The sequence below is a fragment of the Heterocephalus glaber genome, unplaced genomic scaffold, assembly GCF_053883595.1.
Source record: "Heterocephalus glaber isolate CG9 unplaced genomic scaffold, H.glaber_assembly_v1.0 deba00001444, whole genome shotgun sequence".
Lineage (NCBI taxonomy): Eukaryota > Metazoa > Chordata > Mammalia > Rodentia > Bathyergidae > Heterocephalus > Heterocephalus glaber.
Genome location: NW_028258297.1, coordinates 28096609 through 28240787, shown reverse-complemented (window position 1 = coordinate 28240787; position 144179 = coordinate 28096609). Strand labels below are relative to the sequence as shown.

General features: G+C 36.3%; 2 protein-coding genes across 7 annotated transcripts; both read left to right on the top strand.

The window, feature by feature from the left end:
• Nucleotides 1-8666: 8666 nt before the first annotated feature.
• LOC101703730 (ovostatin homolog 2-like) lies at nt 8667-49984 on the top strand. 3 transcript variants are annotated; one of them, XM_004869503.3, is made up of 36 exons: nt 8667-8847; nt 9172-9355; nt 9850-10006; nt 11192-11244; nt 11651-11671; nt 13544-13712; nt 14220-14304; nt 17137-17254; nt 20265-20376; nt 21772-21881; nt 22294-22452; nt 23074-23301; nt 24273-24327; nt 24826-24971; nt 25557-25706; nt 28072-28242; nt 28792-28930; nt 31651-31753; nt 32299-32527; nt 33624-33753; nt 35465-35583; nt 36228-36279; nt 37131-37214; nt 37937-38113; nt 38849-38930; nt 39549-39705; nt 41089-41163; nt 41989-42154; nt 42836-43047; nt 44882-45091; nt 45507-45628; nt 46701-46791; nt 47143-47211; nt 48603-48705; nt 49384-49454; nt 49882-49984. In XM_004869503.3, exons 1-35 carry the CDS (start codon nt 8786-8788, stop codon nt 49434-49436), a joined length of 4353 nt encoding a protein of 1450 aa, XP_004869560.1. In that variant the 5' UTR covers nt 8667-8785; the 3' UTR covers nt 49437-49454; nt 49882-49984. The 3 variants fall into 3 exon arrangements, with proteins under 3 accessions (XP_004869560.1, XP_087070281.1, XP_087070282.1); XM_087214155.1 differs by having other exon boundaries at nt 24273-24345; XM_087214156.1 differs by having other exon boundaries at nt 24273-24345; nt 49836-49984.
• A 12843-nt stretch (nt 49985-62827) lies between these two features.
• LOC101721711 (ovostatin) lies at nt 62828-119052 on the top strand. Of its 4 annotated transcripts, none has more exons than XM_021248090.2 (35): nt 62828-63011; nt 63559-63742; nt 64208-64364; nt 72329-72381; nt 76795-76815; nt 77342-77510; nt 78279-78363; nt 80867-80981; nt 81866-81980; nt 83491-83600; nt 85682-85840; nt 86710-86940; nt 89781-89841; nt 90379-90524; nt 90851-91000; nt 91684-91854; nt 92596-92692; nt 95459-95549; nt 96263-96491; nt 98028-98154; nt 98515-98633; nt 99637-99688; nt 100886-100969; nt 102803-102979; nt 103186-103267; nt 104994-105150; nt 107591-107665; nt 108010-108175; nt 108367-108572; nt 109897-110112; nt 112065-112189; nt 112988-113078; nt 116428-116496; nt 116698-116800; nt 118403-119052. In XM_021248090.2, exons 1-35 carry the CDS (start codon nt 62944-62946, stop codon nt 118462-118464), a joined length of 4323 nt encoding a protein of 1440 aa, XP_021103749.1. In that variant the 5' UTR covers nt 62828-62943; the 3' UTR covers nt 118465-119052. The 4 variants fall into 4 exon arrangements, with proteins under 4 accessions (XP_021103749.1, XP_021103747.1, XP_021103748.1 ...); XM_021248088.2 differs by having other exon boundaries at nt 95435-95549; XM_021248089.2 differs by having other exon boundaries at nt 92596-92701.
• The last annotated feature ends 25127 nt before the right edge of the window (nt 119053-144179 follow it).

Sequence of the window (144179 nt, the reverse complement as noted above, 5' to 3'; positions counted from 1 at the left end):
AGCATTACTCACAGTTCAAATGTGAAATATTCATTGTATCAGCTGATTTTGTAATTTCTGTTTACCTAACCCTCTGAGTGACAGTGAACTATTTCCGTGAACAAAACAAATTTGTTTATCACCATGAACTGTTTCAATATTAAGTTCCTCTCAACATATATGGCACCCTATAGTTATTTCTCCTCTGCAACACTTATCATGATTGTAAAATAATAAATAATCGTGCATCTATTTAATCTGTACCTTTCTTGTAAAATGATAGTTTCAACAACTTATAGTCAGCTCTTTGCACACACTGTATTAGTAGATTTTTGCTACTAGAACCAAATACCTGACACACACACAGAACTTCAAAGAGGAGAGGTTGAGTTCTGCTCATGGTTTCAGGGGTTTCAGTCCATGGTGCTGGCTGTGAGGCCAGGGCAGAAGCAAAGTTGGTACATGTTGAAGTGGAGCAAAATTAGTAACTTCATGGTGACTGGGAAGCAGAATGGGTTGGAAGAACACCAGAGAGGAAGGGGCCAGGACCAGATATAATACCCAAGGTCACTCTTCCATGATCCACCTAGATACATCCAGAAGTGTGTCTCATTCAACGTTCAGGTAGTTTTCAAACCAATTAAGTTGACAATCCTGCTTAGTGTCAAACTCAAATATCTACCTGTAGATAGTATGTACTCCATAAATATGTTCTAAGTAAATGAATGAGTACAAGTATTCCTATAGCAGTGAAGACCAGTAACCCAAATGGTATTGAATCTGTCAAGTAATTGTAGGGACAGAAAAATGTGACCCCTTTCCTTATCAAGCTTTAAGGGCCATGTCAGGTTAGAACAAGACAGGTTAACAAGGCATAACCAATTTATTTAATAAAAATTTCATGTGACACGAAAGACTTAAGAAATGAAGACCCAAAGATCCCAGATAAACTATCCACTTTTTATGCTTAGTTTTGATGAAGAATACACAGGCATGTAAAAATATGATTGGATAAAATAAGTATGATCTGATGGTAATAGAGTGAGTGGAAAACTCAGCAAGGCCTCTACGTTCAGGTTCTTCTTGGCCTGTCTGTGTAGCATTCCATCCTCTGAGGATAAGGCAGGACCCCTTCTAGAATGAGGGTCTTAGACCTACGATCTGTTAAGGTAAGTTAGAAGATGTCTTTATGGCTAGTGAATTAGCTTTGTTACTACAATAAAATATCAGAAACAGCTAACTTCACAAAGAAAAAAGGTTTCTTAAGCTCAGAAATCTCAGAGATAATCACTAAGACCAGGCGACTGGTTTGGCCTCTGTGAGGACCATGGATGGCAGCTCACTATGGGCAGAGTGCTTAGGTGTGAAAGAGTTCACATCATTGCCAGACAGGAAACCAAGGAGGGAAACTGATGCTCCACAGTCACTTCTAAGGGTAGCCCCCAAAGATTTAAGACACCCCACTGAGCCCCATTTCCAGAGATTCCACCAACTCCAACAATGCAACCTATAGACCGTGCCTTCAATCACAATGGGCCGCAGTGGGTGTTACCAATACACCATAGCAACCAGCCCTTGCCACCTAACTGTGGGGACAGTTGAAGAAATATTTCTGAGCTTTATGGCTGGCTTGGAAGCAGAAGGTTTCTAGTTTCTACCACCCATAGAGAGAGGAATTCATAATTTCTATGTCCTTCTTTGGTGGAAAAAAAGCCAGGGAATGAAGGGTGGGAGAAGTTGAGAAAGAAACTGCCTCTGAGGCCCTCCTGACATTTTTAAGTTCAAAGTACTCAACACGCCAAAGTGTCATACTCTGGAAAGTCATCTTCTGAGTCCAAGCATAGTACTGATGTAATATGTGCTTCTTTTCTGGTATGTCCTTTTGCTCAGCAGAAACCTGCTGAGAATACATAGACATAGTATATTAGTACATTGATCTTTATTCTTTTTTTATTTTAGAGGGACAATAAACATTTTATTTTACATTTTGTGTTTACTTAAAGTAAATAAATGTGCATTCATCGCCAATATTTTGATGTAGAATGAGAGCCATTTCCTGAAAATGTAACCATAATGGAAATTTCACCTCACTATTTCTCTTTTGCTTTTCTTCTTTTTCTCTTTTTTCTTTCTCATTCTCTTTTCTCCCTTCTTTCTTCCAATCCTCCCTCTTTTCTCCCTACCTCCTTTCCTTCCTTCCTGTTTTATTCTTTCTTTCTTTTCAGTTTTTATTCCTTTGAATAAAGCATAGATTCAGAATATTACAATTTTGTTGTAAGAATTTGCTTATAATAGGTATTTCTACCTTGTGTGGTTGTTAATGATATTACAATTTATTTATTTTCCCTTGAGATTTATATTTTGTAAATTGACATATTTGTACTCATTCATTTGATATCTTATTATAATTTGAGACATGAGTATAATGTATAATGATCAAATTAAGATACTTAGCTTCCATTTCCTCATATGTTGTTATTTCTATGCATTTAGACCTCTCTAATTCTTCTAGTTATTTTCAAATGTTTAACTAATTGTTGTAACCTAGAGTAGTCCTTATGTGCTGTGTAACATTAAGACTGTCCCCTCTCACCTTTCACTTCCTAGCCTCTAGTGATGTTTTCTCTCTTCTCTGTAGTCAACTTTTTCAGCTTCCACAAATGAGTAAGAATATGTGATTTTATGTCTATCTGTGTTTGAGTTACTTTACCTAACAAAATGTCCTTCATTTTTACTGCAAAGGACAGAATTTCATCCTTTTTATGGTTGAAAATTATTATATCATGTATAGATAGATATAAACTTTTTTTATTCACTCATCTATGGATATTTTGCTTGATTCCATATCTTGGCTATTATGAAAAGTGATGCAATATATATGGGATTACAGATATCTCTTTGATATGATCATTTCATCTCCTTTGGATATATATCTAGGAGTGATATTGCTGGATTACATGGTAATTCTATCCATTTTCTTAGATAAATTTTCCTAGTAATGAATTACAAATGATAGGTTTTTTTTAGATTTCCTTTTCAGTCAGTTTATTACTGCTGTATTAAAATGCTACTGCTTTCTGTATAGTCATTTTATACCTGCAACATTACTACATTTCTTTGCCAGTTATGACAGTTTTTTGGTGAAATTTTTTAGGTTTTTCTATATATAAGGTCATGTCATTTGCATACAGAAATAACACAATTTCTTTTCCAAATTAGATGTCTTTTATTTCTTTCTCTTGACTAATTGTTCTGGTTAAGATATCCTGTGCTATGTTGAAAAGGAGTGGTGAAAGTGAGTTATTTGTGCTTTGTTCCAGGTCTTAGAGGAAATGCTCATAGTCTTTCTCCATTCACTATGATGTTCACTATAGGTTTACAATATGTAGTCTTTTTTTATGTTGAGGTATAAACCTTCTATTTGTAATTTATTGAGGGTTTTAATCATGAAGGATGTTGAACCTCATTAAATGCTTTTTCAGTATCTATTGAGATGATCATACAGTTTTTGACTCCAGTCTGTTGATGTGTTGTATTATATTAATTGATTTTTGTACATTGAAATATGCTTGCATACCTAAGATCAATCCTATTTGAATATGGAATATATTCTATCTCATGTATTGTTGGATTTGGCTTGATACTATTTTGTTGAGAATTTTTGCGTCTGTTGTGCATCAGGGATACTGGTCTGTAGTTTTCTTTTATTGCTATGGCTGTGTTATGGCTTGTGTCTAGATTTCCCAGCAAAGCTTCATACAATCATAGGTGGGGTTTTTCAGAGGTGGCTGGATCTAGAGTATGTGATGCTGGGATTGATTCATGGTGCAATGCTAGCATCAAGGGCACAAGGATTAAGGCTGTGAGAGCTACCCTCCCTAAGTAGCCTAGATAAGATTTAAGGGATACAAAGAGCTGTGGTCATCCCTTGCTTGCTTTGCTACCTTCTGCCTGCCATGAAGAGTTTCTCCTCTGTGATCCCTGTCTGCCTTGCCACCCTGCCTTGGAGCTAGCCGATTATGGACTGAAACCACTACAAACTGTGAGCTAAATGAACCTTTCCTCCTTTAACTTTGGGTGTCTGGTATTTTGTCTCAGCAACAGGATCAATAACTAAGACAACCTGTGTCTGGTTTTGACAACAGCAATACTGACTTCATAGGATTATTTTGACAGAGACCTTTGTTTCAATTTTTAGAATAATTTGAGAACATTTGTATGAAGTCTTTTCAAAGTATTTTGTAGAATTCAGCAATGAGACAATCCTAGGATTGTCTTTGTTTGGGAAACTTTTATTACTGATTTAATTGCATTGCTTTTTATTAGTCTTTTCATGTTTCCCATGTCTTCAATGTTCGATATTTGTAGGCTATATGTGTGGAGAAATTTATCCATTTATTCTGGGTTTTTAAAATTTGTTAGTATACATTTGTTCATGATAATCTGTAATAATCCTTTGTATTTCTGTGTTACCAATAGTAATATTGCTCTTTTCATCTCTGACTTTATTTATGTCTTCACTCTTTTTTTTAACTGATTACCCTCACTAAAGATTTGTTGCTTTTGTTTATCTTTTCAAAAATGACTTTGTTTCATTGATCTTTAATCTCATTTACTTGGTCTTTATTGAATTTATTTCTGCTCTGATCTTTATTATTTCTTTCCTTCAATTAGTTTTGGATTTAGTTTGCTCTTGTTTTTCTAGTGTTCTTTCTCTCTCACTGGTGCTTGAAATTGAACCCAGAACCTTTGCACTGGGCTATATTCCCAGTCCTTTTTTATTTTTTATTTTTAAAACAAGTTCTCACTAAATTGCCCAGGCTGGGCTTAAATTTGCAATCCTCTTGCCTCAGCCTCCCAGAGTGCTGAGAGTGCAGATTAGTGCCACTGTGCCTAACTTCTCTTTTTTTGATGTACTAGTAGATTTTTATTTCCATAAACTATCTTCTTAGTACCATTATATTCCATAGCCCATAGGTCTTTGTATATTGTTCTTTGTTTTCATTTGTTCCAAGAAAGTTTTTAATTCTTTTTTTATTTCTTCATTAATTGATCAAATAGTAATTCAGTAGTATGCTACTTATTTTTCATATATTTATACATTTTAAATCCCTCAGTGTGCCTGAGGGACAAAGGGCTGGGGGTGGGGTAGGGGTGGAAGTCCAAAATATAGCACACTTTGCCAGTTAATTAAAGGGTTACGGCTTCTGCCTAGAATGTATTTGTGGTCCTTTGTTAGGTCTCAGAACTGAGAGTGACAGCCACAGAGCACGGTCACGTCCTCAGGTAACACGTTGTGCATGTGCCTTCTGATTCCTGGCTACCTGGCATTCTAACTCCGAAAGAGGCACAGGGCCATTCCTCGCTCCCTTGGCCTATGTCTGTTCACATGTACAGTATGGCTGACCCAGGGTATAGAGAAAGGAAGTGTCCTCTAAGGACTCTTCCGCTCTGGGACTGGAATCTAGGTTAAATTAAGATGTTCCTTTTGGTGATTTTCCTAAGTCATGAAAGCTCCTGAGCAATCACTGACCATCAGAAGAGGACAGGATAGGAAGATATTTTGCAATTCCGAAGTGGTTTCTAAGTAAATCGTTGATAAGCACCCTCATTTTCCCACTTCCCTGGACCCCAAGTGTAACTCTCAGGGGTGCATAAAAACATGTCCAGCCTACCTTCTACCTTCTCATTGGAAGTCATAAGTTCTCTCTCTCTCTCTCGTTGATTAAGCTTCATTGCATTATGATCAATAATGATACATGATATGATTTTAATTTGGAACTCGTTTTGTGAGCTAACATATGAGCTATCTGGAGAATGTTCCATGTGCACATGGGAAGAATGAATTCTGCAGCTTTTGGATGAAATATTTTATAAAAGTCTGTTAGGGTTACTGTGTCTACAGTAGAGTTTAACTCCAATATTTGTTGTTGTTTTTCTGGTTCTAAATAACTTGCCCATTGATGAAAGAGAAGAGATAAAGTCTCCAACTATTATTGTATTGGAATCTAATCTTTAAATCTAATATTTATTTTATAAAATTGGGTGCTGCAGCATTGGGTGCATATATATGTGTTGATATTCTTTTTCTTTTTGAGTTGATGTCATTTTTTGTGTCTTTTTATTTTTGACCTACAGTCTGTTTTATCTAAAAGAAGTATAGCCACTCCTGGTTTCTTTTGGTTTCCCTTTGCATGCTATTTTCCCAACACTTCATTTCTTATCTATGAGTATTTTTACTGGTGAAGTTTCTTATAGGCAATATACAATTGGGTCTTGTTTTTTACCTCAGCTACTCTTTATCCATTTATATTCAAGGTTATTATTGATAAGTAAGAATTTACTCCTGTAATTTTGTGAATTTTTTATTGCTTTGCATATTCTTTGTTCCCTTTCCTCTTACTTATTTTTTTAAATCTTTTGTAGCTTGGTTGCCTTCTATAATGATAGGGTTTGATTCTTTTTCTTCCTAATTTGTATATATCCTATACCAGTAAGTTTTATTCCTTCACATGTTTTTATGATGGTAGTCATTCCCCTTTCTCTTTTAGAAATAGAGTTCTTTTTAATATTTTTTGTATGGAGAGTCTAATGATGATGAATCCTTCAAGTTTGCTTGTCTTGGACAGTTTCAAAAAAAGAAAAATGAAGAGAAGTGAATGGGATAATTAATACACTGTTTCTAAGTAAAAATTATTATAAATCACTTTTATTTTGTCAAGAAGTGGTGTATGTGCATGTGTATGTGCATGTGTGTGTGTGTGTGTGTGTGTGCGCATGTGTGTGTGAACTTTTCTTTCATTTCTTTAACCATTATGTTTGAAAGCTGAGCATAGTATCTGTTGGGAGCAATGCTACATAATTCTAGGGAAAAATCATTTGGTTAGCCTAGTTCTCTTGCCTACAGCCCAGCTACAGAATAACTCCAGTTTGGCCTCTGGTCACAACTGAGACTTCAGTGATCCAGTGATGCTGTGATTCTTCAGGACAAAAAACATCCTGGGAAAACAAACATCTGCTCAGTTCCTCATTGTTCTTGGACTGTTAATATCTTGTTTGCCGGAGATGTACTGAACTCTCTACAAGCTTTCTGTTACACCTTGTTTATCCCAATGTAAACTACTAAACTCTTTGCAAGTCATTTGTTATCATGGGAAGGGTAGGTACCGCTCTCTGTGAGGCCTGGCAAAGGGGTGATTGACTCTCCCCTGAATGCTACACACTTGGGCCTTAGTCCACTGAGGTCAAAGTTGCTAGCCATTATATTTGTGATTAAAAACTTCCCTCCCCAACCTCTTAATATTTTAAATGATTCCTCTTACACAGTTTGGTTGACTCAAAGACTAAGGAGCTATGGTCTGCTCTATCTTAGAGCCTTTATAAAAATGGAACTCGTCAATTTAATGTAACATGTGATAATTGTACATTGTCAAATTGTGTAAAATTCGGGTATCAAAATGTTTTAATAATTCATAGGCGGATTTCTGTTTATGTTTCTTCTTTTCGTGATATTCAGCCAGCGTGTTCGATCCATGTTCTCAACAATGGCTGTTCAATTACATCGTTAAAAATTGATCACCCTTAAGTAAGAGGCCGGTTAGTCAATGACGGGTTTGAGACCAGGAAAATCTCTTACCAACCTAAGGCAGGGAAGTTTCTCTTCCCTATGACGGGTAAGGTGGGATTTTGTCCTGAGATCTCACCTAAGACAGGCACGGTCATCTAATAAATAAAACAGGGGGAGATGTGGGGAGCGGTGGCAGCCAAAAAAGCTCCATTTTAAGTTTACCCTCCGTTGTAAATAGTTAGGAGATTATGTTATGGGGAACCGTGTCCTTGCCAACTCTGATGCTTACCTTCAGAGGTTGCCTTAGAAACAAGATGAATGTTCTGTAACCTCAAGAAACAAAGTAGCCCTTGAGGGCGGGGAATGTTCTGAAAATTAGTAAACAAGGAAGCAGGTGTTTTTTGTATAAAGATCATGATTAATGACCTAACTCACTGAGTGTATAAAAGAGAGGTATAAATAAACTTGCTCGCTTGGTCTTGGGAGCCCTCCCGACTCTGTCTCTTTGTCTTATTTTCTCAGTCCTTCTTTCCCCCATTCAGGAACCTTTCGACTGGTGACGGCTGGTCCGTCACAAGTATCTCACTAAGAAATCATATTAAATGTTGAATGTAGATAAACATTTTGTGTTGAATTTTGCATTGTGAAATTATAGTAGAATAACTTGACAGTTTCAATTACCTGTAAAATGATCCCATACTGAGATATCTGTTTGCATCATATTTTGGCAACATCAATAATACTTCTTCTCCCAGAAGCCTGCAAAATTTACCTTTTGGCAAGTGATATGGTAACAGATCTTTAGAGAAGTGTTTTCCTAATTCCTATGCATAATACTTTTAATAATACAGTCAGTCCTGTGATTGAAGTTCGAAAATAGTTTGAACTCTTAAGTGTCACAAACTACTTTGTTTTTCTGTTTCTTCCTGTGCAACTTGTGCTGCTGATTCCAAAACAGAACAACATCCAGTAAAAATAACCAGGAAATGTTAGATAAAGGGATACCCCCCCCCAGAGAAGTAATAGGAGAGGTGATCTAAATGTTATTAGTTCGTTCCAGGGTACTTGCTCCAAAAAGTAATTGACCTTTCCGTGTAACTATAAAAGCAAGAAGGCAGAGAAAGAGAGATGTAGAGTAGAAAGAAGAAAAGAAAATGCAGAGCTGAGGTAGCTGGTTTCTAATGAGAGAAAAAAGAGAATAATTTAAATTTGCTATTATTCAGGCATTGGGATATAACAATGCCCTCCATTTTGCTGTGCACCTTTTTGCTTCACTTCACCATTGCTGTGGCATCAAATCCGTAAGGGAATGTTAACTCTGTTTATGTTAAAGTACTAGCAATGTGACTCCATTAAAAATATTCTATATTAAATATGATTATATTTTACCATTTCAACTTCTGAGACTGAGTACTTGTTTGCCCTATGAATTTTAAGCAAGTATGAAGGGAATGAACATTTTATTCTTAAGGTACCACTCTCTTTGTTTGCCCAAGATTATTATAATTTTACCTATGAAAATGTGTATGTTTCAGGAATATTTCAATTGCTAAAATTCATTTTTGTAGATGTTCTCCATTTCTTCTAAGCTTGTTTATGAAGTGTTGGTTACTTTCTTTGTACAGACAATACATCCTATGGGCCTCCTCGGTGGTGCAGAGTTACTCGACAGAAAGAGCTTGTCTCCATCTCTTAAACCTTAATGAATCTGTATCCCTGAATGTTGTCTTAGAACATGATGGCTCTAATACTACTATTTTTGATCTGTCTGTGGAAGAGGATACCTTTTATGCCTGTGCAAATTTCAAGGTAAGGCACTAAATTTAACATTCAAGACTGCAGGTGGAAACATGAAAACATTGCTTTAAGTTGTTTTTAGATTTCAAATCTTGATTTGAATGACTTGTGGAAACAGGGAGCAAAACAAGGAATTTTAGAGAGGCAAAAAATAAAAACATTTCTACATGCACAAAACTTATGAAATATTACCACTCATCTACTATAGGAAATGATAATGAATTATTGCTGCATTTTGGATGGTAAAAATGTTCCACAGTATGAGGAAAACCAATTTACATGAAGAGAAAAAAGGGTTGGATTCAGAGGAATGACAACCACAAAACAGAGATAGAAAACAAGAAGACATAAACATAAATTACTATCCTCTCAATAAATTAACAAATTGTAACGAGTGATGATCAAGTCTTTCCTTAGGAAATAATGGATTTATAAGGCTCTCTCTGCCTGATAAGCCAAATTAAGGAATTGTTATTTTTCTATTCTCTGTTTTCCTACATAAACAGGTCTCTCCGAAGTCCTCTGAACAACTGGCTTTTATCACATTGTTGGTGAAAGGAGATACTCTCAAAGTCTCTGAGAGAAGATCTGTAGCAATCACTTCAGAAGAGACAGTAACTTTTGTGCAAACAGATAAACCCATCTATAAACCTGGAGACAAGAGTAAGATAATATTTTGACTTCTTTTGATTTTCTTTTGCTTTGCTTCATAAAGTATTGCCCCCTCACTTTTCACTGTATGCAAATTCCAGTGACAAGCCTCCATAATACAATGTTCACAAGCACGGAAAGTGGAGTAAAACTGTTTGGACTGAAGAATTGCTCCACAATTTGCCAGTTGCACAAGTTAACTGACTCTCTTTCGTGGTCTCAATTATTTTATCCATAGAGTATAGGTAATGAAAATTTTTCTCTTACAGAAATATAGCAAGAATAAAATGCAGAGCTAAGGTAAAACAGTGCCTAGTATACAGCAAACATCTCATAAATAATATTTATCATTTTCATTATTATTACTCATGTTTGTAGATGTAACCAAACACCTAATAATCTAGGAAAAGCATTTCTATTTTATTTATTATTGATGTACATAAAAGTAGCAGAAAGAACACCATACTAAAATTCAAGAGTTTGGTTTTGATTTTGGCTTTCTGTTATTGGCTTTTGACAAGTAAATTCTGATCTTAATACTTGATACTTAATTATGTCATTTGTAAAATAAAGAATAAGAAATTATCTATAAATTTTGGCTTCTTTGATAGCACCTATTTATAAGATTTATTGAAAAGAAATAAAAAACTAAAATAAAATTCTTAGAGTGATTTTTGGATGCATTGTACCTCTTCTTCTGGACTTACTAAAATGTTATGATGGATAAATATAGATGTAGTTATAGGTATAGATATATGGACATACAAAAAGAGCTAAAATCTTTCCTTCTAGCTCTGCTAAAATTGCTGCTGCTAAAATTAAATTTTGCTATATCAATATATTTCTCCAGGAAAATTTTGTTTATCTTCTATCATATATATTTTACATTTGTCCCTCTATTACTAGTTCTATTACCAGACTATTACTAGCCTGAAGATATTCCTATGGGTTGTTAGGGCAAACGTTTCTGATGGTGCCCAGTGTCAACTTATATAACAGCAAAAATCGTTAACAGAGGGATTGCAAACATGCATAAGCAATCTTTCCCAGTGGAACCCAAATCTCAGAGGATCAAATGAAATCCAAGGGAAAAGGGAACTTAGTATTCTGTAACAGTGGAGCAATTAATTGCTATATCTATTTAAAATAAATGTCTGGGAGAAAATAAGAAAAATATCTCTTGCTTCTCTCTTTCAGTTAACTATCGTGCTGTGACATTGGATACTCAATTCAAACCTGTTAAGGATTTGGTGAGTTTGATCATTTCTAATGGTACAATAAATTAAAGATATTAAACAAATCCATTGCTATACAAAGTCTTCAGGGAGCTTTCCATGTAAGGTTCCTAGGTGGAATATTATGCTAACCTCATGTTTAACTGTAAAATTTTCATTTATATTGAGTTGATTTACATTTCTTTGGGCCTTTTCATCAAATAAAGAAGCCATGGGTTTCATGGAACCTATTTTCCACATCCCAGAAGAGGTTGGGGACCACTTTCACCCTTAGTGTGTGTTTGGCATCTTTAGCTACAGAAACTTTATTGCCTGGGGAAGTGAGGGTTAATGCCAATGGGTGTAATTTATACAAATAATGGGTATTTGGCCAAAAATAATGTATTACTATTAAACTATTAATCTTATTTTTCTTTTTCAGTATCGTTTAATCACACTTCAGGTAAGAGATCTGCTTTACACACCCATTCTTTAAAATATTTAGATGACTAAGGAGATGTTTAAATTCCATTTAGTATACTTAGAAATTAAGATGAGTGAGGTAAGGGAAAGGGATATCTCTGTGTGTGTACACATGTAGGCAGCAGGTGAAGATAGAAATGAAAGCTTGTTGAATTTAGTGCAGGCTGTGGGGAAAATGCAATAATTTGGTTTTTATGGAATATAAAATATTATATTCTGAGACAGATTTATGCTTGAAATTTCTTAGTTTTGGCTGCTGGTCCTTCTGCATCTTCAAATAAGCCATATCTTATTTTAAAAGAAATAGAAAGCGCAGACATTTCAAAATGTAAATATAACTACAAGGTGATTTTATTCATTATAAAATGGATTCTGCTTTCAGAATGTAGTTAACAGAGCCTCCTTTTACCATCTTAATTCTCTAGAGTAGTGGTGGCCTTCAAAGATATTTGAAGTTGTATGCCTATCAATAAGTAAGTTTTATCAATCAACTCCAGCCTACATATTTTATTCTCTACTACAATATGTGCCATTATTATTAGCTAATTCTAAAGGTTAATTAATGATATCAATATAGGCTTCAAATGATCTTCTTTATGATTCGAATGTTTCCAAGTCTATATGGGTAGCAAATAGCTTATCATCATAATCAGTTAAATTTCAGGTAGGCACATCCACATTTCTGCATTATTACTAATCCACAAATTGTATTATCTTCACATCTGGACTCAGCAAATGCTATGTCCCACTGCAAGCAACAGAAAACTAGCTAACATTGGCTTAAATGAGGAAAAATTTATAGTTTTCACAAACCATGAAGCACAATATCACCAAGCCTCCAGACTTCCTCTGTGTAACCTCTTTGCCACCTTCGACATGGTGCTTGCTTGCTCTTAATGCCAGATGAGTCTGAATTGTTTAGAAACAATTTCTACCCAGTGACTTCCGCTACATTTAATTGATCAGCACTTGGCCACATTAGTACCCCTAACTGAACGAAAACCTGAGGAATTATTTAAAAGCAAATAAGAATTTTGTTTCAAGTCTAATGAGTATGAATTATACAAAATAATGGATTTATAATAGTATGTTTCCTTTATGGAGATCTTTATTAGGATCTATTAGAATTAGATGGTATAGAATTATTAAATCAGGCTCCTGTAATATGAGCTACATCTGTTCAAAGCAAACGAAAGGAGAAGGGTGGTATTCTAACCTTTTCTCATCAGAGAGCTTCCATTTAGCAGACAGTACATGCAGTGCCTAATCCATGACCATTTAGATAGAGATCAAGTAAAAACCTGTGCCAGTTTGGATTGGTGTTGGTGTGAGTCCATTCTAATTTGGGGAACACCACTTGGAAACCACCACATTGAGTTTTTTTGTGTTTTTTGTTTGTTTGTTGGTTGGTACTGGGGATCGAACTCGGGACCTTGCACTTACGAGACAGGCGGTGGAACCACTGAACTAAATCCCCAGCCCCATATTGAGTTTTTAATCCTTTAATTATGTAACTCTGATCAAAATCAGAGGTGTAAGTTATAAATTATTTCTTCTTATCATCTTTGGTCTCAAGAGGATAGACTTTAAGACTGAATTTGAATATATTGAGCAAGTTACATTGCTCTAATGATTTGAGGCAATGGGTTCAATATAATGATAACACTTTCTTTACTTCCAGTGGCTACAGAAAATACCAAGACATAGGATCAGGGATTTAGCTCAGTGATTCCGCTGCCTGCCTCGAAAGCGCAAGGTTCTGAGTTCAATCCCCAGTACCAGAAAAAGAAAAGAAAATACCAAAACAAAGAAGGAAATGATCCTACTAGCATCTAACCTCTGTATTTTCCAGGATCCTCAAAACAATGTGATTTTTCAATGGAAAAATGTGACTTCTGTCCAAAATATTACCCAGCTCTCATTCCAACTGAGTTCAGAACCAATGTTTGGGGATTATACAATTGCTGTGGAAGGAAAATCAGGACAGACATGGACACATCAATTCACTGTTAATAAAGATGGTAACCAACTTGCTATTTGTCCTATATAAATGCGTTCAAAGTAACTGAACAAAACCTTTATGTTGGTCTTAGATAAAAATAGTGAAGCTTGTTTTGGTGTTCGGACATCTCCTTTCTTGTCCTTTTCTGCTGTCCCATCAGTCGTTTCTTGCCCCTCACTGCTTGGCCTATGTCTTTATCCTGATCCTTGCCTTTTCTGCAAAAAATATCCCGTTTCCTAAAATGCAGACAATGTTCTAGAAATGATCTATGTGATTACACAGAAAAATAAAATGAAGTTCAGAGGGCAACGAAGAGAACAAAAAGGAGAAAAATTAATCCTTTATGAGACGCCATGCTGTACTGCAGAGGAACGGTGTCCACAGGATTGGGGCGATTGAAAACAGCCGGCACAAGTGCACCCGGAGGGCAACAGTGGGCCCAAGAACCACACGTAGCTATGTGACTGCAGTACGTTTTGCTCACGGGCGATTGTGGAGGTTGAAGTGTATTTCTTTTTGTTTTCAGTGCTGCCCAAGTTTGAAGTTAAGGTCAGTGCACCACAAACAATAACTATTTCAGATGATGAATTTCAAGTGGATGCGTGTGCAAAGTAAGTATTTATTCAAATTTGCCCCCGCAGGTAACCACAAAGCTCAGAGAGAATATTATAAAACTTTAATTATTTACATTATTACATTAAAATACTTAGAGAATTTTTGAACATTTCAAAAATATAAAGAAAACCACACAATGAGCTATAATTAATTCTATTACCATTAACATTGTGATTTATTTTCCTCTAATCTTTTGTGAATATTTTTCATGTTGCAATAATACTTTTCTATCCACAATACTTAGGAAAACATATTTCTATATTATGGCAGTCTTTTCATCTGTTCCAATTCCTTACTGCATAATATCTTTATATAGTTATATCACCTTGTACTTAACTACCATTTTACTATATAACATGTAGTCTTCCATTTTGTTTTCCTAGTAACTAATAATTTTGCAATATATACATTTTGGCCAAAGTGTATAATAGTGATTTTTTGTAATTACAAAAAAACTTGTTTACTTAGGAAAGTTTTCCAGAAAAGGAGATACAAAGAAAAATATTTAACATTTTTCTAGTCTTTTAATTGCCATTTTGCTCAACAATTCTATTGTGCCAAAGTACAATTTCAACAGTTGATATAAAAGTGCCTACCTCACTGAAACTTCATCATCATTGAGTATTCTCATTTAAAAAAGAAAATGGTATATCAAAAGTATCCTAGTAGCATAAGGAAATGTGTAATTTATTTGAATTCATTAGAGTTTTCTTAATATTAAAAAATCTTAGATGACTTGAAAATTTTTTGTTTTCTTTTTGAGAAGTTACTTCTAATGCTTTTTATCCCTTTTTGTGATTCTTTCCTCAAATTTCTAATAATAATGAAAAACAACTGATATTTATTGAGTCCAATTGAGTCCCAATTACTGTGTTAACAACTATATATATTCTCACACCATGTCATAAGATAGGAGCTAGTATCATTTCGATTTTATAAAGAAGGATAGTAAGACACAAAATTGGAATAATTTATCAGCATTAATAGATATTTTTGATGGCAGAACTGGGATTCACACCTGGGCTATTCAGTTTGAGAGCCAATCTTATATTTAAACGAACACTTAAGAATTAATATTTGCCATATTTGTTAATTATTTTATTTAACTGATGTCATAAAATTCCTAACCTTTGAATATTCTCAGTAGTATGTTAAACATATATTGTGTAAAGGGCTACATACAAAACGTGATATGTACATGTGACCATTCCCCAAGATAATTGTAAACTATGTGTACTGCAAACATGTACAAATAGAATAATAAATATTTTAAATGCTGGGAACTGGCATTTTAGTCCATGTTTTGGTAATATTCAAAATCTTTGGACACTAGAAAAATGAGCATAAAATTTCTCTGTTTCATGCAGAGCAACTGAGTATGTACCCGCATTTAGATTTATGAGATTATTGGTTATCTATGTGTAAAATGATGGGATAGTGAGTATAACCTCAAAGAAAGCTGAGGCCCTGAACTGCAACACTAGAAAAGTACTACACCAAGTCAGAAGTTTTGATGTTAATGATATCTCTAATTTGTTTATTTGCTGAGTGATGAGCTAAGATAGTACAACACACCAATCAGGAGAGCCAAAATGTTTATCCAGTATGGCCTGTACAAAACACGCTATTGTGGCTTCCTTAGACCAGCCAGGCTGGAAGAGCTGAACCTACTGCAGTGCCATTGCTGAGCAGGCTATGAGCCTGAGGAATGAAATCAGTCTCTAGATGTGAGTATTGGGAAGGAGTTGCTCCCCTTAACTCAAATAATGCTGTATTAGCTGAGCATTTTTTATTTGGTAGGCCCTGAGGTTTAGTTTGGAACAGCTAGAAAAAAACAACAAGTAACATTATTTTAGGGAACCAGCTCAGAAGTGAATTAAGCTTTTAAGAAGGAAAAAATTTTCCTAGAGGCAAAGAGATTGTAATAAACCAAAAAGCTTTCAAGTCACAAAGGAGAAGGTCATTTCTCCCCCCTGAGGAAATGAACGTCATGTTTCAGGGACGGGTATTAATCTGTAGATAATACTACAGTAAGAGTTTTCTTTTTAGTAAATAAAAGACAAGAATTAATAAAAAGTATGCATATATAATTTCTTATTCAGTCTATTTTCTATTTCACATATAATTGGTTATCAGATGATTTAAGTACTTTAGGTTGAGTCAAAATCTCAAAAGCATAAAATAATTTAAATAGAAAAAGAAACAGTTTAGTGGAATGGAAGGAGCAAGGACTGTAGGGCAAAGCAAGTCTGAATTTGAATTTTAGTTCCACCAATTACGATGTGGAAAAGTTAGTGACATCTTCTCCATTTACTAGTCCAGATTATTGGGGAGATAAGTGAAATAATATGTATAAACATCTAATATATATTTCACTGTCCATTAATTAGAAAAAGTATTACAATCTGTTAGTTTTATTATATATGAGTTTAACATTTATTTTCTATTTTCCTAAATCTAAGTGGAAAGAATCCTCAAGTTAAAAAAAAACACTCAGATTGACCGAATTTTTCTTTGATTGAACTTTTAAAACAAAACTTGCACATGTTTTTGTTTTAACAGAAAATGAGATGCCATAATCCCACATTTAGTCAAAATAAACCCAATTTAAGTCAATCCCCATATCGTTTAGATTTATTGAGTGGTGGTTAATGAGAATTGTTGTTTAAAATATTGCTCTGGAAATTGTTGAAGATCTTGAAACATCCAATCTTTATTCATATAAATAAGTTTTGTGCCAAATAAAATATTGAACTAATTTTATATATCTGTACTACGTGCTGCTATGACATCGCTCCCCTGTAATCATAAACACACCTTCCCACTAGGTACACCTATGGTGGCTCTGTACAAGGAAAAGCCCAAATCCGAGTGTGCAGAGAATTACTCTCTTCTAGGAACTGTGAGGAAAACCTCAATGAAATGTGTGAGGAATTCGTCACACAGGTACAATCCGTGATCTTTGCTCATAAAAGGTTTCACTCATATTTTATCTTTATTCATTCTTTGATTACACTTACAAAAGGACTGAATAACACTATTTTCATTTTGTGAATAATGGATGTTGCAGGTAACAGGATAAAGAATGAAGACAAAATATAATGTTTAAAATAATGTTATTCATTGCTATTCATCTATAGATTTTTTTGGACTTAGCAATTTGAAAAAGATCTTATTTATATACTGCCCAAGTGGTCTCTCTGATCTTTCTTTGGAGAATCATTAATCATCCTTTAAAGAAATGAACCTATATTATTCACCATGCAACCTAGAATTTTCCTTTTAAAATCAGCTTTTTTACAAATATCTACAGTTCATGATATCTGTATTTCTATACCTGTAGTATAGTATATCTATACTTTAGACTTGCAGTCCCCCCCCCTCACCAAGGGTCAAACATGGGTTCTTGTGTGCTAGGTAAGCATGCTATCACTGACCTATTACCCTCAGCCGCTGCAGTTCAAATTTGAAGCCTCCAATTGCCTATTCCATCTCTAACATCTCAACCTTAAATGGGTAACTCTGCCCAGATATTTGAGCATTACTTTTGGACCTCCAAAATCTGCATATACAGTACTACATAGTTATATTTTCAAACTGTTTAACTTGAAGTTACCAAGTTTGCTGAATATCCTCTAAGCACATGTCAATAATTAACAAATAGGCAAAATTTTATCTTCACAAAGGAAATGAGGCTAAGACAATCTGAGTGAAAATTCTTCTGTATCAGTAACACATTATTCCATTAAGGTTAGATTATAATATAATTCATTCAAATATCTCACCTTAAGTATATATTCTCTCAGCTAATGTTTAATTTTTTCCCTATAAGATAAATATAGTAGTAAACAATCAGGAAAAACTATCTTCATATATGAGAGATTTTATTTATTTGAAATAGATTGTTTAACATGGATTTCCTAAATCAAGGGAGATATAGATATAGATAGATAGTTTTAAGAAATATTGCCATAGTTCTATTCAAAACATTTTAAATTCTTGTCAGCAAATATATGAGAATATTACATTTCCTAAGTTATTTCCAACAATGCATTTAGGAGCTTTGAATTTTTATGCCATTTTGATAGACACAAATTTAGTTACATAACCTATTTATAAGCTAGTTTTAGTATGTTTTCATATTTTTGTTTTCTATTTGGATTTGGTGTTTTAAGAACCCTTAATTATATCTTTGCCTTGGTCATGTAAGACTGAAACTTTTGTTATAAATATTACCCTCCATCCTCTAAGCAAATTTTTTTCAGTCTTTTATTTATGTAAGTCATATAATGGACTTTGAAATTCTACTATTTTTGAAATACTGTACAAAGTTTCTCAAAGTTCATGGGTTCCAAGCTAAGAAAAAAAATGTATGACCTGCCCCTATGTTGTACATGTAACTTTCTAAGTATGCTTTAAGGTCAGATTTCTCCAGGAAACATAAAATTAATTTTTTATTATTTCTAAAATAAGAAATTTTTTCTTCTAAATATTGGGCTTTGCTAGCACTATCTTGCATTATTTTGCTCTCCCTCTTTATTCTAAATCATGCTTACAAAAGGTTCATCTATTTCACTACTTTTTAAATTTTTCTTTCTTTTGTTATTTTTGTGTTCATGAATCATTTATTCTATCTTTCATCTTATTAATTCTCTTTCCTAATTTTTTGATCCATTTGTTTTTAAATATGCAATCATTGAGATTGGGCATAGAATCCAAAATACTAAATGGATGCAAATTCTGTGGATGCTCAGTCCCCTTGTATAAAATGGCATTGATTTACAGGTAATTGATGCATTTCCTTCAGGAAACTTTATCATTATATTATTTATAGTACCTAATATAATATAAATGTGGCAGAAATAGTTGTTTTACTGAGTTGTTTAAAGAATATGCAAAAGTCTGTTTCTCCTTGGCATAGATGCAATTATTTCCCAAATATCCTCTACTCATGGTTAGTGAGACCATGGTTATGCTACCATAGATACAGAGTGCCAACTGTATCTGTGGCTTTATGTAATAATAAACACATTCAATATTCTACATTTTTTTAAACCACAGCATAACATCATTTGATACAAAGAATTTTCTTTTTATCCTAACATCTAGATTTTTATTGTTTCACTAGATATTTTTCTATTTGATTTAAGGATTATTGAAAACTACTTTTTCTCTAGATTTCAAGCCTTTAATGTTGAAGTCTTTAATGTTCATTATGATTAAAGTAGAATTGTTGTTTTCTGTGCTATTGGTGTGATAGTTAACAGTTCAGAGGAGAATGCACGCTGGGACTGGAACATTCCAGGACCTTTTAGCTGTGTGACCTTGGGCAGGTTAGATAATGTACTTGCACCTCAGTTTATCCAGCCATACATTGGGCATAATAATAGTGCCTAGAATATATGATAGTTTTTAAGATCAAATAAATTGATATATCCTTTTAACATTCAAGATTTAGAAGTCGTTTTTTTTCAAATATAACTGATTCTATATTTTTCTGATTGTTCATATTACTAGTGAAAGATTACAGATTCTTTCCTTATTTTAAATAATCAATTTACTTTTTAAAGAGCCTATTTTGATATTACGTAAAGAGTGCTTCTGTATGTCTTTAGTGCTCATCAAAATGGTTTTAATTTCTTGTAAAACATCACTCAACTCCATTTTCTTTAAACGTTCTTTCATCTCTGCCCATCTGCATTGTTTCCAAGAAAACTTCCTGAACATATGTAAAATATATGATATATAAAATTTAGTTATCTTGTCTGATATGCTTCTGAAATGTATTTCTTCCTCCTCCTTCCTTTCTCCTTTAATTCTTGTTTTAGTCACTTCAGCAAATTTATGAGATAGAGCCATGGCGGAGGGGTGTTACTTACCTGTGCTAAAGCCCGTTATTTTTTATTTTAAAAACTACTGGGTTCCTAACATTTCTATTGTCTCTCTTTCTTTTCAGTTGAAAAATGGCTGTGTTTCTCAAATTGTGAGTGCAAAAGTCCTCCAAATCAATCGTTCTGGACTCTCCATGACATTTCATGTCGATGTAATTGTTACAGAATCTGGGACCGGTAAGGATTGCGTTTTATGGACAACCTGGGACTACATTTCGGCTCACTGAGACCCTCCCTGAGTTGGCAATATGCACAAAGACGCATAAGTTATTGCTCAAGCATTTTTGCCAAGTGTCAACTTTGAGTATAATTTGCTTCTGAATAAAACTTTCCTAACAATATTTAAAATAAAATGGTCTCATAAATGTTACATGTTTATATCTGCTTCTGTGATTCCAGTTGAAGAAATTTTCCTTTGAAGTAGTAGAAGTGGGCTAATAAATTAGATATATCTGTTTTGCTTTGAGAAAATCAGTTGGTTAGCAATTTCCAGGATGTGGTTTTTGATTTCTCAGAGTTTACAATGTAAATTTTGAGGATCAAGTCCAGATCCCTGCTTATATCTTTATGAAGGCTTTGGAGCCCAGCCATACTCATTTGTTTATCTAGCTTAACAGCTACAAGTGTGAGTAGTTGTGTCAAAGACTTTGTGTAGTCATCCTGGAATAACCCAGATTCTTCACAGAAGAAGTATGTAACCCCTGATTTTGGACAACTGGGAACATTTACTAATCCAATACTTATTAGGAAAAATTTTACAAAATTACCTACAATAAGTTTTCAATAAATAATTATTAAAATAATGAAAAAAAGACAAATTGAGAATTAATTTGGGCCAGTTCAATTATTATTTCTTGTTACTTAAAAGGGAGTTGGGATTATAGTATTTATGCTTTATGTAAATATACTTGATTGTATTGTGATGACTTTTACAATTGGTATGTTTGTCACATTTATGCTGCTACAGTGACTTAACCTGGATATGCATTATTCTGCCTATTCACTTGTTTTGATGAAATCACAAGGAATTTCTATTTACTGTACTCTGCTACCAGATACTTTTCAATCCTGGCAAAGTCCAAATACTACAATAGTTATCTTGTAGTCTTAAAAACAAAAGCCTTTCATTTGAGATATCTATGACATTCTCCATTATAAAGTTCCCAAGCCAAAACTGAGTAGATTGGTAAGAGGAAAGAATGTAAGTTTTTCTCCTGCTTCTGAATCAAATATTTTCATATTAATATCATTACTTCATTTGAAGTACCCTCTAACTAAACAGACATAGACTGTGTTGGGACATATCTCAAAGTATACACACCTTATTCTCTATGTAGAATAAAAATATAAATGTAAAATATGTTTGAAATTAAAAATCTCTGTTTAGAAAGTTCTCCAATGTATCTTAAACTAGTCGTTCTTTTGAATTTTTTCTTGGTAGCCCAAGGAATATGAACCCACGTTCTCAGTATTACAAGGCAAATGTTTTACCACTGAGCTACATTCTCAGCCCTGAAATAATTGGACAAATAATTATCTCCTTTCTGACACTATGTTCATCACTTTTTACAGGGGTGCAAATCAGTGAAAAGGCCTCCATTGCTATCACTGAACTGCTCGGCGGTGTGCGCTTTGAAAACATGGACAATGTCTATAGAAGAGGAATTTCCTATTTTGGAACTGTAGGTTTGACCCCAAAAAAAGTTTTGCACCTGTTTAATTTTCATGGATAATAGATTACTCTTTGATAATTTCTGGACATTTTTTGCCTACGTTCATAATACATTTTTGGTATTGTTGTGTCTGATATACCAAAAAAAAAGTCTTAGCTGAAAGAAATATAGTAAAGTCTATGTTTATATATATATATATATATATATATATATATATACACATACATGTTCATATCTATATCTGTTTTCATATGTATATGAAATATATATATCCAATATATATTTAACAGAACATCTTTTGTTCTTTAGCATTGAAGAAAATTACTATTAAGTGGCTACAATTATGGATACAAAAATTTTCTTTGAAGAAATATGAAATGTTTGTATTTTAAGAAAACTCACACTTCTTTTTTGTGTACAGCTTAAATTTTATGGTCCCAATAACGTGCCTCTGACAAGCAAGTTGTTGCAAGTGGAGCTCAATGGCAGAGTTATAGGGAATTACACCACAGATGAGAATGGCCAAGCTCAGTTTTCCATCGACACCTCGGATATCTACGATCCTGTGTTCTTCCTGAAAGTAAGAGACTGAAGGGTAGATGGCGACTCTTGAGGATCCTCCGGAGCATGCGACTGTTAGGAATTTTTAACATTAGCAATTCTTAAAAGTTAGCATATTTTGTATGATTTGTTTGTTCATTAAGTATGAAAATATTTGTTCAAGATGAAGAGAAGCTGATAGGGTACTATAATTGGTGTAAACTCTATAATAACCGTATTTTCCTCTGAGACATGTGAAGTCAATTTGGCTTTTTTTCTGACATTATTTCCCACAGATAGGAGAGATAATTCTCTTTTCTGCTGCTTAAGCAGAATTTTGCAGTTAAAAATTTTGTTGGTACTCAAATGTAGCTGAAGGAAACAGGGGAGTTTATATCCAGTTCTCTGGCTTCAATCAAAAAGCAAAAATCACACCATTTCATTGTTAGTCTGGTGGACTGTCCAGACAGTTATAATCAGCTTTCTATGTTTAAGTGGAGAATACTATTATTATTTCACTTCCAGTTAAGACTGAAATGTCAGCCACAAGGAAGGATTCCTCCTTGCTTTGCAGAGATGGGAAGCCTTGTATTCCATGTTAGCTCGTGTCCTTGGGGGTCTTCGAGGCTCTGAGGTCTTTCCCTTTCTTTCCTCTTGTCAGGCCGAATTCCTTCATCCCCAGAGCTGCTATCTTCCTGGCTGGGTGACACCTCGGTACTCGGAGGCCTCCTTCTTAGTGTCACGCTTTTACTCCCGAACCAACAGCTTCCTGAAGATTGTGCATGAACCAAAGCAGCTGAGATGTGACCAAGAGAAGATTATAACTGTGCACTTCTCTCTAAACCAGGAAGCATACAAGGGTGACTCAAATGTAAACTTCTTCTACTTGGTGAGTCCCAGCACTCTTGGAACCCTGTCTGTGTCCGCTGAGAGTAGTACAGCTTAGTGTGCACTGTAGTTCGGTCACATCTGTCTAAGTGACCTCAAGCTTCTCACCTTGCTGGTGATTGGATCCATCAATAACAAGTAAATAGACAAACACATAACAAGACCTCAAGCAAATGAACTTCCCGTAAGACTGGAAAATCTTGATAGTCTGCCTTTTTAAGCAGTTGTAACTCATCTCAAGTATTTAAGAACTTTTATGATGGAAAAATTTTAGTCAGAGGCTAGAAAATAAAACGGAGGGCTCACTTTGGTAAGTAGTAAAAGGAATTAGCTCTCTTGGTTCTGTCCACTTTGTCTCATCAAAGCACACAGAAAAATGGGAAACACAGACTTGGAAATTAAGACCTGGTTCGAATCATCCCTCTGGTTCACCATGCAAATTAGTCCATCTTGTTTAAACTCTCTTAAACCTTTTCCTTCTCTGCCATATGTTTGTAATTGGAAATAATGAGATTTTGTCTCCTAGGTTGAGCAGTGTGTGGCAGGCATTGTTAAAGAGCCTTGTGTGTGTTCATTGATTTAATCAGATTTATGGCTATCTCATTTCGTACATGTCCCATTATACAGAATTTACAGATAGCTTTTTGGATATCCCATTTTTACAGAGGCAAAAGTGGAACAACAGGTCTTAAATCACAAAGCTGATAAGTAGATGGAGGCATAGAGGAAGCCAAATGTTCTGGACAATTGCTAGTACCTTGCCCTGTTCATCTCACCCTGTTACGTGAGAGAATCCCAGTCCTACTGTGGTCACTTTCTTTTTCCTTTTACAAGTTGTACAAAGTTCACTTTCACTAAGCATTTTAGGAAGCGATCTTATGGAACAGAATTAACATCAGAGAATTCATTATATAATGACAATGTGACGCTGTTAAATCATGTATCTCACACAGTTTTCCTTGTCTTGTATAGATGATGGTGAAAGGAGCTATCATCCTCAGTGGACAAAAGGAAATCAAAAGCAAAGGTGTATATAATACATTTGGTAATAAATATATACTTTATATTCATGATTTTTTCTTTTTAAGGATATATAAAATACAGACATTAGAGCACTTATTTCAATTTGTGAGTGGGGACAGCAGTTAACATGGCTTGAAAGAAGGTACTGAATTTTTTTTTTTCTTTTTGGTACCAGGGATCAAACTCACGTCCTTGTGCTTGCGAGGCAGGCAGCAGAACCACTGAGCTACATCCCTGGCCCAAAATATTTTGATAAAGAAGATTTCTACCTCTTTCTATTATTGTTAGGTCACCAAGTACATTATAGAAAAATGATGTCTAAAACCCTTTATTGTTATGTAAATCATGAAACCTTTATTTGTATATGCAGTACTCACTATTTATTTGCCTTTAAAACAAAGTACAATTTATTCTTTCTGTCCCCAAGCCAGTCGCATTTGTCTAAGTGTACCCAGTGACCCACGACCTTGTTGATACTGTGTCTGTTGATCTATTTACACAGCCTGGAATGGAAACTTCTCATTGTCAATCAACATCAGTGCTGACCTGGCTCCTGCAGCTGTCTTGTTCGTCTATACCGTTCACCCCAGTGGGGAAATTGTCGCTGACAGCGTCCAATTCCAGATTGACCAGTGTTTTAAAAACAAGGTGATGTTTCTTCCACTTCTGCCCTGTCCGGGTGGAGAAGGGTGAGCAGGTTTCTCCCTGCTGTCTCCTTCTTATGTTATCACTGTAATTAATCATGACGTGGAAATCTCACAAGAAACTCTGCTGTGATTAAATTACTCGGGGCAAAAGATCATCAGGTAGGCCGAAGTGTCCTCGGCATTTGTGCAGACCCTGAGACAACAGCGGGGTATTGAAGAGAGGCTCCCGCTGGAAAAGCTGAGCTATGAAATTAGTAACAACACTAAATAATCACAAATCATGACATAATTATATATTTTGCCATTACAATGCTAAAATATATTTCAACTTCCAAAATTATTTAGAAGCTCCTTGAATAATCTAAAAATTATTTAAGATTATTTATAAGTAAATCTAAGAAGCTTCTAAATAATTTCAAAATCTGAAGAAACATCAACAAATAAAGGAGACATTTACCTACAAACGTGAGAGTGCAGGAGAAATATACAGCAATCTATCAGGATTTACTTGGAAAAGATTGGATTTATTCTGATTACTCTCATGTAAAATTGTTTCTACCTTCACTCCTCTTCCTCTCTGCTCCAGGTTAGCGTACAGTTCTGTAATGAGCAGGGGCTGCCTGGCTCCAACACAACTCTGTATCTTCAAGCCGCCCCTGGCTCGCTGTGTGCCCTCTGGGCTGTGGATCAAAGTGCCCTTCTCCTGAAAGTGGAGCAGCAGCTAACAGCGGAAAGCGTAGGCCTGCCATTCCCTCCTTTCTACCTACCTCCAAGTCTTTCCCTTCTCATGCTGCCTTTGCTTGAGATATAATGTATGGGAAATATCAACTGTTGCCTTCCTTTATTCTTTCGTGAGTTATGTACTTAATTATCTGTCTTGGCTCACCCAGCACTGATAATACAGAATTTCTGTAGATAATTGAAACAGGTTAAAAATTTTGCAGTATGATTTTTTTTTTAAAAAATCGTAAGGCATAATTATAGATACAGAGGCCTAGAGTTAAAATGAAATCTCCATGTTGGAAGATGTGCTTGGAGACAGTCTAAAGCTATTATTTGATATTTGAAATAAAATTTTCTTAAACATTTCCAGGGATAGGGTCTTGGTCAATGATCGAGCACTTACCTAGCATGTATGAAGCCCTAGGTTGGATCTCTAAAACCAACACATAAATAAATCAATAAATATCCAGACTGGCAACACGAGAAGTTCACATCAAAAATATTTTTAGTTCATAATTGTTAGACATTTTCCCTTTATTTTATACAAATGCACATTAAAAACTTGATCTTTCTGATATTTGTATATATAATTCAGAAATTTAAATTTTACTGTTACAGAACACATGCAAAATACACAAAGGCATAAGTAAATTGTTAAAATCACTCATAATCTAACACATTTTTGCATTTTGTTGCAATTTTTAAAACCTCTTTTCTAAAAGCAATCTTTTACAAACTTAAGATCTGATTTTAAAAGTTCGGTTTTGTATTCAATATTTTACCTTAAGCATTAAGTGTCAAGCTTTTTTAAATTAATTAACAATGTTAATTGTTATTAAATTAATAACAGTATTCAATAAGTTATGACATAATGATAATATTTTAAATAGTATCTAATGAATTATGAGATAATTATGACATAATTATATTTTGGCAATGCAACATAATAATACATCTCAATTTCTGAAATTATTTAAAAGCTTCCTAATTAATCTAAAAATTATTTATTTAGATTATTTATAAATAAATCAGAATCTTCTAGAGAGTTTAGGAATCTGAAGAAGTATAAACTAATAAAGGACAAATTTACCTATTAATATGGCATAAATTTTTTTTTGAGAATTCTTTCATTTTCTGTTTCTCTTCTATCCTTTTTTTAAAACATGTAGTCCAGGCCAGCCTTGAATTCACTGTGTAGCCCAGGGTGGCCTAGAACTTGAGATCCTCTTTTATCAGCCTTCATTCCTGGTATTGCAAGCATGCACCACCACACCCAGCTTCTCTATGCTGCTTTTAAAGAGTCCTTTCAACTGGGTGACGCACACCTGTGACCAGCACTCAGGAGATGGAGGCAGGAGTTTGAAGCCAGCCTGGGCTGTATAGTGAGTTCAAGAAAAATAAAATTTTCTGTCAATGATTTTCTCTTGAGCTCTTTATACTTTGTAATTCACGTCTGATGTTTTTGTCTATTTCATCTATCTCTGAGTTCAATAAATTCTCATTTTATTTCATTTTTATGTGCCTATTTTTATTCTTCCTTTATTAAATTTTTAATTCTTGGTTCATCTAGGCAAATAGATCCCCAGGCCCTAGGGTGCTTTTTAAATATCCCAAATGCATGTTTGGAAACATTTCATTTCTGCTGAGATGTTTGAGAATGGCTTTTATTCCTATTTGCTTAGCTAATTACTTTGGTAGAGAAAATTCATCAGCAGAAGTGTTTTGATTCACATTTTCTGTGTTCTTTTGTGGCAGCTTTGTGTGGAGTTGTTCTTGTGTGAATAAGTGAAGAGTGTCCTTTTCGTGTTATTTTGATAAAAAAAAGTTTTTAATGACAAATGTTGGTAATGCCAATAAGAGTGACATACAGCAGCGACCACCGCAGCCCTCTTTCTGTCCCTTATATCCTATCCAAGCTGCCCACCCTTAGGGCGGGTGGCACTCACACCCGGGGTAAGAGAGCCTTAATCCTAGCATTGCACCACAAATCAATCCCAACATCACATCCTTTTTTTTTTTTCTTTTGTGCTGGGGATTGAACTCAGGACCTTGCGCTTGCGAGGCAAGCACTGGAACCACTGAGCTAAATCCCCAGCCCTACATCACATCCTTAATCCCAGCATCCAGCCACCTCTGAAAAGCCCCATCTATGACCACATGTGGCTTTCAGGGGACATCTAGACAAAAGCCATAACAACTGCCTAACATAAAATTAGTTTTCTCTTTTGAAAAAGTCAAATAAAATTATTGAATTACAGTATGATTTCCATTCTCTTATAGAAAAGAATAAAAATGAACCACTATGATGCAAAATTTTCTAATTCTGTATTTTTTTAAAGTGTTTATAATTTCTGAAGACCATGTGTTTTCTCTCCTAGGTGTACAACATGCTTCCACATAGAGAACCATTTGGTTATTTCTATAGTGGTCTCAACCTGGATGATGGTAGGGCAGAGCCCTGCATTCCCCAGAAGAACATGTTTTACAATGGTTTGTATTATTCTCCTGTACCCATCTCTGAAGATGGGGACACCTATGAGATTCTCAAGGTAAGATCACTAAAGATATTTTAAAATATCCTATGTCAATTTTAATTTTAGTATTCATAATGTGTATCTGTATTTCATTAATTATGTAGTTTTCTTCTGATTTGCTAATAGAGTACTCAAAATTGTCTTATGAAAAGGAAATATTAACTTTTCTATTGAAAAAAATAAATTGTGTGGCTAAAATTATAAAACCTCAGGTTAGAATTATTGAGACAGTCTGCAAGTTATTGCAATGAATCTTACACAGAAAGAGTCAAATTAAGAGGCTGGACAACAGTGCCAATTTTGTAAATATTTCCCCTTAAAATTGAATGGAGAATTATGCAAAATACTTAAAAGAATAATAGCACATGATAATACTGATTATCATTTTTATTTTAAATTTGAGATTTTCCATAAATCAAATAGAGGTGACTTGCTTTTGACACTAGAGCCTCCTTGTTAGCACAGCAAATATGTAGATGTATTATTTATTATTTACAGCATCAAAGAACTTTTACAATTCTTGCATGAAAGGAAAGCACAACGTTTTCTTTGTTTCTTTGAAAGCGCATGGGTCTGAAAGTCTTTACCAATCTCCATTACCGAAAACCAGAACTGTGTATGATGGATGGAAATGGTCCATACGTGAAGCCGCTGTTCCTAGGAAGAGAAGGAATTTTGCCCGATGACTCATCTTCAGCAGCATGTGGGTAATCCAGAGTTTCCTGCTGAGGGGACAGTCAAACGAGTTCTTAGAACTGGGGGAATTTGGATGAAACCATACAAAACTGGAATTCTGACATGTTTTGGGTTTCAACTGAACATCCTACAGTTCAATAAGTCATAATAAAACAAGCTGGAAATGGCTTTGACCATAAAGAAGAATTGGATTCAACTATAAAGGGAAGTTTATCACTAAAGCACAATAACAAAAGCTTATTTGTAGCCACATAAAATGTGTGGGGATGTGGAAGAATAGTTACTGTGATTGACAGAAGACAGTGAGTTTCTGTATGGCTCCCTAAGTCCTTATTATGTAGACACCAAAATGCAGAGAGTCAAAGGCAGAGGCCATTTTGACATGCTGATACTCAGACAGCTCCCATGAGAAATGTGTCCCAATACTAGTCCCTTTTCAAGACTAGCCATACTGCTAGAAAAATAATGTAGGTATGCAGATTTTGTATAGAGAAATACAGTCAGGGAAGCCAGATGGAGCCAGCTCATCAAAACAGACCCGAAATGAAAGCTGTATTCCCAATGCCTCAGAGAGAACTTGAGTAACAGCGCTTAGACCCCTCTGGCCTCTCACCGAGACTCATCCTGGGATGGAAGTAGGTTTGTCCTGGAGATGAGTGTCAGGAGTTCCACTTGAAAAACACAAGGCCCCGACGACTTGTAAAAAGGATGGATTTGGGGAGTGTTCAGGAAGGAGGCCCTGCAAAGTCCAGACCTGGTCAAGAGAATACAGCTACTTACTGTCACTACTAGATTAAGCCCTATTTAGTGAGTTTTATCAGGAGCATCTAACCTTTCTTACACCTCTGGATAAAATGTACTAGAACCCTAAGTCCTTCATTTTATCTCTTCTTTCTTCAGTCCTTCATTTATTAATTCACTCAGCAAATATCTATTGAGACCAGGAACTGAGTTGCATGATGTAAATACAGTCATGAGATAATTCCCAAAACAGGGGAATAGTGCCTTGTTAGATTTATACGTACACACCCCCTCCCCATGTGCTCAGAGGGGGGGAATTTGAAGGGTAATTAAATCACCGTAGTGCTGTAACTAAGTACGCTATTAAGAAGTGGCAGGTCACCGAGAGAGCGCGTGACCTGGCAGGGTGTGCCTCCCATTTTGTTCTTCCCTTCACTCTGCTTCCAGGCTGCCTGCGGTGAGCAGCATTCCTCCACCCAGGCCTCCCTGCCTTGGAGCCAGCCAGCCATGGACTACAAGTGTTAGGCAAAATAAACCTCTCCTCTTTAAGTTTAGAGTGTCCAGCATTTTGTCTCGGTGAGGAGGAAAGCGACTTAGATATGCATTCAATTTTAAAATGTATATATGAAATAGAAGAGACTTAGTTCCTTGAGGGCCTATTTTGTGCTCCTGGAGGAAGTAACACTTGTATTGAGGCCAAAAGGTATCACAAAAGAGAAAGACATTCCAATCAAAGAAGGAACAGCTACGAAAGACAAGGGAAGAAACCACAAGCTCTTCAAATGGAGGAGAGGTAGCTCAAGGTGAGCTAAAGCAAGAGACACATACAGACAGGTCAGAAGAGCCTTACGTGGCATTTAAAGAGTTGGAATTCATCCTATCATTGTTGTTGTTGTTTTTGTTATTATTATTATTATTATTATTATTATTATTATATACTACTGACAGTCCATAAGCAGATGATCAGGTATGGGTCTTTTAACAGCATCTCTGTTGCTCTGTGAGAAGGGCTTAGGCCAGGCTGCTTGAGAATGCAGGAAATGGCACAGATGTTAGGAATTCCTTGGAGCAATAATGATGCTGGACAACTATCAAAAGGCAGTAGAAACAGAAATGCGGGTAGATCTGTGAGCTGTTGTCAGGTTGAATAGATGACATTTGTAGCTTGATGAGTTGTAGGACATACAGGACAGGAAGGGGTGAGGCAGTGCTTGAGCTTCTGACCCAGGTAAGCGGTTAGGTTTTGTACCCTTCACAGAGGGGAGAGGTTCTAGAAGCAGGGAGAGCACAGAAGGCGTTCATGTAGGGAACGGTTGCATTTGCAGTCCCTGTGAAGCACCCACAAGAAGTGCATGCCAAGCAGTCTGGCATTCAAGAGATAGGGCCAGGCAGAAGATGGACAGAGGAGGCGTCGGGGTAACTATTCTAATTGAAGCTGGGGGCGGGGGGGGGGATCAATGGGGAGATGGTGTGCAGAAGAGGAGGATTTAAAACAGCTGTTAGCTATCACGAAGGGTGTACATCCTCGAAAGAGAGAAGAAAACCAGAAGGGTGTGGTGTTTTGCAACTTGAGAATAGTGACTGTTGAAAAAGACACAGTGACAAAGTGTGTCAAATGCAGAAAATTTGAAATACCAGTGTCATTTAAAACATGAGCGGCAGCAATGCTAGCTAGCAGAATTTTCAGACGTCAGTGCATTGGATGAGAAACTGCAGTGAGCAGGCTAGCTGTGGAGGGAAACCGCAGGCTGATTATTCGTCATTTTGGTTTGTCCATTGTTGCTTTTCATAACAGCAGAGCCTTGAGCTGCAAAACACTGATACCAAGAGTGAGATTTGCATTTTCCAGCATTTGAGCCCCGGGAAGAGATTCCCATTTTGCTTTTACTGACAGAGGCTGGACGTGCATTGCAAAACACTTAATTTACAGGCGCACATCATTTAGACACGTATTTCTCTTCTCCGTAAATTTCTCTTTTCTTTTAGATTTTAACGTGAGAGAAAACGCCAACCATGTACAACAGGCTATGATAGAAACAGTAAGGACAAACTTCCCCGAGACGTGGATATGGGACCTCTTCAGGGTCGAGTGAGTTATTTTAGTTATTTCCTTCCCTATGCGTCTTTATTTCTATTTTCTTTGTGACTTATGAACTTCTATTCCTGGGCATATTTGTAAAACATAGAATAAAATTTGTTTATACATACTGGTCATGTTTTATTTTTTTTTCTCTACTTGTTGTTGTTCTTCTTCTTTTTTTTTTTTTTTTTTTTTTTTTTTTTGGTACCGGGGATTGAACTCGGGTCCTTGAGCTTGCGCAGCAGGCGGCAAAAACACTGAGCTAAATCTCCAGCCCTTCTTCATTTTTTTAACCAGAGGTTTCTTGGCAATAAAGTTCACGCAGCTCCGTGTAAACTGCCTCCGATTTAAAAATGAAAAGGGTGTTTAAAGAAATGTGACTTTTCTAAAGTTAAATTTTATAGAAATTCAGCTCTCAAGATTTTTATCTAATGCCCTGTCCAAACAGTATAACTCATTTTTAAACTTAGCTAGTAGATTTTTCTTGCTCTGCACTAAATTCGTGTTCTTCATTTAGGCACAGAACGCGTTTTATTAACAGCCTCTCCTTACAGCTCCTCAGGTGCAGCAAATCTTTCTTTTGTCGTCCCCGACACCACGACCAAATGGGAGGCCAGTGCCTTCTGCGTGAACGGCGAGGCTGGGTTTGGCATTTCTCCCGCAGCCTCCCTGCAAGTCTCCCAGGCTTTCTTTGTTGAAATCGGGTCACCCTTCTCAGTTGTTCGCAATGAGCACTATGACTTGATTGTCAGCGTCTTCAGCTACCTGGACACCTGTGCGGAGGTAAATTGCTCCCTTTGATCTGGAGACAAAACTCTGACAAAGCTAAAAAGGTTCCTCATATTTTCCTTGACTATTTGCTTCATTCTTAAAACGATACCATAAGGAGATGGCTTCATTTCCACATTCCTCAAACAATAGCAGTTGCATTAGTTCACAGCACTGATTTGAGCGTCGCTTTGAGAATGACATTTCATAATGAGGCACATTCCACCATGTTTAGCTTCTTGTACAAGGAGTGATTAGATATCTTTTTCTTCAGTTTTGTTTTTTTACTAGTACATATTTGCATGACATAACGCTTACATTCTTTTGCACAGTTGGTGTATGTACATAACAAATCTTAATTTGGGGGGGCCAGGTATTTAGTTCAGTGGTTTCATCCCCTGCTATGCAAGCAAAAGAACCCGAGTTCGATCCCTGGTACCAAAAAACAAAACAAATCTTAATTCTTTTTTATCCCCTTTACCTCCTCACCTGCTCCTATTTCTTGATCCTCTTTTGGGGGGGGCGTGTTGTTACAGGAATCGAACTCAGGACCTTGCGCTTGCAAGGCAGGCACAGAACCACTGAGCTACATCCCCGGCCCCTTGATCAAGTATTGAACAAAATCTATTTCTTAATTCCTATCATCTACATTTTTCTTTTCTCTTTATTTATATTTTGTGTTTCTCATATGAGAAACCTTGCAGTATTTAAGCTTGTGTGTCTGATTTATTTCTCTTAACATTAGGGTCTCAAGGTGGATTTATTTTCCTACAAATGATTCAAGTTTATCCTTCATTATGGCAGAGTAGTGCTCCACTGTGCATAAACACCACATTTTCTTTATCCACTCATTTGTTGATGGACATATGGGCCACTTCCAAGATTTAGCGATTATGAATTGTGCTGCTATAAACATGACTATGCATGTATCATTCTAATGTGATGTGTTTAACTCTTTCAGAAAGATACCTACAAAAAGAAATGGAATTTCTAGTTAATTTTGCAAACTTAAAATATAACAGATAAGGCATAATTTCCTGAAGATGAGAGATGGAATGGTAATATAAAAGTATTTACAGGGCTGCCCTCATTACCGTGACTCTTTTTATAGATATCTGTTCAATTAGAAACATCCCAGAAATATGAAGCTAATATTAACACCCTGAAAAGCAATGACAGCAAGATTATCCAGGCTGGAGAGAAGAAAACATATGTCTGGACTCTTAAACCTAAAAACCTGGGTAAGGGCTTTTGTGTCTATGCTAATTTCTCATAGAAAATCAGACTTTTAAATCTCTATTTTACTTAAATTTGCTAAATAAACCTAATTTTATTCCTCACATTTTTAGTCCTTTTTAAATTATTCTCTATTTTTAAAACTTGCTTCTTAAAATCCAACTTCTGGTTGCTAATGTTGTGTAAAGTAAAATCATAATTCATTTGCAAAAAACATAATATGACTAGAACACAATAAAAATGCTAATTTGCATGGCCTATGAAGTCCACACATCATATCTCAAATGAAGACCATATTTTTCTTAATGCTACCTTAATTCTTTCACTGCTCATTTATTTCTTCACCCACCATTTATACAAAATGCCACTTATACAAAAATTGCTTCACAGTCACAATGATCAATTATGGGAATTGCTGGAACATGGAAATTTCCTAACTATATCAGAGAACACGAAAAACACAGAACAATTAGATCAAACTCTTAGAAGAATATTGCCTCTGTGTGTGTATTATCTACAATATAGAAAAGTAAATTTAGATCATGCATGGTGGGACACCATACCTGTAGTACCAGGTACCAGGGAGACTGAAGTAGGTGTAAGTCAAGTTTGAGACCAGCCTGGGCTACATAAGACCTGTCTGAAAAAGTAAAACTAGAACAGAGAACAGAATAAATAGAATTTTGGAATTATCTTGCTGAAGATACAGTGAAAAGAAAAAGCTGAACAAGGAATGCTAACTGTAATATACATGATACTCATTGGGAATAATTTTGAAAATTGGATCATTAAAATTTATTTCATGTCTCATATACACTGTAATATTTTAGCAACAGATAATATATATATGATCATTTTAATTCACCTGTGATATTGATCTGCCTCCTATTGTTTTTCCTATTAGGTTTATACTTTCTTAACTTTTATCCTATGTAATAATTTCAGAAATGTTATCCTAGACATTGAGACAGAATACTGTAAAACTTGCCTTTTGTTTATTTTCTTTTTGCATTTGGAGGATGCAGTTCTAACTGTAGAGTATCAAAGACTTTCCAAAACAGAGAAACAATGAACAAAACACACTAACAAAACCAATAATATCTCTGGCTATATATATAAGCACATAGGTAATATTACCTTACAAGTAATTTTTCCAATCCTCTATTTTTTATAAATAAGGAAAATGGAGATCAGTATTTCTTACATAAATAATGTGATAACACAGGAAATTAAAACACACTAGATTGCTTGCTAGTCCTTGATTTCAATCCAATCTTTTTCTGCTGAATCATATTATACTACCTGTGCTTGTTTGATCTTGGGAAATATTAGGGGCCCCAGGTATCCAATGTTACAGGCTAATAAAATCATATGTTATCTTTATAAACAGTATTAAATAACTCCCTCAGATTAATTTGTAAAATGTTAGTTTTCTTTAAATTTCTTAAGCTCTGATTAAATAAATGTAATGATAAAAAACAAGTAAATAATAAAAATAAGTGATTCCTTAATATGAGGAATCTTGAAATGAGTAAAACAAAACATCCTAAATTATCTTCACTCAGGAGAAGAAACAAATAATTTAATCTAAAGCATTAATATTTTCATAGAATTTGGTTCATGCAATTCAAAATAAGATGCACGGGCTTTTTAAATCATTTCCCACTATACAAAGGCCAATGGTGACTTCAACTTATGTTTGGGAGTATTTTCCAGGCAAAATGAATATCACTGTAGTGGCCGAGTCCAGACAAAGCAGTGCCTGCCTAAATAAAGCAACTGAACAGCAAAATCTAAACCGGAAAGATGTCGTTGTCAGAAGCGTATTGGTGGAGGTGCGTACATGCAAAACCATCCTGCTTTTCCCGATATGAAACCGGCAGCATCTAAGGTGTTTAATATGGAAGCCTATTGTTGAAGAGACTTGATTAATTTCTCTATCTTACTTTGACAAGAAATGTGTCACTTTAAATGAATCGAAGCGGCATTAATCTCATCCTTTCTTTAATATTTCACTCTAGAGAGTAAAACTTTCTTGACATGGGCTGGATGAATATTTTCACTGAGGACACTCGGTGCTTCCTGGATATCTATTCCTCTTCTTTCTTAAGTGAGCTTCAAATGCAAAGACAAATCCACTTGTCCTATGCTCCTGCTGCGCTCCCATCGTCCTTCGCAGGACTCAGCGCTTGGCAGGGCTCAATCTTGCCTCTGCTGTTGGCGGGTCCCTACTCCACAGGACACTTTCCTTTGTCTGCTGAAGATGCTAGACAGGTGCAGAGACACTGAGAGTCTTACTCATTGTCCAACCTAAGGCGCTGGGAATGTGTAGTGATCTCTAGATGCGAACAGAGGGGACAATGACCAACCTGGCCAGCCTCGCTATGGGGCCTGATGATTGACGGCTTGAAGTAGAGAGCTGATCCAGACTCCTGTTTCATTATTTATTGCTTGTTTTTTTTTACTTACTCTTTGACAGCCTGAAGGCATTGAAAATGAAATGACCCAGAGTTTTCTTATTTGTACAAAAGGTAAGAAGATTTTTTTTAAATAAAAAATTTTATCAACTAGATTAGTTTATTTCCTATCCCTATACATTAGTCCACTTGCCATAAGATTTCATTTTAAATTCCTCTTAGATTACTTTATCTCATGTAGGATCTTCATTGTATAATTTTAGCAAATAAAAAAAAAAATGACAGCCGGGGATTTAGCTCAGTGGTTCCACAGCCTGCCTTGCAAGCGCAAGGTCCCAAGTTTGATCCCCAGTACCAAAAAAAAAAAAAGGCCTAAGAATTATTTTTAAAACCTATGGCATTATTCTGCCTCAATCTACTTTTCTCATCTTGTATATTTTATCATATAACCACCACACAATGTTGGTCAATGAGAAATCAGGATTATGTCGCAATATTACAGAACATAATCTTTGCTTTGGTGCTTTTAGGATTAAGTAATCCATAGACCCTCACTCGTCTGTGTTACATCCATTGGAAGTACTATTTCACCTCGTTAATTGTGATTTGACTTTAACGCTTTGTCAGAATCTGTAAGCTTTGCCCTTTGTGTATGTGTTTTTATATGTCATGTAGTTTTTATATTACATGTCAGTAGTTTTTATATTTTTACATTTTTCCATGCATAAATATTTTAGGCACTAAATTAGTGGAGAATGGAAGCCCAGATTTATAGACCATTTTCTGAGTGTATTGTTATTCAAAACTTGAATTAGTCCTCAATTTTATTTCATCTAACAAGCAATTTGTAGAATAAAAATAGACAATGGAATCTGTTCCTTAGTATGTTTGTTCCTGAAATCCGCTGCGATTGCTTATAAAAAAGGAAGTCTTCACGTTATTTTTAATGGTACTTTTCTTTTCAGGAACCAAAGCCTCCAAGCAGATAGTGTTAGAGTTGCCAAATGATATAGTAGAAGGATCAGCCAGAGCCTTTTTAATTGTCGTGGGTAAGTTGATTAAACTTTGTCTCATACTGATGTAAAAGTCTTGATTGAGGTGATCTCAGAAAATTTCTAAAATAACAGAGATTTCCTTAAGCTATCAATTGGAGGGAGTCACTGTTCAGATCATACTCTATGCTTGTTTCCACAAAAGATCAGAAGGGATCATGCCACCATTTCCAAATCTCTGCACCTACAAAACACCTGTTAGATGATAACTGGTGTTCAGAAAACAAAAGATTGTATTATAATCCTTAATCTGAAATATTAGATTCACTGCTCAGGAATCAGAACAAACTATGCATGTTAAAGATACTGGGATTTTCCTCTAAGGGGAGAGATATTTTCTAAAAGATATATTTTCTTATCATTAGCACCTTTCATTAACACCTTCTTATCATTAACACCTTTTGGAGTGAGAGATGGATTGAAGTTTGTATTTCATAGGGCCAGATTCTCCAAAACCAAACAAGCAAACAAATGCATTTTCCTAGCTTCCTGTGCTGTCTGGTAATGAGATTTTTAGAAATATTTTTTTCATAGCAAGAACCCCTTTAATTTATCCCTTGTGGCTGTCTCCCTTTACAATACTTTATGAAACTTTTCCTTGTTTTCACCTTTTAGACTCAGTGTGAATGTTTCTTATTTACACCATACCTCTCTAATATATGGTTATTAATGTCAAGATGACAACCGTAAGCGACATGACTCTGCTTTTCCTATTTTAGGGGATATCCTAGGAGTTGCAACGCAGAATCTGGAGAATCTTCTCCAAATGCCCTATGGATGGGGAGAGCAGAATATTGCCCTTCTTGCTTCAAATACCTATGTCCTTGATTACCTGAGCTCTACTAAACAATTGACAGAGGAAGTTAAATCTAAGGCATTCTTTCTCTTGTCTAATGGTGAGATAATTTAAGTAGTTTCTGCCCATAATAGGTGAAATACACATTTACTATTATTAAGATGTAATAAAGCTGTTTTTATGCAGTAGTCTGATAAAGCAAAAGTGGACCTGAAGATCAGTACCATTGAGTCTTAGCTGTTTTATTTTTTACATCAAAATTTGTATGGTCATTTAGCTTTATAATTTAGAATTGTAATGTTTCAAATTATGAACTCAGTGATTTCTTAATGCCTAATATTTTTCCAAGCTGCATTGATTATTGTTATTGTTAGTAGTTGTTATGAATGATTCATTTATTCTGGGTACATTCACTTATTTGTGTTCTATTACAATGAAGTGATCTGACTTGAATATAGAAAGAGGGTCTATGAACTGTAAAATGTGATATCAAAGACAAGTCCAGGGATAAACATCTTCAGTTCTTCTTTTCAGAAGGGTAGAACTGAATGAAATAAAAAGATCTTAAAGCAAAAGTATTAATTAATAAGTACCAATGATAAGCCAGTTTGTAAGCTAAGCGTATTTGTGTGTTGTCATCAAAATCTTATAAAGTAGGAGTTATTTTTTTCTCCATTAGATATAGAGAACATGAGCATCAGAAATTAAAATTGAAATAATCATCCTAGAAATTTTCTTATGTCTAACCGCAAAACTGAGAACTTGTACTACACTGGTTTTGGTTTTTTTTCCTTGCTTAGGTTAAAAAGTAATTCCCTACTGTGTTGTATTTTAGGTTATCAAAAGCAGTTGTCTTTCAAAAATTTTGATGGTTCATATAGTGTGTTTTGGCAGAAAAATAAGAAAGGAGACATATGGTGAGAGATTAAAATTTTATTTTCAATAATACAGATATCATTGGAGGAGGGCTTACAAGAAGGAGGGTTCAGTCCAGTGGACATTTTCCAACAAACTGAGTTTCAAAGGGAACTTCCAGAGAAGAATTAGATAAAACCAGAAGATTCTATTATTCTAATTCTGCAGCAGTCTACCTAGAGTCTCACGCAGTTTGCTTAGCTGTCTGGTCACTTCAAGGTAGCTCCCTATAGCTGTAGCTGGTTAACTTCAAAGGAAATGGCACACCTTACTCTATGCTTCTCGTGGAGCTGTATTGATTCAGGAAAATTAAACTACAAGGCCCCGAAGTATCTGATTATGACACATCAGTCTCCATGTATGCCTAATTTAATGGAGCATAGAGAAAGACCTTTGGATGTCAACAGCCTCAAAATTAGGTATTCTAATTTCTATAGATACCTATTCAAAATAGTTCACTGACTCCTAAGAGCCACTATTGACCAAGATTTGCTACAGACAGCATTGGACAAGTTGAATGAATCCATTACACAAAGGGGGCAGTAGGCATGAAGCTGAAAAGTGGCTGACATCATCACTTTTATTTTATCTTACTTTTGCTTTGATGACCTGCCCTACAGGTTCAGCGTCCTTACTTATAAGACATTTGAGAGAATAAAGGAGTATGTGTTCATTGACAAAACAGTTCAATCACAGACCTTAATCTGGCTTTTAAGCAAACAGAAAGCGAATGGCTGCTTTGAAACCGATGACAAGTTTTCCAACAATGCTTGGGAGGTGAGAAATAGAATGAGGCTTTTTTTATTCCTCCATGTGCCTCCCTTACCTCACCTCTTGCTGACCACACCTGGAATGTGATTGTTTTTCATGGGAATCTTGTGCCTTCTGAGTCTGTGGTGTCCTGGTCGACAGCAACATTCCTGCTGTGTGTATATTTAATCACAGCCTGGTTATAACTGCTCATAAATCTTTGGTCTGTCTTACTCAGTCTTCAATCCTTACATAGAGTCACTCCTCTGTAGTAAGTAAAGTGGAAAATAGGAGAGAAAAGAAAGCCTAGAGAAAGTGCATCCATAAATTTGGAAGCAGACAATGCTATACTAAAGCAGAAGGTCTTGAGTACATGAGGAATGTAAATTCATTCCTAGTCATGGATAGCAAGAAAGTTTCGGGGAGACTACTTGGTAGTTTACGTTGTTCAGAGAAGCAAGCTCCTCCGATATCCTCTCCCAGAAACCACCCTGGCCAAGCCTGCCCTGGGCCACAGTGCACATGAGGTGAAGTATGTTTTTGGCAGGATTTACCCCTTTGCTTTTCTTGTCTATATTTGGGTAAGTCACTAAACATTTTCCTTCCTTCTCATTTTCTTTCTTTGAGGATCAAAGGCCGTTGTCCATCTCCATTCTATCTCTTTTATTCCCCTAACTCTGTTGGGGATATTCCAAAAGCTGCAAATGCTCAAAACCCCTTCTCGTGATACCTTAGCATCTCCTGAGACCCCTGGAAATATCCTGGGCTTTGTTTTTTTCTATGTTCTTCATAATCACCCCGCCTACTCCTGGACTGCAGACTGTAAATCTAATCCACTTCACAACATGGATGAATTTTCAAGCCACATCATTTATAAACTTTTCTAGTTTTGTATTGTAATAATCTTTCAGAACTGAATACTGCAACTTTCCAGAGTACTTGTACAGGGAATTTTTCAGGAGGTTTCTAACCACTTTGTTTCACCGCAACAGAAACTCTTTCCTTTTTTCAAATTAACATTAAATACAGTTAGAGTTGTATGAATTACTTGGAATACCTACCTAATACCAAAACACATAAATATTAATATGCCATTTAAAATATTTAAAATTTTGTGCCTTAAATATGGATTTTAATGGATTCTTGCCCAAGTAGTATTGCTATTAATTATCTAATTTTAAAATAACACATATTTGGGGTGAGGTGTAGCTCAGTGGTAGAGTACTTGACTAGCTTTTGTGAATACATGGGTTCTATATCTAGCACCACAAAAAAGAGAGAGAATAACACAAGGTCAGGTGAACAAGGGTCTTTGTTCCATTATTTCCTTCCTGCTTAGTTTCCTTTCAGAAGAACATCCTTTCTTTTGTGCTCTGCATACAATCTGACTCCTGGGTCCTTTGTTCTTAGGGTGGAGAGGAAGAGGAAATCGCACTCACCGCATCTATCGTTGTGATGTTCCTTGAAGCTGGGCTTAACTCCACCGTATGGATTCCCATCATCATTTGGCTTCAGTCAACTAAATGCACATTAAATAGACTACATTCTGAGTGATTTGAAATTCTTAGCCTGGATGATCCATCAAGAGAACATTTCATTCATTACCACTTTTAAATTGATGCTGTTTAAACTTTCATTCATAAATTTCTTTGATGAGCATTAGTAGGGTTTTCCCTAGGTGAAATATATTTACTGCACACACTCATGTTTTTCATATAATTTCAGCTATTCATGTATCTGCTGAAGTTCAGGCAAGAATTTCAGATTGAGAACCTCTGTTCTAAGTAATTTTATAACTTTGAATTCTGTTTCTCTATATATAATCAGTGAGTAAACATTTTCAAACTAAATGGGAATTACCCTGCCTACCTCCCTACCCACTGTTCAGCTTATCTGATTCCAAAGCCTATTTCTACATTAAGAGGTAGGAATTTTCAGGATCATTGGCCTTTCTTGAAAATCATCTACAGAAATGTAAACCTCTATTTAAGGCATCAAAGCAAAATATTTTAGACCTTAAGAATAAATTTGTCTGCTTTCTCACATAGAATAAATTTGTTATAACTAAAATATTACTGATAAGACATAAAAGCTGTCATTTCCTTACAACAAAATTTTCTCATATACTACATTAAAAATTTATTTTAATGATATTTTAAGGTATTGTACATATGAGTATTATGAATAGGTTTATTTGCAAACTTCAAGCATGTATTCTATACATTATAAGGAATGACTAGCTTGAATATTCAGAGAGCTTATAAAATGTTCAGGTGTGATTTTAAAATATATTTTTTTTCTCCTCCCTAGTTTTCTGCTTTAAGAAATGGGCTCTTTTGCCTGAAAGATGCCTTGCAAAGAGGTGTCACTAATGGCTACACTCATGCAATCCTAGCCTACACCTTTGCATTAGCTGGAAAAGAAGAGCAAGTGGAATCCTTGCTCCAGATCTTGGATCAATCTGCCACAAAAATAAGTAAGCTGGATCATTCATTTTAGCGAGTGGGAAACGATCTTGAAACAAAGTGGTGAAACTTTCCAACTGATAGTTCCATTTCAAATAAATGCAGTAAAAGAAATCAAGCAGAGTTCCATGCCACAGGCAATAATAGTTACTTATGGAACTACTTTTGACCTTAAGGAGTTGCTATTTGAGGCTATATTAGTTGGCCAGTTTATAATAATAAAAGGCCACAAACTGGTTAACTTAAACCAAAATTTACTTTTCACAGTTCTCACGGGTAGAAATCTAAGATCAAGATGTGAAGAAGTATTTTTCTTTCTTTTGTAGATGGGTAACTTCTCCCTCTGTCTTCACACAGTTTTTCTTCCATGTGCATGAATCTCTGGTGGCCTTTTGGTGTACACAACTTTCCCCTTCTTCTGTGGACCACCTGGTTGGATTATACCCCACCCTAAAAGGCTTACTTTAATTCAATAACCTTGTTAATGATCCCATCTCCAAATACAGACACATTGAGGTCTCAGAGGGGAAGGCTTCAGCATATGAATTTTAGGGGAACATAGCTCAGCCCCAAATAGAGACCAGGAATGGAATTTGCATTATCTCTCTGTGTAACTTTATAAGGACTTGTTATAAAAGCCATATGAAAATTCTTTGCATAGTGGCTATGTGAAGTTCTTCCTTTTTCCTCAGATAATGTGATATACTGGGAGAAGGAAAAGAAAGCCAAGACAGACAACTTCCCATCTTTTATTCCTTGGGCGCCTTCCAGTGAGACTGAGAAAACTTGTTATGTGCTGCTGGCCGTGCTGTCCCAGAAAAAGCAGGACTTCACCTATGCTGGCAAGATCGTGCAGTGGCTTGTCCAAAAGATGAATTCGCATGGGGGCTTCGCTTCCATCCAGGTGACTGATGTGCTTAATGCAGAAGATGCTGCTCTGCAGTGAGTTCAGGTTGCAAAGATAAGCACCACATAGCACCTTCTAAGATGAAGAATATTTTGTTTTTTAACTCCTGTTTTATTTGGTCAACAACTATTTATGGTCGGTTATTGGGTACCAGGCATCTTTAAGGAAATCTCTATAAATAATAAATAAAATGAGACCTCTTCTTTATGCCCTATCTATAGCTTCCTTTACACAGCAAAAAATAGAATGTGATTTTAGAAGATATTTTGGGCACAGGCATCAGAGTCTCAGTACATTAGACATCAGGCAATGCTATATGCAGACTACAAATCAAACAAAAAGAAAAATTTCTCCCTAATCCTGTGGTCTATGCAATGAAAAGGAACTTGAGAGGAATGAATAATGGGAGAAATGAATAACCATAAAACCAATAATTTATTTTTTTCAAAGGAAATTGAAAGTGCAAGAAAATGCAGATTTATTTCCACAAGGAAAATGCTCATTTCCCTCATTTTTTAGTCTTAGTTTTTTAGTAAAACCATAGACTAATAGAGTCTCCAAAGATCTCCTGATTCTATCTTTCCTTTTGTTAAGAGCCAGGGACATTAAAAACTTCATTCAGTAAATACAACACATAATTTAGAAATGTACTTCAATTCCGAAACCAATTAAGAAGAAGAAAAAGAAGTAGAAACAAAGGAGATAAGGAGGATAGAAGAAAGGTAGAGAAAAGGAGAGAGAAGCCAAACAATGGATAGGTTGGGCTGTGTCACAGGGTACCATCCTCTGAAATCCTGATCAAATGCTCTTGACCCGTGGTCTCTTAGCCCTTGTTCTGATGAGATAACCCATGGGTCCACACCAAAGGACCGATCCTCTGAGGTCTAGATCACAGCACTTGAAGGCTCGAATGGGTGGGGGTAGAGGAGAGAGCTGGGGGAAATTTCCCCTTCATTCTTAAAAGTTATCCATCCTGACTCCCATGCAGGCTTTCTGGTTGTTGTTGTGGCTGGTTCATTGGTTGATTTTTTGAGACAGGGTCTCATTATTTAATCCAGGCCAATCTTGTACTCACCATGTAGCCCAGGCTAGCCTGGAACTCATGGGGATCCTCCTGCTTCTGCCTCCCAAGTGCTGGGATGATAGGGTTAGGGTTAGGGTTAGCCACCACACCCAGCTCCTGCAGGTTTAAATAGTGCAAATTCTTAGGCTGACAGTTCGCAGCTACATAATTTCACAGATGAGTCCAAAGCCAGGGTCTCCAGAAGCTAAGTTCCAAAATACCCAAAGGTCTCAAGCCACTTTGGTGAATGAGATTTAAGAGTGAAGAGAGGGCAAAGGAGAAGGATAAAGCTACTGGGTTAAGCCAGAAAACAATGCTGGACAGAAAAGGGCTACAAGGCAGGTGCTCTGAAGACTGGATTACACTGCTTTCTGTAGGCCAAGGAAGGTGAAACTGAGGATGCAAAGGGAGCAGGACTGGGAAGACAGGGAAAGTTGGGAGGAAGGAGGAGGCAACTCAGCAGCAAACTCCAGGAGTAACCAGCGGCCCTCTGTCACCAAATTACACAACACCTTTACTTTCAGAATTATTTTCAAGAGCAGAGGTTACATTTTATCAGATCATTTGGAAAATTAAAATAAAATTAAGATTTATTGAAGAAAATTAAATAGTAACAAATTTCACAAGTGAATATATTTTTTATTGTTCAGGATATTGCTTCTTGGTGCTGTGTTGGTCTGTTTTAGGAATAGCTCCATGGATGATTGAAAGGTTGCAGTCAAATGGTGACTAACATTATATCGCAACACCTTGTACTGTTCTTTGCAGGACACAACAGTCTGTCTTCTCGCCATCACGAGCTACATGAAATTAACCTTCTCTAATGATCGAAACACTGTCACCTTTACAAGTGAAGAATCCATGGAAATTTTCCAGGTTAACAGAGATAACCGCTTATTGGTTCAACGTTCAGAACTCACAAAAGCAGATGGGGAATACACAGTCGATGTGGAAGGGCAAGGTTGTACATTTATCCAGGTAATAGCAATCTTCCTAAAAAGGAGAAGAATGTCTGCAAGTGAAAAACTCCAGTTCAGTTATATATGAAATGTGATTGTGGCATTTTGCATGATTCCATGTCTATCTCTACTCTTTCTCTCATTTGTTTCCTAGTCAATAACAGAAACTGTCAGTTATTTTATAAAGAAGTACTTGCTCTTTAAGTATACCTGGCTAGTAGAAGTTTCTTGAGGAATATTGTCAGTATAAAGCATTCTATCTTTCTTAAATGATGCTGGTAAAGATTCTGTGTCTGGTGAAAACTGAATTCAATTCAGTCTGATTCCCTGATGAAAAATCTGTAAAGTACATAAATAATGGAAATACTGTATAAAACTAATAAGGCCTTCAGTTCTCACTACAGAATGAGTTTTCTCTTATTTATCTACTCTAGGCCACCCTCAAGTTTAATGTGCCACTACCCAAAAAGGCATCTGGATTTTCCCTTTCCTTGGAAACCGTCAACACCTCTTCAGATGTATTACAGACTCGTTTTGACCTTACAGTGACCCTCAAGTAAGTGTCAAAGTCTGATATTAACTCCAAAACTAGATAGATAATATATCAAAAGATAATTATTTTAAACAGGAGTGGAAAAATAAAATAGGAATGATGGTAGCTATGAGGATGATAGTGATATTATATATGCATCACAGTCCCTTCATATCTTCCTGTGCAGACGTCATGGTTTGGTACAACTTCTGCTAAATCAGAGCTAGGATTACGAGCAAGTGTAATAATTTATACTCCATTCAAGTCTGATTTGAAAACTTTTGCTACAATGACGCCCAGCAATGCTCTAATTTTTTCATATGGAAGTACTGCCAGTTTCGGACAACAAAGACACAACACTTCCTCCTCAAGACATGTTCAGCAGCCATATAGTAGAAAGACAGCAAATGTTTGTTTTATACTTACAAAGAGCAAAATTTTAGATTTTTTACTGTTTTGAAAAGAAAACAAAATAATCCTTTTGAATTCAAATATGATGCACAAAGGCCAAAAGATTTCGGCCTAAATTCATATGCAGGGAAACCTTGAGTAAAATTAGTTTGGGAGACTTTTCCTAAGATTTCTAAATGCAAAATCTCTGGAACATCGGAGCTATGAATTAAGTACATTGCTGAAATCTTAACTTCAGTTCTGGCGATGCTATGCAGAGGTAGGATCGAGACCTAGAATACTTCTTGGGGGCACATCCACTTTGTATTCTGCCACCAGTTACCTTTGAAACAAAGATTTGCTGGTGTTGGGTAAATGTAAGGCCAGCATGAGACTGTGCAGTGCAAATGGATAAGCTTTGCTATAAGTTCTGACTCTGAGATCTCAGATAGACCTAAAAGCAGGACTTGGGAGGTGTTAGATTCAGTTAATTCCTTATCTGTTCCAATATATGTTGCTTTGTGTCACTTCATCCATTGTCACTCGGTTGTGATGGTTCTCAAATGTTTGAAGATGGCTTTCTTGGGTCTCTCCACCTCCATTTTTTCCTGCGCTCCAGACTGCACCTTCCAGCCTCACTGTGACATTAAGTCATTTTCTAAATTTATGTCTGAGCTAGTGGGATTTTTTCTTTCTTCAATTTCAGATATACTGGAATTCACAATAACCCTAGTGTGGTCCTCGTGGATGTAAAGATGCTGTCAGGATTCACCCCACTCATGTCATCCCTTGAGCAGGTAGACAGTAGAAGTAGACATTAATAGTATATTTAGATAAAATCGGTGAGCAAACAAAACCATGGAATTCTTCACTTAGACATACGTCAAAGTTCACCGCTGTGTTTTTGCTGTAATGTAACCTGGGGGATGATGTTCTTAATTTGTAGCAAAACACAGTTATTATCTCCCAAGGTTCATAGTGTATTTCTCTATTTGATTTCTATGTGTGCCTATGAAAACATTATGGTACAAGGAAAATCTCATAAAATAGAACCTGTCAAAATAGAAAGCATGAGCATGCAATTCCACAATGATACTTTCATGTATTTTAATATCTACTCCCATCCTTCCCTGACAATTTCTTCAAAGCTTGAAAACAGTGGCCAAATAATGAAGACAGAAGTCAAGAACAACCATGTACTTTTCTACTTGGACAACGTGAGTTCAATACTGTTTTTCTTTTCTTTTTTTTTTTCCGGTACCGGGGATCGAGCTCGGGTCCTTGCGCTTGCGCAGCAGGCAGCAAAACCACTGAGCTTAATCCCAGCCCGATACTGTTTTTCTTTCATGGGTTTTTTTTGTCTTCTGAGAGGTAAGTAATCAGATGCTTCTGTTTCTTATAGCTATAGATGGCAGGATCATGAAAATATGGGACATGAAAGATACCAAGTGTTCTTCCCCACCAATTATCTTTCCCCATTTACATTCATTGATTTTATTTCATGTAAAAAAGCTTTACTTCCCTGACTAGACAAATCTGAAATTGAGAAACATTATCTTCACGTTTTCATTTCTCATATCATCTAACAGAGTATGGTTACACAGATGTATAATTCTTTTATAGTTTGACTTGAACATCAATAAAGGCTGACATAATTTCTTCAAAATTCATTGCAATTAAATATATTTAAGGTGTACAGTGTGGTGCTTTAATATGCATATACATAATGAATTGGTTAATTTAGCTAATTAACATGTTCATCTCTTAATATAATTATCTGTTTTATGTGATGAAAACAAGATCAACACTCTTGGAAAACTTCAAGTGTACAAAAAGTATTATCAAGTATAGAATTCATACTATACATTAGAGCTTAGAACACATTCATTCTACATAATCAAAACTTGGTACTTTTGACCAATATTTCTCCACCTTCTCTCCCCTGGTAACTATCACTCTACTCTGCATCTATGAATTTAAGTTTTTATATTCCACCTCTAAGTGTGATCACATAGTATTTTGTGTATGTGTTTTTATTCACTTAGCATATTATCTCTAAGTTCATCAATGTTGCACAAATTACAAGATTTTTTAGAGATAAATAATTTTGTATTATGTTTATGTATCACAATTTGTTTGCTCATTGATCTGTTGATGGACAGTTAGGTTATTTCCATATCTTGGCAACTGTGAATAATTCTGCAATGAACATGACAGTACAGATGTCTTTTTGAGATAATAATTTCTTTTGGATACATACTTAGAAGTGGGATTGCTGTATCATACAGAAGTTCTATTTTTCCTTTTTTGAGGAAATTCCAAACTATGGCTTTAGTTTTAGAACCATCTTTTCTGTGTATACTTCTTACCACTCACATAATCATTTATATTCCTCCAAAGTTTTAAACTAAAATCCTTGCACTTCAATAAGTAACAGAAATTAAAATTTCACATGATTTAATGTTAACTAACTCACCTTTCTATTATGTATGACAATCATCAGTCTAGATCTCTGTGATTGAATAGATACTGAACTTCTGGAAATAATTCTCAGTCATTTTCCTCTTTCAGACTTGCTAAAATGTATTTATAATTTGCATCTTTGTAGGTTTTTGATACAGCAAACAGCTTCACTTTTTCTGTTGAGCAAAGCAACCTTGTGTCCAACATCCACCCAGCTCCTGTGGTGGTCTACAATTACCATGAGAAAGGTGGGCAAATGTTAATGGCCTAAGACTATGAACACGGTAGTTACAAAACCATGTCCAAGCTACTACATTTTCCAAAATCAACCTCTCCTCAGACTAGACAATAGACGGTTTTACTTGGTATGAGGGACTTGTTTTTCTCCGTGGCATAGCTTCTGCTCGAGGCATTTTCCAGTGAATGGAGTTTGCAATACTTAGAATGTGAAAAGGCTCCCCTTTAACTTGACCTACAAGCCATACTTAGCCTCCAGGTCTTTTTGTTGTGGTCATTACTGCTCATGCCAAGACTTACCATGTTATGCCACCTCTGTAGAGTTTGACCTAAGAATGGAGTGGACAGTATTCTGAAATGTTCCAGGAAAATTTTATAGATTATATTCCAAACAATTACTAATGCACTGCAGAGATCCTAAAACTTCTCTGTGGAAGGCTGGTACTATTAGTTTCTTATTGAATCTCACATGACGTTTGTCAAGAAGTATTTGAATTCTGTCTTTTTTATTTATTAATTGAATGCATTTCATCAAATGGCAAACTGTAGAGGAATGTTCATGGATTTATAAAATAGGGAGTGCTTACTTCCTTGAAAATTATTATTATTATGTGCTTATTATATTGTATGACTAAGTTGGTTATGACAGTTGGAGATTTAGTAAGGATGCATGTTCCTTTATTTTCCAGATGAATATGCCTTTGGTTCTTACAGCATTGATAATATTTCTGGTTCCCAGTGAGACACATAGAAGGAACAGGTAAAGAAATTAACTACATTATAGACCATTGAAATTTTACTGGTAAGAAAATTATAAAAATAGAACAATGGGGAAACAAAGTCTCTAATACTTCATATGGTTTGTATAGCTCTATGTAACACATTAGTACTCTGATAATCATTAAAATTTTATTAATTCCTTAAAATAGTTTTAAAGAGTTCACAGCCATATATGTGCTTTTTATTAATCTTTTTGTTTTCATTTTATAAATTGATAGGTCAAATGCATATGTATATACATTTGAACACTTCAGTATAGCAAATGTGTATTTGTATGCAGATACATGCTTTGTATCTATCCATCTATATATACATATACATACACACATTTGTTTGTTGTTTAAAATGTTTTAAATCCTAGATGGAAGACTATTTCTTTAACAAGCTCCTCTTCTATATCAATTCAGGGAGAGAACCACGATATACTACACATCTTGAATAAGCCACAATCTTCTATGTCTTCTTGTCAAATTTTGTTTCTTTTCTATCCCATTAAATGCTATGATTTCATATCTGAGTCCATGATTTTCTTTTCTTCTAATACCTCATTCATGATTTTCATTCTAGAAAGCTCAGGGCTTTGTTTGCTAGCAGCTTGAATAATTTACTTTATTATTGTCAACTTAAATTCAAGTTTTAGAAGTTAGAGAACACAGAATAGGAATCCTCCAACATCTAGAGAAGGAGGTACAGGAAAGGAGAGAAAGATACTAGCTGAAACTTGAATGGACTCTGAAAGCTCGAGGAAACAAAAATAAACACACAATCACAATAAAACACTTAGACTCTTCTCAGTTAAAGATCATCAAAAAAGGAGGAATAATTAGACAGTAGTCAAAAATTAAGTGATGGATTCATTGAGTTCATATACAAGATCAGGCAGTTAATCAAAGGGTATTATATCTTCCAAAAATTATTTTATTGCTCTGAATGTATAACTTTTTATTGAAAACAGTACTCAATTATTCAATATAACAATACTATGACACTATTAATGCATTACTATAATAGTCATGTTAAATCATGGCAAGTAATAGTTACTGAGTATAACTTTTCAATGATAAGTTATATAGAGTTGTTATGAGAGTAGTAATATGCAATAATTATTCCTTGCCATGATTTATACAATTGATAACTATAGCATAATAATTATAAAATTGACAATATATATTCTATCAATTCTGTTCCTATCCAATATACCAAACAATGAATGTCATATGGCACAAACTAAATTCCCTTCATTTTCCTTGAAACTGTATCTCAAATGTATACTAGAAGAGTCATATTTTCCTTGAATGAGATATTTGAATAGTCATAGTGAGTGGAGTTTTGATAAAAAATATGAGTGCTGCTATGCAACATATATGTTTGACATGCCATACTTTGGTAAATAAGAGGACTGAAAATGCATACAGAAATTCTTAACACAGTGAAAAAAACTTACACAGCATGGACACTTAGCAGTTTATCTATGAAATTAATTAGTGGGCATACTTATTAAATTAAAGATATAATTTAGGTACTGTAAGCAGCACACGTTGTCAGGGAGACTGCAAGAATAAACAAGTCACGGGCCAGGGATTTAGCTCAGTGGTTCTGGCACCTGCCTCGCAAGCGCAAGGTCCCGAGTTCGATCTCCAGTACCAAAAAAAAAAAGAATAAACAAGACTAATTATCTTCAATTAACATATTTCATATTTCCATGTGGTATATATATATATGTGTGTATATGTATGTCTATATATGTGTATATGTACGTATGTATGTGTGTGTGTGTATATATATATATATTTGTGTGTGGAATATATGATTTTGCAAGAGAATGTATTAGGTAGGCTCATGGGATCAGAGGTGCGCGTCTCCAGTGTCCACAGAGGCCATCTGTGTGCTGGACAGCTGGAGGATCCAGTAGATCTTCAGTCCAAGAAGCCACAGAACAGGGATCGGGTGTACAGTGCCAGTCCAAGACTGAAGGCCTGGGAGCTCCTGGAGAGTTGCTCCGGAGTCTGCATGGAGTCTGAAGCCCATGGCAGCAAACGCCATGCGCTCAAGTGGAATGGAGTCATCAGCACGTGTGCCAACTTCTTTCTTTCCCTTTGATTGTCCCAAGCCACAAGCTTATTGATCGGTGCGTCCCATGACCAAGGTGCGTCCCCTCCCGCAGTTGGCTGGCCTGTGTCCAGTCACCTCTGGAAACGCCTGAGACAGGTCCAGAACTGTCCTTTACTACCCCACTAGGCCTGCCATAATCTAGTCCAGCTGACACATCAGGATCACAGTCACCACGGGGTATTTTCCTGCCATCAGGAGTTCTTTTTCTTTTATCCTCCTGTCTCATGTTGTTTTAATTCACACCAGCAATCTCGAGTCCTCATGGTGGCCAAACAGTCATCTGGCTGTTTGGAGTACAACAATGAATGAAAATAATAATGAAAATGACTGTCCTTAGGGGGCTTAATTCTAATGCGGGAGACCAATTAACCAAACAATATAACAATCAACAGATCGACCAAGTACAGGAGAGAAGTTGCTAAGTGCTATGGGAACTGTACAGTGGAGAGAGGGATCAGAAGATGGAGAACACCCCAGGAGACAGAAATAGGAGAAAGACTGAAAATCAGACCTGGACTTTAAGGATGATCTTACTAAGACAGTGATGAGCAAAGTTTTCAAGAAGGAGATGAAACTAACCACATAGATATCTGAAGAAAAACTATTCCTGGCTATGGGATCAGCTAGCAATCATCTTTTTTGAAAAAAAGGCCCATAGGTGGAAGTGTGTCCTCATTTTCAAAGAACAGCAACTGAAGTCACTGTGGCTGGAGCAGAGAGAAAAAGAGGGGATAGGGCAAGAGGAGGGAAGGCGATGGACCTGACAATGGGGAGCTGGGGCAGGTAGGGCATGGAGGGTTACACGAGAACTTTAGCTTTCACTCTGAGCAAAACTGAAGTCGTTGCAGGGCTTTGGATTCAAAAGAAAGCTGATCTGGTGTTATAAAATGATTACAGACTGCTGTGTTGGGAATAGGCCATGGGAATGCAGCAGTAGAAGTGAGGAGACCTGGTAGAATCTACTACAGTAATACAGGGAAAAGGTGATGCTGGCTTGGACCAGTGTAGAAGCAGGGGATGGTAGAAAGGGATCAGATTCCAGATGGGTTTTGAAGGTAAATCTACATTGCCTAGTCTGGCCTCAAACTTCAGATCCCATCCCTCTGATATAATGCAGTAGTCAAAATAAAACATCTTGAGAAATGCACTTGTCAGTGTTTGTGGTTGCTCATCCAACCTTCCCCTTCCTTTTAAATTTATAGAACTTGTGTTCTGCTCAGTCCTAGGGTGCTGTGAATGAATTGCAATTACATTATCATGCAGCACAGCCTCCAAGATTCAGATTTGGCTCTAGGGGATTTGTTGGAGAGGACTCCCAAAGTCAGCAGCCAGCCGTGAGGATGAAGGACTCAGGATACAGAAAGAAGAGTTGAACTACAAGGCAGTCCCCCAAAGGTCTCAGTACACACCCTGGGGGGTTGATGGGATGCCTTTGAGATTTGTCCTAATTTGAGACAAGAAAGCCAGGCCTTGATATCAACACAGCACTCGTTGTTGCCCAATGAGGGAAGAGAAGAAACCTTGGGAAAGGGACATCCCTGAGGCCCTGACTGCCGCTGCAGGAAGGGAGTGGCTAAGAGCACAGGTCTAGCGGGTAAGTATAAACTGGGCAGCAGCTCTGCTTCTTGGTTAAAAGAGAGGAGAGAGGGAAAAGGAGAGGAAGAAAAGGAAAGATGAAGGAGGAGAACTTTTTTTCTACTGACTCCTTTCTTCCAGATTCAGATATCATTAGAAAGAAGTAATCTTTATTATAACCAAAAGGCAAATATGACTTGAAGCAGGGAGATAGCAAGAGACTTGGGGAGAATGAACCACGAGCCCCTCCACACGCTCCCCTTTCTCCTAACTCAACAAGAGGAACCCAACAGTAAGCTAAACAATCAGTTTCTGTAAAGCATGATGTTGAGAAGGAGCGGGGTTCTGAAGGAGGGTGAGGAGATTTCTCAAAGCAACACTGGCCCAGGGAAAGGCCAAGGGGAGAGAGAGCAGGGACCGCTCAGATAAGGATAGGAGGGCCTGGCCAGGGCACTGGAGGCTCAGCAAACAAAGGCCTCCTTGGAATGGCAAGATTTTCTTGACCAGAAATAAAATATCCATACTTCCTGAAAGAAAGTCTTTGTTTTGTTTAATGTTACAATTAATGGTGCTAACAAAAGGAAACCTGCTAATTTCCCTGAGCTCCTGTAGACCCACTTCTAAGTCAAACTTTCCTGCTTGTAAACCTGAGGTTGATCTCACCTTGCCTGAGACATAGCCATTTCCCTATGGCAACCTATTCGGGTCTCCCGGGGTTCGTTTGCCTGGGCTGTTTGCTTTCACTTTATAACAAATGCTGCTTTCTGCTTTTGCTCTACAATAAATACTTTTGCTCGATCCCCTTTGACTCTGCCTTGTAATCCTTTCTGGGTTGAGAGAAGAACTCACCAGCCAGATGGCAACAATACTGACATGCCTAAGAAGCAGAGCAGAAAAATGCACAAAACTCAGTGGCATTACTGTGATGCTGAACCAATACCAGAGGAAAGGAATTAATTTTTAAAAGTCTCTTTTAGTTCAATATTCTGTTACTGGCAGATAAGGGTGTTTTTCTTCATTTTTAATTATTTTCTTTTTTCTATATCATTATCATATAGAATCTTCCATGTTTTATTTTTTGTTCTCTTTCTAGATTGCTAATCCCAGATAAATAATTTTAAGAAGGACCAGTACAAGGGCTTGGTTAAAATGAATTACTCATTTTTCACAGAAATGTTGTTTATGGCTAGAGCTTTGGGGGAAAGACGGGGGGGGGGGGGGGGGGGGGGGGGTGTTAGTATCCACAGGGACTTACCCAAATATTTGTTATCTGTCAGTTACTATGCTAATCATTTAAAGTATATTACAAGGGCCGGAGATTTAGTTCAGTGGTTCTGCTGCCTACCTTAAAAGTGCAAGGTCCTGAGTTCTACCCTCGGTACCAAAAATAATAATAATAATAATAATAATAATAATAATAATAATAATAAAATACATTGCTCTAATTTCAACTGCAAGCTCATAAGGTATTGCAGTCATTATGTTCCCATTAGTATACAAAGAAAAGGAAGCCCAGAGGAATTAAGCAGTTCGTGCAGTGCCTCATCTAGTAGGAGGCAGAACCAGCAGCACCACCCCTGGCTGCAGAGCTCCAGGGACTTGGCCCTTCTTGTAACCACCTTGGAAGAAAAGGAAGGAAAATACTGCACAAGAGCAAATTCTAAACATGCTACTATTTGAAGGTCAGTGTGAAAAACTGTAGTTTTCGGATAGCTATGAAAAAACAAGTGTGTCAATCTTCCGGCAAAGGGGTTGCATCCACGCAGACTGCTCCCAGCACAAACATTTCACTCCCACCCGCACTCGGCCGGCAAAACTCCATCAGCCTCTACCGGCAAAAAGTTCCTGGCAACGTTTATAATTTGTTAGGACAACTTATTGCCGAGGCCAGCACGATTACAGACCCTTTATTATGCTCACCAACAGCAGGCCCGGAGAGAACACTGGGACCTGGCCTCCTCGCAGCAGCCCGGTGCATGCAGACGCCTGTGCGTCTTCACACCCTGAGCGGCCATCAGGGAGAAGATGGCCGGAGGCTGCTCACCTTCACAGCCGGAAGTCCCTGCTCACCGAAGCCGGGACACCCGCTTGTCAGGAACAGGTTCTGCGGGGGAGGACACGTTGCTATTTGTTGCAGGACTCATGAGAAATTCCTGGCAAATTTCCCTTCAGCTTTTCCACCTCTTGGTAAGAAGAAACGCTGAGTATCGTGCAAAGTGTTGGCAGCTAAAATTTGCAAAATAATGAGGGTCCTTTCCAGAAGTTGTGTGTTTTCTTAATAATTAAAATGATGAATACTACCTAAGGAGCCATAATTTATTCTTTGTTATAATTTATCGTCATGAGAATGTATTGCTTATTTATGGTTTTGTAGACAAGGCCTCTTGTGTAGTCCAGGCTGGCCTTGAACTCATGTTGATCCTGTGGAGTGCTGAGATTACAAGTGTGCCTCACCCACCCGGCTCTATTTATTTACTTTTTTAAAGTATACAGTATCTATGTATACTTCAATTCTATTAGATTATACATTAAAGTGCCTGGATAGAAATGTTTTCTTCTTTCTTTGCTGTATTCCACTGCCATGAACTGTTGCCCTTCTGCCACCCTGTCTGGGAGCCAGCCAATTAGGGACTGAAACCTGTACAAACTAAACATACAGCAACGATAACAAGAAGCACAGATCTTGAACATTTCTATGAAATTCTACCATGATAGGGAAACAGATGCTACTTTCCCGTCAGACACACATTTCCAGCCCACAGGAGGTGAGCCACTCCCAGGGCCCAGGAGGAGGCTTCCAGGATGCCATACCAACCCCTCCCCCAGCACATAAGAGGTGAGCCACGCGGGTGGCAACAACACCCCCCCTCCCGTCAAAATGAGAAGACACATAAACAGGTCTCAAAATCAGACTTCCAAATCACCTAAAGTAACCCCAAAGGGAAACAAGATGGAACACTCTGATACTCACCCACCTGGACTCCCTGAACTGGCAACAAAACAAGATCTGGAAAAAATAAAATCAGAAATAATTTCTCAGATAACAGCAGAGATTGTGCCCATAGTGGAAGACATGATTAATAAATCTAGAGAGGACACAGATTCAAAAAAATAAAGGAACTGAGGAACATGATGGAATCCCAACATAGGAAACAAATGGAATCCATAAAACAGATACAAACAGATTTCCAGGAGATTAAAAACTCCATTGAAAGCTTACGCAGCAGAATGAGCCAAGGTGAGGACAGAATTTCAGACATAGAAGATAAGATTGCAATTAGTGACCAAGAAAAGAAAAATTGTTTTAAAATAGTAAGAGACCATGAGAAATCAATCCAGCAGCAAAGAATAACATAAGACTGGTTAGAGTCAATGAAGAAACAGGAGAGAGTGCAGATGACATACAAAAACTGTTCACAGAAGTGATGGCAGAAAATTTCCCAAGCAGGGGAAAAGAACTTGACATACAGATAAGCAAGGCATATAGGACCCCAACTAGCCTTGATCAAAAACAGAATCTACACATGGGCATATAATTGTTAGGATTCCAGAAACCCAACAGAAGAACAAAATTCTACAAGCAGAGAAAAGAAACAAATCACATACAAAGGAAAGCGCATCAGAATCACAGAAGACTTCTCAATGCAAACCCACAAGGCTAAAAGAGCTTGGAATGATGTATTTCAAGCCCTAAAGGAAAATAGCCCCCAACCTAGAATGATGTACCCTGAAAAATTATCTTTCAAAATTGATGGGGAAATAAGATACTTTTATGACAAAGAGCACCTTAGGAACTTCATGAATACCAAACCAGCACTCCAAAGAATTTTAAACAATATCCTAGGAAAAGTCAGTGAGGAGCACAACCCGAGAAAGGCCAGCACAATTAATCTGTTGGGCGTGGCAAGAAATTGCAAAGGGGGAGAATCCACCAAAAAGAAAAAGTCATGACAATGATAAGTCAATACGTATCTGTACTGGCTATTTATCATCTTCTTATGTCTACTTTTTAATTGGGTTGTCTATTAATGAGCTTGTAAGAGTTCTTTATATATTCTTGTCTTAGGTTATATGTATTATAAATATGGTCTGTTTAAGGACTACTTTTCATTTTCTTAATGATGTCATTTAAAGTTCTAAATTTTGATAGAATCTCATTTATCAATTTTTCTTTTATACATCATGTTTTTTGTATCCTAGGAAATTCTTGCCTACCCTAAATTCATAAACATTTTCCCTTATAATTTCTTCATAAAGTTTTATAGTTTTAGTCTTTCATAGTTAGGTTCATAGATCCTTTCAAGCTATTTTTTTGTGTGGAAATAAAGGGTTGAGGTTAATTTTTTACATATGGATACCAGGAGTTCTAGTACCATTTGCTGAAAACACTATCTTTTCCTCTGCTCTTGAATTTATGTTCTATAAAATGTTGATGTTAAATAATCTTTCAAAACTCAGTGGACCATATATGTTTGGTTCTATTTCTAGATTCTCTGTTTTATTCCAATGATCTATATGTCTTTCCTTACACCAACACTGCCTTGATTACTGTAGCTTTAGAGGAAGTCTTAAAATTAGGTAAAAATCTCTTCCAACACTGTTTTTTTTTCTTTTTACTTTTCTAGGTCCTTTGTACTCCCACATAACTTTTAAATTTCAATATCCAATTCTTCATTTATAGCAAGTATACATAGACCTGAATTTTTATATGTACCTGTGTCTAATCCTGCTAAATTCAAATACAAGTTCTAGGAGCTCCTAGAGATTTCTCAATATTTTCTCTGTAGATAATCATTTCATCTACATATAAAGATTTTACTTCTACCTTGCCAGTCATATGCTAATTCTGTCTTTTTATTGCCAGACTATTTTGGTTTGGGCCTATGTTTCAAAGTGTAATGGACAGATGAAGAGTAGATATATCTGCCCTTGTTTCCCACCTTAGGGAGAAAGCATTGTATCTTTTCCATTCATATAAGGCGTTTTTGCTGGAAGTATAGAATACATGGCTTATCTGTTGAGAAGTTTCTGTTCTACTTCTAGTCTCCTGATAGCTTTTACCATGAACAGCTGTAGAATCTAGTCCAATATTTTTTCTCCAACTACTGACAGAATCATATGGCTTTTTCCTTCCATCTGTTAAAATGATGACTTTTGGGGGTGGATCTTCCAATGCTGAACCAACACTGCCATCCCTCTAATAAAACCACTTTCTACATACTGCCAGATCTGACTTCTAATAGTTTGTTTTGTTAAACAAATTTGTATCTGTGTTCATACTTTTTTCTTCTATTATCTTTATCCAGTTTTAGTATTAGCATAATGTTGGTTTCCTAAAATGAGGGGAGAAGTGTTCCTTCTTTCTTTGGCTTTAAATGTTTAATGTAATTTATCAGTTAAAATGTATATGAGCCTGTAGGTTTTTAAGCCAGGAATATACATTCTTTAATAGATGCTATTCAAATTTTATATTTCCTCCAGAGTCAGTTTCATTAATTTGTCTTCCAAAGTACTTCTTAGAAGTTGTCAAATTTATTTCAAAAAAGATTTTTGTAATATGCTTTCTATATCCTTTTAAATTCTGTAAAATCTGTGGTAATGTCCTCTAAATTTTGATATTGTAATTTTAAAAATTTATAATTGATATTGTGTAATATAAAGAAAAGGTCTAAAGGAGCAGGGGAAGTGGGAGGGGTAGGGGAAAGGAAAGAATTGAAAAGGAAAAACATGAGAAAAGAAAAAAAATGGAAACAAAGTCTTTGCAAATAGGGAAGGGTGGAGGGGGTGAAGGGAGGGAAGGGGAAGGAGAAAAAAATAAGAATCAAGATACATCATATAAAGGTGCAAGATCCTAATGATGAATGTAACTATTTTATACCTAAAATGTACCAATAAACTTAATGGGAAAAGAAAAGAAATGCCTTCTTATTTAATATATGAATATCCACTGGAAGTGAAGCACACTGTGTGTGTTACTGTAATAACATTATTGCAATATATTCACAGAGATGCTTGGACAAATGTCTTACTTTATTTTGACAATTACTGAGCTCATTTTTTATTTCATAAAGAAAATTGTTGCTCTTTAAAAAAGAAACCCAATGCAAGGCATTCCAAATGCATTCTTGGCTAGAGCAATAATCTTTAAATTAATAGACTTTGGAACTCTTTTTTTTATAGAAACTTTAAAAACAGCCCTTATTCCAACATTACATTTGATAAAATATATCTCTGCTTTAGGAATAAGGAAATGGACATTGTAATTTCTGTGTGGATAGAAAAAAAGGAATTTCCCATATTCTGAAAGAGATTTGATCGGTTTTCCTGGCACACAAGCCATACTATTATTCTCTCCACACCCTTACCTTTACTGATGACAGCATCCCTTTCTAGGATACAGTAAATTTTTTCCCACAGTAGAAGGGGATTCCCCCACTCAAAGGCCTGGGAATAAGAAAAGGCCACTCAGAATTCTCTATGCAAATTGCATTCTTATTCATTGCCTTGACTGTAAAACCTTGTTTATATCTATGTTCCTGTATGTATAAGTCTTTGTCTTTTTTACTGTTTGACATTTAAAAGATTATGACTTTTATCTAATTTAGATTATGTGTTAGAGACATATATATTTATATCTACAACCATCTCCATCTAGATAATGTCTCGTACACAAAATTTACTTTGGAAATCCAAACGGCTGTGTCAAAAAATAAAGAGTCATATTTTCAGTCAGATGAAACAGTTATAAAAGAGGCAAGTGTGAATGATACTAAGAAAATCATTCAACAAGTATTACAAGTCTGTAGAAAGAAAAAACAAATCATAATTCTGAACATGAACTCCATATTTTAAGAAAAGATATGAGAACTTTTAAGTGCTAACTGGCATCATATGGGCCAATCAAGGTGGTGAGCTCTGTGCTGACATACATTTATTTTCCAGAGAGGTATACATGTAATAATTATGATTCCCTCCACCAAATGACACATACCACGTACTGTGTGCATAAATATAAATTAAACATCATATAAAAGAGAAATGTTAATGTCTCCCTTCTTCTCAGTAAATTTCAGCTTTTGTATCGACCTGAAAATATGCAAAATTTACTTTGCAAATCCAAAGGGCTGTGTCAAAAAATAAGGAATCATATTTCTAGTCAGATGAAAGTTAGCTATAAAAAGTAATTTTCCTGTTATTTATGTCAGACTTGGACTTCCAAATTATAATTAGTTAATAAAGACATAAGAAACACTTGACCTCCAGATGCCCCCAACTGTGGTGTGATTTCTATTCTGCATTTTCATTAATAAGAATGTTCTATATATAAGCAAATGCCTGACTATAGTCTCCAAATATTATGTAACCATTTTAGATTCACACTTTAAAATTAGTCTTATAGTTACAAGCAAAGGAATCCATCATAGATAGAGCAGTAGGTTTTAGGCTCTTTCATAAAGAATAATGTAAATAATCAGTTGATCTGTGATATTTTGCTATCTGGAATGTCAAGAGAAACAGTTGAATAAAAGCATAAAGTCCATGGTCTTAGCCAAGTGAGTGAGGCCAATTTTCTCCTGACTTGGTCAAGACCTTGTAGGCGAAGAAGTTCGCAGTGCCCAGGTGTCTTCTTGAACGGGTTAGGTATAAACAGTAGGAAGTGAATACAAATGAACACTTCACCATTTGACCATAGCCTAAATGTCTGATGATAATTGACTTTCTTTCTTTTTAATTATCTGGAACTAACAATAGTAAGAATGCAGCAGAATAAATTATTAGAAAGATATATTTGTCTGTCTGCATCAAAAAGCCAGTATGCTTTGGGATACTTCTCTTGGATAGAAAGAGAATACCCCAATAAATGGGTTGGCTTAAAAAAGTCTGGGAATTGAGAGTCCTTACTTCAAAGATATATTAATATTCTAGCCCCTGGAAAGCCCACACTGAATAAAACTCTCAAACTGTGCTTTTGAGATTCTCACAACCAAGTGGCTGATGGTACACAAAAGCAAACACTTATATGCCATCCTCTAACAGAGATATATAACTGGGCAATGGGAACTTAGGGTGGCCACAACCAATTCCATCTTGGGAGTTATGAAAGTTTTAACTGAATCACAAAGAATGAGGAAGAGATACAGACACACACCTGGAGGAAAGGAAGTCATACAGGGAGGGATTCTAGGCCAGTAAGTGTACATAAAGAGATGAAAGAGTACAGAAGGCATCAGAAATTGCAGTTTTCATCTAAGATAACAGAGAGAACGTGTGGCGGGTGAAAAATATAACCTTCTTAAGAAGAAACTCCCTGAAGAGTTTGGGATTTATCCTATAGGTAACAATGGACCATACAACAGTTTTTAAAGAAGACATGATATGAGTAACTTACCTTTTAGGATAAAAAAGTGTTGGTTTATGTCATTGTAAAATAAATTCTCTGCTTTTTTAGTCAAAGGCTAATATTAGATGCACAGCATAATAGGAGACTTTGTGATACCTGAAGAAATTACAGCAATCATGAGATCATCTTTCCAAGAGTTATTTATTTAGTCAAAACTAAAGATAAATTCAAAATACTTGGCAAGAATTTAGGAAAGGGAAAGAAAAGGAAATGGAAACAATGTTTCAGTAAACCTTGTGAAGACATCTTTACATCCTAGGTATCTGGCCCTTGGCGCTGCTCACCTAACTCAGATACATCTTAAGAAAGTTTCCCTGAGAAAGTTGAGATGGTGTTGTTAGCTCCCAAAACTCCTCTTCAGCGACTATGCCATGGTGTCCCACTACCTTCCTGGTGTCTGTTTATAAGGAATAAAATGTTGTGCATCTTTGTCAAAGTAATGGAGGCTGAAGTAGGAGAGACCAAAAATGACCAAAGAACATTTTGTTGAATTCTTTCTACGGAACAATGGATATCAGCTTGGCTTGTATTTCCAAAGGTGAATTTCTATGACTACAATAAAGTAATAATCCAACTGTGTCTTTAATATGACAATTTATCTTGCCAAATCAGTTAATAAATGCTATTTTATTAGGCTCTTTGCCAAAAGTTTCATATTCATAAGCATAGAAGTAGATATACTGATAATAATAAAATTTTGTTAGTTACTATTTTATCATTATACTAAAAATTTGAGAAGTGCAGTTATTTCCTCTTAATTTAGAATTAAAAGTATTTATTTGGCATGCAAAATTATATTATGTATAATATATGGAAAACACAACATCAACAATTAGTAAAAGAAACTGATAATATTTGAATTTTTTTCAATCTGAGTTTCTTTAAGACTTCTTAAATTGATCTCATTATAGTAACTGTGAAACTATTATCAATCAGAAATTTATATTGCATTTTCAACACAGATTTAGTTTTAAACCACAAAAGAAGAGCTTAGTAAGATACTGATTCATTGGTAATTGAATTTCCTGAAATGAAGTTTGTTCTTGTAAGATTCACTCGTGGGCAACGTATATTAAAGTCTAGGAAATACTGACTCAAGATATTTTTGTAAATGAGATGATGACACTCAATGACATTATTAGCAAGTAATAGACTGGAGCACTGGGAGGTGACTACAACTCAAAGAATGCATCCAATTAGGTTACGTGTGTGGCATTTTATGAATGATTCAGGAAGTGGTTGCAAAACCACCTGCATGGATATATAGTTCCACTGTTGGCTTTTTGGGCCAGAGAGAATATCTGAGCTCCCTCCACACTGGCCTAAACACATCCATCTAGTGAGCAGAGTCTGTCAGCTGACTTCTACATCTGTTTGGACCATGATATGGATGCGATCACTTGTTGCTTGTTTTCTCTTTCATCTGGCTCTTTCTCAGTCTCCAAAAGTGTAAGTGATTGCAGAAGGTTGCACTACTACAGATAGAATAAATAGTTTGATGTTAAAAACTTAGACTTATTACATTTTTACTGTAGTGATTTAATTTTAAATAATATTACCATTGTACAGTATAATCTAAAATATCTTAATTTGTACAACCTCATCCAAATTTGGATGGCAACATTATCTCTGCCTAGGAGAGATGCTGAGTAAGAGCTAGAACAAATGCTGTACACTTATGTTCAGGAAAGTGCATGAGACATCTGCTGAAGAATGAATATGGACAAACAGCAAGCAGATATGAAATGGGATGTGCATGCTAACTAGTTTAGGGGCAAAAGCATTCTCTAAGGACTCTACTTTGTAAATGGCATATTTTCTGTTGGGTCTAAAAGTTCAGTTCACAAGCCAGTATCTTTCTGCTTTGTGCAATTCAAGTCCTAAGATTTAGTCTTTTGATGTATTTCCAACATTAGGGAATAATGCATTTTTCTTAGGCTCCAAAACCTAACCATTTAACAACTTCAATTTTAGTGTTTTTGCTTAAATTTTGCAGGCAGTATGTTCTGCTGGTTCCTTCTGTTCTACAAGAAAGCTCTTTGGATAAAGTTTGTGCCCAGCTTTTCAATCTGACTGAATCTGTTGTTTTGACTGTCTCCCTCAACTATGGTGAGGTCCTAACCAAAATATTTGAAGAGAATGTTACAGGAGAAAATTTCTTCAAATGTACCAACTTTGAGGTAAATACTTTATTCTGCTTACAATAGAAAATAATATTGCAGGTACACAAAAGCCACCCACATAACTGGCTGTCTAGGAACAGACAGCCAATCTGACAATGTGTGCGTTATTGTAAATTTGAAAATGCAGTCTTTGGCTTGAGATGGTATAAGTGCAGTTAAATGTGACAAGCAGAAGAAACAAAACTTTTGATATTTTGACAGAAACTGGCTTAAAGGAGTAAAATCTATAAAAAGAACAACCCCAGTCCAGTGAAGGAAAGTTTTAAGAAAGATCACAGAGAACTCGTTTAAATGACGAGGTAGGATAAGAGTGACAGGACAAGAAAAATGAACAAGATTGGTTATGTAAGAAATAGATATGGCAAGTTATGAATTCAAACTTTTAGTACCACCAACACACAAGGAGTGATAGAGACTTCTTGAAAAAACACCAGTCTCATAAAATATCTCTTTGCACCGCAGGTTCCTCGGGCAGCATCGGACCCACTAGCTTTCATCACATTCTCCGCTGAAGGAGCCACCGTCCACATGGAAGAGACCAGGTCTGTGGCAATCAGGCCCAAGGAGAATGTGGTCTTCGTGCAGACAGACAAACCCATCTACAAGCCTGCACAGGACGGTATGACACCTACATCTTTACTCTCAACCAATATCCTTTATAGGGTATTTAAACTGATGCTATACAATACAATCACGGTATTTTATTATATTAACATCCACTGGAAAGCTTGCTTTAAAAATATAAAATAAAAGTGTGTATTATCTAAATGCTAGATATTTCATGTCCTAAACTAGGTAAGAAGCCGCAGAAAATGTATTTTTAAAGAGCTCTTTAATATTTGAATGATATCCGTATTATTCTGGAAAATCATGAAATTTTAGCTTATGCAAATTTAGGAGATCATAATTCAATTAGATACAAAACAAAGGCAAAGCATGTCAGTAGTATGTCAAGAGATACACCTAGTGACCAGAGAACTTTCCAGTGGTCGAATAAGCCGTGAGTGATTTTCAATTAAGTTGAAAAGCCTCTTCTCATCTCCTGGGTTTGGAAAGCGTTAATGAACATAAATTGTAAAAGTCAAAAGAAAAATCTTTCTGATGAGGTAAATGGCATATGAGAAAGCACAGGGGGATAGAATTAATTTTAAAAGTGTACCTCAAAATGAGAAATAAACTTATTTGGGGTGGAGAAAATACATGGAATGAAGGAAAACCAGTTGTAATGAATACAAGAATTAAAGAAAATCCCTCCGCGAGTGAGCTGGGGAGGCATTCGTGCCATTTAGCAATTCCCGAGGAGTCACTGCAGCTCCGGGAATTAGGGTGTGATGCGGCAACCTGAAGACTGTTGAGTAACCTGCATATCGTTAAGGTACAAAGGACGTTTCTTTAGCTCTTTGCAATACTGACAATGAGGAGCACAACGTGCTTGGACAAGAATGGGCATGAAAATGAAGAGGAAAGTTTTAAGACATTTAAATTAAACGTCTTTCTGAACTCCCACTATTGAAATAGACTTCTTTTGAAAACAACAAAAAGTATAATTCTTTTTGAAATATGACATGACCAATTTTTTCAGACAATCTTCTGCCATATTCACATATTCCTAGGACTGTATGAAATATAAGGATGGTCACACTGACTAATAAATTGAGATTTAAATTTATGAGCAAAATAACATATGATGACATATTTTACTTTTGATATGCCTCTTGGAAAAATCAATTGCATTCATACATTTGAAGTTTAATGAATCACACTATTGAACTATTTTAGTGCCAGCTTAGAAATACATTTCTCTATTTAATGAAAAATTATCTTACGTTTTTGTTTGTTTTGTTTGTTTTGGGGGTTTTTTACTCATTAAGTTTATTGGTACATTTTAGGTACACAATATGGTAACATTTATCATGGGGAATTTGTACCTTTACATGATCCATCTTGGTTATTTTTTTTCCCCATTCCCCTGCCCTCCCATCAACCCCTCCACCCTTCCCTATTCACAAAGACTTTGTTTCCATTTTTTCCTTTTCTCATATTTATTTCTTTCCCTTCTTATTTTTTGTCAGCTTAAAAACATGTTTTGTAATTTAAGCTGAAAATATTTTAATAGCTACATATCTCTCCAAAATATTCAAGTTTTCTTTAATTTTTTTTTTTTTTTTTTTTTTTTTTTGGTATTTTAAAAGGCTGGAGATGTATCTTGAAGGTAGAAGGCTTGCCTAGCATACACCAGGCCCTGAATCCTATTCCCAACACTGAAAAAGAAACGTGTCAAGAAAAATACAGTTGTCCCTCAGTAACTGAGGGAGACTGGTTTCAGGATTTCTGCTGACACCAAAATGTGTGCATGCTCAAGTCCCTCGCATGAAATGACATAGAGTTTGCAAAGAGCTACCCACATTGCCCCCATATACTTTAAATCGTCCCCAGATTACTTATAATCCTAATGTACTGTAGATGCTATTCAATTAGTTTACTGTCTTATTCGGGGAGTGATGACAAGGAAAAAGTCTGTACTTGTTCAGTACTGACTCAGTTTTTTCATTTGTGAATATTTTTGTTTTGCTGTCAGTTGAACCTGAGAATGTGGGACCTACAGGTATACATGGCCAGCCAGCTGCAGTACAATGTCACTTATAGTCCCCAGAACGTACCTGTTCTTCCCTAAATACCTCTCTGGTACATTCACAAAACATGAATATGAAGATATTTTTAAATAGATGGAGACGCTTCCAACACGTATTTTTCTTAAAACTATTTCTATCTGTTTCCATCTAATATCACATAGATCTGAGAAGTTTGGGCGGTTCTCAAACTTCAGTAAGTAAAACTACTGAAAAAGCTTGTTAAAAGTTTATATTACTCTGAGGGTAAGGGCAACTTTAAAATCTGTCATTTAATAGTAATTGCCACAGGTAGGCATACTTTGAAAGGCTCTATTATGAAGTTGGAGAGAAGATGCCCTTTTGTGTGCTGACTTGCTGGTTTAGACTTGACCTGTACGGCAGGTTGAGTGAGGTGGAGATTATTAAAATCACAGCTTGTTCGGGCATCTGCTCACTGTGATTTTGAAGAAAGCCAAACTGAGGGAAGTGACAAATACTTGCTGGAGTAGCAGAAACTGTATTGTGGATACTCTTCCATCCCACACCCTTCTCCCACCCTCTCTCTACCTTTTCCTCTTTCCTTTGCTTCAGAGCAGCGACAAAATGGTTGTTCAGATCAGTACTGGGTTACCACAGAGAAACGGAAGCACTAGACAAGAAGACTGAGGAATGCCTCAGTTTCTAAAGTTTGAGTAGAGCCAGGAATCACTAAACAAGCACGATGAATGTATCTGTGTGCTCAGGAAGGGAACCATTGTACATGGCTAACAGAAGAGAATGCCCAAGGAATTCCTAGGATTCTTGTTATGAAGACCTGGGAGTGACAGGGGTTGGGAAGGATGATACTACTACAAATAGCACAGAAATATAAATTCTTAATTTAAAACAATTTTTCTTTCTTTTTATTATCCCATCCACTTTCTAGTAAAGGACTTATGTGCAGACGAAGGGAATCAATATAGTAGAGAAGTTGAATGGTGAGACATACACAGTTGAGGATGTTCTTTTTCCAAAAAATTGATCTCTTTGGTCTGAGATGTAATTTGCAATATTCATACTTTACCTAGAGGCATGCATTTGGGAGGATGAGTGTACTAGTTATGGAGCTCAGGATCTTCACACTGAACTGCATCTTCGGGCCTTTTTGGTTTTTTATTTTTGAGACAAAGTCTTGCTAAATTGCCCAACCTGGAGGAATCCTTCTGCCTCAACTTCCCAGAGGGCTGGGACAACAGACATGCACCACCATGCCTAACTTCACACCACTTCTCCTCCTCCTCCTCCTCTTCTTTACAAAAACATATTGTGATACTGTGAGCCACATGCTAAAACCACAGTGTAAATCTGCTTTGCTGTAGCTTCCTATGCAACACCATCTTCGTGCCTGTATACTGCTCCTTTCCCACCTTCTGAGAAATGACAGGTCATAGAACATCAGTGCAGCCTAGACATTTTACAAGAAGCTGTTGATTGCTAAATTACTGTAAATTAAGTCATTTGAAACTCTTAAGACTCACAAATTATCTAGACACACTTTCTAACATTGTGCTTTCTAGCTTCCTATTTAGCATATGTCATACATGCAAGTATCTCACTGTGCCACTAATGAAACCTTTGACCAGAATGATTTGCCTGGCTGAAAATTAGATACTTTTTTGACTGGCTCTTCCTGAGTGTTATAAGCACTTTTGCTAAAATTTGCCTGAGATCAAAGAAAAGCTGTACAGTGTGACTTAGAGATCAGAAAGAAAGTTACGGTTTTCACCTCATTTGCTGTCTCATAGGCAATGACCTTAGAGTAGTCCTTAAGAAGTTTGAATCAGATTTCATCTAATATGATTTTCAGATTGCAAGGTCCTCCCTGAAAATAATCAACACAAATTTCTTATTCCCTGAAATTCTCTAGCAAGTGTTTCCTTATATTTCTTTAAAGCATTTACTCTGCAAGAACAAAAGACTTAGAAAAATAAGATATTGCCATTAAACATTAGAATTAATTTTTTCGTTTCTTTCTTAAAAGTACATATTCATATATAAATTTATGAAGATATCAGACACTAAATAGAGGAAAAAAGTTCATCAAAAATCTGAAAGATGTTTTAAGCTTCTGAAATAGCTGAGGAGAGATTATTTTAATTTACTTTTTAGTCCAGAAAATCATGAGTACTCCCACTGTCCAGGAAAGAAACTTGTGCATTTATTGTATTTACACTAACAGCCACTCTTATTCTATGAAGAAAGAAATTATTTTCCTATTTGACAATTTAGTATGATTTGGCAATTAGTTCATTAGAAGTATGTGTGAGTTATGTGCACTTAAATTACACGACTTTGTCCAGCTTGGATTAAGTATCCAGGCCACAAGGCCAGGATACAAAGCCACACAGAGCCAATTGGCTGCTAGAAACTCACACTTCCGTGTGTGTGTGTGTGTGTGTGTGTATGTGTGTGTGTGTGTGTCAGAGGACACTGGGTTCAGACAAGAGGAGGGTAGGGTGCACACTTGCTCTCAAAGATATCTATGTTAAGTATAAAAAATAGAATTAAGACCAATCTTGGAAATAAAGGATAAAGCAAATTACCCATAATCCCAGCATCTAAGAATAAAGACATCACATGACTTTGAAAGAATATGAGAAAATTTATTTTGAAAATCTCTATGTGCATAAATATAGTTAATTAATATATCTCCCTACATTTTTATGCTGACCAAATGTTCATAGTTTTCGTAGTTTTAAAGGCAAAAATGCTGTGTATTAGAAATTATTTATGCTGTAACCAAATGTGGAAAAGATTTTGAATAGTACCGAGAAATACACGCCAGTTTTTAACATAATAACTCCTGAGTAAGTAAATTTTAAATTGAAAATTTCAAGAACACATATCTCATAATAAAGGTAGTGTCCCTATAAAAGAAAATGTTAATAATCTTACCTGCACATGGTCCAATATTATACAGCTATCATAAATATTTCCTGGGGTTGACATAATTCTAAAATCACGTATTTTAGTCCATGTCAGTTTTTAAAAACAGGTAAAATGTGGGCTGGGGAATTTAGCTCAGTGGTGCTGTTGCCTGCCTCACAAACACAAGATCCTAAGTTTGATCCCCAGTACCAAAAAAAAAAAAAACAGTTAAAATGTAGTTAGGAGATTTTACATAAAGAATACACAAACAAAACACAGAAGTATTTCTGGATACTATTTTTATAATTGACTTCTAGTTTAACTTGTTTATGTATTAAGGAATATTTCTTAATTTTTTATTAAGCATACATTATTTTATAATAAACTATTGATGATAAATTAAAATATCACCAGTTAACATTACAAGAAATATTTATTCTTAATCCCATTAAAATCTTCCTAAAAATAATCGATAATATGGTGGTAAAAAAAACCTGATGGAATATTCAAATTTTAATATGGCTGAAAACATTGATTCAAGCAACAAACTTGCTACATGGTAGGTAATCTGATTTACTGTAGCAATACAAAAGTGATCAGCAGTACAAAATTCATAAGCAAGATCAGGAAGACTGACGTAAAACTATTTATGAATGTATTAAGTTAGCTGTTGTTTAGGGACACGGACAAAGTATGATAGAACAGTGGGGTAGCAAAAAATTTTGCCAATGGAGATATCTGGAAATACATTCCGAGTAAAAAGGTAATTGACTTAATAAAAAATACATAGTACTCAGCCAAACAGATTCCACTTGTGTTTTGGTAAATTAAGTAAGGGGCTTCCAAACATGCCATGGTAAAGTAAAAAAGAAAGCTGTCCCCTCACATGGGTAGAAAGGGCTGATGTTGTCACAGTAATAGCAATGAAAGAGGTGAAGATGAACCGGAGGAATGGCTGTGGGGAGACAGGCTGTGTCTGCTTAGGCAGCACGGCCAGGAGTGGCTGGATGGGAGGTGGTGGGGACAGTCAGGCCAGGACTTTCCAGACAGCAACGTGTTAGGTATCAGGTTATGAATACTGCCTTGTGCAATGGAAAGTTTTCATCCGAGAAAATACAAGATCATGTTTAATTCTCCATCTGCTGATCCTAGGATTGATTAACTAGGTCAGGGCAACAGCAATGGCATAGATCCAGTAAGGAAGTGCTACACGGGGACAAATGAGAGATCCTTATGAATTGCAGTAAAGGAGAAATCAATTTTAGATGACAGAACTAGAAGAGTGAGCAGATTAGGACCAGAGGGAAATAATGTTTCAAGATAATGAAGCAGAGCCGGGTATTTAGCTCAGTGGTTCCGGTGCCTGCCTCGCAAGTGCAAGGTCTTGAGTTTGATCCCTGATACAAAAAAATAAATAAATAAATAATGAAGCAGAGATGCAAAACAGCAAGGGTGTGCAGTGTGGGTGGAGTCAGTCACACTGGGCGAGAGAATTAGCAAGTGCAATATTTTCAAGGCATATTTAGGGGGAAGATTAGAAGGAGTCCAGTGTCTCTGACTTGGGTACCTGTAATGACAAAAAAAAAGCTAATAAAATGGCAAGTAGTAGGGCAAGAGTAAGCCGGCAGGAGCAGATTAAGAGTTCATTTGTAGGCACTAAGTGTGAGCCTTTTCTTAAACATTTAGTCAGCCTTGTCAAATAGGAGGAAGGATTTGTGAAACCTCATGTAGGATGAAAAGGTTGGAGACGTGAATCTGAGGTAACACTAACATGAAGAACATGTTGAAACCCATGAGATTTATTAAGATCGGGATTTCCCAACCAATCCTGTGACACACAAGATATTCTGAGAGCATGCTTCTATTTTATTTTTAGCATTTGACATTGCACACCTATAAACAGAACAAGAAAATGGATTATCAATAAAGATTTCTTTAAATTAGCAAGTGAATAAGTAAATGGAAGCTAGCAGAGGATCATTAGCCTGTAATAGTGAGAGTAGCAAAGTCGAACACTAAAGGATTCTAAAAAGCAGACATAAAGGGCTGGTATATGTACATGGAGGTCAACATAGAGTACTGCCACCAGTGAGTGGCTTTTTTTCCCCAAAGTGCAATAGCTGTGGTGCGATTACAGATTTTAAGAAGGATTTGCACTCTCTTTTAAAGGAAAACTAAAGCACCCTATTGCATGGAGCATGTGAAAATGGCTCATGACATCTTTAGTTGGTGGAAAAGGACACCATTAGCTCAGTGAAATTCTAGGCATAATATAAGCTAGACAACTAGTTGCATAGCGTTTGGGGAGCTAATAACATCTAAATAACAATTTATTTCAGTGGAACTACAAAGGAAATGTTGACTGTAGTTGTGATGTCAGGAAGTGGCTTACTTTCTTTTTTGCGTCATGTGGGATATACACAGTCACCCTAGAGAGACCCAGAGGGAGAGGGTCTCAGAGCACTGAAGAGGGAGAGAGAGAGAGTTCTCTGAGAAAAGTAAGGGCAGGGAAACATCTTTACAAGAGAATTCATTTTCCTGACGTGGACTTTACAAAAGTCACCTGGCTGAGACCTGACACAGAAGTAAGGACATAGCTAGAAAATAATGTGACAGTGGATGCGTAGATGACGGCAGACGCTGACGGGGAGAGATTAGGAAGTAGGGCTCAGTTGATGAGCAAAGAAAAGACAATGAATGAAGTGCACACAAAATTTCTATGATGACTTGTTTTAAGAGCTACTTTATCTCACCAGCCTCTGCTTCTGGCCCTACTTTAATGAAGTGATTAGGTCACCTTGAACACATTTTATGATGGTTTGTGGAAAGAGAAAGTGCAAATAAAGTCAAATGTTGTTTTGATGAATATTTTCTCAGCAGCCTGACATGCCTGTTATACTAACCACCATTATCTATGGATTATATCAGATATGTATGTAACTACTGTCAGTGATTGCAATAAACTAATGTTTTCTGATTTGCCCAGGCTAATCTAGTTAGTAAGAAAGCTGTTGTGACACAAAAGATAAATGCGTCTTTACATCATGTCTGTTTCCTTCTCCAGTGTTGTTTCGAATTGTGTCTCTGGATGATGATTTGAAGCCTGTTGAGGAAGAGGTAAGTTTAGCTGGAAATACATAAGTTACATCTACTGCTTTGCTACTCACAGCATAAAATTAATCTCTGAAAATGAGACGGGCCAGGCTAAGTTATGGGCTTTGTTCCTGTTAGTTTAGAATCCCTCCTGTTCCTCACTTAGACTCAAACTTTTTGTTTCCTTCTTCTTTTCTCTCTCTAACTGGTCAACAAAATGAAATATATTTTCCCATTTCAAGTAACTATCTGTAATTTACTGTAGTTCTGATTGAAAGACAGAGAAGACATTCTTCCTGCCCCCAAAATGATTATGTTAGAAGTGAGTTGGGAAAGAAAGTACTTCAGGGGTGGCATTCACTTATGCAGAGATCAAAATTGACGTCACATTCCCCATAATGGCAGCAGTTAAGAGATTACATGGTTATCTATCTCTAGGCCAATATTTTTAAGTTTGGCCCTATTTCAATAACTGTCCAATCTATTTATTTGAATGATTCCATGTAGGCTGGCCTTCTGAAAGATCAGGAATTCATAGCAAATTTGATGACATAATCAAAATATAGAAATGATGGAACTCTTCTTCATCAAATGGGCCACGATTCAGAGCAGATGAGTACTTCTTCTGCCTAAATCCTACACCTTTCCTTTCTGTCATTTTCTGTAATTTCTTTACTGTTTCTGTCTTTCTCTTCCCTTAAGTTGGTGCTTTGTAACATATTCAAACATTCTTTTTCCAGGCAGTTTCATTTGCAACAGGAATTCCAGATCTTTCCTTTAACTTATAAGAACTGTAGCAATCTTTTCGTAGGTGCTAGGGAAAGAGAGAGACGGAGACAGAGAACAGAGACAGAGAGAGACAGGCTATGAACTAAAACACAGAAAGGCACATGAAGGTGTGGTTGCCTTGGATCCAGGCTGATTAAGTAAAATTCAGTCCAGAAAGAGTCATTAGTGTCTAGAGCAGAGTAAGCTATATTTTAATCCTTGTTTCAGAGAAAACAAGCAGCTTAAAACAATGGTAATTCTACTAAATTCTTTTTTAGTAGTTATTTGAAGCAGCCCAAGTTTAGTAAAATTAAAACAAATTAAGTAACAAAAACTCAACTTATTGAACACAATAAAAGCCATCTGCCTTGGAAGCATCATAAATAGATAACAAAGGGGGGAGTATTCTAACTTTGATTCTCCTTAGAATTTGATCCAAATGATCCACCTGCCACGGCACCTGCAGAAAACACATTTTTATTTTCATCCTGTGAGGGAATCCCATGAGCAGCTCCACGAGTCTTAATGCTTGAGTTCATAATACAGCAGGAACTTTCCTCAATGTCAGCTCAATGTTTCATCAAGGACATATCATTCCATGAATTTATAACAGCAGTTAGAACCCCTGATTCAGTGTGTGATTTTCCTAGTTTGAAGCATCCCACACAAGGGTTATGGTATGAATCTTGTTCCTATGTCTATCCATGTATTTTTTATCTTTTTTTATTAGCATACTTTGGCAATATATGAAGTTTACATTCATCTTGGGGAGAAGGCTCATGTACCTTGTTTCTTTTTTAAACCCGCTTCCTCTTCCCACTCACCTCTCTCCTTCAGTCTCTAAAATCTCTTTCCCCATTTTCATTCTACTGCTTCATTTGTTATTCTTAGCTCACATTTATGATATACAATGTTTCTATTGATTGTAGGTGTTTGGTTCCTGTACATGGCACATGTTAAATCTTCTCGCCTCTTCTCCCCCTGCCCCTCTCCTCCATCCCTCAGTCTTCTGGACCCCTTCTCATTTGCAAGTGATCTATCCCCTTGTTGCCTTCTAGTGTCCTTTACTTTTCTCTTTGTACTTTGCCTTACCCAAATGAGAGATACCATATGGTATTTAAGTTTATGTGACTGATTTATTTCACTCAACATTCTATTTTCCAGGTGTATCCGTTTTCCTACAGATATCTCAAAGTTATCTTTCTTTATAGTAAAGTAGTATTTTATTATGTACAGATAGCACATCTTCTTCATCCACTCACCTGTTGATTGGCATACAGGCTGTTTCTAGGATTTAGTTATTGTGAATTATGCTGCTATAAACATTAGCATGCATATATGGCTGGAATATGATGTCTTAGCTCTTTTGGCAAGATAGCTCCCAGGGGAATAGCTGGGTCAAATGAAATTTCTAATGTAGATCTTCGAGAAATCTCCATATTGATTTCCATAATGATTGCACTAGTGCACATTCCCGCCAACAATGTAGAAGGGTTCCTTTTTCACTGTAGCCACACTACCATTTGTTATTTTCTTTTACTTCTTGATGATTGTCATTCTTCCTGGTATAAGATGAAATCTTAGCATTGTTTTAATTTGCATTTCTCCAATGGCCAGAGATGCTGAACTTTTTATCATATTTGTTGACTATTTGTACTTTTTCTTCTGAGAAATGTTTATTCTTTTCACTTACCCATTTCTTGATTGAGTCTTTTATTTTGAGGGATCTATTTTTTTAAATTTCTTTACATATTCTAGATGTTAGTCCTCTGAGGAAATAGCTGGCAAATATTTTTCCCATTCTTTAGGTTGTCTTTTCACTCCACTAATTGATTCCTTTGCTCTTCAGAAGCTTTTTAATTTGATATAATACCATTTGTTGATTCTTGTTATTTCTTAAGCAGTTGGAGTTCTGTTCAGAAAGTCCTTGCCCACACCTATGACTTCAAGTGTTTTACCTATTTTATCTTCCAGGAGATTTGATGTTTCTGTTTCAATGTTTAAGTCTTTGGTCTCTTTTGATTTTAGATTAATACATGGTGAAAGATATGGGATCAGCTTCAATGTTCTGCAAATAGCCAGTTTACACAGTAATACTTGTTGAATAGACTATCTTTCCTCAAAAGCATGTTTTTGGTCCCTTTATGGAAGATTATATAACTGAATATGTCTGAGGATGTTTCTCTATCCTCTATTCTATTCCACTGATCTACATGTTTGTTTTTGTTCCAGTACCACACCATTTTTATCACTGTTGCTTTGAAGTATAACTTGAAGTCAGCTATTGTGATACCTCCTGCTTTGCTCTTTTTACCCAAAATTGCTTTTTGCTATTCTGAGTCTCTTCTGGTTCCATATGAATTTTAGGATTGTTTTCTCTAGGTCTGCGTAGTATGTTCTTGGGAATTAATTGAAATTGTGTAATAGTTTTAGAGGTATGGCTATTTTGACAATATTTGTTCTCCTGTTCAGGAGCAAGGGGCATCTTTCCATTTTCTGAAGTCCTTTTCAATCTCCCCAGGGTTTGGATAAGAGCTGCTGTGTCAAAGAGGCTAGTGTATACTGAGTCAGACCCAGGGGTTCAGTCTTCACAGTGCTCCTTCATTCTTTTCCCTCCATCGGGCTATATGGAATGTTCTCGAAGTGGCTGCTTCCTTCCTGGACTGGGGCTGGAAAGGGGTAGACCAGTTGTACTGGCTCCATTTCCCCCTCCAATGATCCAGTTATTAGATTTGGTCTACATCTGCTGTCTTTCCAAAAAATATTCTAATTAAGGGTGTAAGAACCTCCTCTACTACTACAGGGTACCTGTGGCTTCAGTGTGTCCTCTCTGAACACCTCTGACCTGACTCTTCCTGTAGTCACTCACATTGGACTTCTCCAGCCATGTGTTTTTTATCAGTGTGTGGATGCTGCAATTCATGAGAAAAAGCACTTAGTAACTTGCACAGTGGGCAAAAGACTCCAGGTCACCATTTTAAAACTTCTCAGCCTGCTCACATGAGACTTGGAGACCAGACATTCCACTCTGACTTGCTGGTTTGAAGGTCCTGAGAAAACTGCTTATAAGACAGCATCAAATGGTGGACTCTGGAAATAGTAGGTCTAGAGGATGAAGAATGGTACAGAGGAGAGAACAGAGGTGACAGGGAGAGGAAGGAGGAAGACTCAGCACAAGACTTGAGGCAAATCCCTGTCTACTTACTTGAATTATATGGAAATAGCTGAGTCTAAGGAATAGTGTAAAAAAAAAAAAAACCTAAGAAAAATGAATTAATGCAGGTCCCAGATCAAAAGATTGATGTATCCCCAAGGACAGCCCAACCAGAGGGCTAAAATATTGTAGGTGTTAGAATGAAGATTGACTGGGGAATCTGTCAGTAAGAGTGTTAATTATAATCTTAGTATTTTTACTTTGTTGGGCAAGATTAAAGGGCAAGTTTGCTTACTGAGACTGGAAAGTGTATGATATGAAAAAGAGAAAAGTAAACAAAAATCTTGGGAGCTCAGCAGAAAAACTGCAATATAACAGACAGATATTCAGATGTTCAGCCAGAAATTAATTTTGCCGTTGTCCAAAGTTATCAGCACATATTTCTTTATTCAATGATAGACTTACAATTAATGACTATACTCATGTATTAACATTCTTTTTTATTTTTGTTTCAGTATCCAGTGATCACCCTCAAGGTAAGATAACTACTCGTTGAAGAGGTTTTTTCTCAGTTTTTAAGCATGTCCTTAAACCTCAAAATCTGAAGACAGTTTACAGAGAAAGAGTATCTATTTAGCTTGTCACAGAATTATTTATTTCATGTGGCCATCCCAAAGAGAATAAAAATAATTTTTTCTCCTTTGATTTATATTAGCATCCATCAGTTAATACTGACAATAGGCAAGGATAATGTCATTTAATTTAAAACTGACTTATTGAATGTCTGTAAGTGTTTACTTATTATTTCATGCACTGAGGATAAAATAGTAAGTACACACTGGGGATAACATATGGCCCACCCTTAAGAAATGAGAGACTGACATATAAAATTGTTGGAAAAATATTTCTAAATATACTGAATCTTATGCTGTAAGCCCCAGAATAAGTTCTCCAAGAAGACTCAGAGGACACGCTCATGCCGTGACTCACTAGGTCTGAAACTTCATGATGAACAACAAAAAAAATCAAGTATGCACCAAAATATCTTTAATTCATCCTCAGGACCCACACGGTAATCACATCCAACGGTGGGTGGACCAGAAGTCTGAGACCGGCATCCTGCAGCAGTCCTTCCAGTTGATCCCTGAGCCCATCCTGGGCTGGTACACAATAACTGTGGAGATGGCGTCTAAAAAGAAAGCTTTTCACTCCTTCTCGGTGGAAGAATATGGTAAATCCAGCCGCAAAAATGTTACCTGCTGATAAGAGAAACTTTAGAAACTACCCTTTTCCTTTTTTTTTGGTACCAGGGATCGAATTCTGGACCTTGCACTTGCAAGGCAGGTGGCAGAACCACTGAGCTAAATCCCCGGCCCAAAAACTATCCATTTTTAAGGACCAATTTACTAAATAACATATTAGTAAATATATATGTCTTTTCCTTGCCTCTTTCTTTTCCCTCTGCTATTACTTTGGGATTCTTCACTTATTCTTATTTTTATACTCCAGTTAGCAGTCCACAACTGTCACATAATTCCCTGTTAACCAGAGATTCCTATTTTATCTTCCCTTTGTGACATCTGGAACTGAGCTTATGTCATAGTTTGTGGTGTGTTCACACCCTTTTTATGTCATATGTATGCTTCAAAGCACTTTTAGTAAAAGGAATGTAACATTAGTTATGTGAGGAGGTGTTCTGCTGATATTATCCCATAAAATCCCCATTTAAGTCTTGTTGCGCTATCATTATTCCCATTTTACAGTAAAGAGTTTGAGGCATACTTTCCCTGACCTGAAGTTATGGCTTTGAAATTCAAATCTGTATTTTCCTGTCCAATCCCAAAATCCAGCTCCTATACACTTCAGAGTCCTCCTAATTTTTAACAGCAAATTCTAAGAAATTTGCATGATTTGTAAGGGGAAAATAATTGCTTTGAATGAGTGTATTTATGTTAATAAGATACTATTAATAAGATACTGTTGTTCTTTTTATTGACAGTGCTACCCAAATTTCAACTGACTGTGGATGCACCAGACACTATCTTAGTTGTGGACTCTGAATTCAAAGTTAACGTCTGCTCCTCGTAAGTTTAAATTTTAAACAATAAAACAATGTATCCAGCCAGGCATAGTGGCACGTGCCTGTAATTCTAGCACTCGGGAGGCTAAGGAAAGAGGATTGCATTGTGTTCGAGGCCAGCCTGGGCTATAGTTAGTTCAAGGCCAGCCTGAATTACAGAGCAAGACCCTGCTTCCAAAAAAAAAAAAAGATATGTTCACAAATCAATATTACAACAGAATAAAGACAGCTAAAAAGAAAGCAAAATGGAAATGTATAGAGAAGGCAGGAGAAAAGGAAACTATGAACTTACATTGCTGATTTTATGGATTCTTACCATTCATCAGTAATCATTTGAATATGTTATAACACATGGTTTTAGGTGACAGTTTGACTACTGATCACTGCCTTACATCATAAGAGAACACTCTTTTATACCATCCAATGCAGAAGCCACTGACTGCCCATATGTGACGACTTATAGTTCAACTAATTAAAATATAATAAATTTTAAAATTCAGTCCCTCATCTTCCCTAGCCATAATACAAGCAATTAGTGGCTCCTGAATCTCAGAACATAAACACAGGACATTCCCATTGGATGGTGTCTCGTGTTTATTCTGAGTTTTTGATGCAGTCTTCGAATAATACGTAACTAAAGAAGAAAGCCATAGATCAAACTGGATCGTGCAGAACTGGTTGGAGAGCTAGAATCGGATCCTGGTAGTTCTGATGCAGTGAGAGGACATCGAGCTGACAACATGTCAGGACAAGCAGAAGGGCTCCACTGATGAATGGCAGGGGAAGTGGCCAACAGCTCCCTCCCTTTGTCCAAGCCAAGCTAAAGCAGAGCTTGTGTAACTGGCAAAGAGATTAGAGTGCAGACATCAAGCTTCATCTCCTCACACCTAAGGTGACGATTAATTCTTTCCTTGGGTGCAGGTCAAATCAAATGTACATTTTCCTTCTCATTTGGGATGATTAAACATTTTTAAGCGCACTGGTAATTTCTAATTATACAGGGAGTTTCAAGTTGTGTTTGCTTCAGGCTGGAAGTGTATAACGACATAGAAGAGTAGAAGGAACATGGCTAACTTTGTGAAGACACTGTCAGTTTCACCTCCGGAGTCTGAATACCAGGAGGCAAAGGATAAAACTGCCACACTGTACTTGGGTTGCAGAGGCAGGAAATTGCCAGTATAGGTGGAAACATCTTTGAGAAATGTAATATCTGGAGCCCAGATATCTATATACTACCGTACTAGTTTTGGTTGTGGATCAAATCCTGTTATTTTGCTGAGGATGTGTTGGAATAAACCATTAAAGGCACTCTGGGACAAGCCAGCTGAAGCCATAAAACATAAACATAAATCAGTGAATTTTTGAAGATTCTAACAATTTGAAATCAGAGTACTTAGCAATTTATACCTGAGAAAACATTTGAAGATCATCCAGAACACAAATTTAAAATAAGTAAAATGTATATATCTTAATATGAGTCAATGGTGCTTCTTTAAAAATAACCAAATACAGGGCCAGGGATTTACCTTGGTGGCACTACACCTGCCTCACAAGCACAAGGTCCTGAATTCGATCCCCGATACAAAAAATAATAATAATAATAATAATGATAGACATAAGAATTCAGCATTTTGATTGATAAACAAAAAATATGTAGAAAGGCTGGCTAGAAAATGTATGAGGCTGAAGAGAGAATGAGTAATTTGGAAAATAAAACCCAAAAATTATCATAAAATGTAGCCCAATGAAATCTACTATTACTCCTTATAGACAATTTTGTTCTTTGCATTTTCTACCTATTATTTGGATTTTAACAATGTGAATATATTTATCTACTTCTGTATAATTACAAATAAATATACTTTTATTGTTACTTTTAAAAGTAAAAAAATAAAATAATATGTGCTTATTATAGTGTAGTGTGAAATAACAGAAAAGCTTAAAAAAAATTCCCCCAAGAAATAAGTTGATGACTGTATATTTCCTTTATTGTTAATATTTTTGTTTATTTTTTGTTGTTGTTTTGGGGGGTTTTTTTCTTTTTTTTTGGTACCAGGGATGGAACTCGGGACCTTGCACTTGCAAGGCAGGTGGAGGAACCACTGAGCTAAATCCCCGGCCCTTATTTATATTGTTTTACACATGATCTTAGCCAAAAGGCCAAGATTGATTAAATATTGTATTTTAATGACTTAGATTTATGTGTTCTGCATGTTGTTTATTTCAACCTTTCAAAAAAATCTATCTTGAACACCCAAGGATAAATATAAACGTATTGTATACCTAAAATGTACCAATAAAAGAATTTAAACTAAAAAAAAAATCTATCTTGGCTTAGAGCCTTCAACTCAGGTTAGTCAGTATTATTGTTTAAATTTCCTCCAAAGAATAAGGCTATTTAAATGTTGATACAAGAATGGTTTTAGAAACAAAGGTTTCAAAAACAGCTTATGCGGACTAGTAATGACAGTGAGCGCTGTAATTGTACTGCTGTATTCTGCTACTAGGTACACCTATGGCAAACCTGTGGAGGGCAACGTTCACCTCAGAGTGTGCAGAGAATCTACTTTTTCTGGTGATCGTATACATCTCAATTCAATCTGTAAAAATTTTACTATTCAGGTAAGAGTGTATCTGCACAATCATAACCTCTTATCCTCAGTTTTCTAATCAGAAGAATTAATTTATTTTCAAACTTGTAAGGGAAAGGATTTCCTGAAAAGATTCTCTTAGAAGGATTGAGAACCAGAATCAGAAAATAGGTACAAAAACACAGGTCTAAAATACAGCAATGACTTTAGTTACATTCACGTCACTTCTAATTAAGCTAGTATTTAAACAGCTGGCTGCCATCCCTACATCGTGAACAGTGTGATACTCTTTTCACACACAGTCACAGAGATACATTTCTGTTCTCTCCAAAGAAGATTTGACTGTTGGGGGAGGCAGTCAAACACAGCACCTCCAGCATGTGCTAGACAAATGCCCTTTCACCAGGCTGTATCTCTAGTCCCTCTAGAGAAGACTTTGGGGAAAAATATGAGTCTTCTAGTTCTTAAATTTTAAAATTATATTTGGACAATAAACAAAAATAACAGTATTATAATAATAGTAATAATTTCTGGTACTTATGAAATGGTTAGTAAGTATTAGGCATTATGTTAAGCATATTGGATACCTGAAAAATAAATATAGTTGAAACCAACAAAACTGCAAATACTACATGGGAGTGAATGTGACTGGAGATTGATGTGTTTATGCTGTGGATTAACAGAGTAATCAGTATTGTAAGAGTTAATATTTGCCAAAAATTCAAATTTTGTGGTAAATATGTGAGTTGAAATTTTAAATTATGAAAGCATAATGGATTATTTTATAAAATTCAAATTTAGGTAAAACAGTTCTCTTAAAATTGCTTCTCAAAGGTTATACACTTTCTCTAAAACTATTATTTCGTATAGCCTTTTTTAAATACAACTTCCCTTTTATTGTTATGAACATTTCAGCTGGGGAAAGATGGCTGCATGTCCCAGTTTATTAACACAGACGCTTTTGAGCTCAATCGGGAAGGGTACCTGAATTACCTTGAAGTACAAGCTCTTGTCACAGAAAGTGGAACAGGTAATACTCCCTAAGCAGTCAGGCCCCATAGACAGCCCTGTCCTCTGAAGTCGCCTAGTGGTCAATCAGACAATGTTCATTTCTCCCTAGGATATGATATCACCTTCTCAGATCCAAAATCTGTTTCTTTAACTTTAGCTAAAATTTATTAAATGCCTATTGATGGATGGATAAATATTAGATTCAAGTGAGACTAAACTAGAAGTCATATTACTAATTTATTAGTATACAATGGGACTGTTTTTAGATATTGATATATTCCCTTTCTTTAGTCATTTCACAAATAAATATAGAGAAATATAGATACTGATTATAAAATTTGGGGAGGTGCATAGAATCAGAACAAGGGAAATAGAATATGGTTTTGGGAGAATATTTTACCAGACCTCTGAAATCTAATGAAATACCTCATCACCAGGAATGTATTTCTAATGACTAATTTCTTGTGTATCTCTGACCTATCATCTCTCCTCCCGTAGTAGAGAATGGCAAGTTCTAGTTCTTGAGTTGTACTTTTCTATTCTGACCACTTGCTTTCTGTCCTGATAGGCTTTGTTTAACTTATGCATGTGACATTTCAGCAAAATTTGTCTTCATGAGATTAAAAGCCAATATACTTTTATCAGTATTCAAAGTTTTGGTAGTGTTTGCCTTGACATCCAAAGCAAATTAAAGTATTTAATAAGCATTTAGAGGATGATTAATTATACTTGTGACACTGAACAAAATAAACAATGAAAGAATATCTCACTGAATGATAATACATTTATATGAGGAATATATTATGTAGCCATTAAAAATATAGGATTATAGAAAGGTCTGAAAAGCTTAATGTTTAAAACATAATGTCAAACTACATGTATTTATATATACAAATAGCAAATTAGTGTATATATTTATCTACATTCATAATCCAAATTATATTAATCTAAATTACAATGTAAAGGTTGAAAAACTTGTAAAAACAGTTTAAACTACTAAATTTAGTTTTCTTTGGGATGTTTGATAGTTTGCATTACCTTCTTTAAACTTTTAAATTTCTAATTATATATGTGTGTTACTTTTCTTATTGTGAATATATCAAAATGCAGGCCTTGGACAGCCAGGGTTTAGCTCAGTGGTTCTGCTCCCTGCCTGGCAACGCAAGGTCCTGAGTTCAATCCTGGTACAAAAAAAAAAAATGCATGAATGACTTAAGCAGAGACTTAAATGATTTTAAACAATGATTTAAGAATAATGGGAAATTAATAATGTTGGCATGAAAAATGAATTGGATAATGTGTGGACAGCAAGAACAGCAGTTGAGAATGATCAGTTCTTTGGAAGTTTTCATCTTTATTGATTTTCTTTATGAAGAGACATCTGAAGAAGTACCCATGTATCCAAAACTGCTTAGGAAAAGGGAGCATTTGGACAGAAAGGGGAGGTTTATTTTTGAGGCTCATTTTTTCTCTAGCTCTCTTTGGTTGTTGTTTGATAATATTTTCCTAATAGCACTTATTTCCCACAGGTGTCGAGCTCACAAAAAATAGCTACATATTCATAGACACATCAATGGTGAAGATGAGTTTTGAGAATATGGATCCATTCTATAAACAAGGACTCCCTTACTCAGGCCAAGTAAGAGAAGCAGTAATTCCTTTACGTATCCCTTCACCCCCTCATTCACTTGTCTACCCTCATTTATGCTTCTGTTCACTCATTTATTCATCAACCCAACAGCTCTTTCCTAAGAAATGATGTTAAACTCTGTGCTCAGCACTGTAAAGTATTGTTCTATTGGTTTTCACAGCTCTGTCTTGATTTATGCCTCTTGTCAAGTTGTAACTCTCAATAGTGGCCCATGTCACACTAGAAATGTCCAAGACTGGGAAATAAATTATACAGACTACATCACAATGAGCAATAGCTTGGGACAGACACCACTCTCCCTGCCCTCATGGTGTGTATAGTGTAACAGGGAAAATAGGTATTAGACAAATAATTTTATAATAATTCCGCTGTAGTCATGATAGATGCTATGTGAATGAAATGCTGACCATGGATGTACACTAAATCAGAGATGAACACACCCACTTCTAATACAAAATCCAGCAGAGCCTGCCTGTGTGCAGCCAGGGAGCTAGGAATGGCTTAACCATTTTAATGATTATTTTTTAAAAATCAAAGAAAAATATGAGGCAGACACCATATGTGGCCCCACAAAGGCTAAAATATTTACCGTGTCGAGCTTTACAGAAAGTGTTTGCTGACCTCTGGACTAAATGGTCACAGAAAGTTTCCCTGAGAAAGTGATATTTAGATTGACCCAAGAGCACGGATAAAAAAAATTACAGAAGTGATTGCCTAGACTAGATCTCACAGAGCAATGGCTCTCAAGCTTGACCTTGTAACAGAGTCATTGCAAGGACTTGCAAGAAATTCTAGTAATGGCCATTTTACAAATAAATTTAGATGGGAGTTTAGTCTTAGCAAATGGATAATTTAATACATTATAGTTGCACTTACTAAGTAGTTTTTGATTATATGCTAAATTTTGCATCTATCTCTGTATACATTTTTGCTTGATACATCCCATGTTTTGTTACTTAAAACATAAAGTTGAGGAATGTTACACTGTCAAAGAATTAAATTCTTTGGATGTAAAACAACTTTCTCTAGACTGAAGAGATCTACAGTCTGCCCTCTGATATTGACATTACCCCAGATGATATCTTGGGTCTTGGTTTGTTTCCTTTAGCTTTTTGGTGCTATTTAAAGCTTTATTCCATATAAAGAGCATTTTATACAAAAATCATGTATTTTGAGCTTCTTTCCAGACTTACACTACTGGAGATCTTGTTTATTAGTTTGTTTGATTTTTTTCACTTCGCTAAGATTTTCATATTGAATATTAGAGATGATTGCAGACTTCTTAAGTCATATTTTGTATTCTTTCCGAATCAGTACTGTTTACTTATCTAGATATTTTTACATTAAACTATAGTTTTAAAGTTTTACATTAAATTAAAGTTTCTGATTATTGTGCCCTTAGATGTTAACAAAGTTGCTCTTAAAATATTTCAAACTGGCAAGGATACTGGTACCTGCATTGGTATGACAATAAATGTACCCATTTCTGAAGTCGTTTTGTAAGGCTAGTGTTGTTTGTACTGGTTATTTAACAAATAACCATGGATTAACAGAGCAATTACTAAAACATTTTAGGGAGCAAAATAAGTTTTGTATTTTAGAAAATTTGGTTCTATTCCAATATAGAGAAAGGGCTGAAACAATATAGAATAGACTAGGTAGGAGGCAACTATATTAGGAGAAATTCACATAAAGCAATAACAGTCAAAATGAATGAATATGGTAAACTGGAAGCAAATAATATTTTATCAACAATTAAGAAATCCAGGAAAAGTAAATCTCTAGGATACCCCAGGCTATTTTATTTCAGTAACTGAAAAAAATATTTAGGATACAGTTATATATATATGGACCTGAGTTCCCCAAGATCTTTAGTGTAGAAGAAATAGTTTAGAGTCATCACTATACTCATGGTGTGTGTTACACACTCAACAGGAGTAGTTGAATCTATGCAGGAAAGGCACATGGCCAGAGAGAAGTGTTCACGACAGAGAGTGGCAGATTCCATCAAAGCTTAATTTTCAAATTTACTAACTACTTCAGAAATGTATTTTCTTCCCCTTGTGCAGATTAAATTGCTTCATCCTGATGACTCTCCCATTCCAAATGAAGTTATCCAGTTGCACTTAAAGGACAAAATTGTGGGCAACTACACAACAGATACACGTGGCATTGCTCAGTTCTCCCTGGACACATCTAAGTTCACGTACCCTAACATTACCTTGAAGGTAAGTTGTCCAAAGGCAAGTAGAGAAAATCGAACAAAGAAACAGTATTGGCTAATTAAAGTCTAGATATATGCTAAATTACATGTATGGAACAGAAATGAAAATATGTTGTGAACCCAGAGTGTTGTGAAAGTTAAATATTAAAGCAATATTTATTAATATAAATAAGAGAATTGTGTTATGAATTCTATAAAAAGAAGGATAATGTACATATTGAAGTATATGAAGGAGAAACAACCAAAGGTAAGAACACTTCGCTCTCACTGTGGAACTAGAAAGATGATTGCATTTCCATGACAGAAACACTTGAGAAACCTTTTAATCTGTTTCCATAGAATGATGTGAAGGACTTCTCTGGGTCCATTCAGTGCCGAACTAACCTACTCTCCGTAACTATTGAATATCAGAGATTCTAAAATATTTTCAAAGGATCTCCTCAGACTTGTGTATTGTTAATGGTGAATAACCATGTTTAGAATAATTGCTTTGCTCTGTTTCACAAAACCTTTTTCATGCTTCACCAGAACTTCTTGTTACTACAAAATCACCTTCTATATTCTCACATTCTTCATGTGAGAGTGACAGAGAATGATACTTACATACATGCTAATAAAATTTTGATTTCTGTACAGAGCACAGAAAAATGTTTAGCATATTATTGATTTAAGACTTGAACAATAAATATAAAATTCATACAGTGATCTTTCGAGAGTATAGAGTAGCTGTGGACAAGTTTAGAGTTCATGAAGAATAGTCTTGAAATTTTCTTTTAGAGATGGAACAGCACTATAAGACCATCTTATCAAATATTCTTTCACATATTCTTTCCCTTTATCTAAATATAACTGCAAATTTGATTCTCTGCCTAGGCCACATACAAGGCCAATGAGAACTGCCAGGCACGTGGCTGGGTGTTGCCTGAGTACCCTAAACCAGAGTACTTTGTAAGCCGATTTTACTCCAGGACTAATAGCTTCCTAAAGATTGTCCCCGAGAGGGAAGAACTGAGATGCAACCAACAGAAGCAAGTGACAGTGCACTACCTTCTCAACACGGAAGACCTGGAAGATAAAACCTACACAGTGAGCTTCAATTACTTGGTAAGAAGTGAAAATATCCTTACACACCCAAAATCGCTTCTTGACTTTCAAGTTTCTTTGAACTTAATGTAAATCCTTTTACCCCAATGTCATGAAAAATTTCAAGGCATGCAAATTATATAAAATTATATAATTGAAATTTCTATCCAAAAACAAAAAGAAAGGTAACAAGGCAGGCCATGCTGCTGTCACCCATAACCACCTCACCATTCTCACCAGTCACTTCCGTTTGCACATAGCTCAGATTGAATCGTCGTTCTGTGTGTTACTTTTTTAAATTCATTAAGCGCTAGGGAACCTAAAATATGGGGCCTAATTATAGTTGTTAAAAGAATCAAATGAACTTACATACATAAAGCCCTTTGCCCAATTCCTGGCAAGCAAAAGACATTAAATATTAGTATCTATTATAATATATTATTACAGTAGACTTAGTTTATCTAGATGGATCCAAGGTCCTTCATCACAATGGATGAAGATGGTATAAAATTAGTGAAACATGGGTTAATTCAGTCAAAACAATTACTAAATGATTTTCATACCCCTGGTACTATCTTAGGACATGTGACAATGGTGTATAACTGAGTATAATTGGAGACAAAATATAAATTACAGTGACATACATACAACAAATGAAACATGTACGGCTGCTGAGGTGATACAGAAGAGTGAGTTATTAACTCTAGTCACAGGATGAAGACAGAGCTTCTCAGAGTGTGGTCCCGGGCTGGGGGTGTCAGCTTCACCCACAAACAGTGAGGACTACAAATGCCCCAGTCCCATCATCAACCTAGAGAATCAGAAACTCTGGGGCCCCAGCGCAGCCATCTCATTTGACCGACTCCTCCTGCTCACCCAAGAGGAGCCCAGAGAAGAGACTCTTTACCAAACAGTACAGAAATTCTGCAGCATTTCATCAATGACGACATTGCTGTACTAGCATGTGAGGAGTAGCACACAACTTGAATGAACAGCTGAACTTCTTAGTCTTTCTAAAGACACTCAGACGTCTCCCTGGTTTCTCCTCCTCCTTCCACACTGCTCCACCCTTGCCCATCTTACTATCCAAGTGCTGGTTCTCCCAGTCCAGAACCCCTCAGGCCTGCGGGCTGAGTTGATCAGATTCTAGATTTCTCTGCTCTGATGAGGCCTTTATAATTACCTCCCTTGGTTTCTATCTTGAACGATAGCTCAGGGTTACATGTGTTTCATAATATAATTAAAGAAAGGGTTTTCTTTCTTTACTTCTCTTTCTTTTCTTCTTTCTGAAATCTAGAGTGATATTTTTCAAAAGCAATAAGGATTATTTCAATCCCCTAATGGAAATACATCTGATAACTTGCTAAGTCTAAGAAAATAAACAATAAACTCCTTTTCTCTACCAGCTCTGGAACAGCAAAGCCTGCCTGGCTCATTTCGTACCATTTTGCTGCGAAGTTTTTTCCTGCAGATTCGGGGGCCTTTCCTCTTCACCCACAAGTTACATGGACTCATAAAATCTTCTTGCCTTTGTTCCCACTGCTCCTCTAACTGCCTGCGTCCTGTTTTCCTAGTGCATTCCTACTCATCATTCCTCTCTAACAGAAAATGAAATTTTTAATCCCTCAGATATTCTACCTTTATTTTCCATCATGGGCTTAATGGACTTCATTTTTCCATATCCGATTCTGTGCTTCTGTCTTTTTGTATGTGGTTGTTTGGAAGTTTCCTGTCTCCCCTGTTACTCTCAACCCTCTACAACCCTGAGGACTGGGTTTTGTGGCTCCATCATGGTGTACATTTGCCTGGCATGTTACACACCCCAGAGGGGACTTTCAGTCCAATATTGTGGCATAAATGAATGGAGGCCTAGTGAGTTAAATTGTTAAGCTTTTAAGGGTCAGCAAAACTGTGTGGCCTGGGCAATTATGCACACTTCTGTGGGCCTCCTCCTCTGTGAGACGAGCTATCTTCTTCTTTCCAGAAGTCAGTGAGCAACATCTAAATGCCCTCAGAACAGTGCCTAGAAGTCTCATTCACAATGAGCTTCATGTCTCTTTGTGATGTTCTAGTACCAAATACAATATTTTGCAACTTGTAGGGGTTCTGTTTGTTTTTTGGTTTTGGGTTTTTTTCACTGGATTAATTATCCAAGGTTGGCTCTGCAGAGAGTTAAAGTAATTTTAGAGATCTGAGAAATACTAACCAGAGTAAAATTACTTGTTCTAACAATTTCAAGCTGTGTGACTTTATGGAAGTTTTACACTTTCTCCAAGTCTCAGTATCTGTTTAAATAATATTCAAAATCGTAACATAAAACCACAATAACTTTCTTAACAAATGTCAAGTCTCCTGCCTGCCCCCTGGAGACCATAATTCAAATATGCTGGTGTAAATTTGCACAATGTTGCTGACAGAGGTGAAGTGACAGAAGATTTTCCTTCAACTTTTGGGTTGAGATAGATGAGCGGGCCTCTCTTCTACCTTACAGATTCAACAAATCTTTCAGAAAACTCTTCAAGAATTCTCCTCTGATAATGCTTCCGTGTAACTTTGTTTATGTAACATAAATGAATTTAGGTGTGTTAATGCTTTAAAATATGAACAAAAATCATATTTTTCACAGAAAGTTGATCTGTAATGTAGACCATTAACTTGCTTTATAGCAAATTTATCTATGACTCCTAAATTCTCTTAAATATAATTATTAGGGTCACATGCTCATTTACAGGTATCCTGAGTACAAGGGCAAACATCTTTATTGTATTTTCAAACTATGACAACAAATAAACTACATAAGTTTATAGTCAAATGAAGTTTGGTTTTATTCCCTAAACTTTATCATATCTTTATTCTCCTAGGTGATTTCAAAAGGTGTAATTGTTCTTCATGGGCAACAGAAAATTGAGATCAAGAATGATGGTGAGGCTAAATCTTTTAGCATAGGATTTAATGTAAATGTAATGCTTTAATTGAGGTATATTTTACATTTTTTAAAAGTCATAGCCTTTGCTATGCTATGCTTAGGACTGTTTGCTATCTCCATCCCATCCCTGGACAATATATAAAGACATACAAATAGAAGGTACAATGCCAAACCAAAAAGGAAAATCACTTAACAAATATTTATAGTGCTAATTATATTCAAAACATTATTATAAGAGAGACTCGTTGGCCCTTCCCTTTCTCTTTTAAGAAAGACAGTTATATAGTTTTACTTTCACAGAAGAAGAATTAAAACTGAAAACTTTAAAGTTTGATCAGTGTCCAACACTTCCTTTCTTTTACCATTTACAGAGTAAATTAGGAACTCTTCCTAGGTATACTTTACATATTAAATTTGGGGGCTTGGGTCTGCCTCATGGCAGGAGATACAGGTAGCTAGGAATCAGGTGGAGGACTCTGCAAGACGACCGTCAACAATCTCACCACGGTGTTTTCTTGGCCTTTCATTCACAGCTACGAAGGGCGTATTTTCCATTCCTGTAGAGTTTAGCTTCGAGTTGGCGCCCTCTGCAGTTATGTTGGTTTACGGCTTGCATCCTGGAGGAGAATTGGTCGCAGACACCACCAGATTCCAAATTGAGAAGTGCTTCAAAAATGAGGTGAGGAAAAAAGAAAAGTCCCTTTTTTTTCAGATTTGCTCAGTTTATTGGAAAACTAAGGAGAATTTAGAAATGTGTTGAGCTTACACTTCTATTTTTCTGTGTTGCAAAATGGGAAATAAAAGAAAGCTAGAATGGGAAAGTTAACGAGTTGAATGACTTAAAGAATGGATTGTAGCGCTCACTTGGGGTGTCTTTCCTGTCCTTTTAAGTGATGGTGTCGGTAAGACAATAAATCACACAGAAGCCCGTTAAGAAGAATCTGAAAGATTATTTTCCCATATGGTTTGCAATCTCTTCACACTTTTGTTTATTTTCACTTTCAGGTCAACTTAAATTTTTCTAAAGAAAGAAGCTCCCCAGGATCCAGCGTCAGTCTGCGGGTCTCGGCTGCTTCGAATTCTCTCTGTGCTCTCCTGGCTCTCGATCAAAGTGTGCTGCTACTGAGGGGTCACGGTCAGCTGTCGGCAGACAGTGTGAGTGATCAGAACCACCTTGATTCATCACCAACTGTAGACATTTATGTCTTCACTTTTAAAGAAAAATGGAAGCCCTCAAATAAACTAGGAACAAAGAAATTCGCCAGAATTTTGGAAATAAAAAATAGTTTAGGTTAGAAATCGTGACATATGACCTCTAGTTACTGGTTGTACAAATATCATTATACTAAAAGTGAGCATTACCACTTTTAAAAAATGAGTTTTATGTTTTATTTTTACCCCTTCTAAAAATATATAGTGTTTGCTGAATGTCTACCATTTGGCCATGCTCTACTGAATACTCTGATACTGTATATTATTTAATTTTATTCTCATATTAAACATATAGAATTAATAAATATCCCTGTTTTGACAAATATATAATCTTAGGCACACCAAGATTTAGTAAATTTTATTGATAATGTCTTTGAATGAGTCATCAGGGAACACCAAGGAACCCCTTGATCTCAAAGTTATTAAAATCCAGTATCTTATGTATCTTTGTTGATTTGAAAATGACTAAGCCAGAAATTATGTAACTGGTTACATAATATTTCAGAGTCTTTGCAGCTCTGAGATGATATTCTTTCCTAGTATATATTTATTTATACACTGCTTGTGAGAAAAAAAGAAGGAATTGCTTTCTTTTAAAAAATACTTGATTCCTTTCTATCATTTAGGTATATAATCAGCTATATTACAAGAATCTATATGGCTATTATTTCAGAGGACTTGACTTAGAAGATGGCCACAAAGAGCCATGTCTCAAAAATGAACAGGTCCTCTATAAAGGAATTTATTACACACCTACATGGGCTAACTTTGGAGATGATGCCTATGACCTTGTGAAGGTAAGATAACTAGTTCCTAAAATGGTGAACATGTGTGAGAATATATGAATGAGTTGGAATTAAAACAATAAAGAAATTGTCATTATGTGAGTTTTTAATGCAATAATACTCAAAGCACTAAATTGTAATTAATAATGTCTATTAATATCTGAGAGCTAATATCTCGGAGTCTATTATGTTAGAAAAAGAACTAATATGTTTTAAATTTAGTAATAAAATAACATTACATAATATTCTGAAGAACTAGTAATGTTACCATATAAAGTAAAGAACTAATATTTGAGAGAATTCTCAGTTTTACTGACAGTGTTGTATGCATTTTATACTATCTAGTATAAATGCCCAAACATTTTGCTCCTATGTCTACCCCCAAATTTAAATTCTACTATATTAAAGTATATATTTTTAAAGTGTTTACAAGTGAGATATTATCCCTAGTCCAGCAAAAATGCCAAATTGAACGTAGTGACTAGACAGTGGAGCGTGATATGAGCTGGAGTTTTCCCTCTCATTTAAGGGTTCTTGTCAACAGCTAGAAAGAAAACAGGAAACAAGTCATTACATCAAAGAATCAAAGGAAATTGAAACATAGACCTTAGAAAACGGTCCTGAAGTATCTCTAAATACCTTTAGATCTGAATGGGGACACAAACTGGAGAGCAAAATGAAAAGGTTACGCAGAACTGCTCTGAACTGTTACTCTCTGCTGTTGTGTGATCAAAACTGGTTTTGTCTTGAAAGGCAATGGGACTAAAGGTTTTCACCAACTCTCATCTCCGGAAGCCAGTGCTGTGCAAGGATCTCAAATATCAGAAATTCTATGAGGAAGATGCTTCGGGTGGGTTTGGTATGTGAAGGGCAGCTGACCACTTACAATCTCATAACTCATATAAAACTGATTTGATGAAGGAGGGGAGGATCTTGTTCTCTTTTATCTTGTTTTTTTTTTTATTCATTCAATGTGCCTGTCATATCAACTGTTAGAAACACAGTAAGAATAAGGCAGGTACTGGCTGTCATCCCTCTTCACACGGTAGGGTGTATTTGTATTTGTATTTGTATTTGTATTTTTTCCTCCCTTTTTACTTGGCTCAAAACTCACTCTGCAGTGCCCATTTTTCCCCTACCCTTCTATTATTTTCCTACCTCTAATGAATATGAGACTGCCATCAATAGAAAAAAAAGAATAAGTCAGGCAAGTCTTATATATGTGGAGTTTACATTGAATTTGGGATGCTGACAATATATAAATAGCATAATTTCAGATGGTAATAAGTGCTCCAAGAGTTAATATTTCCTGAATGGCTGCTAGGTGCCAGGTGAGGTTCTAACCATTTTCAAATGTCAACCAATTTATTCATCACAGCCTATAGATTAGAAACTATTATCTCTAATTTACCAATTGGAAAAATAGGGAGGTTTAGTAACTTGCCCAATGCATCAGACAGGAAACAACAAGGATGAGGTTGTAATCCAGGAATTCTGGCCCCAAGTGGGTATTACTTTATTATGTTGTGCTATCTCTCTGAAGAGTACTGTCAAAAAAATAAAACAAGATAAATGCAGACCATGTAGATTCTGATTAAAACAGGATTTTCAGAGAAAATCTCCATGAAGAGGTAAGTTTTAATCAGAAATCTGAATGATCTGGGAAAATTTTAAGATAGGCAAAAAATATGATGACATGATATGAAGAAGGGGAACCAATGAGATAAAAACTACATGAAGAGATATTTATCTTCACAAAAAATTAAAAGAGCATCAAGAAACTGGTTAACATACAAACAGCAAAAGAAAAGAATGAAAAATAAAATGGTAGTAATAAACCAAAGGAAACAAAATAGAGGCATGCATAGACATTAGAGAGACCATAATGTGGCACGACCATTGTGTGGGGTCTAGAAGTCCTTAAATTAATATGCATCTATCTTCTACCACAGCAACTAAACTTGATGTCCACCAAGACATTATGACACAAGTCTGTAAGAGGGCATGCATATTATGGGGTGTCTAGCACATTGCTGTCACCTGAGCCAACCCGGGTGATCATTATTAAAAGACAGAATAAATGTTGTGTGCTGAATAGATGTGATGGAATATTTTGCTGCATCGCTTCTTGGCCTTTTGGCTAAGATCAAGTGGAATATTTTGCAGCACTAAGAACATGAGTAAATATTAAGAATAAATTTTAAGGGGGGAAAGCAAGAAAGATAGCAATATCTAAAGTATAATATAATTTGCATGTGTGTAAAATAAACACATTAAATAAAATTATGTATTTGTAAAGTATGTATACATACCCAAGATATATACAAAATAGAGTGTTAGTGAGTAAAGGGAGCAGTTCTCTAGGAAAAAAGGATAGCTCGTATTTAAATATTTATATAGTAGACATTACAGATACATGTTATTTATGTTTGCTTAAATGCAATATGGGCTGAAAGTAGCAGAAAGAAATGAACATAACCCAGTACACAGGGTTATTCCTGAAGTAAGCAAATGACAGCTCTAGCTGGTGCTGTCTTATGGGCTGCCCAGGAGCCTCACCTAGTCCAGCAGACATAATAAGTGCTGAAGCTACACAACCCTATTGTGACTGAGACTGGAAACAAACCCTTACAGCACCAAGCACACATGAAATGGGCTGGAATCATGGAATCAGCCTGGATGTGGCTGCAGACCTTCAGCCAAATCCCAAAATAAAAATCTTCGGACTATCCAGAGAAGGGCTGTTGCCATTTGAATGTATCCACAGAATCTCCCACTGAATACATTCTCACAAGGAAGAATTAAAAACCCCTGAGAAGTATTATACTTAAAAGACAATGAAAGACAAACAACAAAATAACAATCTATGGAAGTTACATTGGACGCTAAATGCAAAATTGAGCAATGAGAAAAAGATATTAAAATGAGTATAATATTGTTAAGATATTCAGGGAGATAAAGTGAGGACTGGTGGTGAAAGTCAAAGGTCAATTTGATTTTACTTTTTCTCTTCAACTTACTTTATGTGTATCTCCATATTGCTTTTGCAGTGCATTTCTAGGTTTAATATGACAAAATATCAATGATAATTGAATGCAGAGATGCATAATTAATGCTCTTCTAACTTGTTAATTACATTTGTAAACTATTAACAGATTATTCTGCAAACATAAAATATCTGCAAGTGGGATCATAAATCTTTGTCAAAGTTTATTATGAGGATTGAATGAGTAATATACATAAAACACTCTCAGTACTGACTGAGATATACAGAATATTTCCGTAAATGATGACTGCTACTGCTATTAAATATTGTCCTCAGAACATAATTTCATTTACTAAGAAATTAAGTTTGACCTTATGAATATAGAGTAGCTAATTATTTTTTCCCTTTCTCCAGATATACTTTTATTCTTTAAGTTATATTTTCTTCTCAATTAACAATAATAATTGTATGTATCTATGGCCACAGTGTGTTGTTTCAGCATATGCATACATTGTAGAATGACCACATCAGGGTAATTGGCATATATATATCACCTGAAATATTTAATGTCTTTGTATTGAAAACATTTAACATTTTCTTCTTTAGCTGAATCCTCAGGCCTATTTTCAGGTTCAGCTTCTCAAGCTCAGGGTGGATATGTTCAAGATACTCTGAGGAAATCATTCCCTGAAACCTGGATTTGGAATCTTATCACAACTGAGTGAGTCATTATTGCTACTGCTGTTGTCGTTGTTTTTCTTCATTTATTTTTTTCTATTTTCCTGAGAGAAAATACTCATAAAATTTATCAGCCTTCTCAAAGAAAATGTGTTCAAAATACAGAAAATTAAGAAAATGCGTAAAAAGAATTCTACAGAGCCTCTGATAGGTTTCTATTCTGTTCTCTTTTCCTTTTTACAATCTCCTTTTTTTATGTCTTCCTTATTTCCATTTCTTACTCCATTACTTTTTTTATTAAGTCATTTATTTTTATTAAGAACTTTATTTTATTGGAAAAAAAGTTGAGTGGAAGCTATAAAACAGTCTGAAATTTTGTTTTCTGTTGAATAATACTCATCAAGTATATATGGCTCCAAGGAAGAGAGGGAAAAGAGGAAACAATGTGAAATAAGCAAGAGAAGAGGAAGAAATTATGAAAATGAGGAAGAACAATGGGGGATTGAGAAAAATGAGTTTCCAAATAGGTGCTGAAAATTCAAGTATGAGGCTAATGTGCACATTTTAAACTTGAAAACTATGTATGAGGCTCATATTTCTAAAACTATCGGTAAAGTTGAACAAATGTGCTATAAATAAATACATCTATGTTAATGGTGTTGAATGAAAAAAGGCTGTAAAATCAGTGGATGATCAAATTACACATTGTACGGTGAAAGCTCTTGTCTCCAATGCTGCCTGGATCTCTTCCTGTAGCTCCACAGGAGTCGCCAACCTGAGTCTTACTGTCCCCGATTCCATCACGCAATGGAAGGCCAGTGGATTCTGCATGAATGACCAAGTTGGATTTGGCCTCTCCCCGACCGTCTCCCTGGCAGCCTTTCTGCCCTTCTTTGTGGAAGTCACTTTACCTTACTCTGTGGTTCAAGGAGAAATATTCGTTCTGAAAGCCAGTGTCTTCAACTATCTCAACAGAAGTGTTCAGGTACTGAGTCAAGTCTTCTTAGTAAATACCATATTATTGCCTGCATAAATTATTTTTAAATTTAAATTTATTTATTTTAAATTTGTCTTTCCTGAGTTTTTGAAGATACTGCCAACTTTGCCAACCATTCAGTGGGGCTTAGAAATACATATTACTAGATTTCAATGGCTGGCTGAACAGAAAAGAGTTTAAGACAACTCTATGATCTCAGTTAACTTTTTTCCAGATGTGTGAGAGGATGGGTGGGAAATCTGAAGAGATCTTTTTCACCTTCAATTCTTCCACATAACCAAGAATTTTATGTATAAGACCTTTCTAAAGCAGAAGGACTTATTAAATAATTATACTGGGTGTTAATTAGGTTTTTTAATTGTTTATCTTTCTCCTTTGGATTACCTGAGGATATACAGACTACATCTACCACCTCTTAGAGGTCACCAACTTTTGACAGCTAGATGGTATCTACCAACTTTATAGTATAAAAAACCCAGAGCTTTAAACTTGAGTTCATCTCTTAATATAATAATATAAACAATGAACCTTCTATAATATAAAAAGTGAACCTTGCAAAATCCACTATAAATATGCATTGGATTTGTTTCCTTTCTACATGGCTTTTATCCAAACAATAAATTTCAACAGTATCTATAATAAACATATGTTCCTTGATACAGTGTATTAGCTTTTCTCTTTATATATGACTTTCCAATGGTATGATCCCCAAACCTAACCCTTTATTAGCATCCAATTATTGCATCATCGGTAAATAGTAGTTATAGCATGACATATCCAACATGCCATGTAATGTACATGATCGACATATTTTTACCTTTACTGAAAAAATAAACAGGCCTGAGGTATATCTCAGGGGTAGAACATTTATGTAGCATGCAGAAGGTTCAGAGTTCAATCTCCAGCACCCACAAAAAGTAAAACTAAAAATAAAAGTAAAGCATGCAAATCTATTGAGTTTGTCAGGGTATAGCATTGAGTAATAAGAACCTTTAGGAAAAATAACAGAGCATTTTTAATAATAAAGAAAGTTTGTGTTTGCTTATTTGTTAGTAAAGTTTTTATTTGTAAACCTGTGTTGAAATTCACTGTTCTAGACATTCTGTATATGTGATTTTCTATAACATACCCACTGATTGTAAGCTGTAGATGACACTGGCTTCAATTTATAGATAAGAAAGAGGAAACTGCAGGTTATAAGAACTTAAGATAACTTGGTCAACCCAGATTGGTCAAAATACATGCTTATTTTGCTGGGAGTCTCTAGATAAGTGCATTGTTGAGCATGTCAATAATATATTTACTGCTTTTTCAAAATAGTATATGTGAAAGATCAGATAACTATAATTCAGTGAAATGATATTGATAATTTTCCTTGGTTAAGAAATCATTCTTCCCACAGCAGAAAATGTGAAAGGTGGGAAATTTACTCTCTAACTTTGCAAACATATGTGGATGTATTATGTTTCTGTATGGAAATGTTTACATCTTCTTTCTCTCTCTTTTCTTGTCTGGGCTTCACAGATTAATACTGAACTGAAATCATCTAATCTGTATGAAGCCAGGTTTCTCTCAATTAATGATGAAAATGATTATACAAGGAGCAATGAGAAAAAGTCTTTTACTTGGCTGGTTACCCCACATAAGCTGGGTAAGGTTTGCGGTTACCACGTGTGTTTACATTCATTTGTAAGTTCTCCTAAGCTCCTACTCTGCTGTTCCTCTGCTATAGCTACTTCTCAGTACACCCCTTGTCCATTCTCCCATTCCTATTACCTTCCTTTCTCTTTTACAACCCAAGATGCATCTACCTGGGTCCAAGGTTGGGAAGTTGGAATCAAGATCTGAACCAAGTAAAGAATTAATATTGTTAATACTTAACGTAACAATTTTTTCTTCTGTACAATTTCAGTTATTTTAACAATTTACCTCAACTTAGAGTCAAAAATGATCACCACTTCCTTGGATCTCCATTCTAATAACTTTTCCATTTACATTTTTGCCATTTCAGGTGTAATCAACATCACTGTTACATCTAAAACCCTGCAGAATAGTGGTTATGGGCATGGGTCATCCCTGGCTCAGGACATTGGCTGGAGGGATACACTGATCAAACCATTGTTGGTAGAGGTAGGACCTTGGAGTAATATTTATCCATATTAATATTTTTAAAGCATTATTCACAATAGCTAAGATAGAGAATCGATCTAGTTGCCCATCAGCAGATGAATGGATAGAGAAATGTGGCATAAATACACAATGGATTATTATTCAGCAATAAAGAATGTAATCCTTTCATTGGCAGCAAAAAGGATGGAACTGGAGGGCATTATTTTGTGTGAAAGAAGCCAGAGACAGAGAGACAAGCACCATATGTTCTGTCTCCTATGTAGAAGCTACAAAAAGTAGACTTGAAAGTAGAATAGTGCCTACTAGGGATTGGGAATTGTGGTAGGAAGGATGGATTTGAACAGGGCATGGTGCATGCATGCATAGAAATAACACATGAATTGCATTAATATGTATGATTAATACATATTAATTTTTAAAATTAAAGACCTGGAGGAAAAATCTGTTTGTCCTTCAAAATATTTATCTTTGTAAAGAAGTATTAAGTATCCCTTTCAGGGTTCATAGAAATAGGAGTGATCCACTTATTCAAAGATACAATGTAGGGGCTGGGGATTTAGCTCAGTGGTTCCACCAACTGCCTCAAAAACACAAGGTTCTGAGTTTGTTCCCCAGTACCAAAAAAAAAAAAGATACAATATATTATTTCGATAAATATTTAGAAAAGAAGGCCAGGGACAGACATTTAGTCCACACTATGTAAAGAACCTTTAAAATAAAATGTATAGTACTCTTGAAATACAATAATAGGATTTTGGAGCCTGAAAGATTTTTGAGTTAGTCCTTGCCTGCAACTTTAATGATATTCAATTTACAGCACATAAAATCACTTTTCAGCATTATCTTCGACCTTAAAATTCATGTACTCCTGAATTATTATTACCTGTAATAATTTGTGAAGATTATCTGTTCTATTTAAACATAATTATTAACATGGAATATTCTGAATTTACTTGATGTAAGACTGATTATGATTACCCCCTTTTCTTCTCCCAACAATTAGCCCGAAGGTATTAAAAAGGAGATGACACAGGGCTTGCTTATTTGCACCAATGGTAAGTAGACATCTTTACAGTCCTGCTAACTTGGCAGCATTGTCTTTGTTTGGGAATTTAATTATATTATATTTTCTTCTTTTACTGGAAAAGATTAAATTACTTTCAAATAATAAAATCTGAACATCCTACACACCAATGTAAATTTAAACCTTTAGGTTTTCCATTTTCCCTACTCCCCTATTCAGAAATCTGAGCATCCTTGATTTTTATTCAGTTCATCTCTACCTCTTACTTCTCCCCATCTAAGCCTTGATTTGTTCATTACAATAATCATAAAAGTGTTATTAAAAAACACCTTTTGTAATATTATAAGTGTTCTGTCAGAAAACCACTGCCAAAGTAGAATCATCTCTATTTAATATGCATGACTTCCAGAACCTTCTCTTTCTCCGCACCTGGGAGCCAAATAATAGTGGTCTTTTTTGAGCTACCATTTCCTGAGTGGGCCACCAATTATCCAGAGCTGTGACCCACAGCTGTTGCCTAAAAATCTTTCTGTTCCCCAAAATACAACAACTAGATTGCCTTAAAAATTATACTGGGACACAACAATGTTGTTATTATCTAATTATTTTTAAATGGCAGCTGTTTGTTTCTTTGTTTGAATGTTAGAAATATCAGAGACTCCTCTAGGAAGAGAAGCCATAGATTTCCATTCATTCTCCAGTATTTTATCACCCAAAGGAACACACTATGGTAGTGCTGCACTTTAACACCAGTATGGGGAGCACACTGATTCTGGATTCATAAAACCTATGTTCAGATTCTGTGTTTCATTATTTTGAATTGTGTAACATCCCAAATCCCTTATTTTCTTTTAGCCTGAACCTTCTCTTCTAAGGGGCCGGGGGCATGTCTGGTCTGTACATACACCATAAATTATTTTGTAAATATCTGATTAAATAACGTGTGTGAAAGGACACAGTCGATTGTAATTTGCTTTGCAAAGTTAAAGTTTCTATCATATGTTGAAATATAATTGACTATGAAAAAAATTTTAAGTAAATCCAATTAGTTATAATTAAAGAAAGAAATCCTTTTGACCTTTTTTCCTGATTACTTTACCATTTGGACTAATCAATAAGGAGACACTAAGTGATTTAGTAATCGAGAAGATAAATCATTACTGGAAGTCAAAACTCTGATTTTAAGATTAGAGTTCTGAATTAATTTATTTATTTTTCTGTTTCCTAGGATCCACAGTGTCTCAACGAGTAGAGCTCACTTTACCAGAAAATCTGGTAAAAGACTCCCTCAGGGCCTACTGGACTGTTCTTGGTGAGTCTACAATACTATCACATAAGGAAGTTGGAGGAAAAGGGAAACTTACATCTATTTCTGCCATGGTTCTGCTTGAGTCTCATCATCTCTCTGGGCTCCATGTCTGCCCTTGGAATTTGTTCACTGAGGTTGATGCCCAGCTAAAAAAAGAACTCAAGTGCCAGAGCTTCTGGGCCACTCTCACCTTCTGACTCCCTTTTCTAAAGATCATTTTTACTTGGGCACATAAAATTTAGTCCAGACACTGACTTTCTGCCTGGTGTTTTGTAAGAGTAAGACCACCTTGGTAAAGAAAAGTTCTGATATTTTCTCAGAAACCACTGATTTTTAGAGCATATCATACTGAGCCAGTGGATAGTGATATCAAACTCCTCTTAATTGGAGTTGCAATACTCAGGTAGGAGTAAACACCACTCCACACACAGCTGATGGTCTTTGCAGGTAATGACCAAAGGTACACAAAGCTCCTCACTCTCAACTTGCAGGACCTATGATACTAGAGCCTCAGTAATCTGTCAACAACTAGCTTTAGACAAGTCGCTCAACCTCTCTGTGCCTCATTTCCTAATACTTTATGTGAACCTAGTAACATTACTTCATGGGATTGTTATGAAAATTAAATCTAGATGCTAACATGCAAGATACATAATAATGCTACATAAGGGTCAGTTTTTGAAAGAGAGTGCGTAGGAAGTATGGAGGTCCAGGACCTCTGAAACCATATTACCTGGACTTGATTCCTGATTCTGCCACATCTTTTTTTTTTTTGGTACATTTTAGGTATACAATATAATGGCATTGATCATTGGAGATTTGTACCTTTACATAATACATCTTGGTTCTTATTTTTTCCCCATTCCCCTGCCCTCCCTTCAACCCCTCCATTCCTCCCTATTTACAAAGACTTTGTTTCCATTTTTTCATTTTTCTCATATTAATTCCATTCCCTTCTTTCCTTTCCCCTACCCCTCCCACTTCCCCTTCCTCTTTGCCCCTTTTCTTCCTATTTCACATTATCTATTATACATTTTGATCCTTATTTACACTTTCAATTTCTCACACCAGAGAGACTATTTGGTATTTACACGTGTCCTATTTACTTCACTTGAGTATCGCCTCAATGTGCATCCATTTAGCTATAAATGGCTCTAATTTCTCATTCTTTATGGCTGAGTAGTACTCCACTTTACTAAAAAACCACATTTTCTTTATCCAGTCTCCAGCTGATGGGCATTTGGGCTGTTACCGTGTTTTAGCTGCATCTTTTTTGAATGATATTGGAAAATATTTTAACCTCCGTATGTCTCCATTTCCTACATATGGGAGGAGTAGTACTGATTTATAGTATTGTTCTAAGTACTGAATGAATTAGTATGGGCAAAGTGCTCAGAACAGTATCTGATACATGGTAAACATTTCACAGATGTTTATTTGGGCCCAAATTCTGTCCCCTTTGATTAATCACTGGCCTGGAGTTTCCACTTCATCATGGGAGCTCTCAGGACTTTTGATTCCCACGAGCATTGAGCTCTGCTCTTGGCTGTGCTGCGTTGGATAACACATCTCCAACGTTGTATGGAGAGGCTCCAACAAGTAGAAAAAAGAGAGAGTCCAATAATATTTTAAAGTTATCCTGGGAGGCCGGGAATTTAGCTCAGTGGTTCCACTGCCTGCCTCACAAGTGCAAAGTCCCGAGTTCAATCCCCAGTACCACAAAAAAAAAAAAAAAAGAGTTATCCTGAATATCTGTGAGATAGAGGTCATGAGCACAAACTCATACTTACCTTCACAGTTTTTATGAAACCCAAACTGACTTGATTGTCTTTGCAGGAGACATTCTTGGTTCTGCCATGCAAAACTTACAGGATTTCCTCCAAATGCCTTTTGGTTGTGGGGAGCAAAATATGGCCCTGTTCGCTTCCAATATTTACATCTTGGACTATCTGAATCAGACTCAGCAACTGACAGAAGAGATAAAATCCAAGGCCCTTGGGTACCTGACCACAGGTAAAGAAGAATTTAAAAGGCTTGCTTGTTCATCTCAGTTTAATATCTGAACCCCAGCTGTTTTGCTTTGTAAGTGCATGAATATTTTTTCTATGGGTCCATATTCACTTATCTACTTATAATGAATATAAATATGTAATTAATTGAATTTTTGTTCTAGATAATTTTTAAATTGAAAAATGATAGTATCTCTTTCCTTATTCAAGGATATCAGAAGCAGATGTCTTATAAACACCAAGATGGATCATATAGTACCTTTGGACATAATGATGAGCAGAAAAATATATGGTCTGTATTTTTTATCATTTATTTCAGAACTTAATTAAATATGTCTAAATATATCCTTTGATGTAGGTTTTTGAGGATTTTATAAAAAGTATGGACCTTCTTCCCCAAACTGTTTATATGCAAGCCTACACACACATGTTATTTTAACAAGATTGGGACCTAAGAATTTATAGAATTTATATCTTTTAGTTAGCACAAAATGCATGTTAAATAAGCAAATCATTAGGCAAAGGCAATACCTGACTGAGGCCAGGTAAGGGATGTGGTACCACATTTGTTGTGTAAGCAAATTATTCCAATGGAAACATTGCTATCATCCCAATTCACTGTCCAATGTTGCTTCTGCTGACTAAAGGTTTCCCACAGACTTAAGATGTATAGACACGGAGTCTGTCCATGAAATAAGAAAAATGCACAGTTCAGTAGATAAATATTTGCTATAAACAGTGAAAAAGTACCAAAACAAAATCTAGGCTAAGTATAGGTTATGCTGTTAAAAAGATGATGATTTTGAGATGAGAGTTGTTTTAAAATTTATTCCTTATAAGGTTAATTTTTATTTTCAAGCACATATTCTCTCACTACTGTGCCCTGGGAACAATAAGTGTTTGAGATACAAAATGATACGTGGAATAATAACTATCATTTCTTTTGTAATGGAATATAATTAATCCTCATGACCATGCAGTGGAGCAGGTGACATTATAATATCCATTTTGCACATGAATGAACAGAAACACTGTGTTAATTTTCAATGGCATTTACACCATTTTAACTTCATTACCTTTTAAAGCCCTGTCTCCAAAAATGGTCACCTTCTGGCCCCTGAAGATTGGGACTTCCACAGACCACAGTCCAGCATGTAGCACGCAGAGATATTAAAGGGTTTCCCAAACTCTCTGCTAACTATGTGACAGAATTTTAGTGTCTGTACCGGGATCCGATCTCTTACTCATTATTTTATTTTGCCTGGAAATACTAAATGATCCTCGACCTCAGGAAGTTTATCATATAGCAATGAGAGATAAGAAAGTACATCGGAACACAGTGTAACAACAGCAGCAGTAAAAGTATGCACATGACGCTGAGGGAGCTTGTAAATCAGCGTGACATTTCCAGAAACTACCGTGACTCGGGAACCTGACCTAGCACTTACCCATGAGGAAGGCTGCTCTGCAGAGATGGGGAGTACACATCTAACCATGCACCTCGTTTGTTGTGTGTGGACGAGCCACTCCAACTGCAGATTCCGGGTTATTAACTGTGAAAACACATCCCATCTGCTTCATCGTGGCTGTTAATGTTTTTCTTTGCTATAGGGACTTGAACTCATGACCTTACACTTGCCAGGCAGGCGCTGTGACACTGAGCTACATCCCTGGCCCAGCTGTTAATTTTTTGTAATTTCTAGAACCTTTCCAAATTTTCGGTACTAAGAAGGGTTGCTTGAGGCACACATCAAAGAATCTGAGAGCACATCGCAGAGGAGGCAGCCCTTCCTTCACCTGGGATACAAATGGTGAATGCGGAGGAGAAGGAGACCCGTAAACCAATGCTTGATATTTGAAAGAGATGACGGGTTGCTGTCAGACATTAGGCTGGAGCTGTGGGAAGAATTTTTCAGGATGTGAAACTCAAAAATGCAATAGTAGCAAACCACTTATTTTAGTGAGAATTTGCCTCCCGGTGTTAGTTATAAAGGTGCTTTGAATGTGATTCTTTTCAGGCTGACAGCATTTGTGTACAAGTCGTTTGCACAAGCCAGGCGCTACATTTATATTGATGACAAAGTACAGTCCCAGACCCTTATTTGGCTCCTAAGTGTTCAGAAATCGGATGGTTGCTTTTCAAATTCTGGCAATGTCTTCAACAATGCTTTGAAGGTACTGAAGGAATTCTGCCTTTCAGCTTCCATTTCTTTCATCAAGATCATTTAATGAACCCCAGTGGACCACTGATGAAATTGATAGAATTATTAAACTGAAATTTCTACTGGTATAAATAAATCAGTTATCTTGAAAATTCACAAAGTCTTTCTTTGTAACAAATGAACTGTTTACTTTTCCTCACTCAGATTTAAAACTCTTGAAGATTCTAACCATTTATGGCTTTTAGAGTGGGATGCTGTGGCAGTATTACCAGCAATGGAAGTAAAAAATTTAGACAACCTAGATAATTACTAATATTTAAATGCTATATCATTTAGGTAAATTATTTATTAATATTTCATTATTAGAATCCAATTTATTTTTGTATTTGTTAAAATCTTCAAGGTAAATGTTAGTGAGTAAATTTGTCTTATCTTCCTGAGGCTTCCCTACACTAACATTTTCTGAATAACTATTATAGTAGTACTGATTTATTGAAAATAAAAGCAGAGATTTAATCTAAGAAATTAACCAAAATCTTACTCTATGCCAACAACTCAGAGATAACCACCTTTAATGTTTTCATAACATTTTCCTTTGGTCTTTTTTCCAATGCTGTATAAACATAATTGAGATTATCCAGAACTGAGTTTTCAATTCTTCTTTGAAACCTAACATTATATGACATCAGAATAACTTAAAAACACAAAATCAATAGATTTATATACTCCATCATATGGATAAGCTGTAACTTGTTTAAATTATCTGTTGCTGTTTTATTGATTTAATAATGTTGAATAAAGTTAGTCTAGTGTTGTATAAACATTCCTTTAGTACATAAATATGTGCCTCAAGGTCATTATTGACTTAGGGTAGACATGTGTCTAAAATAATGTCACTAGATTGATCTTTAGTAAAGTTGTGCCAATTTACATTTCTTCAACATAGAGAGTATCTTCTTACTTACAATACTGTCCCTAACATTAAACAATATAAGTATGAAAAAATTTCTTCAGAAATACAGGAGATGTCTTAGTCATTTTCCCATCGCTGGGACAAAATACTCAACACCCGATACTTAGAGGAAGAGAGCTTTATTTTGGTTCATGGTTTCAGTTTATGGTTGGCTGGTTCCAAAGCAGAAACAGCATATGGAAAGGCATGCCAACGGGGGTCAAGAGATGCCAGGAGAAGGAGAAGAGGAAAGGGATAAGGGATGAGCAAAGGGAATTGAGGTGTGCTGTGTACACTCACCAACTTCCCACGAGGAATGTAAACAACTATGTACTACACACAGGTCCTAATAATATAAAATAATAAAGAGAGGATGAAAGAGGAAAATGTGCTCAGTCCAGGGCAGCCAGGAAGCAGAGAAAGAAAAGAGGGCCCATCAATCGCCCTTGCTGGTCGCACCCTAGGGAACCCACCCGAGCAGTCCCCAACCCCTAACAGCACAGTGGGGTCCTGACCCCATCAGTGGTGAGCATCGCTTCCCGTGATCCAGTCACCCTCCAAACACGTGAAACAATGGGGACATTTTCGATCTAAGCCCTAACGGCACAAAACAAAAGTGTCCTGTACCTATTTCTCTTTACTAGACAGTTGGTTCAGAAAGCAGATATTTTTCACATGGTAATTTTCAGCTTGTATTTTCCTTTTGGTGATTTCCTTTTAAACTTTTAGGAGGACTGTGATTTTATTCATAACTAATATTATTGACCTGCTAGAATTTATTTTATTCTCTTGTGTGATTTATATATGATTTATTTCCATATTCTAAGTAGCTCACTGCTTATAATGCCTCTGTTAATCACTGATGTCTGTGTTTACTGATTTTTGAGGGCTTTGCTAATTGTTTCCTGTACTTGCCAGCATTTCCTTCTGTTCGATCTACCATTCTAGTTCATGCAAATTCTTTTATGATATTACACACACATTTTCCACAACACTTGTCACACTATCTGGAGTGAGGACAAGGTTGAGGGAGGGTACTCTGCTGGGACTCTATGCCTCCTTTGATTCTAAATGTCTTCTTAGGCCCATAAGTAATTTTTATAAATTAACATTTCTATTTCTGTAAATTCCTTGCATTTTCAGTCACCATTTTCTCATTTTATAAATAGTATCTTTTGAGGATATGAAAAACTTCATCCCCCCAAAAATGTGGAAAAAAGTCAAGCCCAGTGATGCTCCTTTTAGTCCCAGCTTCTCCAGGGGCTGAGGCAAGAGCTTCAGAAGTTCAAGTCCAACCTGAACAACTTAGTAAGCCCTGTCTCAGAAATAAAAAGGGCCATGGGTGTAGCTCAGTGTAGGGTGCCATTGAGTTTGGTACCCAGCCCAGATGTCGAAAGGAAACAACTAATATGAGTTTTCTCAATACATTACATTTCTAAAGAAAGCTGTCCTTTCCTCTGAATTCCATGAAACTCACATGTTACTCCTGTGCTTTATTCAGGGAGAAGATGATAATGACATCTCTCTCACTGCCTATGTTGTTAATGCCCTGCTTGAAGCCGGTCACCCAGTCTCAGTAAGTATCCCATTGTGATACCACTAACTTGGCTCTTAGGAATCCAAAACGTTTTACCATCAATATAATTCCAGGAGCCACAACTTTATATTTATAGCAACCACAAAATAATGCTGAACCAATATCCCTTCAAATCATCAATCAAACCAGGCAGGAACTGTGCATGGTTCTGTCCATCAAAGCATATGGATCTGCAGAAATTAAACAAATGCATTCATTTGCATTTTGAACATTTCAGCACACAGACAAGATTCATTCCTAATTTCCCCCAGTGATGAATACATCACCATCTGTCTTTTTATATATGTATTGATGTACACAAGTGACTTTTCTTTCCTTTGTAGTTTGTGGCGGTTCAAAAGGGTCTTCGATGCATAGAAGCTGCATCTCAGAAGAGCACTTTGACCACTTATGACCAGGCTCTCTTGACCCACACTTTCAGCTTAGTAGACAATAAGGACAAAAGGGAATTCTTCTTCAACGAACTGAGCAAAAAGGCCAAGAAAGTAGGTGAGTGGCCTTCACCATTCTTGGAGTCACATGTTGAACATGGGTAGTGGTGGTACAATTATCACCCCCTTGGTGTTTCTTTGCTTTGGATTGTCAGGTTTTCACTACCTCAGGTTTCACCTCTCTGTCCACACAGGTAAATCTCATGCTTTGATACAGGCACTGTTGACGTCCTTTCACTTTCCCACCAGGTGGCTCAGTGTACTGGGAACTGAAAGGGCCATCCTCTCCCTATGACCTCTGGGCATCCTCTGCAAGCATAGAAGTGACCAGTTACATCCTGCTGGCTTTCCTTTCTAAGCCAGGGCTGACCTCGGAAGAGCTGTCCTATGCTTCACAGATTGTACAATGGGTGGCAAAGCAGCAAAACTCACGTGGAGGTTTCTCCTCCACAAAGGTAACATATATTTCTAAAAATGAGAAAGCCTAGTATATATTTCTAACATGTCAAAACTGAGGACCTACTTTCCATTGATGGCATTGGCCCTTGAATGTACATACTGCATTTATCCAACTAAAAGAATCTCTTATCACTATTAAATTTGCTATTGTTTCTTAATTTTCCATATTTTAGGTTCATTGAAGTTGTGGTGTTTTACCTAATAACAGTATTTATTCAAAAGATTATTTCTATTCAGTTTTTTTAATGGAAATTTCAACACCTACTTGCTAAAATTTCTAGGCAAAATTAAAGGCTATGATTTTATCCAAAAATGGCATCAATGAATTATTATAATCAATGTGAGAATAACTTTCACTATATAACTTCAAAATCATTTGCATAATCTCTTTTGATCTGATAAAATAAAATCACTCATTCTGGGTAGTAAATTAATCTCCATGGATTCTATTTACATGGAATATGTTTTCCCTTTCTAAAATCCTTTTCATTTCATTGTGATGAAGCACCAGGTCATATGTCATTTATGCGTTTCCTAGTAAGAGGGTTAGTCTTTTTCTTGATTATTTATAAGACTTCCAGACAAAGATTTTAACCATGCTAATGCGCATATCACCCTGGCCAAGTTCTCATCTTCCTTGTAATCTATACAACTCTTTAAACACACAGGTCACTCTCTTTTCATTTTCACTTAATTTAATAATGCTGCTCAAGGTTTTCACTTTAATACCATGCTAACACTAGCTTTTAGACAAAAATACTCAATACATATCTGTATTTTCTGTATTTTATAGATTCGTTAATTATATTTCAATTAACAATCTAAGGTATATGCTGATGTAGATTTATTTTAAGCAGAAACCCAGCTTGATATTTTTAAATGGCCAACCAGTTATCTCAATGTCATACAGACAATTTATTTAGCCAATTATTTAAAATGCTGCTCTTACTGGAAAATGAAATTAAATTTATTTTCTTGTTTTTTTAAGCTTTTTATTTTTTTCCACAGATGTCTGGCCTCATATTTTTAATTATCTGGGAGAACAAAGCCTGACTCAGTCTACATTTTAAAAATTTCCTCATCTTTTTTCACATTTTTATTCTATCTGATTAAGTTTTTGTCTGAATTAAAGAGTCAGACAGAAATTTTGCTGTAGGCCTTATTTTTGATAAAGTATAGTTCACAAAATAATTTTTAAAATGCACCAAAACAATGATAACATTTTAAATTAGCTTTAAATGGGTAACATTTATATTTGACTGTGATTTCAAAGCCCTAGGATATACTCTAAAACTGTTTTGGTCATTATTATTATTTTAGGACACCGTTGTGGCTCTCCAAGCTCTGACGCTATTCCAAACACTCACGTTTTCTAAAAACAGACAAAATTTGGTGCAGATTTTCTCTGGCAGAACATTCAATAGGTCCTTCCTAGTGAATGATGAGAACCGCTTGGTACCACTGGAAATTTTAATGCCAACACCTTCGAGACAGTTCGCGGTAAGAGTGAGTGGCAACGGCTGCGTATATGTGCAGGTAAGTCTGGGCCTTCTCTTTCTTTTTGGGTGAATTTTAAAGTAAATTAGAGTCATCATAAAGACATCCTAGTGCATTTCCAAAACACTTCATCTTGTAACTGCCATAATTACAATGCCATTGTCACAGCTAACAAACTGACAATGGTTTGTAATACAATATAATTAATTATTCCCAATGTATTTAATCTTCTTTTTCCAAACCAAGATTCATTCAAAAACATGCTTTGCAATTGTCTACTGTGCTTCTTAAATCTCCTTTAATTTCATATATCTAATAAGTTTTATGTTTTTCTTTTGACATTCATTTTTTAATTTTTAAGACAGGCCAGTTGTGTTGTAGAATGTCTGGATTTTTTGGATTGTTTTCTTTTTCTTTTCTTTTTTTATTTTTTCTGGTATCAGGGATCAAACTCAGGACCTTGCACTTGCAAGGCAGATGCAGTGCCACAGCCCTTCAGATTGTTTTCTTTTTGGTGTCATTGAATGTGTTGCCTCTGTGTGGTTTCTGTAAACTGAAAGTTAGATCTATGTTCTCTCACATCCAGGGGTATATCACCACCAGTGTTGTTACTTTTTTTGTTTTACTTTGTTTTAGTTTTGTTTTTTATTTCTTTTTAGATGCTGAGGTTCAAATCCAGGGCCTCACATTTGCTAAGCAAGTGATCTACCACTCAGCTACCCCTCCTGCCCATAGTGATACTACATTTGATCTTGTATTAAGGTGGTGACTGGCATACTTCTTCACAAAGGGGGACTTTTTTAATTCTCTTTGCACTTGAAAGAGCTTAAAGTGTTACACTGGAATCATCCAAATGTTGAAAGCTACATGTAAATGTTGAATGCTCAGTGTGAAAATTGGTGAATTTTCACCTACAACTCTTAACACGCATTAATGACATTTGCCTGAATCAGTCATTCCATTAAGGACTGCCAAGTGGAAATTTTTCTAATTCCTTGTAACCTTCTGCTTTTATTCAGTTGGCATCACCACACTATGTAAATATACCAGAATGTGTTTAGTAAGTAGCATGCTGATGCACATTTGAGTCATGCCCTATTTCCCTATTAAGATAGAACTACATTGAATACTACGCACATTTTTCTTTGTATTTGGACAGATGTATCTTAAGAATATATTTCCAGATGTGCAATTATTAGGTCAAGTTAAGTTGTTAACCGAGCCTATTTCCAAGTCATATAGTTATAGATTTAGATCCTACAATTTCCCTCTTAGTTCATTCACCATCCTACTGGTATTCACCTACCTTAATTCCTGTAATTCTGACATTATAATAAGTTAATCAGCTCAGAGTAATGCCAGCACTCTAAGAGGCTGAGGCAGGACGGTTGCAGTGTTTGAGGTTGGCCTGGGTAATTTAATGACTTAGTGAGAACTTGTCTCAAAATAAAAACTGCCGGGGGATGTAGCTCAGTGTGAAGTCCCTGTATTCAATTCCCAGCACTGCAGTAAATAAATAAATTTTAATTTTAAAAAGGACCAAGGATAGCTCAATGTGAAGGCCTTGGGTTCAGTCCCCAGTACTTAAAAAAATGAGTTTCTTGAGTCTGATATCAGATCATTTCAATTATTTACCAAAAGACAGTCTATATTCTAGTGTTACTATCTGTAAATTTTAATTCTATAAGTTTTGACAACTTATTTATCTCCCCACACCTTATTTTTGTCCTCTCTAAAACACAGGCTAAAAATAGCATGTACCATGTACCTCACAAAGTTCTGGAAACATTAAACAAATTATTACATTAAATAGCACTTAACAGGAAGCATATAGTATGAGCTCAATAAATGTATAGAAAAGAGGTACTAATGGGATAGAAAATAGGAAGCATATAGGTAAAAAATTGACTTTGAATTTGAAACTTTAATAGAGATAATAAATATGAACTAATCTTTTAGTTAATAAGCAACAAATTCTATATTTATTCAAGAAAACTCTGAAATATAACATCCTACTGCCCAAGAAGTCGTCTGGATTTTCCCTTTCTGTGAATACAGCCAATGCCTTCTGCAGAGGATTGTTTGATACAAAGTTTGACCTTGTTGTTTCAGCCAGGTAATAACTTTCTTTTTTTTAAACTTAGCTACATCTCTACCTCCTTGTGTCTAGGCCTCCAATGGAAACATAACCCTAGGGGAAAGGAAAGAAGGGAATGGAATTAATTTGAGAAAATGAAAATATGGAAACAAAGTCTTTGTAAATAGGGAGGGGGGAGGGGATGAAGGGAGGGCAGGGGAAGGGGGAAAAAATAAGAATCAAGATATATCATGTAAAGGTACAAATCTCCAATGATGAATATCATTATATTGTATACCTAAAATGTGCCAATAAAATTAATAAAAAAAGAAAAAGAAAACATAACCCAATCATTTTATGAAAGGGGTGGACTTATTTAAATTCTCTAGGCAAATATATTTCATCTCACTTAAATTGCCTTGATTGTATAATTCCAAATGGAAAAATAAATGCAGCTTCCAAATATATAAAATAGGAGACACCAAAAGAAATTGTAAAAAAAAATCTTCTATAAATTCCTCTTTAAGAGGTATATTTCCCTAAAGTTTCTCATTTACAAATCAACATATTATAGTCCTTTAATTTGAAACCCAAAATTGCCAAACAAGAGTGTAAATCAGGTTCAACTCTCTGTATCCACTTGCAAATGGATTGAAATGTATGTTGCTTCATTTTGGTACACCACTAATTTCAGGAATATTTCAATCCATAACAATATATCTTACAAAGGGTAAGGTATAATAACCTTTTTCTATCCAAATACATTTTTGTTGATAACTTTTTTCTTCAATAATAATTAACATTTGCCTGAATTTTCAATTTTTCACTTTTCTTAAGTTATTCTGGAAAACGCAATTCTTCCAACATGGCCATCATTGATGTGAAGATGCTTTCAGGATATGTTCCTGACAGATCATCAGTAAAGAAGGTAAAGAATTAAATGCTGTTAATTAAAATAAACAGAATAGCCATATGTTACTCACTGCTTTATACAATGGTCACAAGTTGTATTTTTAAAATATGTTTTCTTGTCTTATGGAATGAAATTTAAATCACATCTGTATCTCATAGTATATTATTCAAGGTTCTCAAATTTATTTGTATTCTTATACCATCAAACAGTAAATCATGAAAAAATAAAATGAGTAGATGTCGCATCGCTATCATCATATTCACTGGTTAGAAGTTGAAAGCATTCCCTCTAAGTTCAAGGGCAAGACTAAGATGTCAATTTTTACCATTCTATCAACATATTACTGTGAGTTCCAGTCAGAGCAACTAGACAAGAAAAAGAAATAAAAAGAACCATACAGGAAAATAAGAAATAATATTTTTTCTGTATGCTGATGTTATGATCTTGCAAATTAAAAACCTTGAAGACTCCACACCAAAAAATAGTTAGAACTGGTAAGCAAATTAAGTAAAGTTGCAGATTATAAAATCAACATATAAAAATCAGTAATATATTTATACATTAACAAAAAATTATCTAAAGAAAGAAATTTTTAAGAATTTAAAAAAATAAAAAACTATCCCACTTACAATATCATCAACCAATCAATAAAATACTTAAGAATAAATTTAACCAAGGAATTGAAAAGCCTATACATGGAAAACTATAAAGCATATATGAAAGAAATTGAAGAAAACACGAATGGAAAGATATCCCATGTTCAAGGACTCAAAGAAATAATATTGCTAAAACATACCCAAAACAATCTACAGGGTCAATGTAATCCCTATCCAAATTCCAATGACATGCTTAACAGAAATAGAAAAAATTGTTTTAATTTATATAGAACCAGAAAGGACCCTGAAGAGTTAAAGAAAGCAATCATGAGCAAAAAGCAAAGCCAGAGACAAACACTCCCTGATTTCAAAACATATTATACAGCAATTGTAATCAAAACAACATGGTACTGGCATAACAATAGACACACTAAACCAATGGAACAGAAAGCCCAGAAATACATCCAAGTATTTACAATCAGTTGATTTTTTGACAATATGAAGAACACACAATGGGTAAAGAACAAGCTCTCTATTAGGTAGTGTTGGAAGCTGGGCATGGTGGTCCATGCCTACAAGTCTACCCTTTGGGAGGCTGAGGTGGGTGATTACAAATTCAAGCCCAGCCTGGGCTCTTTAGTGATTTATTGAGACTCTGTTGCAAAATAAAAAATAAAAAGGGCTTGGGATATAGCTTAGTGTGAAGGCCCTTGGTTCAATCTCTAGTACTGAAAAAAAGTAGTGATGGGAAAAATAGATGTTCACATCCAGTAGAATGTAATGGGACCCTCATTTTCAGCATAAAGAAGGATAATTTCAGTCATGTTTAGGAATAAGGCTGGCTCTTGACGTCATAATGCTAAGTGAAATTAATCAGACACAAAAGGACAGAAGGATAAATATCACATTGTTTTTCTTATATGAGGATCCAAAATATAAGTTCAAGAGCAAAATAAAAGAGTGATGGAATGAAATAGGGAGGCAGACTTTTTGAAGATGAGAAAGGGAGAAGGGGAAGAGAGGAAATAAAAATGATGAAGATGTTATATGTACGTGTACAATTCCCCAAGATGAATATTATTATTATATATTACAAAGATGTACCAACAATTAAAAAAGAAAAAAAATCATCTCAAAACCTGTAGAAAAAAACAAAAGGGGAAACCCAGGCAACGATTTCTTGGATTGAACTCCAAAAGCACGAGAGACAAAAGCAAACATAGACTAATAAGACTGCATCAAACTAAAACCTTTGTGCACACCAAAGGAATCAGTCAATAAAATGGAAAGGAAAATGCTCAATATATTTGTGAAAAAGTGCTCAAGATCTCTACTCACTGGAGAAAAGCATATTAAAACTACAATGAAATTTCACCTCATGACTATTAGAATTGCCGTTATCCAAAAGGTGAGGGATAATAAATGTTGGGGAGGACGGGAGAAAAGGAAGATCTCCCACACTGCTGGTGAGTGCACAGCTGCAACAACCAGCCTGTGAGTTCATCTCCGACCCCAGAGTAGGGGAGCAGACAAGGATTAAAGACAAGAGACACAAAGATAATTTGGAAGAGGAGGACCAGGGGACTTTCTGCCTGTAGTGGACAAAAAGAGCCCTGAACTGATAATGCTCCTCACTTTTATTAGACTCACACAAAGAAGAAGCAAGAGAGCATGTGACCCAGGGTTCAGGGAAAGTCCATCAGGTTTTCATAATTTGGAGACTGCACCTGAATGTGTATTTGCTTTAATGAGACTTCAGCTGTGGTTGGTTCTCGCCATGAAATGGTTGGTGCCTGTGTGCTAGCAAACAGACCTTTGGTCTCACACCTGGTTTCCCACATACCGCCACTCTGGAAAACAGTATAGAGGTTTCTCTACAAAGTCAAAATAGCAATTCCATATAACCCAGAAATCCACATATGGGCAAATATCCAAAAGAATTGCACTTCCGTGTTTGTTTCAGCACTGTTCACATTAGCTGCCCTATGGAGGCAAGCTACATGTGTAAATAACCAAGAGGAATGGATAAAGAAAATTATACATATGCATATTGGAATACTATAATGCATTATGAAAAGATGGAAATCCTGTCCTTTGATAACAGTATGGATGCAACTTATGAGGATATTATCTCTTTGGTGAAATAAGCCAGACACAGAAAGACAAATGTAATATTATTTCATTTCTATGTACAATCTAAAAAAAAATCTCATAGAAATGGAGACCAGTGAAGTGTTTACCAAAGAGGAGAACAAAAGAAAAAGGAATAATGTTGACCAAAATGTACATTTTAGCTAAACTAGAGGCGTAAGTTTTAGTGACATAAGGCACTGCATAATGACATGATTAATGTATGTTTAAAATTACTGAAAGAAAAAATTACTGAAAGAATAGATTTTTTAACATCCTCAACACACACGCAAAAATGGTAAGTTGGTGAGGTAAGAGAGTTGTTAATTACCTTGACTGAATCTTTTAAAGTGTACAGATAGATAAAAATCACAAGTTACCCCATAAATAGACACAAAAATCAATAATGTATGTTTTATTATCCTATTTATTGAAAATTAGAAACAAATATTCAGATAGGTTTCTCAAAATTATTGAATAAATGACTCTCAAAGATTAATATTTGTTGCTGAATATTGTAAATATTTGTAAAGATGCAAAAAATCCACCAAATTAAAATTGAATTTTTTATTTTTGATTAGCTAAATGTATCACTAGTTCCCTAAATTTTCAATACATCATTTCCTTCTTATTTTTAGCTTCAAGAAGATGGCAAAGTACAGCGAGTAGAGATTAAAGCCACTCACATCTTTTTCTATCTACAGAATGTAAGTTTACTGTCATAATTTGGTTTGTGTGTTATTGTATGTGCCAGAGGCACAATGTAGTTTTGTTTTATTTTTTTGCAGATGTTTTTCTGTAAGGAAGTAGTGCCAAATGATCACTGTTAAAATAATTCTGAATATTTGACATAGAAAGAAATTGATGGAATACCTTGAATGTGCTTAATAATATTGATTTATTCCCAGGTTACTCGAAAGGAAATCCATTTCTCATTCTCCATTGAACAAGATACATTTGTATCCAACAACAAGCCTGCCTCCATTCAGCTCTATGATTACTATGCAACTGGTAAGAATTTCACTTAGTTTTTATACCAGATATATCGCGATTTTCATTTTCGCTACTGATACTGTATTTCTTGTTTTTGAAATCTCCTTTCTTTATTTCATGTCTTGCAACATTTCATACCATTTAATATGACATTCTTAAGTTCAAATAGTAAACAGGATTTGAGATTTATTCTGTTTATAAGAGAACAACTTCAAGATTTTTCCTAAGTTATCTTTTCACGAAAATGTTGGTTTAAATTACTAGAGAATAAATGTGAAGTAGGCTCTCTTTCTGAATAAATTAGAGGTTCGTGCAAAACAGAGCTAATGGCTATGAATTTTGACATGCAGCTTATCCAATAGTGTGAATTAGATGACATAAATTATTTCAATACAAAATAAAAGAGATGCTATTAGGGCCGGGGATTTAGCTCAGTGGTTCCGCCACTGCCTCGCAAGTGCAAGGTCCCAAGTTTGATTTCTGGTACCAAAAATAAAAAGTAAAAGTAAAAGAGATGCTATTAGAGAATTTGTGGAAATATTCTGATAAAGTATATATTTATTACTCCTTGCAGTTGATGGATGCACCAGGTTGAGAATGTGTGTTGCCTAGTTTGGGGTGGCTCAGCTATTTTCTCCATAAATGGCTCTGTGTCTGTGGCCAACTGGTAGATAACTGGCCGGGTGAGCTAGGCCAGCCCACTCGGGCGTCTCGCAGGTGACTGCCAGCTGAGTTGACTTGGTCTGATCTCTTATCCTTCAACAGACAAACCTGGACATGGATCTTTTTATCTACTGAGTGATCACCTATTTATCCATATGTTGCCAAATACAATGACATTTTCAAATAAGAAAAAATATATAGTTATAGCTACTTTGTCATGTAATTTGGAGTTTCTGCTTTTTTAACCAGATTTTCATTGTGTTATTGCTTTTGCTCAGGAAAAGTAAATTCTTACTAATAACACAAAACCAGTGGCAGACTAACTCTAAATTGGGTCTTTGGACTTGAAATTGAAGCTTATCTGTCTTCCTTTGCATTCCTTAGATTTCAATTATGCATATTAATAAATTAAAATATAGGTCTAATAACTTAATCAAAATATGAAAATGATGACAAGTTAGTCAATTTAAGTCAGATTATCACATCCAATAAATGATTCATAGACTTTTAATAAAAGAAAAAGCTACTGTATTGATAAATAGTTCAGCCACAAACAGGGAGTGTTTATCAACCAATAATGATTTAAAAATTTTGGGTACTCAAACATTCAGTAAGCATAGCTTTGTTTCCATAAACCTGAATGACTTTACGTTTCCATAAGCCTGAAAGTTTTACTGTCCCTCCAACTGTTGAAATGATAAAGATTTTCTATTTCAGAAAATTAAGTGCTAATCTCAGGTTTTAACATGCATCATGTACCTGAAACATGTAGGAGCAATCACATATGCATGTAATGTGATAGGAATAGAAATATATGTGGTGTGGAAATAGTCAAGAAAGTAAATCCTTATATTAGCACAGACATAGGGGAGTTTATTTCTAAACAAAGATAATAAAGAAGCTTTCTTCTTGAGCAGTGTCATGAGACTGATTCTAGTAACAATTACTCTCTTCCAGATGAATTTGCAGTTGCAGAATACAATACACCGTGCAATCAGATATCCTCTGAAGCTGTCTAGATCTGGGATAAGGAAAATGAAGTGGAAAAGAAGACGGCACTTTGGAACTGAGCTATATAGCAAGTGACTCTTCCCACTGTCTCAACAAAAGCAAAGATTCAGAATCTCCAGAATGCTCACACATTGGAGCTCTCCCACCAATAGCGTCCCACCCTCAAGCACACCACCCCCAACCTGAGGCTATCTTCAGGAGCACCCTCCCTGCAGCCCCAGTAGCCAGCTTCACTTGTAAGGAGGCACAGTGGGAAGTGCAGGGTTCATGGGCCCAAGAGCAAAGTTCAACCTATGAAGACTGGAGCCACTAGAGGTATACTCCTGCCTCAGCTTGCAGTCAGAGAGCTCTGGGGAGCACTCTAGATGTCTCTCATGATGTTCCCTGGAAATCAGACTCCCACTGTCTCCTAGAACAGCCTCAGTAATCCTTAAATTAGGTTTTTTATTTTCTTGCACTCTCACTTTCCTGCTCTTTCACTCTTGTTTCCTGAAATGCATGATCTACTCCCAAGTCCTCACCTTGCTTTTTGCTTTCAGAGGAAGGACAACATATCACATCAATCACTGAATAAAAATTAAATGTTTTGCTGATCAGGGAATATTCTAATGCACTGATAATTTAGTTCTGGTAGGTGTTTTGAATAAATTTCCTGGAAACCAAAGAAAAGTAACACTTTCACAATATTTAAATATAAACAAATTTATTTTGACAACTGCTGTTGAGTAAAACCTGACAAGAATCTTTGTATCATAACTTTAATTTCAATATAAAATTTTCTTTCTCAGTGTAAAGATAAAATGGAAAAAATCATTCTGCCTCTCTGCCCATGTCCCGTGATCAATTGGAGGATCAATTCTGAAACTATATCTATAAAATTCCCTTGGATATAAAATGTTTACTTAATTAGATCAAACATTCACTAGTATAATTCAATTGAGCATAGGTATTTATTACATAATATATCTAAAAACTATTTTTAAGCATGTGTTTAAAGTTTATATTTATATGTATTAAGATAAAAAAAGACATCTATGCTATTTTCAGTCCCCAAGTGTGAGACTGTTACAGCAGCAATGGAAAACTAATGTACTTTCTCTCAAATATCTTTTTTTAAATTTTATTTCATTGGTACATTTTAGGTATACAATATAATGACATTCATCATTGGAAATTTGCACCTTTACATAATCTCTCTTGGTTCTTATTTTCCCCCCTTCCCCTGCCCTCTCTTCAACCCCTCCACCCCTCCCTATTTACAAAGATTTTGTTTCCATTTTTTTTCATTTTCTCATATTAATTCCATTCCCTTCTTTCCTTTCCCCTACTCCTCCCATATCCCCTTCCCCTTTGCCTCTTTTCTTCCTATTTCACATTATCTATTATACCTTTTAGTCTTTATTTACACTTTCACTTTCTCACACTAGAGAAACTATTCATTATTTACACATGTGTGTCCTATTTATTTCACTTAAGAGTATTGCCTCAATGTGCATCCATTTAGCTATAATGTCTCTAATTTCTCATTTTTTATGGCTGAGTAGTACTCCATTTTATACCCCCAAAACCCCACATTTTCTTTATCCAGTCTCCAGTTGATGGGCATTTGGGCTGCTTCCAAGTTTTAGCTATTACGAATTGTGCTGCTATAAACATGGGTGCACCTATATCACTGTGTTATGATTCTTTTAATTCTTTGGGGAAGATACCCAGCAGGGGAATAGCTGAGTCAAATGGGACTTCCAGTCCTAGTTCTTTGAGGTATCTCCATACTGATTTCCACAGTGGTTGCACCAGTCTACACTCCCACCAGCAGTGGAGCAGAGTCCCTCTTTCCCCACAGCCCTGCCAGCATTTGTTATTGGTTGATTTCATGATAGTAGCCATTCTTTCAGGAGTGAAGTGGAATCTCAATGTTGTTTTCATTTACATCTCTCAAATGACCAATGATGTGCACATTTTATTTATATGTTTATTTGCTATTTCTACTTCATTGTCTGAGAATTGTCTGTTCATTTCAGATGCTTATTTTTGGATTGGGTCTTTAAATTTGGAGGTCTGATTTTTTTAAGTTCTTTATAGATTCGAGATAGTAGACCTTTGTCTGAGGAACAGCAGATGAAGATTTCTTTTTCCCACATTGTGGGTTGTCTCTTCACATTGCTGGTAGTTTCTCTTGCTGTGCAGAAGCATTTTAATAAGAAGAGATCCTACTTGTTAATTGTTTGTGCTAGTTCATGGGCAACTGAGGTTTTGTTCATAAAATCTTTTCCTACACCAATGTCTTCAAGAGTTCTACCTAACTTCTGTTCCAGCTGATTCAGTGTTTCTATTTTAATATTTAGTTCTTTAATCCATTTTGATTTTAGTTTAGTGCATGGTGAGAGATATAGGTCTAGTTTTAATCTTTGACAAGTTGAAACACAATTTTTCCAGCACCATTTATTAAAGAGGCTATCTTTCCTCCAGTGAGGGTGATTGGCTCCTTTATGGAAGATGAGATGGCTGAGTGTGTCTGGAGTTGTTTCTGCATCTTCTAATCTGTTCCACTTGTCCTCAGGTCTGTTTCTTTGCCAGTACCATGCTGTTTTTATCACAGTGGCTTTGTAGTATATTTGCAGGTTCAGGATTGTGATACCTCCTGCCATGTCTCTGTTACCTAGAATTGCTTTTGCTATTCTGGGTCTCTTCTTCCAAATGAATTTTTGGATTGTTTTCTCCAGGTCCGTGAAGTATGCTGCTGGGATTTCAATTGGGATTGCATTGAATCTATATAGCAGTTTTGGAAATATGCCCATTTTCACTATGTTGATCCTTCCTACCCAGGAGCAAGGGATGTCTTTTCATTTTCTGATTTCATCTTCAATCTCTCTTTTCAGAGTGCTATAGTTTTCAGAGAAGAGGTCTTTGATTTCTTTCATTAGGTTGATTCCTAGGTATTTCAGATTTTTGGATGCTATTGTGAAGGGAATTGTTTGCCCTATTTCTGTCTCAGTGAGTCTGTTGTTGGTGTAGAGGAAAGCTATTCATTTTTGTGTGTTGACCTTGTATTCAGCTACTCTACTGAATTTGGTTATTAAGACTAGAAGACTTTTGGTGGAGTTCTTGGGGTCTTCTATATACAGTATCATGTCATCTGCAAATAATGACAGTTTGACTTCTTCATTTCCTATCTTTTTTTTTTTGGTACTGGGGATCGAACTCGAGTCCTTGCACTTGTGCAGCAGGTGGTGAAACCACTGAGCTAAATCCCCACCCTTCATTTCCTATCTTTATTCCTTTCATTTCTTTCTTTTGTCTAATTGCTGTGGCTAATGTTTCCAAAACTATTAAACAGGAGTGGTGATAGTGGAATCCTTGTCTTGTTCCTGATTTTAGTGTGAAGGATATCAATTTTTGACCATTTAGTATGATATTGGCTGTTGGTTTTTCATAGATGGCTTCTATCAGATTGAGGCAGAGACCATCTATTCCATTTTTTGTAGGGTTTTTATCATAAATATGTATTGGATTTTGTCAAATGCTTTTTGTGCATCTATGAAGGTGAACATACTGTTTTTGTCCTTGGCTCTATTAATATAGTGTATTACATTGATTGATTTGCGTATGTTGAACCATCCCTGCATCCCTGGGATGAATCCCACTTGATCAGGGTGTATGATCTTCTTGATGATCTTCTGCATTCTATTTGCCAGTATCTTATTAAGGATTTTTGCATCTATGTTCATTAGTGAGATTGGCCTATAGTTCTCCTTTTCAGTTGGGTCTTTCTCTGCTTTGAGGATTAAGGTGATGCTTGCTTCCAGGAATGAATTTGGGAATATTGCTTCCCTTTCAATTTCATTGAAGAGTTTAAACAGCAGTGGCAGTAGTTCCTCTCTAAATGTCTTGTAGAATTCAGCGATGAAGCCATCAGGACCTGGACTTTTCTTAGTTGCTAAGTTTTTAATTACATTCTCAATTTCATTGGTTGATATTGGGTTGTTTAGAATTTTTAGGTCTTCTTGGTTCAACTTTGGTTATTCATATATATCTAGGAATCTGTCCATTTCTTCTGTGTTTTCCATCTTATTGGCGTATAGGTTCTCAAAGTAGGTATGGATGATCCACTGGATTTTTGCTGGGTCCATTGTAATTTCACCCTTTTCATTCCTAATTGCATGAATTTGGGCCTTTTCTTTCCTTTTTCTGATAAGGTTGGCTAAGGGTTTGTCAATTTTGTTTATTCTTTTGAAGAACCAACTCTTGGCTTCATTAATTTTTGTATCATTCTCTTTGTCTCCACTGAATTAATTTTTGCTCAGACCTTTATAATTTCCTCCCTTGTATGAGCTTTGAGTTTGTCCTGCTCTTCTTTTTCTAGAAGCTTGAGGTTCAGCATCAGGTTGTTTAATTGGGCTCACCCTGTTTTCCTAATATGAGTATTCAGTGCTATGAATTTCCCTCATAAGACTGCTTTCATTGTGTCCCATACATTCCAATATGTTATATTGTCCTTGTCATTTAATTGAAGAAACTGTCTGATTTCTTCTTTAATTTTCTCTGTGACCCATTGGTTATTCGGAAGTGTGTTGTTCAATTTCCATGTGTTTATGAAATTTTTTGCGGCTTCTTTTGCTATTGATCTCCAATTTCATCACACTATGGTCTGATAATATACAGGGGATAACTTCAATTCCTTTGCACTTAAACATGTTCTATGTGTGAGTATGTAGTCTATTTTGGAGAATGACCCATGTGCAGCTGAGAAGAATGTGCATTCTGATTTTGTGGGGTGGAAGACTCTGTAAACATCTGTTAAGTTCATTTGTTCAAGAGTTTGATTGAGTTCTAGTATTTCATTACTTATTTTTTGTCTAGTTGATCTATCTGTTTGTGACAGTGGGGTATTGAGGTCCCCCACTGCTATTTTATTAGTGCATATATGACTTTCATGTCTGTTAGTATTTGTTTTATATAGTTGGGTGCACTAGTGTTTGGTGCATATATATTTATGATTGTCATCTCTTCCTCTTGGATTGCCCCCTTTACAAGGATGTAGCAACCTTCTTTGTCTATCTTAATCAGTGTTGGTTTGAAATCCATTTGATCTGCAAAGAGGATAGCTACTCCTGCTTTTTTTCAGGTTCCTGTCACATGGAGTATTGTTTTGCACCCTTTAACTATCAGTCTATGAGTTTCTTTTTGAATTAAGTGTGTTTCTTGTATGCAGCATATTGTTGGATTTTACTTCTTGACCCATTCTGCCAGTCTATTTCCTTCAATTGAGGACTTGAGACCATTAACATTGCTGGTTATAACTGATACATATTGACTTATCACTGTCATGACTTTCTCTTTTCTTTGGATTCTCCCCCTTTACATTTAATTTCTTGTCACGCCCAATGGATTCATTCTGCTGTGCTTCCTGGGGTTGTGATACTCATTGTCTTTCCCTAGGATATTGTGTAAAATTTTTTAGAGTGCTGGTTTGGTATTCATGAAGTTCCTAAGGTGCTCTTTGTCATGAAAGTATCTTATTTCTCCATCCATTTTGAAAGATAGTTTTGCAGGGTACATCATCTGGGTTGGAGGCTGTTTTACTTTAGGGCTTGGAATACATCATTCTAAGCTCTTCTTGCCTTGAGGGTTTGTGTTGAGAAGTCTGCTGTGATTCTGATGGGCTTTCCTTTGTATGTGATTTGTTTCTTTTCTCTGCTTGTAGAACTTTGTTCTTCTGTTGTGTTTCTGGAATCTTAACAATTATATGCCTATGTGTAGATTTTTTTTTTATCAAGGCTATTTGGAGTCCTATATGCCTCACTTATCTGTATGTCAAGTTCTTTTCCCCTCCTTGGGAAGTTTTCTGCCATTACTTCTGTGAACAGTTTTTTTTATGTCATGTGCACTCTCTCCTGTTTCTTCATTGACTCCAATCAATCTTATGTTATTCTTCTTTGCATTGTCTAGCAGCTGCTGGATTGATTTCTTGTGGTCCCTTACAATTTTGAAGCAATTTTCTTTTCCTGGCCACTAATTGCAATCTTATCTTCTATATCTGAAATTCTGTCTTCACATTGGCTCATTCTGCTATGTAGACTTTTAATGGAGTTTTTAATCTCCTGGAAATCTGTTTGCATCTGTTTTATGGATTCCATTTATTTCCTATGTTGGGATTCCATCATGTTCCTCAGTTCCTCTCTAGATTTATTAATCATGTCTTGCACTAATGAGTACAATCTCTGCTCTTATCTGAGAAATTATTTCTGATTTCATTTTTTCCAGATCCTCTTTTTTTGCCAGTTCAGGGAGTCCAGGTGGTTGAGTATCAGTCATTTCCCTTTGGGATTGCTGTAGGTGATCTGGAAGTCTGGTTTTGAGACTTGTTTATATGTCTTCTCATTTCAACAGGGGGGGGGGGGTGCTGTTGGCACCCACGTGGCTCCCTTCCTCTGCTCTGGGAGTGGTGGTATGGTGGCCCAGAAGCCCCCTCCTCTGTGCTGGGAGCGGTGGTGCGATGGCCTGGTAGCCCCCTCCTCTGCACTGGGATTGGTGGTATAGTGGCCTGGAAGCCCCCTCCTCTGTGCTTGCCATGGGTCTACCTCTCTCAAAAATCTTAAATTAACAAACTTTAGAATTTCAAATGTCACTCATGATTCTTCAATTCCCCACACACTCAGTTCATGTCTGCTCACCCAGATCTCACTAATGTTATAAATTCTTCCAGATGTACTGATGCACAGGTGCAAGTCCTGTGTATTTATGCTTATTTCTCCCTGATAGCTTTTACACTCATCAGTGACACCTGTCACATTTGCCTCCAAAATCTATATTCTAAAGTAGGAGTATAGCTTTAATTTCTTAATTTTCTTAGGACTCTTTGTTGGCTTTCCACATTTTAACTAGCCACAAAGGCTTTAACTTGTACAAATCTTTGCATGAAACAGCCTCTGCCTAGGCCTCAAAATTATCATATTTCACTTTTCTTCTCTAATCATGTTAACTTCTTTCAGTTCTTATAGTAATCAAGAGGAGAAAATCACGTGGCTTTCTGGAAAAGGCAAAAATAAGGAGACAGCAAGACAGATCAATGGTTACAATGTTAAGGAAGTTAAAAGCAACAACAGAGGATAAATAGACACAAAATCTGACCAGAAAGACATTGTTATGTAAAGCACACATTTGTAGGAAATTCTCTTTTTGGAAAATGTTCAAAGGGCTGTTCAGTGAATGATTCCAGAAAATAAAATTCTGAAAAAAATTATTATGGTGAAACTTTTGAGCGTACTGAGAAATTTTGATTTGTGAGACATGGTAAATAACTCAGTATGACATATTTCTTTTTGACTAAATATTGGCTCCCAGAAGAAGGGAAACTAAAACTTTAATTGTCTCTATGGATTTCAAAGTTGTTAAGGTTTAGATCTAAAATGTCTCCTAAAAGTGTCATATGTTCACAGGTAGAGATTTCAGAAGGTAATTAGATCATGTGATTAGATCATTTCTGCCTCTTAAACCATAAGCCAAAATAAACCTCTCTTCCTTTAACTTTGGGTGTCAGGTATTTTGTCTTATGAATGAAAAAGTAATTAGTGTGAATTTCAGTTTAAACATCCACACACAATTGGGTCATTGAATTCAAGTTGGAGAGAGTCCCATAGCTATGGTTTTGCCCCAATGTCATGTCATTCTGAGCCCAATATTGGACTTCTAACAAATACAATGGTCAGTACAGCAGTGAACCCGTGCTTCATCCTCTCACTACCATACTCCTCCTAAATACTTTTGCATTGTATGTAATTTTCTACAGCTTGCACACCTATTAAATGATAGAGTAGTTCAAAGAACTGACAGGTTTTTTTGGAATGGTTTCTTTTATCTAGAGTGTACCTTGAATAGGGAGTCACTACCATCATCAGGGATCCAATGTGAATTTCTCTCTTGGCACCTCAGCAATTCTTATTTTCCCTAAAAGAACTACACAACCTTGATAATAGTTTTCTGCTGATCCATTTTCCACTAATTCCTGGAGATAAATATTGATTTACCTTTTAGAGGGTTTCTGAAACCACAGAAGGAATACTTCCACCAAAGTGATTAGCTTCTTAAAACAAAGTAAATTAAATGCATATAAATAATGCAAATCAAGTTTTTGATCATATACTCCTGCCAATCTGATGAAAGCTTCAGACTCTTTAGCCATGAAGATTTACATCCTCACTTTCTGTGAGTGTGTAAAATTTCTAGGAGTTCGCAAAATTTTTGAAGTCCACTTACATAATAGTCATGTTTAGCATCCCAGGCAAACCAACTTTTCCCTGGAGACTCTAGTGCCTACTAGTTAGCCTTCCTCTAAAGACTTTTTATAGTGACAAAAAATGTTAAGCATTCACTCTATTGAAAGGATAGCCCAAATAAGAACTGCTTTGTCCAAACTGTTTTTCACATCTGGAATTTTGATTTAAAGAAGAGTATGTAAGTTTGGTTATGTGGTACTGACTTTAAAAAGTTTTGGAAAATTCCTAAGAATTTGTTTTTACTCTTTCAGGTGGCAGTTTTTCTTTCTCCACTTAACTTTTTTTTCTATTTTTATCTTTGAACAAAATAAGCCAAAAGTGGTACAAATACAAAGATGGTGTCTCCTACCCATGGCACTCTTGAATATCTTGGCATGAAAGATAAACTTTACTGTCATCTTTGTCTTCTTCTTTAAGTTTCTTAATCTCTCACCATCGTTTCTCACTCCATAAACTCTTCAGCCGCACATGATAAACTGGTAGTTGTCATGACAATTACCATACACTACTACCTCATGCCTGCAGGTTGCTTTAACATGAAGTTTTCTGTCTTTAGGTGGAGACAAAAAACTTTCCAATTCCAGTGCTAGTAAATGTTATTTTGGTTGTGCTATTTGGAAAGCAAAAGAAGAATTTGTGAGGTGCTTGTACTGGTTTTTATTCCTTGGTGTCTCTAAATTTTCACCCCAGTTGAATGAAAAAAAATCAAACTTCAATTTATCCTTGAAAAGGAGTCACTCTTTAATTAGGGAAAAACCACTAAATTCTTATTAAGCCTCTCCTCAATTCTTAATAACTTCTGATCTTTTAGAGACCCATAAACTTGATTAACTTTGTCCTGAAAGACATATATGCAGGATGTATGTTATACAGTGAAAAACTTACATTTTTAAATTATGAACAATAAAATAGCTGCATAATAACTGAAAATAGTACCCATATCTCAATTTAGTCTCCACATACTTGAAAGTAAATGGTTCTCCTCTTCATTACCAGAACAAAATTGGTTGCAGAAAAAAATTTATGAAACGAAATTCAAAATCTCTGGTTTTCTTTCACAGTCAATCTGTCTTTATCACTAAATAAATTATTTATTTAATTAACTACACATAGTGATAAGAGACAAGATGGCAGAGCCGTGAGTACCAACAACACAGCTCCTCCAAGACAAAGTGTCCGGAGTCTGGAAAACAACAGCCCAGAGAGGAAACAGTGAGTGAAGGGCACAGGGACTCATGAAGGAACTGATTGAGGAGAAGAAAATAGGACCCATTCTACAGAAGAAATGGCTCACTGACGCAGACTAGAGACCATGCTGTGCAGTGTAGCCACACCACGGGGCTAGGCAGTGAAAACGATTTTGCTGTACATTGTGAAATGGAGACCAGACTTGGATGGGAAGAATTTTATGTAATCGGAGACAGCAGTGAGAATACGAGACACTGCTTCCCGCGTGGCCCCTCCCAGAGTCAGCAGTTGGTGAGTGAGGGGAACACAGTCCTATGGAGCAGAGCAGGCAGCAGTCGCCATCTTACTTCTAAGAGCTCAGGGTTCAAACTCGCAATAGCCCCACGGTGGTTTCACTGCCAAAGCCCCAGAGCGGAAGGAGGAAAGAGCTTCCTCACAGTAGTCTCCACACAGCTGGGCAAAAGATTGAGAGAAACACTGCTGAGAAGCAAGTCATTACATAGTTGTTAAGGGAAAACCTCAAGAAGAGATAACAATTATAAATATATATGCACCAAATATTAGTGCACCCAATTATATAAAACAATTATTAACAGATATGAAAAATCTAAAAAATACTAACAATTGTAATGGGGGAACTTAATACCCCACTGTCACAAAGAGACAGATCAGCTACACAAAAAAATCAATAAAGAAATATCAGAACTGAACCAAATTTGTGAACAAATGGACTAATAGATGTCTACAGAGTGTTCCACCCCAAACTTCAGAATACACATTCTTCTCACCTGCACATGGGACGTTCTCCAAATAGATCACATACTAGGCCACAGAATATGCTTAGGTAAATACAAATGAATTGAAATAATCCCATGTATATTATCAGACAATAGGGAAATGAAGTTGAAAATCAATGGCAAAAGAAATTACAAAAGCCCCATAAACACATAGAAATTAAATAACACCCTCCTGATTAACCGATGGGTCACAGATGAAATTAAAGGAGAAATTAAACAATATTTACAATTAAATGATAATACCAATACAACATACCTCAACTTATGGAATGCAATGAAAGCAGTCCTAAGAGGGAAATTTATAGCAGTGAATTCTCATATCAATAAAATATAATGAGCTCAAATAAATAACCTAACATTGAGCCTCAAGCTTCTAGAAAAAGAACAAGTCATGCCCAAAATCTGTACAAGGGAGAAAATTATAAGGGTCAGAGGAGAAATTAACACAATTGAGACTAGAAAACAGTACAAAGAATCGATGAATCAAAGAGCTGGTTCTTTGAAAGATTAAATAAAATTGATAAATCTTTAGTCAACCTTATCAAAAAAAGGAAAGACACAAATTCATGCAATTAGAAATGAAAAGCGTGAAATTACAACAAATCCTATGGAAATCTAGAATATTATCAATACCTACTTTGAGTACCTATATTCTGATAAGAGGGGAAACACAGAAGATATGGACAAATTCCTAGATGAATTACAAAAGCTGAAACAAGAAGATATTAAAATTCTAAATAACTCAGTATCAGTCACTGAAATTGAAAATGTATTTAAAAACTTACCAATAAAGAAAACTCCAGGTCCTGATGATTTCACTACTGAATTCTACAAGAAATTTAGAAATCTAATGCCAGTTCTCCTCAAACTCTTTAATGAAATCAAAAGAGAAGCAATATTCCCAAATTCATACCTGGAAGCAAGCATTACCCTGATACCAAAACCAGAGAAAAATGCTACCACAAAAACAAACTACAGGCCAATCTCTCTAATGAATATGGATGCAAAAATCCTTAATAAGATACTGGAAAACAATGCAGCAAATCATGAAGAGGATTATACACCATGATCAAGTAAGATTCATCCCATGGATGCAGGTATGGTTCAACATATGCAAATCAATAAATTTAATACACCATATCAATAGAAACAAAGACCAAAAAAATCACATGATCATCTCAATAGATGCAGAGAAAGCATTTGACAAAGTCTAACATGCATTCATGATAAAAAAAAAAAACCCTACAGATAATTGGAATACATGGTCTTTATCTCAATCTGATAAAAGCCATCTGCAACAAACCAACAGCCAATATCATACTAAATGGACAAAAACTGAAAGCTTTCACTCTAAAATCAGGAAAAAAACAAGAATGTACACTGTCACCACTTTTATTCAATACAGTTCTGGAAACATTAGCCAGAACAATTAGACAAGACAAAGAAATAAAAGGAATAAGGATAAGAAAGGAAGAATTTAAATCATCACTATTTGCAGATGACATGATACTCTGCATTGGAGACCCCAAAAACTCCACCAAAAAACTTCTAGATTTAATAACCAAATTCAGTAGCATAGCTGGATACAAAGTAAACACTCAAAAATCAAAATCAATAGCATTCCTGTACACAAATAACAAACTCATAGAGAAATTAAGGAAATTACACCATTCAAAATAGCATCAAATATCAGAAAATGGACAGACATCCCCTGCTCCTGGGTAGGAAGGATTAATATAGTGAAAATGGCCATACTTCCAAAACTGCTATATAGATTTAATGCAATTCCAATTGAGATCCCAGCAGCATATTTCATAGACCTCGAGAAAACAATCCAAAAATTCATTTGGAGCAAGAAGAGACCCAGAATAGCAAAAGCAATTCTAGGTAACAGAGACATGGCAGGAGGTATCACAATCCCGAACCTGCAAATATACTACAAAGCTACTATGATAAAAACAGGATGGTACTGGCAAAGAAAAAGACCTGAGGACCAGTGGAACAGATTAGAAGATGCAGAAACAACGCCAGACACACTCAGCCATCTCATCTTCGACAAAGGAGCCAAACACCCTCACTGCAGGAAAGATAGCCTCTTTAATAAATGGTGCTGGAAAAATTGGGCTTCAACTTCCCAAAGTTTAAAACTAGACCTATATCTCACACCATGCATTAAACTAAAATCAAAATGGATTAAAGATCTAAATATTAAAATAGAAACTCTGAACCAATTGGAACAGAGGTTAGGTAGAACCCTTGAAGACATCGGGGTAGGAAAAGATTTTATGAAAAAAACCTCAGTTGCCCATGAACTAGCACAAACAATCAACAAATGGGATCTCTTCTTATTAAAAGGTTTCTGCACAGCAAGAGAAACCACCAGCAGTGTGAAGAGACAATCCACAATGTGGGAAAAAATCTTCACCTGCTCTTCCTCAGACAAAGGTCCTCTATCTTGAATCTATAAAGAACTTAAAAAGATCAGATCTCCCAAATTTAAAGACCCAATCCAAAAATGGGCATCTGAAATGAACAGATGTTTCTCAGATAAAGAAGTAGAAATAGCAAATAAATACATGAAAAAATTTTCAACATCACTGGTCATTGGAGAGATGCAAATGAAAACAATGCTGAGATTCCACTTCACTCCAGAAAGAATGGCTGCTACCATGAAATCAACCAATAACAAATGCCGGCGGGGCTGTGGGGAAAGAGGAACCCTGCTCCACTGCTGGTGGGAGTGTAGACTGGGTCAACCACTGTGGAAATCAGTATGGAGATACCTCAAAGAACTAGGACTGGAAGTCCCATTTGACCCAGCTATTCCACTGCTGGGGATCTTCCCCAAAGAATTAAAAGAATCATACCACAGTGATATATGTACACCCATGTTCATAGCAGTGCAGTTTGTGATAGCTAAAACTTGGAAACAGTCCAAATGCCCATCAAGTGGAGACTGGATAAAGAAAATGTGGTTTTTTAATAAAATGGAGTACTACTCAGCCATAAAAAATGAGAAATTAGAGACATTTATAGCTAAGTGGATGCACATTGAGGCAATACTCTTAAGTGAAATAAATAGGACACAGATGTATAAATACTGAATAGTTTCTCTGGTGTGAGAAACTGAAAGTGTAAATAAGTACTAAATGTATAATAGGTCATGTGAAATAGGAAGAAAAGGGGCAAAGGGGAAGGAAGTGGGAGGGCCAGGGGAAAGGATAGAAGGGAATGGGATTAATATGAGAAAACGGAAAAATAGGAACAAAATCTTTGTAAATAGGGAGGACTGGAGGGGTTGAAGGGAGGGCTGGGCAAGGGTGAAAAATAAGAACCAAGAGAGACTATGTAAAGGTGCAAATTTCCAATGATGAATGTCATTATATTGTATACCTAAAATGTACCAATGATTAGAATGAATAATTGATAATGCAAAATAGGAAGAAAAGGTCCAAAGGGGTAGGGGTAGTGGGAGGGCCAGGGGAAAGGAAAGAAAGGAAAGGGAAAAATGATGAGAAATGGAAAAAATGGAAATAAAGTCTTTGTAAATAGGGAAGGGTGGAGGGCATGAAGGGAGGGCTAGGAATGGGGAAAAAATAAGAACCAAGATGCATTATATAAAGGTACAATTCCCAATGAGAAATGTAATTGTCTTGTATACCTACAATCTACCAATAAAAGAATTTAATACAAAAAAAATAGCATCAAAAAAAATGAAATACCTAGGAGTCAATCCAATGATGGAAGTAAAAGACCTCTACATTAAAAACTACAGTATTCTGAAAAAGGAGATTGAAAAGGATATCAAAAAATGCAAAGATATCCCTTGTTCTTGGGTGGGAACCAATATAGTGAAAATGGTCATACTTCCAAAACTGTTACACAGATTTAATGCAATCCCAATCAAAATTTGAAGAGCATATCTCACAGAACTAGAGAAAGCAATCCTAAAATTCATATGAAACCAGAAGAAATCTAGAATACTAAAGGCAATTCTGGGCAACAAAGGCAAGGCAGGGAGCATCACAATCCCTGACTTGAAATTATACTACAAAGCTACTGTGATAAAAACAAGATGGTACTGGCAAAAAAAAAGACCTGAGGATCAGTGGAATAGACTATAAGATACAGAAACAACCCTCAAGACGCTCAACCAGCTTATCTTTAACAAAGGTGCCAAGCACATTCACTGGAAAAAAGACAGCCTCTTCAAGCAGTGCTGCGAAAACTGGCTTTCCACATTGCAAAAACTAAAACTAGATCCATGTCTCTACCATGCACTAAACTTGCATCTTTGGAATGGCACCAAACCAAGTCTCCAGTTTCTTTTGCTCAGGAATGAGGGATTTTCAGTTCAATGAGCTCTTTGATAAATCCATTTAGGAGAGATTTATGTTCATCCAGTAATGGCCTTGAATGGTGTACCAAAACTAATCCTCAAAACACAGCTTTCCTTGTTTTATTTGTTAGGCTTTCACTATGAAATTAAGAGGTCAAACAATATTTTTTCTATTTAAATATGATAAGTACCTTGTTTCTATGTGACAGCCTGAATGCTATTAATGACCTCTGTCCGGTAATTCCCAGCTCAGGGTGTACTTTGTCCTCTGTTCACCCAAGTTGGACACCACTACCTCTTTGCCTTTGCTGTTCCCAATGCCCCCTTCTACGTGGAGTCAGCCTGAAACGCAGCAAAGCAGGTGACCCCTGGGAGCCACGTCTACTCCAAGGCTTAGCTGGCTTGTGCTTTTACCCAAGTTGGAAATCAAAATAGAAGTGGAGAAACTAAACTCACTTGGTGAGGAGCCCCATGAAAGAAGGTGACAGCAAAGAACAAAAAATGTCCCCTGCCACAAATATTGATTCCACAAAAATAGGAGTATTATTCTCCTGCTGAAATCATGGAGTTTTATCTGAAATTCTTTGGTTGGGTCATATACTGTCATATCAGAGCATCTCATAATAATTTATTCTCTAGGATTACAAATGTTGTATAGAACATAGTAGACAATGTCCCAAGTAAGTTACAGATTTTATTCTTACCTGGTAAAACCAACACATTAAATAAATTTATATATTTAACATAATCCTTGGATGTCTGCATCCTTGGATGAAATGATATGCAGCAAAAAAACATAATAAATGATGCATAATAACACTTTCAATGTATTTTTTTCTAAGTTTTTGCCAAGGAGAGCCACAAAGTCCTCTAAGATCAATAGGCAGATTTTATATCCCAATTTATACTCCTGGTCTCAAGAAATATCACAAAAAAGAACTCTACCACTTTCCTCTTCCATCAAACCAACTATAATAAACACTTGAGAGACTGGTAAGGATGCCCTATGGTTCCTCCTCCATCAGTATTCTCTACCTTAGTCCCAAAGAATTAAACAACACTCAGCAAGGAAATGAGTCATTGAGTCTTAGGAGTTTATGAAAGAGAAGGCCTTGCTTATCTCCTTTGTTATTTTCAACTCCACATGATATAAATGTCCATTCACTCTTTGTCTTAGTCATGATAATCCCTGAAAAAGTATGACCACACGTACCTTTTGGAAGAAAGTACCTTTCTCCTTTCATGGTGGCTAACAGACTTTTGGAGGAAATCCCAAATATTCTTCCCTCATCCCTTCCAGTCACATCCACCAGAACTAGGAAAACTCCCCTAGTGACTGCTCAGTGTTCACAGACCTTTTGCACAATTTCCCAGTAGACAACAACCTCCTGTTACTACAGTACTTCTCATTGCCGAGGCCGTCTAAGAAATATGCCATAACAGTAACCCTGAAGGTATGTGTGTGTCTGCGGGTGAGATTTGGGGGTTGTACTGGAGAGGGTCAACCTTGTGTCCTCTGGTTGAAATGGAAGTCCTGCTTTTTCCCTTTGGCCAAGTAAAGAGAAAATCTGGAGACATAAATGATAAAAAAAAAAAAAGCAAAGGTCCCAGAAAAAGAGAAAAACTGATGTCTTTGGTGTTTCATAGACATCTGCAAAATACAATATTCTTCCAAAGAAGGAAGACTCCCCATTTTCTTTGAAGGTTCAGACTCTGCCCAAAACTTGTAATGGACCAGAGCCTACAGTGAATATCAGGTGGAACTCTCTGATTGAGTCGCCTAATTCTGAATCAAAGGCCACCTAGAACCATCAGTATTAATAGTATATTAGGAAATTATGTTATTAGCTAAGTAACATTGAAAATTGGTATATAAATGAAGTTAGCCTTTTAATAAATTATGAAGTAATCCTGAAGTAAGCCTTTTTATCTTGAAGCTTTAGTAACACTTTAAGACCATTTCAAAATAAAGTCTGGTATTAAGTCTGTCAAATAAAAAAATTGGACCGTTCAAATAATCTCAACAGTTCCTGCTTATATTTTGCACTGTTTTCTCACTGTACCAAAATATGTAAAACAAAGTCATGTCCCCAGTGAACTACTTCTGCCCACCAAACCCCACTTCTAGGGTTTCCAGTACCTCTTAAAAGCTGAAGACAAAGTTGGCAAAACATGAGCTACAAAATCCTACAAACATAGCAGCAAATGGTGTTGCTATCTAAAACTAATATCATTATTATAAAACACATTGTATTTCAGAATACCTACCCAGGCATAAAGCATCAGTGATGCAAAGTGTACAGTCTAAGAGGGTACCTGATCTCTGAAGACATTTTTAGTCCTCTTTGGGGAAACACGATAGATTCAAGTTAACTGAAAAAATGAAAGTAGTGCATACTAAATAAATGAATAGTATAGATGGAGTTCTCAAAAACTGTAAATATGTTAAAATGCAGATTTACCAAACTCCACTCCTAAAGATTCTGATTTGATAGTTTGGGAATGAGGCTTGCAGATCGGTGATTTTGGCCAGCTGTACATCTGATGTACATTCAGGTTTCTATCATCAATATTATTCGCGTCCAAGGAACACAAACTTTTATGCATAATGATGAGCTAGGCTCATGGTGAGATATGAAAGAGGAAACCTATCTCTCTGTCACATATTAAATCCTAACTCCTTTTTTGTTTGACACTACAGTTACATGTGAAGCTGTCTATTTCCCAATATGGTGCTTAATCATGTAAAGTTAAAATCTGGTTTTACTCCTCCGAAACCAACAGCAAAAATGGTAGTCATCTTTTAATCTCAAACAAAAAGATTTTATGTAACCCCAAACTAAAAGCATACCAATATTAAAGCCATATCTATATCATGTTACCTTCAAAAAAATATTTTCTTCAAATCTAGGCAATTAAATGAACTGCTTATTTTTCTCTAAGCTAAAGGATGTGTGTGACAGTAGAGAAATACATAAAGAGTTTATTCCCCAGCCACTTGTGATTTGATTGAGAATATAAAGCACAGAAGATCAAAAGCCAAGTGACCCACAGAAGACAATTACTGAAGTTCCAAACTGAGTGATACACAATAAAAGTTGGAAAATGAAAAAATTAGTGTGAACTGGAATCATCAAAGATGCCAAAAGGTCTGCTGGATTCCTTGGATATTGAACAATGACAGAACCCCTGACCCCAAAATATTTAGTTTTCTTCTCTTTATAGAAATCCAGATGAACATACTTGAAATGCATATTTTGCTAGATTTCCTGTCCTAGATTTAGAAGGAATGGGGTTGTTTCGCTCCATAAAACAGACATCAAAACAGTTTTTTGAATAAATATGCATTTCTGGTTAAAGTGATTGTTCTATAATTTATTCACCAACTATAAATTACACATGCTCATGATGGCTTATATACTTTAAGTAATATGAGGAATGCAGATGTATAACACATCTTAATATTCCAGATGTGGATGCCAAGTCAAACCAAGATTAATTTAAAATAACTTATATTCTGAGGTAAATTAGAACAATCATTTAGAAGCTGGAGGCATAGCTCAGTGATAAAGAGTATGTTTAGCAAGCACAAAACTCTAGATTCAATCTTTGGCACAAAAGAAAGAGGAAGGGAAGGAGGCAAGAAATTGTTTATAATCTAGGAAGCCATCACTTGAGACATATAGGGAAAAGTGAAGAGTACTGATTAATAATTACAAAGGTGTAAATATCCCTTGAGAGGGAATATCCTAAGCAAAAGCATCAAAAATAGACTTGATTAGAGACTAAAGAATGATTGGAGAACCTGGAGAAAATGTTGGAAAGATACACTATTGCACAGTGGTTAAATTCTAGACACTGGAGCCAGACTGCTGAGGTTTGGTTTCCAACTCTACACTTGCTTCATCAGCTAAGCCACTGGGACAGTTATTTAACCTCTGCTTCCATTTCCTCACTGAGAAATGAGGAAAACAGCGGACTCTCTCTGAAAGTCATATTGCTAATGAGGCTGTGTCAGTCTCCTAGACAGAGAAATAGATGAATCGAGCAATAACTCATGAAGCTTCTGCTCAGAGGAGGTGTATGTCATTTTTATTGGCATTCTACTTGCTAACGCCACATCATGTTTATGAATGGTAACAATATTATTATATTTTAATATAATAACCCTTGTCTTTTAGAAGCATAAACTGAAATGCCTATCAATTTTTCTTCAAAGTGATAAGAGGAGGGGTACAGTAATGGGATATAAGTGGGAATAGAGAAGGAATGTCTGTAGGGAAAAATGGTAAATGAGTTCATGGATATCGGAACTCATACTGTGGGCCCATTTTACTGCTATAGCACTGCAAGTAAATTTAGGAACATTTTACTATTTTGTCAAATTTTGTTCCTCCTGAAACTCCCCATTGCAGACAAACAAAAATCAAGAATAACAATGACAGTTACAAATCTATCTAGAACTTGACAGTAATTAAAACAGTACATATCAAAATACCTGAGTTGTTTCAAATGAAGTTTAGAATTATATTTTATAAGATTTAACTAAATGTATTGAAAGTCAAGTAATATTTGTAAATGGGATCTCAAGAAGTTGAGGCGGGATGGTAGCTAAGATCCGCTGCCAACTGTCTCCCCACAAAGACAGGGATATGAACAGCTATTCACCCAGCAATTTGCTTTACAGGAGCCGAGGAAGCCCACTAAGTGACTGTAATGCCTGTTTGGGGTATAATAATTTTATGATGATGCACTAAGCAGGCAGGAAGGAAGAGTTGTCCACATCACCTCACCTCCAACTCTAAGTGGGGGAGCTTGAAGAAAGACACCTTCCCACTTGGAGGAAGGAGAAGAAACTAAATCCAGTTGTACACTTGAAACCCAATACCAGACCCACCAGTGAAACCCAGAACTGAGCAGCGTCCCAGGCCCTGCCCGAAAGTCAGGACCCATAAACTGAGCCTCTGGAACCTGCTATCCAGATGGCGAAGGAGAGGCCTCCAGCACCTCCCTTGGCCCCAGGCGTAGAGAAAGCCTCCATCTACCAGGGAACAGGCAAGAACACCAAATGTTCCAGAGAACAGAGCTATGGGGTGGCCTCATAAAGGGGACTCACGCAAAGCATCTGCCACACATCTGTCAAGATCAACCCTGAGCCAAGAGGGATTTCCCTTGGCAGAGAAAGGTAAGCAGGAAGCCCTGACAGTACCCACTCAATCCACAGACATCTTAGGCTTTGACTGCTAGAGAACCCTGTGGCTTTCACAGGTCCTAAACTCAGTTGGATTTCTACCAGATTCCTGCATTGCTGTACAGCCCCTGAGAAAGAGCCAGCCCCACACTGTGCCCCTCACCCAGGCTCTTGTTACACAGCACCACCATGAAGAAGCCACTCCCGGGTTACCATGAAGAAGCGAGGCAGCTGCCTCTCCCTACCCAACACTACAAACCATACAGGAGATCTTACCTGCCCTTCTACAGCCCCAGGAAGAAACTGCACAGTTCCCCCTGAGCGGCTTGGTCTGCAGAAATCCCTAGGAAGAAGCCAGGCAGCCCTGCCACCCTTTGCTGCTGCAGATGCAGCTGATGACACCACTCATGCACCCACGGCCCTGGGAAGCAACTGGGCAACCACCTCGGTGTTTCAGCCTGCTGAGTCTGCTGGGGGGCAGCCACGTGGCCCCATTCAACTGCCCTTGGTCCCTGAGCATAAGTGAGCAGCCTCTCCTGATCAACTCGGTCCACAGAAGCCCAAGGGAGCAGACAAATGGCCTCATCCACATGTCCACAACTTCAGCAAGTAGCCACATGAAAGGGTCAGGGGGAAGGGACTTAGCTGGAGACCCCTGCAGTAGGTCCCAGCCTCCTGTGAGCCACCACAGCACCGGCTAGAGGTTAAGGAATAGATGGAATGAGACTTACAGCGAAGCTTGGGTCTGGTCAGTGCTGTTTATGGCAGCAAAGATGAAAAAGCCCCCAAGCACACCCAGCATTTATTGAGTACAATTGTGAGAAGGAATAGAGAGCTAGGGAGCTCTGAAGTCATCTAGTGAATTACTGCAGAAAACCTGGCATGATGGCGCCAGGCAGGGCTGTCACGGAGTCCACACTGCTTATCTTGCTAGGATAAAAGACCTGCACTGGGACCAGGCACAATTAGCAAGCAACCCACAAGGTCAGTGAGAAGTGATTATTCAGGGGAAAAGATTTTAATTGGGGTCACGCTGACCTCGGCTGCACATAATTCAGCAGGGCCCTGCCACTTCACAGACCAGGACTTAGCCTCGGTGACAGCCATTAGCAAAGGAGCAATACTAGCCCAACTCTGCTAACTGACATGCCCGTCTGAGTCACGCAGGGCCTCGGTCTGACTCCTGATATAAAACAATGTAGCAGAATTGGGGAAGGCAAGAAGCATGTGCCACTCATAGCCCACTGGTACTGGGCAGGGACATCTGCTACAGCCAAGCAGCTTTCTCTGAGTGGCACAGCCAGGCAACTCCCCTAGGAAGTAGACTGGTTGCCTCACCAACCTTTCTACGGCTGCAAGAAGCAGCTGAGCAGCCCATTTTCAGATCCTCAGACTGTTGAGGTCCTGTGAAGCACAGACTTGACCTTGCCCACTCACGCTCAGCCCCAGGAAGCCGCTGGACAGACCTCCCTGAGCAGCCTGGTCTCTGGAAGCCCCTCGAAAGTGCCTGTGTAGGCCACAGAGACTGAGGGGAGCCCAAACTGGGAGCACGGGTGCAGCACAGCCCCCATGCGGCCCTTGGATACTGACAGACGCCCCGCTCCACTACACTCACCTAGGCCCAGTAGGGTGGCCCCACCTGCAACTCTCAGAAACTGACAGACACCCCAGTGCCACAGCCAGGTGCACCATGCTGGGAACTGCCAGAAACCCTGCTTCTCCTAAAGGAACTGCATACTAGCTGCAACCGAGGCCACTGAGACACACGCAGACATTGCCAGCATCAACTACAGCTGGATGCCAATGCTGATGCCCACACGAGCTCACAGGGGAAGAACCTTATTTTGTAGAAGTTATTTGCCTTGAATTCAGTCTGTACTCAACAAATACTGAGGATGTAAAGATGGAAGAAAAAGAAAGGAACCAATTCCTGGTAGCAGTGAAGATGCAGTGATTGTCGTACAACATTGACAATCTCGCAAAATCATTATTTCTTTCTGTGAAAAAATTAGGGAAATGTGAATTCAAAGCTTAATACACAATCAAATTACTATATCTAGAATGGCAAATAATGAACAAATCTTAATTTGGCAAGTGTTCTCCAGTAAAAAACTTGGGCTCCTCGTATTTAGTCTTTTTTCATTCACATGCTTTGTCAGAGATCAGACACACCAAAGGAATGCTTATCAGTTTCGCAACCAGCACAGTGAAGGGAAAGACAACAACTCTTCAGACATTGGAATCACATTTGAAAAACTAAAGCCAGAGGCCACCACTTGCCATTTCACAATGCTCTTTATACCTTGACTCGATTTTAATTATTCTTTCAATGAATATTTACTAAGCATGTACTGGAAACATCCTGACACTTGTCTAGGTACTAATATACATATACGTTATGTATACCAGATATACAATAAAAATACTCATACATGACATTTTTATGCATGTCATATAGCTGTACACTAGCAAGAATAAAAGTTAGGGCAGGATAGTGGGCAAGGGCTGCTATTTTTGATGTGGTGAGCAGGAAACCTTTGTGAAGGAACAATGGAACAGAGAAATGGATGAAGAAGACCACCATATGCACATCCCAGACCCTCCAGAAGGAGAAACCAAGAGACACAGAGGCTGGAGACAAAGGAAACAGGAAACAGGCCAGCGTGACTGCAGTACAGTGCATGGGATGGAGGATACCTGGTAATAGATGAAGTTTTTCCCAGGAAAGGAGTAGAAAAATCCCATGGGATCTTTTGGGCCTTGGTAAATATTTTGGATTCTATTTGAAGGATAAGAGGGAACTGCTGGAAGGATTTCCCAGAGCATGACATAATTAGACTTTCATTTTAAAGGATTTATTTTGCCTGCCTGGCAAGTGCAAGGTCCTGAGTTCAATCCCAGATACCAAAAAATTAAACAAAGGATTTATTTTGCCTCTTATAAGGAGAGTGTTATAGTTTGGGTCTAAATGTCCCCCCAGAGCCTCATGTGGTCATAGGCTGGATCTAGAGTGTGTGAAGCTGGAATTGATTCATGATGCAGTGCTAGGCTCAAGGGCACTAGGATTAAGGGTGTGAGTGCCACCTGCCCTAAGTAGTCTGAATAAGATAAAAGGGGCAGGGAGACGTGTTAACCCTCTTGCTACCTTTGCTGCCTTGTGCGCGCCATGTTGTTTCTGCTCTGCCATGCCCATTTGTTGTCCCTGCCTTGGAGTTGGCTGATTATGGACTGATATGGACTGTACAAACTGTAAGCCAAATAAACCCCTTCCCCTGTTACTTTGGGTGTCTGGTATTTTGTCTCAGCAATGAGAGAAAGTAACTAACACAAACAGGAGTAAGAGCAATGGTGGAAATGGGGATCCTGGAGGCTGTTGCAGGAACACAGAAGGGAGGTAGTGGCTCAGATTACAATGACATTGGCTGAAATACACAAGAATGAATTAAGGATAGTTTTTGAGTTGTTGGTAAAGTTTAGAAAGGAATTGGTAGAAAGGGAGAGATTTAGCATGAATCTACAAGATTTTGGCTTGAGCAACTGGATGAAAGGATATGTCATTCACTAAAGAAAAGTTTCCAGGAAAAGAGGAGAAACAAAACTTTTAGTTCCAGTTCACTCAGCACAGTGAGAATGACTCAGGCCAGCTGGTGCATTGCACAGTAGCAGACAGGTATTGCAACACGGGGAGAAGCAGAATGTGCTGTCCTCTGGGATCTGGGATGTCTCCAGGGCAAGTGGACACACCAGTGCCACACTCACTCAAGTGTCTCTTGTTGACAGGGCTGGGAGGGGATGCTGTTCTTTCGGATGCTGCCCTGCCCACAGGGAAATGCTAATTACTCTAAGAAACTCCCCAACTCCAGCCACCGCTCTGCTCCCAGGTGGGCAAAAGCCTGAAGAAAGTAGGACTGAAAGCTTCCCCTCAAAATAGGAACATGCCAATGGTATCCACTTTCACCACTCCTGTTCAATATAGTCCTCGGAACACTGGCCAGAACAATCAGGCAAGCGAAAGGAATAAAAGAGATATTTATAGGAAAGGAAGAAGTCAAATGATCATTATTTCCCAATCACATGACCTTCTACATAGAAGACCCAAAAAATGTTTGCCAAAGGACTCCTGGAACTAACAGCCAAATTCACTAGTGTAGCAAGACACAAAATCACACACAAATCAGTTGTGTTCCTTACACCAATAATAAACTCCCTGAGAAGGCCAGGGATTTAGCTCAGTGGTTCCGGCACCAGCCTCACAAGCTCCAGGTCCAGAGTTCAATCCCCGGTACCAAAAAAAAAAAAACCTCCCTGAGAAACTAGAAAAATAATACCATTCACAATAGCATCCAAAAAAATTAAATACTTAGGAATTAACCTAATCAAAAATGTGAAAGATCTCTATAAAGAAAACTACTGTACTCTGAAAAGGACAAAAAAAAACAACAAGAGAAAATGGAAAGCTGTACCTATTCCTGTATAGGCAGAATGAATGTTGCCAAGGTCATACCTCCAGAACTAATTGACAGGTTTAATTCAGTCCTTTCCAAATACCAGTAGCATTCCTCAAAAGACTCTAGAAGATAATCCTACAGTTCATATGGAACAAGAAGAGACCCAGAATTTAAAAAGGCAATCCTGGACAAGAGCAAAGCTGGAGGCATCACAACCTGAGACTTCAAGTTATATTACAAAGCTACTGTGATAAAAACCATGTGGTAGTCACACAAAAACAGGTGGGACAGTGGAACAGAATACAGAATTCAGAAATCACCCTAGGCCTATTTAGCTCTCTGATCTTGGAAAAGGGTCAAATCATACACTAGAGGAAAGATAGCCTCTTTAACAAATGACACTGGGAAAACTGGCTATCCACATGAGGAGGAATGAATCTGGACCCATATCTCTACGTACTAAAATAAAATAAAAATGGATCAAAAATCTAAATGTTAAATCAGAAACAATCTGCTGGAAGACAAAATAGGTAAAATTAGAAGACACAGATATAGGCAAGAACTTTTTGAACAGAGTGTCAATTGCACAAGAAGCTCATGAACAATTGACTAATGGTATCATTTGAAATATGAAACTTTTCTGCACTTCAAAGAAAAAAATCAGTAGAGTGAAGAGACAACCTACAAAATAGGGGGAAATTTTTTCCACCTATTCCCAAGATAGAGGACTATTTCCACCTATTCCTAGGATAGAGGACTACTGGTAATACCCAGAACATACAAAGATCTCAAAAATTTAGTTCTCCAAAAATAAAACACCCAATAGAAAAATCAAATAATAAAAAATTCTAACAAAGCTGGAGGGATACAGGAACCCTTGTACATTGTTTGTGGGAATGTAAACTAGTACAATCACTATGGAAATCAGTATGGAGATTCCTCAAAAAACGAAGAATAGAAATTCCATTTGACCCAGCTCTTCTCCCACTAGGTATCTTTCTGAAAGTATTAAAGACATCATCTTATGGTAATATGTGCATACCCATGATTATAGAAGCACAATTGACAATAGCAAAATCTCAGAGGCATCCTATATGTCCATCAACAGATGAATGGATAAAAATGTATCTATACACAATGGAGTACTACTCTGCCATAAACATGAATAAACTTGAGTCATTTGTGGGAAAGTGGATGCCCCTTGGGACTACAATGTTGAGTGAAATAAGTCAGACACACTAGCTTAAATATCACAGGGTTTATCACATATGAGAATCCCAAAATGTAAAAAGCAGGGTTAAATAATTGGAGTAGGGAGATAGATCTTGTGCAAATGAGGACCAAGACATGGAGGGAAGGGGGAGGGAGAAGGGAAACAGATGAATAAAATAATTAAGATGTGTTATGTACATGTACCAGCTCCCTAAGAGAAATGTAAACATATGTACTCCAAACATGTACTAATAAAAATTTTTTAAAAGAAA

Bases quoted from the DNA above. Each gene is read 5' to 3' on its own strand.
- LOC101703730 (XM_087214155.1), top strand. From the start codon at position 8,786: ATGCCCTCCATTTTGCTGTGCACCTTTTTGCTTCACTTCACCATTGCT. The intron at 31,754-32,298 runs GTGAGTTATTTT...CTCTCCTTACAG, and splicing joins TGGGACCTCTTCAGGGTCGA to CTCCTCAGGTGCAGCAAATC. The intron at 36,280-37,130 runs GTAAGAAGATTT...TTTTCTTTTCAG, and splicing joins TTTTCTTATTTGTACAAAAG to GAACCAAAGCCTCCAAGCAG.
- LOC101721711 (XM_021248087.2), top strand. From the start codon at position 62,944: ATGATATGGATGCGATCACTTGTTGCTTGTTTTCTCTTTCATCTGGCT. The intron at 95,550-96,262 runs GTGAGTCATTAT...CTCTTCCTGTAG, and splicing joins TGGAATCTTATCACAACTGA to CTCCACAGGAGTCGCCAACC. The intron at 113,079-116,427 runs GTAAAGAATTAA...TCTTATTTTTAG, and splicing joins ACAGATCATCAGTAAAGAAG to CTTCAAGAAGATGGCAAAGT.